Consider the following 121,896-nt stretch of genomic DNA (forward strand, 5'->3'; position numbering starts at 1 on the left):
CATACCCTTCCCTTTACATGTTAAAGGGCATGGAGGAGGAGGACAGATCCTGAGCTCATTGGCCTTTGCTGCTCCATTACATTTTCCCCATTGGAAGCAGGGCTGCGGCAGCACTAGAAGCAATGGAAACACTTGCTATTGCCAGGATACTATTTTCTTGTCTATGCCACATGCTACTATTGGCTGAGTTCCCCAACCAGCATCCCATAAACTCTGCAGAGACGCTGTGAAGGGGGAGGTACTGCTGCCTGGGCGCTTGCGTGGTAAAGTGCTACCTCGAGAGGACACCAAAAAAATCATTTATACAGCCTAGAGAAAAGATCACTAATGAGCCTTCTCATGGGGTGAAATGTTGATGTGAGTTACACTTAATCACAAAGCAGGCATAGAACTGCAACATTTTTTTCTTTTTGTAGCAGTGAGGTTACAGTGACTTCCTGTCATTCAGCTAATTCCCCCCAAAAATATATGGACCATGCTGTTTCGTACAGATATATATACACACAGTTCTATCAGGGGTGCTGGAACAATTTGTATAGTGCGGGTGCTGAGCCATTGAACCAAACTGTAAACCCTGTATATAATGGAAACCACTTCATGCCAGGGGGTGCGGCAGCACCCCCAGCACCCCTAATTCCAGCACCTATGGGTTCTATCCCACAGAACAAGAACGACCTTGCCATCATCTTCTTATGCAAATGCAACAATAATTATTCTTTTGGAGCACACTCTCTGGGCTTCAATAATGAAAATCATTATGATTCAAAATTCATGATTTATTTATTCAGTATTGTGTTGTGCTCTAGTGCCAGCTGGATTAGTATGCCTTTAAGACTACAATCTCTTTGAAACAGAGACTGTTATTTGCTGGCACTGCTTTTCTATTTTAAAGCATCATGTACACAACAGTAATGATCATGTAAACTTTAGTAATATTTACAAGATTGGGGTAAAAACTATAATGCAGTTAACAGAAACAGAAGTGTCCCTTCACCAACTGTTTTGTTCTTTTCCAAGTCTTTCCCTCATTCTATAAAATTAACATTTTTTGTAGATACAAAAGACAAAATCATAAATTACTGGGTTTGGCAGAGGAAGGCAGAGACGGTGGCAGGGCACAGCTGGAGTGTTTGAAATGTGGCAGTTTTCTTCTGGGCCATCATTTTTGCTGTTCCTTTGGGTATGTGCAGCTAAATGAGGATCCTGCTAATGCCACATCCATGTAAATCTCAAAGTAGAACTGTGGGCAAAAAGGAGTGTTTTCTCCTGTACAGATTGAATTTCTTCACATCATCATGGCCTCATCTCAGCAGCTCACATGCCATTATGTATCCATGTACTGCAGGTCTTCGCATTTTTCATTCTGCATCAGGCTAACAATATGCACTGACTCCTATTGAAGATCCCTGGCAGAATAATACACCACCTGTTCAGGGTTTGGATTTTTCCCCCCCTTACTAATTAAGCATTTAAATTGTTTCCCAACTAAATTGAATTTCTTTTCTTTTCTGCCCCATCCCTTGGCTGCACCTTCATAGACATTTTGTTTTTGAGCAGATTTGAAAAAAAACCCTTGAGCATAAGTGGGCCTGTCATTTTAGCCAAAACAGCCATTAATGCTGATCTGGGAAATCACGCTCAACTCATACTGAATGACTATGTGAGATACCAAATGATGGGGAGCAACAGATAGAAGCACTAGCCATGGGGCCAGAGAATCATCAAAGAATGATGGGAGGGGCCAGGAGGGAAGGGCAACACTGTCATTTTGTCTAATCAAAGCCTATTTGTTAACTACTTTTGAAGCGCTGATGACTGAATATCTTACAGAAAACAGGCATGTCCTAAATATGGAGTAGCTGTGTTATCCGAACATATTCTGCTGGGTGTATAACCATTTAGAAACGTGGTAATTAGAATTGTATCATGTAGTACTTTTTCTTCTGTGTTTGTGCTGCACCTAGAACAATGGGTCCATGATTTGCAGGTCCTATGTGCTATTGCAATACAAATGATAAATAATCAGAATAGTAACAGTTATAAAGCCCAATTTTTTTAAAAAAATGAGTCTCTAAAGTGAGCTACTAATCCTGGATGTTCAGCACTTTTGAATATCAGGACACTTATTTAGTGCCTAAATATAGACATTGAAGCCTAACTTTAGCCATTCATTTAAAAAAAAATCTTCATCAAAGTACATAAATAATAAAGATGGGAAAGTAATTGGAAACTCTCCTGTCAAGATAAACCCTGGATATTTAGACTCAGAATAATTTGGGTACCAAATACTCGTGACACAACATTAATTTTTGGGGGGGAAAAGACCAGGCAAACTTTAACACAATTAACAGGGCCAAACAGGACCTAAAAGTGCAAGGATAGTGTATTATTTGATCCTTCTTCACTGAAATGACTGATGACCCTGTGATTAGTGCTCTACCCTTCAATTTAAGAGACCAAGTTTTGATTCAAATCCAATTTTTCATTTCAGGGCAGCTAGCCGTGGAGTGGAAGAAGCTACTTTACTTCACTCGGCGTGACCTTGCTCACCAAGTGAGGAACAGTAATAATAGGCTCTACATGAAATCTCCTCCAGCAATCTTCATCTAGAAGACAGGCTACCAAAACAGAGCTTATACAATCGATCAGTTTTATTAGCCTATCTTAAGATTCTGCTCTAAAGTGTCCCCAAATCCACTGAACACAATTCTGTCCCATCGTTATTCAGTGGCCAACTCCATTATGCTTAAAGCAGGTTTCATAGTATATACATAGGGCACCGCTGAAATTCAGCCACCTCTTTGGTGGAAGGCATCATCCAGATGGACAGCCTGCACATCAGTGGGGAAGAAACAGGGCCGGCTCTAGGATTTTTGCCGCCCAAAGCAAAAACAATTTTGGCCGCCCCCCGTTTTTTAATTACCCCACCCCCGGCCCCGCCTCAACTCCGCCCCTTCCCTGTCTCCTCCCCCCAGGCTCTCAAGCCTGGGAGGGAGGGGGAGAAGCGGCGCTCGCGCCGCGGCCACTCGGAGTGTCCCCCTCCCTCCCAGGTTTGAGAGCCTGGGAGGGAGGGGGAGACTCCGAGTGGCCGCGGCGCGGGCGCCGCTTCTCCCCCTCCCTCCCAGGCTCTGAGGGACAGGGAGCAGCGGCGCGTGAAACAGCTGTTTCGCGCGCCGCGGCCGCTCGGGATCTCCCCCTCCCTCCCAGGTTTGAGAGCCTGGGAGGGAGGGGGAGACCCCGAGCGGCCGCGGCGCGCGAAACAGCTGATTCGCGCGCCGCTGCTCCCCCTCCCTCCCAGGCTTGAGAGCCTGGGAGGGAGGGCGAGTAGCGGCGCGTGAGCGGCAGCAGCAGCGGAGGTGAGCTAGGGCGGCCGGGGCACATTTTTAGGGGCGGCATTCTGGCGCCGGCCATGCCGCCCCTAAAAATGTGCCGCCCCAAGCACCAGCTTGTTTTGCTGGTGCCTAGAGCCGGCCCTGGGAAGAAAGGAATATTTTGGCCAGGAACATTGGTGTAAACGCTAACTCTTAAGAAGAAGTGCCTTGGCTCCTTTAATGCAGAGCAAACAAGTCCTTGGTTTCAAAGATCACAAGCCTGCTCCTGTTCCCATTGAAATCCAGAGCAAAACTCCAACTGACTTCTGTAGGGAAAGGATTTGTCCTTTATTCCCAAGGAACCACATACAGTTAGCGGCATGGAATTCAATGGAGCTACTATACCGTGGAAGGATGGGAGCAGTCTCCCTAGGATTTGACCCTATCTGTGTCTTGCAGTCTTTTCAAACATAATACTTAGCCCACTAAGCCATGCCCTCCAATGCCCAAATTGTATCATAAAATTATTCATTTTGTAGCAATGAATTAGCGTAGTTATGAGGAAAGTCATGCGGTACTTGTAGGCTAACATTTCTTGCTCAGTGTGGCCTTATTTGTTTATTCAGATTCCCTGGTGCCATTAATAGAGCTGTATGTGAATCTTCTTAATGCTTCCAATCAGCATGTGCATAGTTACAACTCTATTAGGGCCCTCTCAGATTATCCCAATATATCGTGTGAGAAAACAATAGATGCTGTTTTCCTGTGCCAGTAGGTCTCCATGGATAATCTAATGAGATTACATCTATGCCAATCTAATACTGTTAGAGCAGAGTAAATGAAAGCCCTGTCAGCTGGGGCCATGAATTTTCTCACACCAGCAGTGCTTCTAGGGTTAAAAATAAAAAGCTGCCTGCATTTGTTGCTGAAATGATGAATAATCTAGGAAGTGATTAAGTTCTTATAAGCAGATTTCTCTTTTTCAGAGGTATTTCTCTGGTAATGTTTGAGAAGCTGGGGAAAGCAGTTGCAATTCTCTTGAAAGGAAGCAAGCAAGGGGTAAATCTTGGAAATGCCAGACCTAAAACACTGACCTGGAATTTATTCAAATGCCTTTCAAGTCTAATGCATAAAGCCTGGTTATTCCATCAAAGTCACTGTGAATCAGTGCTCAGTGCTTAAACATGTGAAATAGCCTGAGCTCATGTAGAGCATTTTGAGCTAATGTATATAACTTAACAACTGACCTCCCTACCCTGTTTTCCTCTAGTGATGTGGAAAACAGGTTTCCATTTGATTCTGGTATTTTCATTTGCCATATTTAAATAAAATCCTTTCCCTAAAGAATATATTGACTGGGAGGGGCGGGGGACTGCATAGCACCAAAATAAAAAAATCAGTATTTCATTCATGATAAAAAAAACTAACAAACATAGAGGCCTGGGCACCAATAATAGCCATTAAATGTCTGCATAAGCCATTGAACTATTGCTGATTAATTTTTTTCTAGAGCAGTGCTGGACCTGATTCGCTGCATAACTCAACAGAGTCACACTGCTGCAAAACTGGAGTAACACCGTGGGGAATCAACACAGTCCCACTGTCTACGGAACTGGGTTACTGGAGACTGAGATACTGACTTCAAGGAGAGCAGGTCTGGGCCCTGAATGACTGTTTATTCTTAGTCAAGTGGAGGATTGGCATTTTCAAACATTTTTTTTCAGTCCTAATCATCAAAAACAATTGTCAGTAAGGTAATGCATCTACTTACTTCCTGGCTCACCTACTTATGCTACATTTTCTGCTTGTAAAATGGATTTTTCATCCTGCTTTCAATTTGTTTCCACCTTTTATCACCAAAGATTCATCCTTACTTTGTCAAACCTTACACTTCCCAACCACACATGCACTGAAGCTGCCTTTCAAAGCCATTGCATTCTAATACGCTTTTGGTGTAAGTGCCGCAACTCAGGTGTAGGAAACTGATACAGAGAACCCAGTATTGAGTACTTCAGTGAACTCTGTGATCTTTGCTATAAAGTACAAAGATGGGCTGCACTTTCTGAGAAAGACTGACATGTAAGTGGCAGTAGTATATCAATTTCTAATCAATATTAAACCTCTAACTCTCCAGATCAATCACAGTTGCAGGGTAATGTACAGCTGGACATACTTTCTAAGCAGTACAAACCAACAATGGTTTCGTTGTACATTCTTTAACTCTGTTGGACCAGGAATCTCTGCATCCATGATATTTTCAACCTTGCAGTTCAAATGTACACTCATGGATATCAGGACTAATAATAATCAATAATCTCTTTCCCCAGCTTAGCACACAACACATCTCACAGATCTTATATCTTTTCCATAAATTGTAATGTTGAGGCAACATGTTATGGAGCCGGTGCCCTCTTCAGTGTTAGAGTCCATCCAGGAGCTTTTAGTATTGGGATGTGACTATAGGGAACTGAATTGATACTGGGACTGCTCAGTATTGCCTGATATCTGACATTTAAAAGGGAGCATCTCACTGGTTTTGGTACTAACTTATGTTGAAGGATTCTCCAATTGTTTTCTCATAGAGACCCTCAGGAAAATGATGTGGCTGTCCAGACAGTATCTCAGTGAGACAAAACAACAATCTCCAAATGGTTCCCACATAGTCTGGGGGCACTCGGCATCTCACAGGAGACAGCCCTAAAACCACATGCAGTGGATGGAGTCGCACACCTGTGCATGAAGATGTAGGTGTAGATGCAGGTGCAGGAGCTTGAGAACTGTACATACTCTCAGAAAAGGGGGCGAGGCACTTGGGAAATTAGGCCCTGTGTCTCTGGAAATGAGAGGCAGGGCCGGTGCAACCCATTAGGCGACCTAGGTGGTCGCCTAGGGCGCTAGCATTTGGGGGGTGGCATTTCGGGTCCTTCGGCGGCGACCGCGGCGGCCGGATCTTCGGCCGCCCTGGTCGTCGTCGGTATTTAGGCAGAGGGAGCTGGGGCAGGGGGGTGCAGGGAGGGCCGCCTGCAGCAAGTAAGAGGGGGGCGGCACGCAGGGGAACTCCCCACCCCAGCTCACCTCTGCTCCGCCTCCTCCCCTGAGCACGCCACCTCGCTCTGCTTCTCTCCCTCCCAGGCTTGCGGGACCAAACAGCTGATTGGCGCCGCAAACCTGGGAGGCGGGAGAAGTGGAGCGACGACGGCGTGCTCGGGGAGGAGGCGGAGCAGAGATGAGCTGGGGTGGGGAGCTGCCCCACGGCTCCTCGGGCCGGGGGGAGCTGCTGCGGGGGGGGCGCCTCAGGGCTGAGGGGGGGTGGGGAGCTGCCGTGGGGGGGGTGCCTTAGGGCAGAGGGGATGGCGGAGAGCTGCCACAGGGCTCGGGGAGGGCGGGGGCGCAAGGTGGAAGTTTCGCCTAGGGTGTGAAACATCCTTGCACCCGCCCTGATGAGAGGCTATGAGTTGCAGTACTCATCTTCAAAACACATTGCAATCTAAAGACTAGATGGTGACATTGTAGTCTGTCCCTAGTGAGGGGTGGCATGTGGCTGTGCTGCCACAGCATTGTGTCGCAATGCATTCCCTGGTTCTTCCCTGGCTCTAGAGGGAAAGTAATCTGTTATAGGCCTATACCAGGAACAGATTACTTCCCTCTCCAGGCCAGCCCATCTCTACTGATCCATGGACTGGGTGGGACAGAACCACAGCTCCACCCATTCCCTGTCCCCGCACAGTCACTCCCATCCTATCTGCTCAGGAATAGCTGTCCTGTGGAGATACTGTCCTTGCCAAGCTAGTGCCCACAATGCAAATAGACCATGTTCCCTTTACTCCCCTGTGTTGCATCATAAGGACTGGTCACAATCCTGCCTTAAATTATCTAACCCTATTTTAGTATAACACATCAAAGAGTGAATGATGCTTTTGAATGATTTTCACTATAACTTATACAGGAAATCATCAGTGCATATTTCCCCACCAAAAACACTTTTGTTGGTTATCCTTCAATAAACATACTGCAGAAAAATACACGTGAACACATCGGAATTGTAAGATCCTAAAGAAATGAATGCTTGGATTTTATCTCCACCTCTTATGCTATTTCTCCTGCTTATTAACTGGGAGAGTTTGTTAAAAACATTGCTCATCACATGTGCCTCTAAGTGCCTTGTGCTTGGTTTCAAAAGTGTATTTAGTTCTTGACATTGAATGGTTTTAAGAGAAAAAACAATGAAAGCAGGTAAAACCTGTAGCCATCCCCAGAGGGGCAGAAGTCAAATGAGAGAATGCTGATGTCTTTGAGTTGACTGAGTCACAACCGACAGGTCTTAATAGAGTAAGGCATTCCAGAGACTGGTGTCAGAGGCTGTCAAACCTACCTCACTAACACCAATTAACTGGGAGATAGGGGATCTTAGAGTTTGGATCAAAGCCTTTCTTGTCCAGATGAAAGATCACATCAGCTTTGAAAGAAAGCTCCAGATGTCTATGGGGGAAAAAATTCTTCCATTCAGCCTGTTTTTCAGTGAATTTTGAAACATTTCAGCATGAGGAGCAAAATAACATCCCTGCTGGAAAATGTGTCAGATGTTTCATTTAAAAACAATATTAAGCAAGGAAGGTTGTAGCCAACTTGGAGGGAATGTTTGATCCTGTCCCAAATTTCCATTGCTTCTAAGGCAGGGAGATATTAAATCATTCTTACTAATCAGATCTCTATTTAAGAACAAGCAACCTTTTAAAAAAATCTTTTTTTTAAATTTTCCTTCATGCAAGGACTTCAGGAGATTGGCATACAGCTCATGGTACAGGAAACCACATCCGGGAATAATAATCTCATTGCTGCTGCAGTATATTACAAAGGTTACAGTGGTTATCAACCAAATTGGTTTAATAGTGTTCCATAAAAAGTTATGAGAGTTCTAAATTCAAATATATTTGATTCATTAGTGGATCAGAAAAGCTTACAGGCAAACAGTATCCTACATTGTATTCATTGCACTGTTAGTTTCACAGACAATGTAAATGGGATAATAGCTTTTTTAATTAGTACCTACAAATGTTTCATTGCCAACAAGGAATAGACATGTTAGCGAATATGAACGAGATGTGGCCAGATTTACCCACAATCAAGAACTTGGACCCAGATCCTGCAATCCTGTTGTCAGTGGGAATTTTGCCTGAGCAAGACTGCAGGATTGGGTCATTCCTTTTTTTAAGAGTCGTTTCATTTCAATTTTCAAACTTAGTGCAGAGGGGAATTTATTTGTGTTTCTTTGTTTTGCAGGTTGATCATCAACCTCCAGGCATTTATGTATTTAATGCACAGGATTTTTTGTTTTTGAAAGATTATTCCTTCATTCAAACTTTCAGTAGAACACTGTTTAAAGCAGCGATTCTCAGACTGAGGCTTGAGAGCTGCAAGTGGCTCTTTAATGTGTCTCCTGCGGCTCTTTGCAGCACATGATATTAAAACACTGTGTGATTTTATTATTAACCAATTAACCAATCTAATGCTGGGCATTGAAATAATAGGGTTTCAAAGCATAGAAAAAAATATGTGGCAACTGCAGTTTACTAGTCCAGTCATGCCTTCTACTGTATTGACTGTGTCATGTTTAAAAACAATTTTGTGCAAGTGGCTGTCTCTTTCTGCTATCGCCCTTGCTACCATGTTGATTTCCTGCAGTAATAGATTTTCATCAGGGATGAGCCTGAACCAAAACTCTGGAACCAAACAATTCTGGATTTTGGTGAAGTTTGGATTGAAATTCAGACTTGAATGCAGTTGGCCCTTCTCACTCAGAAACATAGGAATTGCCATACTGGATCACACCTATAGTAGTGCAGTCACCTGACTCTGATAGAATCATAGAATCGTAGAATATTAGAGTTGGAAGAGACCTCAGGAGGTCATCCAGTCCAACCCCCTGCTCAAAGCAGGACCAACCCCAACTAAATCATCCCAGCCAGGGCTTTGTCAAGCCAGGCCTTAAAAACCTCTAAGGATGGAGATTCCATCACCTCCCTAGGTAACCCATTCCAGTGCTTCACCACCCTTCTAGTGAAATAGTGTTTCCTAATATCGAACCTAGATCTCCCCCACTGCAACTTGAGACCATTGCTCCTTGTTCTGTCATCTGCCACCACTGAGAACAGCCGAGCTCCATCCTCTTTGGAACCCCCCTTCAAGTAGTTGAAGGCTGCTATCAAATCCCCCCTCATTCTTCTCTTCTGCAGACTAAACAAGCCCAGTTCCCTCAGCCTCTCCTTGTAAGTCATGTGCCCCAGCCCGCTAATCATTTTTGTTGCCCTCCACTGGACTCTCTCCAATTTGTCCACATCCTTTCTGTAGTGGGGGGCCCATATACTGGCCATATGCTTCAAAGCAGGGTGCAAGAAACTCCATAATGGACCATTAATAAAGGTTTAAACCACAATCCTGGATTCAAACTCTTCTGCACTTTATGGGTGTTAGGCTCTGGATCAGAATTTTACAGTACAGGCATAGCCTATAATTTAAAAATTATACAAACTTTCACTTTTTGTTAATGATACTTTGGTGTTGTTTAAGCATTCAGTTTTATTTCAAATTGAATAAACCAGGAGTAAAAATATCTCATCTTTACTAACAACAAAATTTACTGATTTGTCTTCTAAGTAAAAAAGTGCATAGACAAACAGACTTTGAAATATTGGTACAAATATTCTGATACAAATCAGTTAACAAATGAAATTCACAAATTTGGGAGAGAAAGCAATCAGCCCCACTTCCACCCCCTTTGGAAACCAAAGTAGATCATAGAATATCAGGGTTGGAAGGGACCTCAGGAGGTCCTCTAGTCCAACCCCCTGCTCAAAGCAGGACCAATCCCCAGACAGATTTTTGCCCCAGATCCCTTAGTGGCTCCCTCAAGGATTGAACTCACAACCCTGGGTTTAGCAGGCCAATACTCAAACCACTGAGCTATCTCTGCCTAAATAGGTTTAGTCCCCTCTGTGTCAAGAGAGACTTGTCCACATGCACTTTTTTCAATGCAAAGAATTGCACTGCATGTTGAATTATATTTGTAAACTAATTAAGAGCTTCATCCTGCCACCTTCCTCGTGTTGAGAGGTACTGTATGCCCCAATCCATGTAAGCACATACTTAAGTTTAAGCACATGCTTAAGTGATGACAACAAAATTGCTCAAGTACTTACATGCTTTGCAGGGCTGGGGTCTAAATGAATCCAGTATTGTACTGAGAGTAAAGGAGATAGAATAAGGCTACATCCTCACTACAGGGGGGGGTCGATTTAAGATACGCAAATTCAGCTACGCGAATAGCGTAGCTGAATTCGACGTATCGGATCTGACTTACCCTGTTGTGAGGACGGCGGCAAAATCGACTGCCGCGGCTCCCAGTTGACGGCGCTTACTCCCACCTCCGCTGGTGGAGTAAGCGCGTCGATTCGGGGATCGATTGTCGCGTCCTGACGAGACGCGATAAGTCGATCCCCAAGAGATCGATTTCTACCCGCCGATTCAGGCGGGTAGTGTAGACCTAGCCTTAGTTCCTAAGCAACTAGTGAACGAAAAACTCTCCTTTAAAAAATCCTTCCACAGCAATTAAAACAATAGATAATAGCAAATAGAATACATATCATGTGAGGGCAGAATTGGCTGTTACACCACAGTAAATCCAGAATAACTAAGAACTCAGTGGACTTACTCCAGATTTATACTGGTGTATCAAAAAAAAAAAAAAAAAAAAAAAGAATTTGTACCATTCAATTCAAATATATGAAAATGTACAGGTTATCTAAAAGTCAGATGTACTGGGTTATATATAGGATTTAAGATTTTATTTACAGAACCACTGTATTTCAAAATAGTGTCAGAAAAATATAGACCTGGGATTTAGGTTAATTAATCAGCATTTTAAAAAACTGTTTTGATATTCTTCCCAGTCCAACTTTATTAGCACCACAGTGTATTGAATTTTAGAATTATTTCAGACAAGTCTAATTTTTAAATATTTTTAGCCAAGTATTCTTGTTTGACAGCAAGGGGCTAAAGAACAGGTGGCTATTGAGATCCCTATTTAGCAATAAGGCTTACTACTCTTATATAATTTCCAGTCAAAATTTCTCTTAAATAAATATCTCATGCCCTCCTGTGGTTAAATTGAGAGGCTGCTGGGCAAGTCCATAAGAGATGTTTTTCCTTTTCTTTCTATTTGCATACAAAATGTTTGCAGTATCTCTCACACACAAATGAAGCATTATGACTGACTTAAATAGATAGTTTTAGATATTTTACTTATAAAACATGTGTATAAAATTACTACTTAAAGCATAGCATAGAAAAGTGCTTGATTGATAAGCATGCCCATCCCCCAGTACCTTATTTTAAATTTTAATTTTTAAAGATGCTTTAAAAATACCACATTATGACCTTGTTACCCATCAGTGACCTGATTTGATGGATTCACACTCCCCGAATCCGCTTGAGCACTTGTCCCAAATACAGCTGCCAAGTATTGTGGAGTTCCATGTCCTCCCCCACCACCTCATAGGGCAAGGAGTGTTGGTCATAAGCTGAAGTTTGTGATTCCCTCCCTCCCCCCACTCATGAATAATTTAACTCAATTGCACCAGCCACAGTCATGGCTTCCAAATACTAAGCAGCAGCATAAGATTAGTGAAGGATAGTTATCAGTCAGTTCCTGCATAACTAGGGTAAGGAGGAGAGAACACTGCATTGTTAAATTAACATTCTATGAGGTCCTCCTTGTATTCTTCTTCATTGTCCCCATCCTTCTCCTACATCTCCTCCCCAGATATCAAACTGTCTCTTGTGCTACTGTCAAATGTGAGCAGGGCCTTCCCCAGCCTGTGTGCACTGTTCTTGTCTACATGCAGAGCACCTAATACAAGTTCTTTAGTTCTTGTTTTGTAACAATTAAGTGGACAAGGAGAAAAGGCCTGTCAGTTGTGTTCACTGGCAGTCACTGTGGTGTATTTGAAAACTGTGTTGGAATTGTAGGTTGTCATTTTAAATTGTTTGGGGTTTCCTGGTCCAGATTGCAGGCTCAGGGGCTCTGTAGGAAAGCATATGATCACAGTCAGTCTGGAAAGACCCAGCCAAGAGCTAAGTTGGGAGAGTTGTGCTTCTCTGTCTTAGGGAGCAGCCTGCTTTTTCTCTCTCTGGTTTTGGTTACTGTGTGTTAAAGTTCTGGATTTTAAGAAATAAAGTAGGTGTTGCATTACAACCTTCCTAAAGGAATATTTTATGTCTTTATCTAACTTCTCTGTTTGTATGTTGTGAATATGATCATCATGACACTGTGATGATTTGCAAATATCCCCACAGCAGAAGTACAGGAAGTATCAGTAACTTCTTAAGGACTCATCATCTCCCTGATAATCACATTCCCGTCAGATAACTTTGTACCACTGTAGTTTTGGTATAAGTAACACCTAACATTACTAAAACTGAAGGAAGTTAGAGATTATTATTTTTCTCTACATTTTAGTTTGTTTATTGTGTGCATTTCACAGCACTTTATGTACAGTTAGTGTCACTAGTTTGTGAATGATCAGTTGCATGTCCTGTGTCCTGCACTAGTATGATCACATCACTCTCATGCATTCTTCTAAGGGGAATTATATGCACACTATTCCTTAAGCCTTTCTAAAAATGTGTTTACCGATGACAACAGCAGAGCTGCTGTTGTGTCTGAGTTTGGGGTTGGAGAGGTGTAGTTTCTTCCCTGGTCCTCAGCATAGGACTGAGAAGCAACAGGAGCTTCAGGGGTATCCGAGGAAATCCCCAGACACAGGACCAGCAGGAGTCTGGTGGAAGGGACAAGGAAGACCCCTGTTGGGGCAAGGAAAACCAAGAGTTTGGTGAGGGGTGTTACCTGGGGTTTCTCAGAACCCAAAGCAGTGGTAACTTAACTGTTTCTCTCCTGGCACAGTCAGGAATAAATCAATGGGAACACAGCATTTCCAGCTGAAAAATGTTGATGCAAGCAAGCATGCTCTTATCTAAAACTGCTATTTATTAGACATTAAGCACACACACACATACACAATAGATTTAGGACATCCCATATGTAGTTATCCACAGTCTGAGATGGTTTTGAGTGATCACCAGCTGGACATCCAGAGGTCCTCTTTCCATCCAGATGATGGGGAGTTTAGATGTCTGCTCCTTGCACGAAGAAAAGCTCCCTCAGACTGCTCTGAGGTATTTACTTTTACCTAATCTTTTATAGTTAACTCTAACAGAGCACATAACCTATGATGACTCCTAGTGGGTCAGCAAAATAACCTCTACTGGGTCACCAATTCTCCTATTTTCAACAAACTACTCATTATCTCAAACATTTCTAGTATTTCTAGCCCTAACAACAATATGTCAGTGACACCTAAAACCAAGGGTGCTATTCACTCACTCTCTTCCATAACTTTCTGTTCCATCCTCCCATTGTCACTAACAAACTGCAAGTATGCAGCTGTCTGACCTTGTCTCACAAAGGCCTAAGATTATTCCTAGCTATGGGATGTTTGGTTTTCAGCCAGCAGTGGCTGAACATACAAAATGGCTGACTGCAGTACTGTCAAGTTCTAGGGTACAGGCAGGAATGTCAAATTCCGGGGTAACACTCCCCTCGTTGCAGATCATATATCTTTAATATTGAGATCTGCACATACACACACACAACAAGTTCAGTGGGTTACTAGTGAGGCCCAGCATAGGCCTCAAGGCCAGGAGCGGCGCCAGGGTTTTTGGCGCCCTAGGCGGGGGTCCTTCCGCACTCCCGGTCGTCGGCGGCAATTCTGCGGCGGGGGGGTCCTTCCGCGCTCCCGGTCTTCGGGGCACTTCGGCGGCGGGTCCCGGAGCGAGTGAAGGACCCGCTGCAGAACTGCCGCCGAAGACCCGGAGCGCGGAAGGACCCCCCGCCACCGAGGGCAGCAACTGCCTAGGTCACCTAAATGGAAGCACCAGCCCTGCTCAAGGCTCTTGAATGAGACTGAGCAATAATCTTCTCACTGGCACTCTCAGTTTTCACCCCTGATTCTGCCTCATTATAGACCAGACCTCATGTAGATTCCCTGGGGAAGTACCCATGGTTTGCAAATGTGCAGGCTTTGAAACCAATCAATCTTTCTTCGAATCCAGCATGTTAGCACCAGGAACAAAACAACCACCACTATCTGAAACACTGCACAACCCCGCATGAGCCAAGGAGCACCTGGTAGCAGTGGGGGCAAGCATCTACCTCCAGATCCCTCTGTGGGCCCACAGGTGAATTCAAGACAAAAGACCCTCTACCAGACACCGGTGAAAATTTTTAACGGTGAGAGTAGTTAACCATTGGAATAATTTACCAAAGTTTGCGGTGGAATCGCCATCGCTGAATTTTTAAGTAAAGATTGGATGTTTTTCTAAAAGATGTGCTCTAGGAATTATTTTGGGGAAGTTTTATAGCCTGTGTTACACAGATGATCAGACTAGATGATCACAATGGTTCCTTCTGGCCTTGAAATCAATGAATGGTTGGGAGAAAAGATCCGAGCCACAAGAGAGTGGTGGCTGGAGGAACATCCCACCTCTCAATAGAAAGAGCTAGAATGAGAGACGTTAGCAGGAGACGGATGAACCCCTCCCTCTCCACAGAGTTGGGACAGGAGTGGAGCCAGACCCAAGAAGCCATGCTTCTTCAGATGAGACATTTTCAAAAATTTCAAACTGACAGTATCCCTTTAAAGCGCTGTCTGATGCTCTGAAACTTCCAGGATTTGAATTAAAGTTGAGTGGATTCTGCACATTAACCAATTGGAACCAGAATGCGGTTTCACTTTGCTGATATACATGACCCATTCTGTTTGCTTTCTCTAAATACTTGTATGAGCAAATATTTGTTTGCAAGAATGTTTGCAGAAAGAAAGCATTGTGTGAATACATATTCACGCACGTTTTGGCATCAAAAGTGTTTGTGTGACTTTGTTTTTAAGGTATTTTCTATGTCGCACATCATTGTAATGTCTGAACACCTCATACACACTATAGGATTTACCTTCACAGCACCTCTGTGAAGGAGGAAAATGTTGCTTTGCAACAGGGATTTGAGGCACAGAAAGAGAGATTAAATAACTTGACCAAGACCACACCAGAAGTCTCTGGCATAAGCAGGAAGTGAACCCAATTCAACTGTGACCCAATCAATAGAGTCCTGCAAATCCACAGATATCCCCTTTATATCTGCGGATATCCGTGGACCATTTTTGCAGATCGTGGATCAGATGCGGATGAAGGCTCTACCAATCAAGTGCTTTAACCACATATCCTTAGTTTAGAAGCTTCTTGTGTTTTGGAGACATTCAGTCCAAGAGCAGACACAATATCATGTACCTTCATTTACTAATCACACAGCACAACTAGGAAATTATGGATAATGAATACTCAAAGCATTGGTCAAGGTGGATAGTTCACAAACAATCTATAGGATCAAATATGTTCTCATAATCCAATTGTTCAATCATTTCAAATAAATAAATTTGTAAAAAACAAAATATTTCTGAAAATAATTTGAGAATATAAAAAAGGGACTAAATGTTCACTGCTAGCAGTTTGCATAGCTTTTTATATGCTAGTACTGTGGCCATGAATGTGTCTTTTTTTGTTTCACTTTTGCTTTAGGAGACTTGGCTTTGTATTAGGTTGATAGATTGTATCAGGGAGCTGGTGGGATAAGACTAAGATGAGAATTAGCATACTGCAAGGGGTAAAAAAAAGAGAAAAGGAAATGTGAAAATTTGGAACTAGAAGGTTGCTTGTCACGTAATGATGTGAAATCAACATGCCTTTCTGTGTCTGGGCAGATCACTGCTAAATTAAAGACACACCCTTAATGGGACAAAGAGTCGCAGGCAGAACGCATACCTGTTCTGTGGTTGCCAGGTCTCAAAGTATAACTTTGATTTTCCAGAGACGAATACAACAGCATGGGGAACATGGTGCCATACAATAGGTGACTGTTATCAATATCTCTTGTGACGTATTGTATAACAATAAACAACCTACTTTTCAATGCCAGGGCTATAAATCCACCAGGGGGTTGAGGTGATACCATAAACTATAAAAACAAAGCTCAAGTGGCCTTATGTAGTTACTACAATACTGAGATGGAATTACAGTCCCATAATTCAAAATTAACATATTCCTTACATTTTACAATGCATGGATCTGAACTTTGGATCGAAGCCTTGTACGGGCTTCTCACTCCTGCTATTGCTGCCTCTCCGTCTGCTTCCACTTCTGCCTCTTTTTCCCTCTTTCTTCCTAGTTATCACACAATGCTCCTGCTGCTTCCCTCACTGTGCATGGCTTTAAGCATGTGAGTAATCTCATTGATTTCAATGCATAGCTGGAAATGCTAAATTATTTCCTGTATAAATGTAACACGAGGGTTTCTTTTTCAGCATTTTTGCATGTTTCATTTGATCCTTTCCATGTGAAAGGATTTGGCTACCCTGGTATAACACAGAGCAGCCTCAGAAAATCATTCAAGTGTTCCTTTATTCACTTGCATTCGTAGGACTCTGAGGGTCACATTTTCCATTAGGAGCATACTGGTGCCATGGTCCTATCTTACTAATATTTCATATATTCACAAAGAACAGTACTACAGATTACAGAGGGACACACAGACAACAAGGAAACCACAAAGAAATATAGAGGAAGGAAAAGAAATCGATTCATTTTGATAGGAACATAGGAATTGCCAGATTGGATCAGACCCACTCTCCAGTAGGCAGTTATGGATCTCTTCCACCTTTCTTTTAGGTTGTCTGTGCCATGGCTATCTGCGGGTCTTAGTTTCTTTCCCAAGTGAGATGACTACAGAGAGAATCTATTTCATCCCATCTTTGGAGTTACTGTGTTGTTGACAACCAGGCTAATATCGTATCTCAGAAAGCATATTTGGACTTGGTGCGGAAAGACAGACTACCTTTTTGTTGGCCTGTTTTGTTGTTGCTTATCAAGAGTAGAAAGGCAGATAGGAGCAGAGCAAAGATAGAAATGAGCAAAGAGTAAAAATTGTCCCAACTAGCCCAAGTCAGAACTTGAACACATGAGCTTTTATATTTTATATTTTTTATAAAAAATAAATTGTATATTTCACTTTTATATTTTATAGTGAGCGAGAGTCCTATTTTTAACTGTTCATTTAAAGAGCAGGTGTTTGGGGGGGGATATCTCTATGAGATCCCTGTAGCTCAGAAATTTTAGTCACTTTTTCCATTCAATTCATCCCAGCCTTTTCTCCAGTTGACATGATTTGACTACAGGAAAACATGGCTGCTTATAAAAACCTGCATAGATACTTTCTGTCATATACCACATTCAACATTTGTACCTCACACCTAGAGCACACGGGATTGACCTATTGATCTGATGGGGCTCTCCGAACACATTGCAAACTAGGGAAATATTCTATTTTTCTAAAATGCTAGTCTTTAATTTGTAGGCTTAAAAAACACTATGTCACAGGTGGCTGGCCCAATTGACCCATGACAAACTACTTTAAGGAGAATGAGCCCATCTCAGCCCACCTGCAAGTAATGAACTGCTTAGGTGATTGCGTTGCAGTTAATTGGCTAATGAGCACCTGGTCCTGATAAAAGGCTCCCAGACCTAGCTGAAGCTGGGTGGTTCTAGAGAGAGGAGGCTCATAGGGGGAAAGGAGCACGAAGAGAATAGAGTGGAACTCTGGGAGGGAGCACCCAGATTAACTGCAGGATGCTCAGCCTGTGACACCAGGAGAAGAGCTATGGTTGGCAGGCAGGTCCTGACTCCAGAGAAGGAATCAAGGTCAGGAGTGCCTAGTGGGCCTGCAAGTGAGACTGACAAACTCAGATGGAATCTGTCTCTTTGTTTAGAAGCCTGGGTGAAGGTCTTTCTTGTGTTTGAACTTCCTGCTGATAAATTCAGCCTCTCAAGAAGGGGGGAGGGTGTTGTTTGATACCTAAAAGCCACAGTGGACTTATTGATCACCCAACTGGGAAAATTAAGGCAGGCTGGTTTTTCTAAGGAGTAAGTCTCAGATGTTCACCTTTTATACAGTTAACAGCATCAGCCTTAACATCCCTTTAAAAAGATGTTTAAAAACTTGTATCCTTCCATTCTTTCTCCCAGAAAGAAAATGATGGCTTAACTGCACCACTGGGAGAAGTTATTTCAGCTGAATAATGTCTTCTAAACAGTGACTCAACCCCTTTAGAGGCCAAAAAAATGAAGTGGTTGGCCCACAGTGGCAGAGCTGGAATCAGAAGTCAGGAGTTCCTGCCTCCCAACCAAGGATTCTTTCCATAACAAGTGCCTAGATTTTAAGAAGTAACCATTGTGATTTATGATCATCTACTCTGACCTCCTGTATACCACAGACTAGAGAACCTCACCCAGCAAATGTATAACAACATATAAAGGCAATCAAGTCACATTAAGCTCAGGAAGGCTTTCTTGGAGGCAAGTAACATTTTTAAAATGTTTTGAATATGTTGGGGGTTCGTTTCTAATCCACTGTCTTAATGCACATTTTATTTTTTGGGGATTTCTGAATTTTCTGCCCCCCAAACACTCAGATCTCACCTCGCAATTCACAAGAAACTACTTTTCAAGCAATAAGAAAAACATTTTAATATCAAGTTTAGTTTTTGATGCAGTTTTAAGGTTTTTCTAATGAAAAACACATGTAGAAAGTGGGTACACTACAATTGTAGAACACAAATGCATAGTGCTGTTGGGACAGTTTGGCAATCAACATGATGTGTATTTATAGAGAGAAAGCACTAAGTGAATAAAAACCCGACCAATTTCAGAAGAACGAGAAGAGACTTACTATGGAGTGAGAAGTTTGGCCTTTTAAATCCATGTAAAAAGTGTAAAAATAGATTATCTGTAACATATAGGGGATCTGTATTAAATACTATTTTTTAATTCTGATAAAACATTGATGAGGGATGTATTGTATACATAAATATATACCTACTTCTGTGCATATATGAATACGTGCATACCATCCTCCTTTCCAAGTGGTGGCCATCACACTTCCACAGTATACTGATCCTGTGAGCCCAAAAACAAAGGATGTCGTTTGAGTCTCAAATTCTGATTTCTTGTATGGTAAAGTTAGATCATTGTCCTGATCCCAGAGATATATATTTATAACCCAACTGAGAAACATTAACAATAATAGCATAATTAACTAACTACTCTGAATTGTAGACTCTTGAATTCTAGAAGATTGAAATACTGTTATATAATATTACAAGTTAAAACAACTTTGTGTAAACTTTTAATATATTTCACTCACACACACACACACACACACACACACACACACACACACACACACACACCAGCTTTAGTTTCTCAAGCAGTAGAATAACATGTTCCTTATGCTCACATGAACAGACCCACTGAGGTAACATAAGTAGAAAATGGTTGCAGGATTAGGCCCTACTGTAACATTAGAGCATCAATGTGTGTCATTGTGGCACAATATTTTTTAATAGCTTAACTAAGTGTGTTGATAGCTTACTTCTAGGATTTATTTACTTTGCTGAGGTTGGGTATATTTGACAATACATCTGAATACCTTTCTGTAAGGAAAGGAAAGGAAATTTAGTAAGTCTAGATAATTTATTTTATCCAAATCCTCTGAAGAAATCTAGCCTACAGAAATACTCGCTGTTTAGAAACACTCGTTTTTCAAATGTGAAGCTTCCTCAAACTTTTTCAAATAAAATATTTTGATCATTTTTCTATGTAAACTGGAGATTAACTGCTTTCAGTCTATGCACATGGCACTTCCAAAATGCTGTTCAAACAGGCATGCAGACCTCATCCAGATAGACTCACTGTCCCTACAGTCTTCTGACTATAGTACAGTCTATCAGGCAATGAAATGTTACTGTGATTCCATGAAGACCAAAAGGCTTTGAATCAGGACAAGCCTCATGATGTCTCAGCTGCTGTTTTCTTTTTAAATACCACTTCTGATGAGATTTGCCAATATCCTTTTATAAGGACTAGAGAAGAGATATTTACTTTTTCTCAGTTAATAAGGGAAGTATCTGAGGCATGGGGCATATATCAAATGTGGATACAGTAGAATCTCAAAGATACGAATACCAGAGTTACGGAATGACCAGTCTACCGGACCCCATGGGGAACTGGAAACCAATCAGGCAGCAGCAGAGACAAAAAAAGAAGCAAATACTGTATTATGCCTGTATTGCATCTTACTGGTAATACTGGGAAACTGAAGTGTCTAAGGGAATTGCTTGTGTGACTTGTGGTTAGCCAGTGGGGCAAACCAAAGTCCTCTCTGTCTGGCTGGTTTGGTTTGCCTTAGAGGTGGAAAAACCCCAGCCTTGGGCTGTAACTGCACTGCTTTAAGCAATTTGTCCTAAATTGGCACTCTCAATTGGGTCCCACCAGAACCAGCATCGTTACACATGGTCAGGAGACAAGCCAATGGTCGGAATCAGGAATTCAGAGGCTGGCAGGGACTTGGGCTGGCGTGGAGCAGGCAAGGGGTGGACAGGAAGCAGGTATGGCACAGCTGCGGGTGTGAAACACATTGAGCAACCACTGTGCTGCTGTTGCTACAGACTTAAATGGTGATTGGTCAAAAAAGCCAACAAATCAGGGAGCATATCACTTAGTGAGGGTTTATTGGGCCCAGCTGAGCTCCTTGGGTTGCTAGGCAACCAAGCCCTGAGGCAGCTGTTTTCCTGATAGTACCCCTTTCCTGAGGGCTCCTCCTAGGGCCCCTCAGCCCTGGCTTGCCAAAATACCTTTGGTGAAATTGCCACAGGAGATCGGGAATGTGAACATTTTCTTCTGGTTCCCAGGGCTTCTCTTCTGGCCCATACCCATTCCAGTCTGTCAGATACTGGAGTTTTCCTCTGACACATCAGGAGTCGAGGACCTGATGGGCTTCATATTCCTCCTGCCCATAGGCAATTACTAGGGATGGAGGGGGGTCTACCAGTCAGGTAAAGACTTGTTGCTGAACAGTTTGAGGAGAGAAACATGAAAGACGTGAATCTTGAGGGATTCTTGGAGTTGAAGCTTAAAGGCCACAGGGTTTATTTGTTCCATGATCCAAAAAGAACCAAGGTCGTAGTGGTCAAGCTTAGCTGAAGCATGGTCTGTTCCCAGGTTTTGAGTCGAGAGATAAACTTTATCCCATACTGCAAGGGTGGGACAGCTTGTCACTTTTGATCCGCGTAATGCTTATATGTTTCTTTAGAGGCAAATAAGTGTTCTTTGACCTACTGGTATTTTCTGGAAATGGCGGGCCAGCTCCATGGCTGCTGGGATGGAATCCAGCATGAAAACCAAAGTTTGGAAAAATGGAGTGTGTTGAATTGAAGCATGGGTAGAGTTGTTGGATGCAAACTCAGCTAAACACAGAAGTGGAAGCCAATCATCCTAATGGAAATTCAGGAAACTGGGAGGTACCGCTCCGGGGTCTGATTGACTCTTTCAGTATGGCCATCTGCCTGTGAATGGTAAGCTGTTGAGGTGAGGGGCTTGGTGCCACGAAGGTGGAGACATTTCTGCCAGAACCAAGCAACAAATTAGGGCCTTGATCCAAAATGATGCATTTTGGCATTCTGTGGTACTTAAAGATGTGCTGCAGGAAGGCTTGCACAGTTTCATGGGCAGATGGAACAGTGCAGCAGGGAATAAAATGGGTCAACTTGGTCAGGAGGTTCACTATGGTCAGGATAACTGAGTGCCCTTGGAAGTGTGGACCAAGGATGCAGAGGTGTGGGGAGGGACTGAAGGAGGCCCACAGGCTTGGCTTGCAGTTTCTTCATATGGGCACAGAGGTCACATGACCTAACATAGCTTTTAACATCCGTTCATAGGGTTGGCCCCAGATGTACCTAGTAATCAGAGTCCAGGTTTTAAATTGGCCACAACGTCTGCCATGGGCAAGTCATGGCACAGCTTTAGCACATGAAGCTGGGAGCTACCCTCAGAAATGTAGAGATGATCCCTGCGATAAAGGAGATGAAACTTTGAAACTGGGGAAGCATGTGTGGTTCTTCGAGTTTGGCAGATTGGGGATGCAAACCAGTCACTTGGAAGCAAGGACTAGGTAGTGGTCATCAGGTGACTAGTGATAGTCCCACAGACAAAGTGAGAGGGTTTAAGGACAGTGGTGAGAGCTTCCTGCTCCACTGATGGCCAGGAGTTCTTTGTCCCACATGTCATAATTTCTCTCAGTGGTGGTCAGTTTCCAAGAGAAAAAGGCGCAGAGATGAAGCAACTGATGAGGGCAGGTAAAATGCAAGAGGACTGTGCCTATTACAAAGTCTGAGGCATTGTCTTAACTATGAAGGCATTTGTGGAGTCTGGATAGGTCAAACTGAGGGCAGAAATAAAAGCCTTTTTCACGCGGTTGAAAGAGGCTTGCATGTCAGTGTACCAGATGAACTTAGCCCCCTTCCTGCAGAGGGATGTTAAAGGAGCGATCAGGTTAGACAATTCTTGGATTAATCACTGGTAAAAATTCATGAAGCCAAGGAACCACTGCCTCCTGAATATATTTGAAGATGCCTTCCACTTGGTGATGGCTGTAACCTTGCTGGGGTCTGTGGCAAGTCCTGCAGGAAGATGACATAGCCCAGATACTCCACAGTATCCTTGTCAAATTCAAATTTATCAGGTTTTGCTTAACATTCATTTTGGTGAAGCTGATCAAAAACAGTGTGCACGTGGAATTATTGATTCTCTGAAAAAATGAGAATATCATCTAAGTAAGTGATTATGAATTGGTCAAGGATGTCTCTGAAGACTTCAATCATGAAATGATGGAAAATACCAGGAGTTTTACATAGACCAAATGGAATGACCAAATATTCAAAATAGTTGTAACTGGTTCAAAATGTCATCTTCCATTCAGATTCTGACCAGGTTGTATGCTCCATGCAGGTCTTTGTAAAGACCTGAGCTGAATGGAGTCTTTCCAGGAATTCATTTATGAGAGGAAGGTGGATGGAGATCTTGTTAAGGGCTTGATAATCAACATGAAGTCAGAGGAGGCATCATTCTTGGCCACAAAGAAGGTAAGTGAACTTGCTGGGGCAGCTGAGGGATGGATGAACCCATTCTGGAGATTTTCCTCAAGGTATTCCTGGAGGGCATGCAGGTAGGGTTTGGATAGGGTGTATATGCATCCAAAAGGAACCTCTGTTCCTACTTAAAGGTCAATTGGGCAATCATAACTGCAGAGAGGAGGTAGCATGTTCACCTTTTGGTTGTCAAATACCTTGGTATATCCTAGGTACTTAGCAGATTCCAGGCACTGCTGAACAAATTGGTTTGTGACTTAATCCTTCAGGAGCTAGATCATGCACACAGATAGAAAAGCATTAGCTGCGGCGTAAGACCTACTAACAGGAGATAGATGGATATTCACAAAGTCAGGAGAATGGACAAGCTAACCTTGAGTTTCTACAGCTTCTTCCTGATAATAAAAAGTATGAGGTTTTTGCTAACGAAGCAAAGACAAGGAGACCTTAAGAAGTTTTTACTAACTTTGAAAAATACAAAAGTTAATGAGTAGGCAGTCTTAGGCATGTGAATTCTTGTATAGTGAAAATGATTGGTTAGTGTTTTTGCATAGCTACATTTTAAGTAAAATAATTGGTTACGCCATAGATAAAAGAAATCCTCATTTTAACTATATAATAAGGGTCAGAAAACAAGCTCATTGGAACTTAACTCCAGAATACAGTTCGAGACCAAAGCTGCTAGAACTTTTTAACCCTTGCACGACCAGACTGTGTAGAAGCCGAAGCCCCAGACAACATGACCCTGACTGGCCATCGGGAGACATCTGTCCGTTTTATTGGGAGAGGCGAGCATAAGATGCTTGGTGTGGTATTCCGTTGATTTGTTAATAAATACTTGTACATGTTTAAGGATATTCACTGTGTGAGGGCTCTTTCACTGGGAAAAGGCCTAGCAGACCTGTAGAGCCCTGAGTCCACCGGGAACGGGTGTTTGCCTTGAGCCCACCAGGGCCGGCTCCAGGCACCAGCTTAACAAGCAGGTGCTTGGGGCGGCCAAGGGAGAGGGGCGCCACCTGCGGCAATTCGGGGGCGGCAGGTCCCTCACTCCCTCTAGGAGCGAAGGACCTGCCGCTGAACTGCCGCCGCCAATCGCGGCATTTTTTTATTTTTTTTTTGCTTGGGCCGGCAGAAATGCTGGAGCCGGCCCTGGAGCCCACACAGGGATAAAGTTGGGTCCCTTATATCCTGAGTACCCACAAGGATAGGTAGGGGGTGAGAGCCCTACACCCTGAGTACTCATGAGGGAGGATAGGGGTAGAGCTGTAAATTGTGCAGGTAACAGTACCTGAGCCTGGAGGGCTGCATTCTGGTCACATAGCATGGCTACCTGAGCCTTTCAGGACTCCGTCAACATCTGAAAAGGGGGTGGGAGTCCTGATGGGGTTCATTCCGGAGGTTAGCTCCATGCTATGAAGTGAAGCCCCTGCTATCTTCTAGTGGCTGCTCAAACTGTCATGCACTGAGGTGTAGACAGTGCAACCTAGTGGTTGGAGCATAATCAGAGGGCAGAAGCAGAGGTGTGGTCAGAAGGCAAGCCAGTAGTCAAAACAAGGAGTTAAGAATCAGGAGTTTAGAGGCTGACAGGGAGTAGGACTGGAGCGGAGCAGGCAAGGGATAGACAGGAAGCAAATCTGGAGCAGCTGTAGGCAAGGAACGCATTGAGCAGTCACTGCGCTACAGAGCTTAAATGGTGATCTGTTGGTTCTACTGACCAGTCAGGGAGCATAGTCGTATAGTGAGGGTTTATTGGGCCCAGCCAAGCGCATTGGGTTGCTAGGCAACCGAGCCCACAGGCAGCTGAGTTCCTGAGGATATCCATTTAAATGTCTTTTTATTATTTGTTATTATGTATTTATGTATTTTATTGCCGTAGTGCATAGGAGACCCAGTCATGGACCAGCACCGTATTGTAATATCTTTGCTCCTTCGTCCTCATTGTAATTTTCCCATTGTGCTGATGAATATGCACATAACATTCAGATCAAGGCTATGTGATAATGCAAGATGGATTGCCAGTTTAACAATCAGCTCCTTCACCTATGACACACGAATTTCCATACTGTTCAGTAAAATGCCATTTTCTGTTCCAACCTTTTCCCCATATGTCACAAAACAGCACAGGGCAAAAGGAGGATTTCTCTCCCCATTCATTCCAAACCTACATTAAAAGCAGTCTGAATGAACTTCATCACATGAAAACTTGACATGTTTTGTTCAGCTCTGGTGGCAAGATGAATGCAGCTTCTTTCTCACTCCAGGAAATATAACTGTTTTGTCTAAATACTCTCATATTTACGCAATGTGAAAATAATTCAGTCTTCATTCCGTTCCACATACTTCCCTCCACTGGACATGTGTGGACAAAACAAGAACAATATTTCAAGTGCAAAATCATGCTTAAAGGGATAAGATGGGTCCAGTAATGTCCATTTCTATAAGGATTACACAGTAAAATGGAGGTGGAAATATCTAAATAAAAAGTATACTAATAATGCCAGTTTCGGAGTGTAGAATTAAATTCTAATAAATTGTGGAATAATGCATAAATTGAAAGGCCTTCGCCTAGTAGTTAATTTGAACAAAAGCTACTAATGATTTTTTTAAGTCCTGAAAGAGTTTTTAAATGTAATATATCTTTTCCTCAGACGCCTTTAATCATTGCCTGCCGATCCAGATTTAATCAGTTTCCTCTCTCTCTCGCTCTCTCTTTCTCGTAAGACTTTATAAAGCCTTTGTTGATTTGCAGCCAGTGAAGGTACTTTTAATAATTTATGGTAAAAGGGTTTAATTTTTAATAGACAAGAATGGTTTAGAGATACCAATATACTGCTGTGTGTAGTAAGTACAGTACTATACTCTGCAGAGTAGTTAGTAAAAAACAGGAATCTAGTCCAAATGTTATTGGAAACATGTTTATTTTATTACTACAATGAATGTATAATTGAAGAACCTGTCCAACCTGAAATTATTGTTCACACCTTATTTACCAAGAGGATAAAGTTCTTTTCAGCTTGTTACTACAATAACTCAAACCCATGCCCACCCCCATTGTTTTCTGTCTCCTGGGCTGTTCGGTTGCCCCAGCAGCCAGGAAAAAGCATATTAAAATGTGATATTACGCATTCATTTGCTGGATTTGGCTAATCAAGAAAAAAACCTCTTGAACTGAAGGCTGATTCATAAGGTGCAGTGTTTAAAATAATATTATTTGTATCAATTCTTCACCTAAGACTACCTGAATAATGGAAATTCTCAGCTATGTACAGCAGGGGGATTATTTTAAAATGGAGGCCCTGGTTCAGCACAGCAGGAGGAGGCGGCTGCTTTCCCCACCGTGCTGTGATCCACAATGCAGCTAGCTGAATAAGCTCCTTTCTTCTCCTGCACAAGCAGATAGAACAGGACAATGTTGCACTTAATAAAGATGTAAATGATCATCATCGCCAAAATAACGCTTCCAGTTCTGATCTCACTTACACAGGTTTTTATACCAAAGTATCTTCAGTAGTGTCATTCTTGATTTATATTGGTGTAAGAGGAAAATCATGCCCATTGTATCAAACACTACCAAAATTCTGATTTTATTGAAGATACCTGGGTGCCTCCTGTACTAAACTGTTGTACGCGATAGCATAACTAGAACACAGTGTAACTAGAACACCGTATTGCTTATCATGCAGAATGAGTGAAAGACGACCAGACTGTTGTTTCAATGGAAAAAAATATACATTTTTAGATCTTGCTATTCAAAATGAGCCATTAAAAAGGTCATATAACATGCAATGGCAAAATGAATGTGCTAAGAATGATTTTATCATTATGGAAATGCTTGGATGCTTATTGGCGACATGAGTCATGTAACACGTAATTTTCACACAATAGGTTGTTAATAATGGATAAGGGTTTTCATTATATTATATGAAATGGAATGAACAATATTAAAGTTTGTTCTTTCACTGGAATCCTGTAACTTATTGTGGACTGAGATGCTTATAGTTTGGGACGCTCTACGCCATTACTACTAATCACATTTTAATGTCAAATATCAAAGTAGATGTTCTCTAGTCCAGTGCAGATAATTATCATGGAGTAGATCCTGCTCCTTGTTGCACAGGTATGTGGTATGTGAGAACTCTTTCCCATGCCCACTCCCACTGCAGAAGCAGCAAGGAAGGATCACTTCTACCGTTCAGGAAAGCACTTGGAACTATCCCAGCATATGGGCCCACACACTATTGTCAGCATTTTCAAAAGCCTGCCCTAGCTCAAGTGCCTGATGGGCACTGAGATGGGGAGCTTAATGCATGTTTGGGTACTTCAAGTATTTTCAGAATAGGAGTTTAGTCCTAGCCAAGTCCCCTGAACACTCTGGGTGCTGAATGCTCTCAGAGTATGTCTTCACTGCACAGTTAACCCAGGTGGTTGGCCGCTGGGTCTGAGCCACCCAGATTAGCCTAGCCCAGGTGTGAGCATCCCCTCTGCAAAGTCCTATCCACATTCCTATGTCTTGCACTCACCTGTGTGTGTCTGGGAGCATAATCCATTGTACTCTGTCCTGAGACACTCTAGGACTCTTTCCCAGACAATTGTCTATCCTAGGCGGGGAACTGTGGGAAGGGCATTGAAAGACTGTTGGTACTCAAATGATTGTTGCCTCCTTCCTCGTTACAAAGTGGGTGGGTTCCAGCTCGAGTTAAAGCAGAGCCTGAGTTCTAATTCATTGCCACATCTGAGATGCTGAAGAATGGCAACTGGCCACCCTCCCACCAAAATGGGTCCTAAATGCCAACTATAGCTAATTATTACTACAATGTTTTGGAGAACCATTCTTTACACACACACACACACACACACACACACCCCAAAAACCCCACTATGTGTATTTTTGTTATTTTATTGTTTTTCTTATCTTATTGTAACATCTGGGGATGTGAATTGTAGAGTACTTTAAGGTGTCCCAAATGAAAAACCTCTGACTCATTGAATCTTTTAACCAGAAAGGTAGTACAAAAACCACCCGGGCTAGTTAAAAACCAGTCAGCTGGCAACCCTTAAACTTATCCCCTATGCTTAAAGCACCTCCAAACATAGGTCAGAAGTTTTTCTGCATGGATGGTGGAAGGGTTCGCCTAAAACTTGGGACTGAGCCCGAGTTAATTGGGCAGTTAAGAGGTTGGGAACTCAATCAATGTTTTAAAAAGTGCTCAGTGGCCCCCATGTGCTCAGGAATTGGTTGTGTCAAAGGCAAGCCTAAACAGTGTGTACTGAAAACTGTTAAAATTGTAAGCTGTCACTTTCAGAGGGTTTTCCAGCTCCTCCTTGCAGGATGGGGTGGGGGTGGGGGGTCTCTAGGGAAGTGTGTGATGGGGCCTAGTAGCTGTCAGTCTGCAGAAAGTCAGCCTATAGCAACGCAGGATGAGTTGTGGCTCTGTTTTAGGGAGCAGTCTGCTTGTTTTTACTTGTGTGTGGTCATTCTGAATTCTAAGAAATAAAATAGTTCCAATCTTCCAGCACAAGTGTTCTGTTTTGCATCTAACTTCTCTGTGTGTATGCCATGAACATAACATAAACCAGGAGGGGAAAGTTAAGCCCTCAGGAGCCAGCTACTCCTTGATTGCCCTGCGCATAACATACCTAAGAACTCCCCTCTAAATTGATTTAAGAAACAAACTCACACATGAGAGAGAGAGTGGGTAGGAGAGAGACTGAAACCGAGAGATTCACAGACACTTGTTGCAGCATGGACAATAGCAGCCCAACTGTCCATATCCTGCCTAGAGAAAATGGGACCGGACTCTCACTCAAAGTATTTCAGAAGCATTTGGTTCTTGCCAAGTCTGTTGAATTAAGAGACAGAATGTCTCTCCGCAGTTAAGTGAAAGACCATTTGAGAAAGAAATGTTCAAAATCCAATGGCCAAATAAAAGGAAAATTTGATGGCACTGTAACGATGCGGTTCTGGCGGGACCCAACTGAGAGTGCCAATTCAGGACAAATCGCTTAAAACAGGGCAGTTACAGCCCTAGGCTGGGGTTTTTCCACCTCTAAGGCAAACCAAACCAGCCAGACAAAGAGGACTTTGGTCTCACCCCACTGGCTAACCACAAGTCACACAAACAATTCCCTTAGACGCTCCAGTTTCCCAGTATCCCCACAGTGCCACTCGTTATGGGGACAAATGGTTATGAAAACCAATACCCCATTAAAAGAAAAAAGGTTCTCCTGATCCCAAAGGATCAAGCCCCAGACCCAGGTCAATATACAAATCAGATCTTACCCACAAATCACGCTGTTGCCAATCCTTTAGAATCTAAAATCTAAAGGTTTATTCATAAAAGGAAAAAGATATGGATGAGAGCTAGAATTGGTTAAATGGAATCAATTCCATACAGTAATGGCAAGGTTCTTGGTTCAGGCTTGTAGCAGTGATAGAATAAACTGCAGGTCTCTGGAGTACATCCACAGCTGGGATGGGTCATCAGTCCTTTGTGTAGAGCTTCAGTTTGTAGCAAAGTCCCTCCAGAGGTAAGAAGCAGGATTGAAGACAAGATGGAGGAGAGGCATCAGCCTTTTTATAGTCTTTTCCAGGTGTAAGAATACCTCTTTGTCCTTACTGTGGAAAATTACAGCAAAATGGCGTCTGGAGTCACATGGGCGAGTCCCTGCATACTTTGCTGAGTTGCAGGGCGTATTTGCCTTCTCTCAATGGGTCAATTGTATAGCTGATGGCCCTTAATGGGCCATCAAGCAGGCTAGGCAGAGCTAACACCAACTTGTCTGGGATGTCTCCCAGAAGCATAGCATAAGTTTGAAATACAGACAGTATAGAGCCAATATTCATAACTTCAACTACAAAATTGATACACACATATAGACAGCATAATTATAACCAGCAAACCATAACCTTGTCTTAGACACCTCATTTGATCCCCTTTATACAAGATTTGGTGCCACTACAGGACTTTGGCTGCAACCATGTTCTATATGGTCCCAGTTTAAATTAATAACGTGACATCTCACTAAATGTTAGATACATCTCTACCCCGATATAACGCTGTCCTCGGGAGCCAAAAAATCTTACCGCATTATAGGTGAAACTGTGTTATATCGAACTTGCTTTGATCTGCCGGAGTGCGCAGCCCTGCCCCCCCCAGAGCACTGCTTTACCGCGTTATAGCCGAATTCGTGTTATATCGGGTCGCGTTATATCGGGGTAGAGGTGTATTACTACCTGAAGTGCATTCATTATTCCCTGTTATTAATTCATAATTGGCAAGGCTAGAAGGGACAATCGTGACCATCTAGTCTGACCTCCTGTATAACACAGGCCATAAAACTCCCCCTAAATAATTCCTAGAATATATCTTTAGAAAAACATCCAATCTTGATTTTAAAATTGCCAGTGATGGAGAATCCACTATGAATGGCTACCATAAAGAACAAGAATTTAGAAAATCCATCAGTCTTGCAGACGCAAATCCTGTGGGCTGAAGCAATCCAAAGCTCCCACAAAAACTAAAATCAGAGAAGACTCTGTATTTGTCACACACACAGCTTTGCGCCCATGAAAACAAGTAGCTTAGTCCTAATCAGAGTGATTTTACTTGCAAACTCAAAAATACTTCCCAGTGAAGAACACACAACTGTAGTGGATGTAAACAGTCCAGATTATCCAGGTTGTTCACAACATAAAACAACTTCTCTTCTTAGAATTTTGCAGATACTATGGTGGAATTGAAGAAACTTTTCATCTTCACTTAGAAAAGTTAGATGCCTGCAAGTCACCAGGGCCTGATGAAATGCATCCTAGAATACTCAAGGAGCTAATAGAGGAGGTATCTGAGCCTCTAGCTATTATCTTTGGAAAATCATGGAAACGGGAGAGATTCCAGAAGACTGGAAAAGGGCAAATATAGTGCCCATCTATAAAAAGGGAAATAAAAACAACCCAGGAAACTACAGACCAGTTAGTTTAACTTCTGTGCCAGGGAAGATAATGGAGCAAGTAATTAAGGAAATCATCTGCAAACACTTGGAAGGTGGTAAGGTGATAGGGAACAGCCAGCATGGATTTGTAAAGAACAAATCATGTCAAACCAATCTGATAGCTTTCTTCGATAGGATAACGAGTCTTGTGGATAAGGGAGAAGCTGTGGATGTGGTATACCTAGACTTTAGTAAGGCATTTGATACGGTCTCGCATGATATTCTTATCGATAAACTAGGCAAATACAATTTAGATGGGGCTACTATAAGGTGGGTGCATAACTGGCTGGATAACCGTACTCAGAGTGTTGTTATTAATGGTTCCCAATCCTGCTGGAAAGGCATAACGAGTGGGGTTCCGCAGGGGTCTGTTTTGGGACCGGCTCTGTTCAATATCTTCGTTAACGACTTAGATATTGGCATAGAAAGTACGCTTATTAAGTTTGCGGATGATACCAAACTGGGAGGGATTGCAACTGATTTGGAGGACAGAGTCATAATTCAAAATGATCTGGACAAATTGGAGAAATGGTCTGAGTTAAACAGGATGAAGTTTAACAAAGACAAATGCAAAGTGCTCCACTTAGGAAGAAAAAATCAGTTTCACACATACAGAATGGGAAGAGACTGTCTAGGAAGGAGTACGGCAGAAAGGGATCTAGGGGTTATAGTGGACCACAAGCTAAATATGAGTCAACAGTGTGATGCTGTTGCAAAAAAGCAAACATGATTCTGGGATGTATTAACAGGTGTGTTGTGAGCAAGACATGAGAAGTCATTCTTCCGCTCTACTCTGCTCTGGTTAGGCCTCAGCTGGAGTATTGTGTCCAGTTCTGGGCACCGCATTTCAAGAAAGATGTGGAGAAATTGGAAAGGGTCCAGAGAAGAGCAACAAGAATGATTAAAGGTCTTGAGAACATGACCTATGAAGGAAGGCTGAAAGAATTGGGTTTGTTTAGTTTGGAAAAGAGAAGACTGAGAGGGGACATGATAGCAGTTTTCAGGTATCTAAAAGGGTGTCATAAGGAGGAGGGAGAAAACTTGTTCACCTTAGCCTCTAAGGATAGAACAAGAAGCAATGGGCTTAAACTGCAGCAAAGGGAGGTCTAGGTTGGACATTAGGAAAGAGTTCCTAACTGTCAGGGTGGTTAAACACTGGAATAAATTGCCTAGGGAGGTTGTGGAATCTCCATCTCTGGAGATACTTAAGAGTAGGTTAGATAAATGTCTATCAGGGATGGTCTAGACAGTATTTGGTCCTGCCATGCGGGCAGGGGACTGGACTCGATGACCTCTCGAGATCCCTTCCAGTCCTAGAATCTATAAACCACAGCATAGAATTTCAAAAATTATTCCTGTAGAGTCCAATTTTCCAATGTGAGTTTCTAATTTGTGTCCTCAGATTGGTGCTTATAGTACTTATGCACCTGGATGTTCAGTTAATGAGCCTATTTATCAATTTAAACCCCAAAAATATAGGATTGTACAATCTATATAGAAGCTCATATTCAAGAATTGGGCACATATCATGCATGTGCCTCTAGCTCATGAAATATTTGCAGGCTTTATGGTGCATGCTTGTTCGTCAAAATGTCCATTAGAAGATTCCATACACGTCTTAAGGATACAGGCCACATTTTAATCAGCCTCAAGGCTAGTGCAGGTACAGTCATATCTGTGCACAAATTGGGTAATAGGCTGTCTACTCAATGAGTGTATACAACCAAGTGTGTGCAATAAACCTATGGATGCAGTTTTAAAGGTAGGCTTTGAAAAATTTGGCCCTAAAACATCATTGCACCATGCCCAACCAACATGTCCTCCTGAAACTTTTTAAAAACACAACAGATAGGCCTGGTAATTAATGGCATGCTCCTTGTTTAGCTCTAATATGGATGAATATGTTTAATACATGGGCCAGATCCTGAAAGAAACATCCATGGATTTCAGTGGGACTTGCGGGTTCTAAGTGTCTCTCAGGGCCCATCCAATGCCCACTGAAGTTAATAGAAAGACAAACCATTGATTTCAATGGGTCCTATGTTTGCAATTTTGCTCGTCTCAAAACAAGCATTATAACCATCCTCCAAGTATAATGTAATCAGAAGAATGCAAAGTCTTGTATCTACGTCCTTAACAGATGGTTGATACGAGAAACAGGAACAAGATGCTTTTGTTAAAATGTAGCAATGAAACATGGTTATTATGAGTGCTGATTGGTGAGGCGTTCAAAGTTAGCTAATTAAAATCTCTTTCATAGCCAGGAAAATATTTGTAAAGGCAATGTGTTTTCAGCAGGAAGCAGTGTTTATTAAATATGTTCACAAAACAAATGCCCAACATTCTTCAAATATATATTTAAAACTGCATCCCTAATTAATATTAAGAAATAAAGCATTTGGGGTTGATGTCACAGCTTAAGGAATCTCTTTGTTTTCTAATCGTATAAAAAGATGATCATTTCCTTTGCTGTACGGATTCTGAGCTCTCTATGTAAACTTAATTTAAGAGAAAATGAAAATCATCTCAATCGAAAGGTTTATTTTATTTACTTTAGCCATATTTGTCTTTTTAACATCAAATACGTTGTGCCTAGATGAATCAGCAATGTCCAGTCTGCAGAGCAGAGATTATGGTGACAAATATTCTGAGGTAAGATTTGCCTTGGTATGACATTATTTTGAGAACTGCAGGTCTGATCCTGTGCCCATTGAAGTCAGTGGCAAAGTTCCCATTGACTTCAGTGGCACAGGATCAGGTCCTATAACATCACTAGCATAAAGAAGGCTTGTTGAGACAACTTTCATGAAATCTATCCACTGGCTTATATGTAGTGTGTAAAGCAATTCATGGTTTGATTTTCGTGCAGTAAAACCTTGGGATTCAGGATGATGTTTATTTTGAATTGATTTTTGCTTATGCAGTAAGAAACTGTCATACTTTTTATTCTTATAAAAGATGCATTACTAATCCCAAATTAATAAAGGAATGTTTGTGATGTTCAAATAATAATGATAAACGGAAAATACTATAAATCTGATGTGGCAAACGGACTTAAAGTTCTACCCTGAAAAGTGACTATAAAATATCATTGTGGGGTCCATATTTATTGTGTCTCAATAGCTACCAAATCAAATTTACCTGGTTTATATTTACACAGTTTATATATATATAAAGTGATTTTTTTTCTAACTGCCCTAGAAGCAGTCCCTGGGACCTGAGAGTCTATATTATTTTTGCCTTCTGCACCATCGCCAGTTATAAAAATTCTGCAAGCAAAAATATTACCTTAATTTTACCTGTGCACAGGGGTCCTGGAACTAGGGGTGCTGAAGGTGCAGCAGCACCCCCTGGCTTGAAGTAGAAATAACAACCAAATATATGGTTTCCACTTTCAGCACCCGTGTTATAAAAATTATTCCAGCACCCCTGCCTGTGCAGCCCCTTTGTCTTCAGATTAGCCCCTTCTTTACACATTTCAATGGGGTTGCACAGGTGTAACAGGAGACAGAATTTGATCAAGACTGAGGGGGAAAACAACTGAGGAGAGTTGGCAGTTTTTCAAAGGGACACTATTAAGGGCCCAAAAGCAAGCTATTCCGCTGGTTAGGAAAGATAGAAAATGTGGCAAAAGACCACCTTGATCTTGCATGATCTAAAAAATAAAAAGGAGTCATATAAAAAATGGAAACTAGGACAGATTACAAAGGATGAATATAGGCAAACAACACAGGAATGCAGGGGCAAGATTAGAAAGGCAAAGGCACAAAATGAGCTCAAACTAGCTACGGGAATAAAGGGAAACAAGAAGACTTTTTATCAATACATTAGAAGCAAGAGGAAGACCAAAGACAGGGTAGGCCCACTGCTTAGTGAAGAGGGAGAAACAGTAACAGGAAACTTGGAAATGGCAGAGATGCTTAATGACTTCTTTGTTTCGGTCTTCACCGAGAAGTCTGAAGGAATGCCTAACATAGTGAATGCTAATGGGAAGGGGGTAGGTTTAGCAGATAAAATAAAAAAAGAACAAGTTAAAAATCACTTAGAAAAGTTAGATGCCTGCAAGTCACCAGGGCCTGATGAAATGCATCCTAGAATACTCAAGGAGCTAATAGAGGAGGTATCTGAGCCTCTAGCTATTATCTTTGGAAAATCATGGAAACGGGAGAGATTCCAGAAGACTGGAAAAGGGCAAATATAGTGCCCATCTATAAAAAGGGAAATAAAAACAACCCAGGAAACTACAGACCAGTTAGTTTAACTTCTGTGCCAGGGAAGATAATGGAGCAAGTAATTAAGGAAATCATCTGCAAACACTTGGAAGGTGGTAAGGTGATAGGGAACAGCCAGCATGGATTTGTAAAGAACAAATCATGTCAAACCAATCTGATAGCTTTCTTCGATAGGATAACGAGTCTTGTGGATAAGGGAGAAGCTGTGGATGTGGTATACCTAGACTTTAGTAAGGCATTTGATATGGTCTCGCATGATATTCTTATCGATAAACTAGGCAAATACAATTTAGATGGGGCTACTATAAGGTGGGTGCATAACTGGCTGGATAACCGTACTCAGAGAGTTGTTATTAATGGTTCCCAATCCTGCTGGAAAGGCATAACGAGTGGGGTTCCGCAGGGGTCTGTTTTGGGACCGGCTCTGTTCAATATCTTCATTAACGACTTAGATATTGGCATAGAAAGTACGCTTATTAAGTTTGCGGATAATACCAAACTGGGAGGGATTGCAACTGATTTGGAGGACAGGGTCATAATTCAAAATGATCTGGACAAATTGGAGAAATGGTCTGAGGTAAGCGGGATGAAGTTTAACAAAGACAAATGCAAAGTGCTCCACTTACCAAGGAACAATCAGTTCCACACATACAGAATGGGAAGAGACTGTCTAGGAAGGAGTACGGCAGAAAGGGATCTAGGGGTTATAGCGGACCACAAGCTAAATATGAGTCAACAGTGTGATGCTGTTGCAAAAAAAGCAAACATGATTCTGGGATGTATTAACAGGTGTGTTGTGAGCAAGACATGAGAAGTCATTCTTCCGCTCTACTCTGCTCTGGTTAGGCCTCAGCTGGAGTATTGTGTCCAGTTCTGGGCACCGCATTTCAAGAAAGATGTGGAGAAATTGGAAAGGGTCCAGAGAAGAGCAACAAGAATGATTAAAGGTCTTGAGTACATGACCTATGAAGGAAGGCTGAAAGAATTGGGTTTGTTTAGTTTGGAAAAGAGAAGACTGAGAGGGGACATGATAGCAGTTTTCAGGTATCTAAAAGGGTGTCATAAGGAGGAGGGAGAAAACTTGTTCACCTTAGCCTCTAAGGATAGAACAAGAAGCAATGGGCTTAAACTGCAGCAAAGGGAGGTCTAGGTTGGACATTAGGAAAAAGTTCCTAACTGTCAGGGTGGTTAAACACTGGAATAAATTGCCTAGGGAGGTTGTGGAATCTCCATCTCTGGAGATATTTAAGAGTAGGTTAGATAAATGTCTATCAGGGATGGTCTAGACAGTATTTGGTCCTGCCATGCGGGCAGGGAACTGGACTCGATGACCTCTCGAGGTCCCTTCCAGTCCTAGAATCTATGAATCTATGAATCCCACAGTTAGAAGTGAACAATTCTGCTAATGATGTCTGAACTAGAATAGACTCCAGCTCCCTCTCCAATAGCTATGCTTGCTCCTGCAGTGCTGAGAGAAATAAACATTGATAAAAACTTATGGGGGCTGGAGTAGACAATGTTAATGTTTGGTTTTTAACTTAAATTGAATACCTTATTTGCAGTGATCTGCTTTTAAGATCAAGAAACTTAACAACACAATTTCACAAAAATAAGATATGACTTTAACTGTGCGCAGAGAACACTGTTGCATAAGAAAATAATTTTTAGATAGCCACTTTTCAGGGAACACCTGCACTTTAATTATTTCATAAAACAATTAATATACTGGACTCAATTCTCCACTGTGTCCAAGCACAGTGATTGGGTGCAATAGAAGTGGTTCTGTACTGGTCAGCTCAACCATGAGATAAAGCAGTGTAGGAGCTCAAGGTCCTAAATGCCCCTATGCCAGTAGAGGATCAATGTAGCGGAATAGAGCATGATCCTGGCACACCGCGTATGCCAGGAATGGAGGAGTGGTTCTGTTAGCTTTACACTAATTTGAAGTTCCCTTAGGCCAGGGGAATTCTCCAAATGGCTGGGCAGCGTGGCCAGTAAGCTGGGGAGATGGGAACCAAGGGAAAAGGAGACCAATAAAAAGGGAAACAACTGTACAGGAAGAGGAGGAGAAGAGGACAAGACAGCAGAAAAGCAAGTGCAAGGAGTAGGGAGAGAGGGAAAGGAACAGAACAGATGGAAGGGGAAGATAACATGAGCAAAAGGAGACCGTGATTGACATTTAGGGCAAAAATGGGTATCACTAAAGCAGATAAAGATACAGAAATGCATTCCTAATTTTACTTTTCCATGTAAACAACTGCTGAAGTTGCCACAGGGATGTTCTCTGGTAGCCAATGGAAGGAAATAGTCTACAAGACAATCAATCTACAAAGAAGAGTCCACACTCTGAAAAATGTTTGGGGAATTCGCATTCTAAAAGCGTTAGGAAAGACTCCCCTGTGTCTGTGCCTACAGAAACCTGACAATTAACAACCTCCTGTATGTGATTTATATGTAGACAGGTTATCATCAGTGTAAAAAGATGATTGTGTCATTATTTCTATTTTTAGTCCAGTGAAGACTTCTTAGAAGAAAAGCAGAGAAGTCTCAATTTTGAAGAACTGAAAGACTGGGGATCAAAAAACATCATTAAAATGAGCACTCCCACAGTCAACAAGATGCCAAATTCACTTGCTAATTTACCACTGAGGTTTGGAAGAAATGTTCAAGAAAACAGAAGCATTAAGCCAGTGGCTAATTTGCCTCTGAGATTTGGGAGAGCTTTTGAAGGCAGTATTTCTAGATGTGCTCCTAACTTATTACACAGGTTCGGCAGATCTCCGTTTGTTAAAAGTTCCATCCAGTCACTTGCCAACTTGCCACAAAGATTTGGGAAATCACTACCTGCCCACCTATCACAAGACATTCAAGAATCTGAGCAAGGCAATAACAGGTAAGTGTTTAAAAGCATGCTGAACGCCCTCCAAATGATAAATTAGCCAGGATTCAATCCTGCTAGCCTTACTCAAGCAATCTCAACTGGGTGTTTGAGTGAGAGTTTGATTTGCCTAAGTATGGAGAGCAGAATCAGGCCCAAAGTTCATCAAATTAAAAAGCATTACTATTACAGTCAGGAATTTTTCAACAAAATGTTGGGTTTTTTGGTTGGAAAATGCCAATTCATCTAAACTGAAAGGAAAGTGTCAGTTTTGATGAATTTCTCATTTTAAAATGTTTTGAAATTGTTGAAGCTTTCCATGGCAATATTTTCAAAATGAAAAATTCCATTGTTTTCCTTTTGAAACAAGGTTTTGTTGTGATATTTAAGCAGTTATCATAAAAATTGTTTTTAAAAGTCAAAACCAAATTTTTTTTAAAATGTAAAAAAAAAAATATTTCAATTGACTTGAACCCAAAAATAAAAAGCTTGGTTTGGTGACTTATGAAAACTTTTGAGATTTCAACTTTTCATCCTGATTCAAGACAGGAAATATTATTTTCAAAATTTTAATTTTTTCCTGTGGCAAGAAAGTCATTTCCTCCCCAACTCTTATTATTATTTGGAACAACTATTTTCTACTGTGCATTTTATTTTTACACACAATAATAACTCCTTAAAAATACCTGTAATCCAAACTATTTGTTAATTTGGGGGCCTGATTCTGCTTCAATTGTCTTGCTCTTAAACCACATATTTTGCCTGCATGAAGCAGAAGAGAAGTCCAGTTCAGAAGCATTCACTGCAGAACGAGACAGCCAGTATTATCTGCATCTGCCGTTTTTCATTCTTCTGTGATTGTCTGACCCGATTATAGCAGATTTTGTTTTGTATTTCTGACCTTTTAGGAATCTGTATTCAAACAACTATATTGAAAAGGAATCAAATGATGAAGACTCAAACCAGAAGAGCTGGGATCTATATTTAAATCAAAAGATGATGTAAAGGAAACAGAGGTGCAAACAGAAATCCAGACTTACCTTCATAATAATATTAATACTATTGTACCGTGCCTGGTGCTGTGCAAACAATTGCAGTATATTGCAATGATAACGGTAGTGATTGTTGTATTAGTTCACTTCAGTGGCAGAATATCATAAATGTTAATGACTGCTGCCTGGTTGATGTCCTGTCTGTTGTAAATTTTTGAAGAATAGTTGTATTGTATAACTGGAAGCATTTTAAGCAAATAAAAAGAGGTATACTACAACTGGAAGGAGCCTACTGTGTGACTAGCAAACAGAAACAATGCTGGAAGGAAAAAAGCCTATTGCCATCTTAGTGTCTTACGTAGCCAAAGAAGTGAATGAAAAAAACATATACATGGAACCATCGTTGTTGTTTGAGACCTATTTGGATATAACTGTTAAGGTGGCCACTGACATTTTTGCTATAAATTAAATGCTAGTTTCTTAGATCCACACAGAGGAATAGCATCTATTGTTGTCTCTTCATAATGCAATTACAATTTTGACAATATTTTGCGATAATACCCTCTCAAATATCCTGAGGAATCTGAACTGTAAACATTCTGTTTCCTCTGCCAGACTGAATCACATTAGAAATACCAGACGCACAGTTGGAAAGAGCTATTACATTCTAACCCCACCTTTTCACATTGTAAATTTTCTTGTTTAGACTTTAATCTGACATTTCAGTTTGAGCCACATATGAACATCAGTTGAAACATTCTAATTATATGAACAGGAAAAAGAATGGATCCCTTTTATTTGTGCTCTGATAATTTCACAGTTAGGGCCAGATTCTGACTTGCAATCAGCCCCTTTGCACCACTCCAAATTCAATGGGGCTACTTGCAGAGTATGGTTCTACTTACCTTAAGGGTGGCAGAATCTGACCCTAAACAAACAGAGCCCCTGCAAAGTGAGGAATATTTAGGTATTACATATAAATTCATCCAAATTCAATAAACTCTTTGAAAGTCAAAGAGTGTGTGGGTATTTTTGTCAGCAGCAAAACATTGTAGGCTGAGATTTTCAAAAGCACGAGCCTAAAGTCAGGCTTCTCTGTCCAGTTTGGACACCTCTGATTCTGCGCTATGCTGAACATTCCCACTGAAGTCAATGGGGATCTTCCCCAGGCATTGTGTAGAACTCCTTGTAGAATCAAAGAATATAAATGTTCTGATCTTTGCAGTGTTTTTTTTTTAAAAATGAAATATATCTACAAACTACCGGGAGAGCAAAATCTTGGTCATGACATACAGCACAGAAATGTATCAGATTTAAGAGTTGTCATAGAAACTTATTCTGCCATGTTCATAGTTAAGAACATTGGTCAGCAAAGTGTATACGTAAGGAGAAATCCTGACTCCACTGAAGTCCAAGAGAGTTTTGCCATTCTCTTCAATAGGGCCAGAATTTCACCCTTTCTGTAGTCAGGAAAACCATGGAATGTGTTACTGATTTATAAGTGAATCAGCACTGGAACTGAAATTCCTAAAATTTTGAGTTGTGTACTGATCCTTCAACACTTCTGGCACATCAGGTGAACAAAGAGCAAACAACATTTGCAAGAATCCCTAAGCAGCAATAGCAACTGTCTGCTTAAGGGACATACCACCTAGCAACAAGGTCAGATTGGCATTAATAGTGACTGCAATGGGAGAAAAGCAGTAGTCTGAAAGCAGTCCCTGCTACAAGTATACATAGGATGCATTCTAACTACAGGCTCTGCAGCACAGATCCAAGAGAGAAGGGATGTTGATTTATTTCCACCCAGCAGATAAAAAGCTAGGAGCAAAGTACATAAAGGAGAAATTATGTGATGCTATGCAAAATTTTGCTTTGGTCTGAGAGTGTGTGAGCCAGGAAAACAAACACTGGCTAGTGTAAAGGGACGAGAAGGAGGTACATACTTAGCTCTAGCTATTACTCACCAGATTATTTATTATCCACATATTGATATTATTCATGAATTGGGAAAAAGCAAGAAAGGGATTAAAGTAAATCAAGTAGCAGACCATCCAAACTCACAGGGATTAATTCTAGTAGAGTTCAGAAGCTCCTATCCTTTCCTGCTGCACAAACAATATTTATGCTTATCATTAAACTCACCAGGCAAAACCAACAGGCTCACTTGAAATTCCTACCTGAGCTTATAAAGTGGACAGGTGACAATTTACTGCCAAATTTAAAGGTCTGAGGCCTCAGCATGTGGTTGATTTCCATGTATTGTTTGGAGAGATTTAGTAGAGTGTAAAAAGACAACAGTTGTACCCAAAAGAAGCCATAGACTCTCAAGCATTTTTCATCAGGGCAGGAAACCAGTCTCTCACACTTCCCAAAATGCAGAGGGCCAGTCACTCTCCTCTGGTCTTTGGAGCCCCAATGATTTACACCAGCTGCAAAGCTGGCATACAACAACCTAGATTTTTTTAAAGGGTGGCACAGCCTAACATTTAGGTTTCACAAAAATAAGCTTTCACAAAATGTGAAATCAACAGAAATTTTAAAATTCCAGCCAAAACTATTTAATTAAATAAATAACCATTCTGCTACACTGTTGTCATTGTAACCCAGATATCATTACATTGTGCTATTGCATAAAACCTTAACATGAAATTGACTCGAAAATGACAAAAAGCAAAAATGAAATTGCCTAGTCTATTCTCTTTGTCCAACCAAAGAAAAATGTGGGGGGGGGGGGGGGGGGGAGAGTAACAAATAGCATAAAACAGTGAAAAGAAAGTAAGATTTTAAAAATTGTTTCAATTTTACTAATTGGAGCAGTTACTACACTAACACATGGTTCTTTTACGGTACGTTATTTTTTAACCTGGCATTGTCCTTTTAACAAGTGATGTAGTGCTAAATTTTATAATGCAGGAACCCTGCAAAAGTGATCTGAAGTTGGTAATGCCATCACACGTGCTTCCACAATCTATCTTATGAGTGATGTCATAAGATAAAGTACACATATTAAAAACCTAACTTACACTTTACCAGTAAATGTTATCTCATCAACAATCTGTGCAACAGCAAATATGAGATTTCAGACATTAATAATAAATACACATATCATATCAAGATAAAATACTTGTAACTCAATTATATGCCAAACTTTAAACTAAGTAGCAAGTCACATCCAAAGCGGACATGTAATTAGTCAAAAAGCCCAGTGGTGGCGCATGTAAAATACTGTATTTACAATATTAATATTCTCTGCAAACTTCAAATAAGAGCAAGATTCACTTGTATGCTCCAGCTACTTTTTGGGCACTACATAACCCCAATTTAATTGGCTGATCACCCCTTATCTTGATGGTCCCCCACAACATCCCAGTAGACCTGACATACAGGGCCGGCTCCAGGCACCAGGAAACAAGCACATGCTTGGGGCGGCACCTGGTAAGGGGCGGCCAATCTGGGGGGGGGGGCAGCGCGGCGCAGCATTCCGCGGGGGGGGGGGGCGCTCCGGTTGCGCGGCATTCCGCGGGGGGGGCGCTCCGGCGGCGCGGCGCTCAGCGGGGGGGCGGCGCGGGGGGGGGTTCCAGCGGCGCGGCGCTCGGCGGGGGGGGCTCGGGGGGCGACACTTTTTTTTGCTGCTTGGGGCAGCAAAAAAGTTAGAGCCGGCCCTGCTGACATATATCCCACTCACCACCCCAACATCTCAGCCTCACCAGCCACAGCCCCCCCACCCCCCAATACTCCCCACTCACCCTGTAGCCCACTAACAACTTGTTCCCAGCCCCTCGTTCATTACTCCCACAACCTTTCTGGCCATTCACCGACTCTTCCCCCAGGCTCAGCATCCCAGTCCTGTCCTGGGCTAGAGCTGTGCCTTCCGATCACGGCCACCCAGTGGTTCCACTTGCTCCCATCACCTGCCCTGCACTCAAACAACTTGGGCCAAATTTGAATGATGAGTGGCATTGCAACCTGGCACACAGGGTTACAGCACTGCTCAGATTTGATGCAGGTAGTAGTCCCTCTGTTATGATGGGTGGGTGGCTAGGCCAGCCCTGAGCAGCAGTGCAACCCAATGCACCAGGCCACAATGCCATTACTCAAATTTGGCCCAACTAACCCCCCCCCATCATGACAGAGGGGTAGCTGGGCTAAACCTGATTGGCATTGCAACCCCGTGTGTCAGGTCGCAACACCACTCACTCAAATTTGGCCTGGCAGCCCCTCCATCAGGTATCATGATGGGGGGATGTGGGGGGGGAATCCAGGCCAAATTTGAATGGCATTGTAACCCCATGTGCCAGGTGAAGTGCTGGAGTGCTGCTCCATCCTGGATTTCAGGTGCCAGAGTTACACCCCAGACCATTCTGGCAGCCCAACACCCCTGCTTTAAATCACATTTTGGGAAACATATGGGAGTGCATAAAATGTCAAAAGGCATTTCTCCTCAAGAAACTGTCTGTGGGGGGATATATCAGGGCTTCTCTGCCCCCATGCTAGAGGTGCTAGACACCACCCTCTGCTTAAGGCAAATCCACTCAGGCCAGGTTACCAATGGCATTGAGTCTTCCAGGGGAGTGGAAAGGCTAAGAAGAGACACTGACCAATAAGGAGCCAACAGGCCCGTTAAGAAAGTTTGCCTACTTCTTCTGAAGGTCAGTGCTGAGTAGGACTTAGGCAGAAGAGGAGCACAGCACAGCACAGCAGTATTAGCCCAAAACACCAAGGCCAGGCCAGGCTCTTTGCTTAAGCACTGCAGCTAAGTAGTTACCTTTTGTGTTTGTTAGTTTAGAGGGGCAGACAGACAAATCTTGAGTTTGTTGATAACTGTTTAAGACTCAGGCCAAGCTCCCAGCACAGGCTTCTGCTCCAGCCCAGCTGCCACACCATCCCTTCTTTTGAACCTTTGACCCACAGGTTGTCTGATTTATCCTTTACATAGCTATAGATAGATATGGGTTAAGTTGGTCTTGTTCTCTGCCAAGCCCCAAAGCCACCAAAATGATTAGTACTGATATAGGTCAAGAGAAACATACAGAAGAAGGATCATTCTACTCATTTTCTTATGCTTAGAAAATGTGGCACTAAAGCAAGATTGTTACATGATCTGCGTGTCATGACATAGTTTTGTGGGCCTTAAACTCCCCCCCTCCCCCCTTGCCAATCTGGTATGGTTCAGTCTCTACAGCAGAAACTGAGTAATAGAATGAACAGAAGAGCTCTAATGTAGGAAGGTAAAGTAATTTAATTACTCTTTACTTCAGGAATTCACTGACTGTTATTAATGGGTTCATCCACTTTTTGTGACACTTAGAACAGTGAGTATTCAACCTATCTTTGAAGCTTCTGTGCTCAGAGTATTTATCCCAGCTTTGAAGTTTCTGTGCTCAGGATAATAAAAGGTGATGTGCTGAGCCAGTGTACTACTTATCAAGTGCAGTTCACATCTTCTCCACAACGGCATCCATCCACACTCCTTTCTGCAACAGACTGAAAAGGAGCAGTGTAATTCGGTAGGGTGAAAGCTAGTTTATGAACCACCTAACAGAAGGACTGAAAACACTATGACCAGGAAAAACCTCCTCCTTGAGCTTCATCTCAGAGCTACCAAGTTTCAGCCAAAACTAGAAAGTAATCTCCAATCCCTATAATGCAGGGGAGAGACAGCAGAGAGTCCTGTGGAAATCTAGCATATTTATAATCCTCTCCACCACAATCTCCACATTCCATCTATTCAAAAATTCCTCCTCTTCTGCCCTCCACAGACCCATTCCTCCCAATTAATTATTAAAAGGCTCAATATTAGAGACAGAAGCAAAATCTTGCACTCTGTATTTTGCATGCTCATGTTACGTCCAAGTGTGCAGTCTATGAAAGATCATGTTTAACTCACATGCTTTTATACTGTAACTTTTTATTCTTTTCCAAGTTCACAGAAAGGGAGAGCAGCAGTGCAGTAGAGGAAGAGGTTTGCTGGAATCACCTGTTTCTGGAGAGGTGCCCAGAGCAGGGGCACAGTGACCCAGATTTAAAAAATGCAGAAAAGAAAGTCACTAGTAGGAGCAGGAAAAATCATTTACAATGCAACAGTGATTAATTTAATCACAGAAGGGGTGACATCAGTGGTCTCACACCAACATAGAACTGAAGTAACACAGTTCTGGATCCAGCCCACAGTATTCTGCAGCAGGAACAGGGTAATCCCTAGAAACCCTGTGCCAGGATTGACATTTAACTACAGAAGTTCCTCCATAACCATCCTGTTCTCACCTTACTGAGGACCACATTACAGATGTATGCACATCACCTTTATCCCTGGTGTAGAATAGCTGATTTGGCTTTTAAAATAAGAAATACTTCGGTAGTAGACTAATGTATTAGCAATTCAGGGAGGCAATGATTTAGAGACATGGAACCAAATGTATCCCTAGAATGGCACTCACTCACAGTGGGGCTGAATTGGGCAGATGATGAGTTTTATTTGCAGGAGTTCATGAGCAAGTGCAGAGAGAAGTGTTTTAAAAACATCTGATATAAGAAATACCTCTTCTTTGGTTGCTGAAAATAAATGTGTCACCTTCATCTGATGATTAAAAAGGTTCCTAAAAGTGCATAGTTTAAGCTACACTGTATTACTAACACGTAGATATTGATTTGAAAGGGGAAGTGGGACTGTTTTCCTATGACCCCGGTGTAGAAAAAATTGGTGCAGGGAATGAAAAACAATATAAAAGTATGTGATTGGTACTGACTTATACTTTGGCTGTAGCTGTGTTTTGAAGTGTATGCATAGTCGCTACTAGGGATTTTAATCAAATTCGGAGTGCTGGGATTTTGATAGGAAATAAGAGGCCACCAGAAGTGCAAGGAGGAACCCTGATATTTCTCCTGTTGGGCATTTCAAATGAAACTGGGCACTGATTTCCAATGTCAGTAGTGTTACAAGAGAAAGCGGTTTGATTTAGATGCATATGAAGAAATGAGTTAAACCAAAATGAAGATACACCAAGGGTAAATTTTACTTCAGTGTGGTGAAACCAGGCTTTAATTTGGCCTGTTTGGGTCTTGAAATAGAGAAGTGTGAATGCAGATGGTGCTGAACATCTGCGCCTTGGCTGGAAGCTTGTGCTGTGTTCGAGAAGAGCCGCTTCATGGAAACAAAGGGTGGAGAAAACAGCAACAGTTGTCAGCATGTATTTCCTGGGGTCTCTCAGGTGACCACTGCCATCTACTTCTGTAAAATGTTGCTTTCACCCTCTTTCTCAATGAATATATTCGATGGGCCTGACCTGCTGAGGTGATGAGCAGCTGCAGCCCCTACTGATGTTAGTTGAGGTTTCAGATGCTCAGAACCTCTGAAAGTCAAGCCATGTGCAAGTCTTGTTTGAAAGTCTTATTCACCTTATGCATAAATCCATACATTTAAAACTGCCTAATGAGCTACAGCTAATGATTTTTTTAACATAAATAGACGGCATGGGACTGACTCTTCATGTACACATAGGTAGAGCTAAAATTACTCTACTGGAATCAATGAAGCGGCCTTGGTGTAAAAGCGAGATAGGAATCAGACCCTGGTATTCCAAACATTAATACCGGACATCTTTTCTAAAGGAAAAGGCTTTTACATTAAATAAACTATAGAATAATTAAACAGGATAGCACAGAAGCTGCTCCTATCCTTTGTGCAAATTATCCAATATGTGGACATAGACATTCAAGCTAAAATTATGTTAATGACCACAAAAAATTATCCCAAACCATTTATTCTTATATAATCTTCACACTTTCAGACTCTGTGTTCTTATATCAGAGGGGTAGCCGTGTTAGTCTGAATCTGTAAAAAAGCAACAGAGGGTCCTGTGGCACCTTTAAGACTAACAGAAGTATTGGGAGCATAAGCTTTCGTGGGTAAGAACCTCACTTCTTCAGACTTGCATCTGAAGAAGTGAGGTTCTTACCCACGAAAGCTTATGCTCCCAATACTTCTGTTAGTCTTAAAGGTGCCACAGGACCCTCTGTTGTGTTCTTATAGTAAGGTTAAGAAAATGGTATTGAATTATTTAATTAATTTCCCTTTTTCATAACAATAAAATACCAGAAGCTTGAACTAAAAACAAATAATTATAAAGCAGAGCGGGTTGTGAACACAGTTTTTATGTCTGTTCCACAAAGAAAAATAAAGGACTTTGTGATTATAAAATCTAATACAGACACTTGTAGTCATGATTCCAGGCCGTGTGCAAAACTAGTCTACTGCCACAGGAGGGCAGAAGTCGCACTATTTTTAAACATGAGAAATGCTTTTGAAGCATCCAGTTACTATTTCAGACAGAATGAAGTATTGTTTTAAAATATTTTCACCTCATACTCTAGATTGGGATAGAAGACTGCTGATGGAGGCCCCTGACTTAAGAAAATGCTAACACATATAAAGTTATTTTTACACTGGCTATCTTAAGACTTTGCCATAAATGAAGTCTAGTTATATTATTCTTTACATTCTTACACTTTAAAACCATTTCCCAAAACCTGGAACTGAAAAAATATAGGCTGCAGAACCACTGTGTTTGGCTACATACCTGTAGGGATTATTCGGCAATGCTGTCTATCTTCTATCTTTTGCCACTGGCATAAGTATAATAATGTATATCACCTTTGTGTAATACCACTTTGCTCACTAAAAAGCAGTCTGTTTCAGCTTCCTTTTGAACACTGAAGTGTGTATGATTCTCTCCACATAAAGAAAGCAAAAAATCAGCACCAGGGCAGGATAATGACACTTCAATAGTTTCCCATCTAAATCCTGACATCCACCTGTTTCTTTTATCACACGTGGGGATAAGTCTGAGTTTGCAAAATATGTTTTCTCTTGATTTAATTTAAGAAACTGTTTTCCCCATTAGGTCATTTCCTTCTAAGTAACAGAAACATTATTTTGTTTGATGAGAAATGATCATACTTTTTTCTATTTCCATTGATTAAAATACATTACGCCACATTAAACTCGTTCCGTTTTAATCGGGGTGGGTGACAATTTAACTTCTGCCACCTCTCCTTCCTTGGCAATCTTTGATCTTTTCTGCATTAGATAATGGCGAGTTTGAAATGGCTGGGACCTGGGAAGATACATCTGCCAGGGTGCCTGAGTTATTGCTACCCGCAGATGGATGACTATTCTACTTGCCATTCAGATCTGCTAAGACTCTTTATTTTTTCCTGATTGCTTCACTTCAGCACTACAGGCTAGATGATGCTAATAGCCCAGAGCCCATAGGAAGGGGTGATGTGGAGCTACACTAACATGGAGGAGCCATTAGGAGGCATTATGGCACAGAGAGGCAGAATGCCTCCTTGGGCTGTGGGCAGAGCAATCTGCAACATCTCCTTATGGGGCTCCTCCTTCCCCACTGCCCAGAGCGGTCAGTCAGCTCTGCTGCCTGGCACGCTTGGGTTTTGGAGCCATGGTTTTGCCTTTTCTTTGCCCTGCTTTTTTCCCCTTTCCACTGAGTTGCGCCCGGTATGGGGAGCAATTTGACAGTAGTTTTTGGGTTGTGGGAAGACAAAAGTTGCAAAGCCCTGAGGGCCTGAGATGAAGGATGAAAACATCCCCTTAAGTAATCCACAAGAATGGAGCATCCCCAAATGAGCAAGCCCCTGAAAAGAGCCAGAGTGAGCCTAAGTGGAAATAAGAGCTGGAAAAGTTGCTGTGGAATCTCACTGCCTGCGGTACGGCTGTCAGTTTGTTCAACGCTGTTTCAAAATCATGTGGAAGGCACGATTTCTCGAGTCTTTTGAATAGCCTGGAAGAAATCCTCAAATTTTCATATTCTTTGAAAATGCTGCCTCATCGCCACTTTTGCCTCTAACTTTCCCAAGGTTTAAAAACTTGAATCATTTGCTTGTACGTTCACTTTCTGTTTTCTTAGGGCATGTGGACTTTGTGTTTCCAAACCTGTGTAGGCATGGGTGGAGTGTGAACTGCTGGCTTGGGAAGGCTAGCCCCCAGCCCTGCCCCTTCCGCCTGAGACCCCGCCCCTTCTGGGACACCCGCTGGAGCCCAGAGCCCCCCCACTGCAGCCGCCAGCCTCCACCTAGTGCCCCCAGCCCCACCAACCCTGGCGTGCCAGGAGGATGGGCAGCGTGGCCCCAGCCCTGGAACACCAGGAGGGTGGGCAGTGCGGCCCCAGCCCTGAGTGCTGGGAGGACAGGTGGTGTGGCCCCAGCACCCCCAGCCCCAGAGCACCGGGCAGGTGGGCGGTGCGGCCCCAGCACCAGATGAGTAGTGTGGCCCCAGCTTGAGCTGGGGTCATGGCACAGGCAGCTGCAGAACCAGAAGCAGGAGGAGGACTGCGGGAGGAGTGTGAGCGGGCTCATGCCTGGCTATTTGGGGAGGCTCAGCCTCCCCCAGCTTATGATACCTGCCGTCCGTTCATACAGGGTTTAAAGTTGCTGGACCCAGGTCTCACAGCTGTGCTAATGCATCCATACTGCACTATGCAGACCTACTGACTCAGGTCTTCAGCTTGAGCTGCATCACGACAGGTCTTGAACCTGAGTCACAGCAGGACACAGGCTCTGACCCACTGCTCTAGCTGGGTCCTAGAACCTGGGTCCTGAGTGCTTCTGACCTGAGTCAGACTAATTTGTGTGTGGACAGAAGGGAGGTTTGCACTCAAACCTGAGTCAGAGCCCAGGCTTAGTGTGCAGTGTAGACATACCCTAAAGAACCTATTCATAGAAGATTAGGGTTGGAAGAGATCTCAGGAGGTCATCTAGTCCAACCCCCAACTCAAACAGGACCAACCCCAACTAAATCATCCCAGCCAGGGCTTTGTCAAGCGAGGCTTTAAAAACCTCTTAGTATGGAGAGTCCACCACCTCCCTAGGTAACCCATTCCAGTGCTTCACCACCCTCCTAGTGAAATAGTGTTTCCTAATATCCAACCTAGACCTCCCCCACTGCAACTTGAGACCATTGCTCCTTGTTCTGTCATCTGCCACCACTGAGAAGCCGAGCTCCATCCTCTTTGGAACCTCCCTTCAGGTAGTTGAAGGCTGCTATCAAATCCCCCCTCATTCTTCTCTTCTGCAGATTAAATAACCCCAGTTCCCTCAGCCTCTCTTTGTAAGTCATGTGCCCCAGCCCCCTAATAATTTTCATTGCCCTCCGCTGGACTCTCTCCAGTTTATCCACATCCTTTCTGTAGTGGGGGACCCAAAGCTGGATGCAATACTCCAGATGTGGCCTTACCAGTGCCAGATAGAGGGGAATAATCACTTCCCTCGATCTGCTGGCCACGCTCCTACTAATGCAGCCCAATATGTCATTAGCCTTCTTGGCAACAAGGGCACACTGTTGACTCAGATCCAGCTTCTCGTCCACTGTAATCCCCAGGTCCTTTTTTGCAGAACTGCCGCTTAGCCAGTTGCATGGGATTCTTCCATCCAAAGTGCAGGACTCTGCACTTGTCCTTGTTGAACCTCATCAGATTTCTTTTGGCCTAATCCTCCAATTTGTCCAGGTCACTCTGGACCCTATCCCTAACCTCCAGCCTATCTACCTCTCCCCACAGCTTAATGTCCTCTGCGAACTTGCTGAGGGTGCAATCCATCTCATCATCCAGATCATTAATGAAGATGTTGAACAAAATCGGCCCCAGGACCAACCCTTGGGGCACTCCACTTGATACCAGCTGCCAACTAAACATTGAGTCATTGATCACTACCGGTTGAGCCCGATGATCTAGCCTGCTTTCTATCCACCTTATAGTCCATTTATCCAATCCATACTTCTTTAACTTGCTGGAAAGAATACTGTGGGAGACCGTATCAAAAGCTTTCCTAAAGTCAAGGTATATTAGATCCACCGCTTTCCCCATATCCATAGAGCCAGTTATCTCATCATAGAAGGCAATCAGGTTGGTCAGGCATGACTTGCCCTTGGTGAATCCATGTTGACTGTTCCTGCTCACCTTCCTCTCCTCCAAGTGCCTCAAAATGGATTCCTTGAGAACCTGCTCCATGATTTTTCCAGGGACTGAGGTGAAGCTGACTGGTCTGTAGTTCCCCGGATTCTCTTTCTTCCCTTTTTTAAAGATGGGCACTATATTTGCCTTTTTCCAATCATCCGGGACCTCCCCCAATCACCACAAGTTTTCAAAGATAATGGCCAATGGCTCTGCAATAACATCAGCCAACTCCCTCAGCACCCTCGGATGCATTGCATACGGCCCCATGGACTTGGGCATGTCCAGCTTTTCTAAATAGTCCTTAACCTATTCTGTGGGCTGCTCACCTCCTCCCCATACTATGCTGCCCAGTGCAGCAGTCTGGGAGCTGACCTTGTCTGTGAAGACCAAGGCAAAAAAAGTATTGAGTACTTCAGCCTTTTCCACATCATCTGCCACTAGGTTGCCTCCCCCATTCAGTAAGGGTCCCACACTTTCCCTGACCTTCTTCTTGTTGCTAACATACCTGTAGAAAACCTTCTTGTTACCCTTCACATCCCTTGCTAGCTGCAACTTCAATTGTCTTTGGCCTTCCTGATTACACCCCTGTATGCTCGAGCAATATTTGTATACTCCTCCCTAGTCATCTGTCCAAGTTTCCACTTCTTGTAAGCTGGGATGGTTTGTTCCTGCGCCCTCAATAAGGCTTCTTCAAAATACAGCCAGCTCTCCTCGACTCCTTTCCCCCTCATATTAGCCTCCCAGGTGATCCTGCCCATCAGTTCCCTGAGGGAGTCAAAGTCTGCTTTTCTGAAATCCAGGGTCCATATTCTGCTGCTCTCCTTTCTTCCTTTTGTCAGGATCCTGAACTCGACCATCTCATGGTCATGTTGCGCAGGTTGCCACCCACTTCTAATTCCCCTACCAATTCTTCTCTGTTTGTGAGCAGCAGGTCAAGATGAGCATGGCCCCTGGATGGTTCCTCCAGCACTTGCACCAGGAAGTTGTCCCCAGTACTCTCCAAAAACTTCCTGGATTGTCTGTGCACTGCTGTATTGCTCTCCCAGCAGATGTCAGGGTGATTGAAGTCCCCCATGAGAACCAGGGCCTGTGATCCAAAGAAAGCCTCGTCTACTTCATCATCCTCCTCATCGCCCACTACGACATCACCCTTGTTGCTCTCGCCTTTAAACTTAACCCAAAAACTCAACAGGCTTTTCTCCAGTTTCATTCTGGAGCTCTGAGCAATTATACTGCTCTCTTACATACAGTGCAGCTCCTCCACCTTTCCTCCCCTGCCTGTCCTTCCTGAACAGTGCTCCAGTCATGTGAGTTACTCCACTAAGTCTCTATTATTCCAGTCACATCATAGTTCCTTGACTGTGTTAGGACTTCCAATTCTTCCTGCTTGTTTCCCAGGCTTCTTGCGTTCGTGTACAGGCACCTAAGGTAACTAGCCGATTGCCCTATTTTCTCAGTATGAATCAGGAGGCCTCCCCTGTTGCACCCTCCTCCTTGTGTTTCCTCTTGGTATCTCACTTCCCCACTTACCTAAGGGTTTAGGTCTCCATCCCCTGATGAACCTTGTTTAAAGCCCTCCTCACTAGGTTAGCAAGGCTGCTTGTGAAGATGCTCTTCCCTCTCTTCGTTAGGTGGATTCCATCTCTTCCTAGCAATCCTTCTTCCTGGAACAACATCCCATGGTTGAAGAATCCAAAGTCCTCTCTCCAACACCACCTGCGCAACCACACATTTACTTCTACAATGTGATGGTTCCTACCTGGACCTTTTCCTTCAACAGGGAGGATGGATGAGAACACGACTTGTGCCTCAAACTCCTTTATCCTTCTTCCCAGAGCCACATAGTCTGCAGTGACCCGCTCAAGGTCATTCTTGGCAGTATCATTGGTGCCCACGTGGAGAAGTAGGAAGGGGAGATGGTTGAGATGGCAAAAAAAAAAAAAACAGCAGATCTGAAAGGTGAGGCCCAGAATGGGGTAGCATCACAATCTTTTCCCCACAATCCTGGGATGACCTACAAAGGATTGATTTTTCCCAGGGTCTGGCATGGGCCAGTATTCTCTGTGGCATCATTCCTTTGCCAATCTAGCAGAGAATAACCACCATCGTTGTGCTGCCAGGAAAGCTGATGAAGTCCAAGGGGGCCAGGAAGCAGTGCAGAGGGGGAGCTAAGGAGCTGAATCCCATGGTCATTTATGGGCAGGCAAACCTTTCCCCTGAAATAACAATCCAATAGAAAAATCCTGTGAGGAGAACAAATCTTTGACTCTAAACAATAAGTGAAGCTTGTTTTAGAGCAGGTTAAGAAATGTATCTGCAGTCCTCACAAATCCCTTAGTAGCAATTCCCCACATCATCCACTCAGGGGGTGAGGCCCCCCCGACACCTCCCCTAGAAGAGGCCCCAGACAGAGCTCACCGACAAACCTGGAGATCCATGGGACTCTAGAGACTGACTGACCCTGGCACCCCCAGGTAACATTCCTCCATTGGAGCACCACTACCAGAGTCTCACCTGGGTGGAGTTTTCCCTGGGAGCTCTGGATTGTGCTATCTTTTCCGGGGATTCTCTGTGGGCATGGGAATGATGTGTATCCCCTTGGCCCTGCTCACTTCTCCCCTGGACCTGACTCCTGAGCAGTTACATCCCCCAGAGAAGATCGCTAATCCCTGAAGAGACCTTGAGGTCTCTTAAGGGGTTGGAGTCATGGAGGCAGCTGCGCCCCCACTTCTGTGCAGGAGTTGGCGAGATCCATATGTGGAGGATCTTGTTTATATGTGGATTGGGGAGGGGGGAAGTGGGCACAGTCTGGGCGTATTTTTTCAAAACAACATGCACATTACAAAAAAAAGGGTACGGTTTATATACTTAATATCTTAAATACCAAATCTAAACCTTTTATAATCTCTTTACAGTAGAAAAAGCATAGTTCTTCAACACTGCATAATGAAAAATGGGTGAACAAATTTTGCTCCAACTTTCTACAAGTTTACCTTTAGGCTCAGAGGAAGCATGAAAAATTTGCACCACAAATAAGGACTTTTCAGAAAGTAATTAACATGTGAATTGTGGGAACGTATAATGAAAGTCTCAAGTAACTTTAACTACAGCATTCACTACCAAGTAAATACTATAATGTAGTTCACCAATCCATCCAGGTGAAAAGCAATACAATGTTCCAAAAAGTGCAGTGAACTGGCTACTAGTTCTTCTGAATGATAGCATAAAAGTAATTGTTATGCCTTAAGAGGAGCTGCTTATATATTATCCCTTGCCAAAGGATTGCTTCCAGTTTTCTTCTGTCTTCTTTTCCAAAAAAAGTAGAACCTCCTATTATCCCTACCCTGTCTGGTAAACACAAAACAGAACAACAGTTTTCTTCTTAAACACATCAGATTACTTTGGCTCCAGTTCAACTCCAACAAGACAAACATTGAAGAAAGAAAGCAAAGCAGATCAAGAGACCACTGGAGCTCTGCCAAGCATAGGAAATTGCCATACTGGTTCAGACACACGGCCCATCTAGTCCAGTATCCTGTCTCTGACAGTGGCTAGCACACGGTCCTTCAGAGGATGGCATAAGATTCCTGTAGTAGGCAGAAGGAAAGGACACTGCTGTTTCTGGGGCCAGGCTATAAGGAATAATGCTTATCAGAAATCTTGCTGTCTTGGGGCTTGCCTATATTACAAAGTGTTGTGTACCTGATCCCATTTGTGAAGAATCACCTTGTGTCAGCTCACTTGATTCTTCAGTCATTCAAACATGGTAGAATTTTGTAATGAACATGATTTTTGTTTTGATCTACACTAACTGCTAATCACAGTCAGCACCAGGTCTGTCCACTTGATGCTTTCAATTTGTTCAAACATCATAACCTTTACTGTCTCAGGAGAAGTGGAGCAGGTCATCAGCTACCTCTTCCTTTACATCCTTCTCTCCAGATCCTGAGGATACCAGTAACCACCTACAGAAAGACTGCTGCAACACATGCCTCTTCAAACTGCAGGGGCTAGTACAGTGATGCTGCCTACATCACAAGCTGTACTATAGTATATATCCAAAAGCTGCAACCATCTGTCATTGTGATGTCAGAGCCTACCCTGAATGCAGGCCAGAATATGCTCACAGGATACTGCACTGAGCCAGAAGGTAGGCTTGAGTTTACAGTTTTGCCCCATTCCGTTGCCCACTAGCCGTTCATTCTGCAGACTGACAGACACTGAGTTGGGGAGAAACGGGGGGGACTGATCACTGCAAACTGGCCCCTTGGACTGAGAGCTCCCTGGAGAATGGGTTATCACAAATTTCGCAGCACCTACTACATTTTAAATTCATACAGATCTTTGTGTTCAGTCAAAGGAAACAACAGGTTTAGCATTCTTCAAAATGTTCAGTATAATTTCTATCCCTCTGTGCTGTTTGTAACAACCCCTTAGATTAAGGAAGCCTGAAACCAATTGTATTTTTTTTAAATCCATTCTTTCACTATTCTGTCAGGGGAGGACACTGGTTTATTATAGTAGGGTTGGTAAGTAAATGCCAGTTTGTTGATGTTTGGCTACTTTCTTTTTTTTTTTTAAACAGATTGTAAAACAGACTGGTGTTTATTTGGTGGGCAGTGCAGACGGTAATACTGTTAGTTATGCGGGTCCTGACTCTCTTCTCTCACGCTGGTGTAAATCAGGAGTAATACCAGTGACATCAATGAGGTTAGGCAGAATAAGATTGGTGTGTATGATCAGAAGTGGGCCCTTTATATTTGTGAAAAACAAAAAAGGCATTGGAGGCAAAAGTTAAACCAAACCATCTTTTGCCCCCAGCAAATCAATTTCCTTAAACAACATTACTCCCACGTACAATTTTTCTCGGGGGAGAATCTTACCTAAGGGGCCCCTCCTACCCAGTGTTTGTCTTGTCTATTTAGAATGAAAATTCTTTGAGACAAGGACTGTCTCTTACTGTGTGGTTGTACAATCCATCATTCAATGGAGCGTCTCAGTGCTACTGGAATATAAATAATAATTATACTAAGGAGGTCCAAGGTGCAGCAGCTACATCTCCCAGACCAGGTAGCCCAATCCCACCCTAAGGAAGAAAATACTAGCCTTGAATGTAGGGGAGGGGACAGCGTGTGAATGTATGAAAGAAAGAAGCTACTATCCTCCTCTCTAAAGTCACTAGAAACTCCCAGGAGCTGGGGGGAAAGCTAGTCTCATCCCCACTAGGTAGACTGGGTGTTATACACTACCAGATTTCCCCAGGATTTCAGTGATTGGGGGAGAGCAAGAAACAGGTGCTCAGTGACTCAGAATGGGTGGACAAGATGGGAGTTAATATTAGGCAAAGGAGTTGGTTTGAGGTATTACTTTACACTGAACTAATACAATTTTTAACTCTCTCTAAAGTGATTTTATCGTGAATCTTACAATGTTAGGTGGTTTTGTAAAGTCCCAGCTCCTGGAGGAAGGTTAAGTGGGAATCTCAGCCTTCATTTTAACAAAAAAGTAACCTTGTAGCCCACCTAGTTGCAGAGAAGAGCTCATGTGACTCATGTGCAAAGCCAGAAGGTAAATATAAAGCACCCAACATTATTTTTTTTAAGTTCTCATTAAATTTTAGGCCAATCTCATGATTTGCAGAGCCTGGCATGATTTTTGAACCCTTGGGGTTGGCAATATTGTAAATGAGGGAGGTCTTCAGCAACAGGAATGAGAATCTGGGGGGAGGGAATGGGGGAGCAGAGGAAAAAAGGGAATGTGAAAGGTCCTTGGGCCCCACCATATAGGGTAGAGACTGTGCTTTCCCCTACTGGGGCTCCTACATAGACTCTGGGATTGAGGCCCAATTCCTCTTGCTGAGAATTCCCCATGGACTATAGAGGCTTGGGAGTGGGGGCTGCTGCCCCAGCCGGGGATTTCCTCCCAGATAATGGGGATTTGGAGGGGACCCTGCTGCCCCTGTTGGACGATAGGGCCTTGGTGGGACCCAGTGTATATGTGTGGGGGAGAGGGATTCCCCATGGACAACAGGCCTTGGGACCCTGTGTGTGAGGGGGCACCAGAGACCAGTGGTTTTCAACCTTTTTTCATTTGCAGACCCCTAAAAAATTTCAAATGGTGCAGACCCCTTTGGAACTCTTAGACAGTCTACAGACCCCAAGGGGTCTGCAGGCCACAGGCTGAAAACCACTGCCATAGACAACAGGACTGTGAGTGTTGGGGGGTTCCCCATAGAGAATAGAACCTTGGGGGAAACCTGTGAGTGTTAGAGGATTCCCTATAGACAATAGGACCGGGGGAGGGGTCCCTGTTAGCGTTGGGGGTTCCCCAGGAACAATAGGGCCTTCGGGAATCCTGTGAATGTTGGGGGGTTCTCTAAGGTGACCAGGGTTACCATATCCAGCAAATAAAAAAAGAGGACCCTCCACGGGCCCTGGCCCCGCCCATTTCCCCACCCCCAGCCCCGCCCCAACTCCGCCCCTTCCCCGCCCTAACTCCGCCCCCTCCTCCCTCCCACTCCCAGCCACGAGGAAAGGGCTGCCCCAGCGCTACCGGCTTCACGGTTTGCCGGGCAGCCCCCAGACCCTGTGCCCCCCGGCCGGCGCTTCCCCAGCGCAGCTGGAGCCCGGGAGGGGAAGTGCCCAGCCGGGGGCGCAGGGTCTGGAGGCTGCCCGGCAAACCGTGAAGCCGGTAGCGCTTGGGCTTCGGGCAGCCCCCTTGCCTCCGGACCCTGCGCCCCCAGCCGGGCACTTCCCCTCCCTGGCTCCGGCGGCGCAGGGTCCGGAGGCAAGGGGGCTGCCCGAAGCCGGTAGCGCTCGGGCAGCCCGGCTCTTAAACAGAGCCGAAGAGTCAGGGGAGGAGCAGAGCCGCCATTTTCCCGGACATGTTCGGCTTTTTGGCAATTCCCCCCGGACGGGGGTTTGAGTGCCAAAAAGCCGGACATGTCCGGGAAAAAGAGGACGTATGGTAACCCTAAAGGTGACCACCTTTCCAAAAGGAAAAGCAAGACACAAGCAGCAGCCCCACCCCTCCCCCCCATGGCCCCATCCCCAGTCCCTCCTCTTCCCCCAAAGTCCTGCCCCCAGGCCAGGCTGGATGATGGAGCCAGGCCTTGCTAAGAGCCGCCCAGCAGCCCGGGCTGCTGTGTAGCATCCCAGACCCTCCACCTGCCCTGTGCAGGAGGCAGGGGTGCCCAAGAGCAGCCCCCGGCCCGTGTCCCCAGCCCCCAGGACGTGCCACCCAGGGCAGATCTGGGAATCCGCACAGTGATCCTGGCTCCCTGGGCGGCTCTCATTACTGCCCGGCTCCAGCTTCTGGCTGGGCCAGGGTTAAGGTCTTGGAGGGAAGAGGAGGAGCATGGGGTGGGGCCTCATGGCAAGGGGGGGGCTAAGGCCCACCTCACCCCCACTGGGAAAAGGCTTGCACCACCAGGGCCGGCTCTAGGATTTTTGCCACCCCAAGCAAAAAAAATTTTGGCCGCCCCCCCCCCCCCATTTTTTTTGTGCCTCCCTGCTCCCGGCCCCGCCCCAACTCCACCCCTGCTGAACCCCTTCCCCAAATACCCAGCCCCGCCTCCTCCCCCGGGCGTGCCGCATTTCCCCCCCACACATTGCTTCCTGTGGGGCCCCCCCACTCACCTCTGCTCCGCCTGCTCCCCCGGGCGCGCCGCCGCTCTGCTTCTCCCCCCTCCCTCGCCTGAGAGGCGAGGGAGGGGGGAGAAGCGGAGCGGCGGCGCGCCCGGGGGAGCAGGCGGAGCGGAGGTGAGCTAGGGTGGGGGGCGCAGGAAGTAACGGGGGGTAGAGGAACCGCTCCCCGCTCCAGCTCACCTCCGCTCCACCACCGCCGCCTCCCCCGAGCGCCCGCCGCTCGGCTTCTCCTCCCTCCCAGCCTTGCTGCGCAAAACAGCTGTTTCGCATGCGGCAAGCCTGGGAAGGAGGGGGGAGAAGCGGAGCGGCGGCGGCGCGCTCAGGGGAGCAGGCGGAGGCGGAGTGGAGGTGAGCTGGGGCGGCGAGGGCACTTTTTCCCCATGCCCCAGAGTCGGCGCCTATGATGGCCGGTGCCAGAATGCCGCCCCTAGAAGTGTGCCACCCCAAGCACCTGCTTGTTTTGCTGGTGCCTGGAGCCGGCCCTGGGCACCACCCCTGAGCCTCAGGCACGTGCGGAGTGGCATTGCAGGGAATCCGGGACATTTGCTGTCCCAGAGAGTCATTCAGCCCAGGACCAGGACTTGAAATGTACCTTTCAGGTCTGTCCTGCCTAATTAGGGACAGGTGGTCACCCTAGGGTTCCCCAGGGACAATAGGGCCTTGGGGGGATCCTGTGAGTGTTGGGAGGTTTTCCAGAGACAATAGGGCCTTGGGGAGACACTGCGAGTGTTTGGGGGGTTCCCCAGGGACAATAGAGCCTTGGGGGACCCTGTGTTTGGGGCTTCCCCAGGGACAATAGAGCCTTGGGGGGACCCTGTGAGTGTTGGGGGGGTTTCCCAGAGACAATAGGGACTTGAGGCAACCCTGTGAGTGTTGGGGGTCCCCAGGACAATAGGACTTTGGGGGGACACTGAGTGTTGGGGGATTTCCCCAGGGACAATAGGGCCTTGGGTGGACACTGTGAGCGCTGTTGGGTTCCCCGGAAACAATAGGGCCGGGAGGGGGGGGGGGGAACTGCCGTCCTGGGGTTAGATTTCCCATGGATAGTGAGAGCTGGAGGGGTCAGACTGGGGATTCCCCCTCTGTGGGCGGGAGCGTGATGCTAATTACATTGTGCCCTATTATTGAGGAGTACTCTAGGAGTACCGCCCCCGCCGCCGGACGGGGCGGTGTGAGCGAGTGACATGCGGACTGAATACTAGCTTCGCCCCTTGTCTCCGCGTTCCTTGCCTCCCCGTCAATAACAAATCTTCGATTCTGATTGGCCGTGGTGGCTCACCGAGTTGAAATCTGATTGGATTCTTCCACTAGGGAAGGCGGATCCAGTTTCCTATGAAACGAGAGTTGAGTGGGTGGGTCGGCTGGGCGGGCCTTGACGCGCGTGAGCCGAACGGGCCCCAGGGATGGTGCGTCACAGGTGGCGCTGCTGAGGTTTCTAGCCCGCCACGTGGAGGGTCGGGTGCCCAGCGGGGTGGGGCTCTGGCCCCGGCGTCTCCCGCCCGGCTCGGGCCCTGGGGCGCCGGCCCCCGGCCAAGTGCCCGCGCCCCCGGCCGAGCACCGCGCCGGCCCCCGGCCAAGTGCCCGCACCCCCAGCCGAGCACCGCGCTGGCCCCCGGCCAAGTGCCCGCGCCCCCGGCCCCGGCTCCAGCCAAGCACCGCAGCCCCGGCCCCGGCCGATCACCGCGCCGGCCCCCGGCCAAGTGCCCGTGCCCCCGGCTGAGCACCGCGGCCCCGGCCCCCGGCCAAGTGCCCGCGCCCCCGACCCCCGCCGAGCACCGCACCGGCCCCCGGCCAAGTGCCCGCGCCGCCGGCCCCGGCCGAGCACCGCACCGGCCCCCGGCCACGCACCCACCGCCCCAGCCCCTGCCAAGCACCGCGCCGGCCCCCAGCCCCGCACCGCCGGGCCCTCCCTCCCTATTTTCCCGGACATGTCCGGCTTTTTGGGATTTCCCCCCGGACGGGGATTTGAGGCCCAAAAAGCCGGACATGTCCGGGAAAATCCGGACGTATGGTAACCCTAGAGAGGACACTCATGTAGTTTATGATGCAGAAGGAGGGGGGAAGGACTTGTTGCTTTTCAGAGGGGATTCCTGCGCTGTGAGCCAGAGCAGCTTCATTGGGTGGAGAAGGGAAGCACAGGTGCTTACTCCCTGCCATCTTCTCCTGCATGCTTGAGTTGCTCCTATGAAATCAGCGTTGTAGCACTTTGCTCTCTGTAAATGACTGCACAAGGTTCCAGGCAGTGGAGAATCCTGTATTAATTCTGTTACATCACCTTTCATCCCAAAGTGCTTTCCATGCTCTATAGTCTATACGGTATGTTCAGCATCACTGAAATGCAGGGTGCAAAACACCTTCCACTCAGCACACTGCACAAAAGTGGAAGGAGGAAAAGCTTGGCAAGGGAGCAAACTCCTTCTGTTGTGAAATGTGTCATGGAATCATTAAAGTCTATACACAGCAAGCAAGACTTTGAATTTTAAGGGTAAATCTGAAAAATAACGACTGAATCTTTTCAGAGTCCATATTCCATGGGAAGATTTTCTTTTCCCTGCCATTTGGTTAAAATGTATTTCTAGCTATTGTTCATTAGTTGAACAAAGCCATAGTGCTATACTTCTATCTATAAACAATCTTTTTGTTCTTGTTTTACATTGTAATCTGATAGAAGGGATCAGTTGCAGTATCAAAGTGGCCACTGTTTCCTCGGCTGAACGGTATCGGAGTTCAGTAGAAGCTACCTATGTTACTTGCTCAGACTGTATCCAGATGCACTGACTGATTCTTTTGATGAGTTAATCTTTTATCCATGTAGCTTCTCTGCAGACCTCAAAGTGCAAATATGAAGCATGGAGTTGTTACATGGCCTGCCGTACTACTATAGAGAAAGGGAGGGAACAGACATATTATCGAAAACCTTAGAGTCGAATGAGGCACTGACTCCGCTGCAAATTCCTTCACGCCCAACTGTGTCCCAGGATAGGTAAGAAATAGCTACTGAAGGAAAATGTGTTTTGCTGAAAATTTTAAAGTCTTGGCACCAAACTCTGCTCCCACTTACACTAATGCAACACCATTGCTTTCAATGAAGTTACAAAATTTTAGCCCTAAGTATCTGTATCTATAAAATAGATTGCATAGGTTGAATTTTTGTGGCTTGCCATAAATTCTATAACAAAACTGTCTTACCTCAGTCAATACTTTACAGAGACAAATTATGTGGAAAATTATAGCCTTAGTTGGGGTGCCACACAAAACAGAATTTGGCTGTATAATTCTGGAAAGTCATACATCTCAGCTGCTCATTATTTAGGACAGTGATCCTTTTTGGATCCACATTTCTCACCTTTACACAGGTCCTCATGTTCTCCATTGTTCCTCTACATAGTATTTTATGTACAGAAATAGGAAACTAAATTATAGTTCCCATATCACTTAGAGCTTTGTGTTTTACTAGTTTTCATTGATTTTGTCCTTTAAAGGCTAGCATGCCCTATTAAGTCTTCAGCAGGAGCATATTTGATGTAATTGGATCATTCCTGTCTGTCAAACTGTATGCTGAGTCACCTGATTGAGGTATCTTCCCTAGTCAAGGTGCCGGCTGTTTCACTATCATCATGGCTTGCATTGTGAACGTATAATGTTCTAGAAGGTTAGATGAATCTGCATATGAAATGTTATAATGGCTGATGTACTTAAAATCTAGGAGAATTATAGGCCTTCTTATCCAAATCCCGTTGAACTCAGAAGAAAGACGCCCATTGATTGGACAGTGCCCCACAATAGGATGAGTTGGCTGGGCACAAAGGCCAAAAAACTAAGGGCACACACACTATAAAAGCAAGTAACGTTTACTGTTAAAAATAAGCACCATTTTTAGGCCCCTTCTACAGTACAAAACATTACAATGCTGAAGCATAGAAAAGAAACATGATCGTGACGCCAGCCATGTTATAATAAGTCATTTTCTGTGGATAAAAAAAAATGTTATGTCCACACTAAGGGACCATGAGCCAAATTCTTTGCTGATATAGATGTGCAGACTTCACTGAACTCAGTAGAGCTACACCTATTATACCAGAAAAGAATTTGGCACCAGGTCTTAGCCTATATATCAATCAGGGTTGTAATACAGGTTTTTTTTTTAAATGATGCAAATAGGTATTTTCTAACAAGAAAAAAAATCTTAGAAAATGGTTGTTCTCAACTATTTTAAATAATACGTCATCTGAATTTTAATCATTATTAAAAGTCTGCACTCTTTACTGTGTTGAACTTCATGTATATCAATATATGTACTATACGTCTATTGCAGCTAGGGTGACCAGATGTCCCGATTTTATAGGGACAGTCCTGATTTTGGGGTCTTTTTCTTATATAGGCTCCTATTACCCACCATCCCCTGTCCCGATTTTTCACATTTGCTGTCTGGTCACCCTAATTGCAGCTGAGTAGTTTTAGTGTACTGTTATCTATGGTTAATGTTTGTCACCAATATTTGGGTTAATAAGCTGCCTCTAAATACTCTAAAGCTGTGTTTGTATGTTTACCGTAACTAATGGACAATTCATATCCCCCTAGAAACCAGAGCCTGAGGATTTCCTTTTGTGATCAAATAATCAGTTTCAGTAATGGTGTACTGGGCATTCAATAGGGTTAATTCAGTGTTGTTGTATAAATTCAGTGGATAAGTGGACACAAAGCAGGTTTTTATAGGCAGAGTTGGTAGTGCTGTCTATAGTTAAGGTTGGCTGACACTTGCCATTGTAAGACCCTGTTCTCAGTTGCTTATATCTTTGCCAAACTTTAACCATTTGGTCTAAAATTTTCCATGCCAACGTGTCTTCCTCAGGCTGATTTTTTTTTTTTTTTGGCAAATTAGAGAAAAATATTATGTTTTGTCCATGTTAAAAAAATTATTTCAGCCGCTTCATTGAGAAGCTCTATCACAGCCATGTTTTGGAGCAGGAATTTGAAATTTGGTAGGAAGGGTCACCCTGGTTCCATAGATGTGCCATTTGCTGTTACTATAAAAAAAAATCCAAATTTGGCCAAGTTATAAGCCTCTGAAAAATTTTACTTTGCACATGCTCAGTAAAGACTTATTAGAGGATGGCAGCTGAAGTCTCTGAAGATTCTCTCTGTACTGGAGCAGTGGGGGCAGAGCCGGACTTTCCTGACAGTTGCTCCTTCCAGCTGATGCAGGCTGCTGAGGTGCTGGGCATTGGCACCAAGAGCATCTCCTCCCTCCCTCTCCCCCTACCCCTGGCACCAAAGTAGCCTGACTCGGATGCAGAGAAGACCAGGGGAGGTGGAGGGGCAGCACAGCACAGGGAGAAGAATTGGGCTGGGAGCTACAAGGGGCTGAGGGAAGGAAGACAGGGACTGACAGCCCGTGAGGGGGGAACAGGGACTGGTAACCAGTGTGGGGTGGGGGAGACTGAAATCAGATGAGGAGGGGGGGCAGTGTGGGGAGACTGGGAAAAGGAGAGTGGGACTGGGAGCAAGCCAAAGACTGAAATTGGATGAGGAGATTGAAATTGGCTGGGGAAGGTGCCTGGGGGAGGAGCTGGGATGAGGAGTCTTTACTTACATGGTCACATACTATTTCTTCCACAGGATGCCTGCTACTTTATTCCACCCTCCTCGGGTTCTGCACTGAGAACAGCTCACTGACCCCCAAAATCAGGCCCTGTGGATCTACAATAGGAGTGTTGGATCTGGTGCAGGCATAAAAGTGTGGGGTCTCTGATTGCTCTTACATATGCCTCTTGATTTTCATATTAAAGCACAAATTGGATCATAATGCATATGCCACTCAGTGTGTAAGTTACACTTGTTTTGCACACCCACTGGGACCGATTCGCCACTCCCTTTCACCAGTGCAAATTGGACATAAAAGGCTGTCATTCTGATTTACACTGGTGTAAATGATGATGCAAGGCACACAGCACCGGAGAGTCATGCCCACTGAATTAGAAATCAGTGTGAGTGACACCCAAGGCCGGGGCCCTAATCATACCCCAGACAGACTCACCACCAACACAGCTTCCTGCAGCACTTGGGTTTCCCTTGGAGATCTCAGTTTCAAGTACGGATCAAGTCAGAACCTGTTTTGTTTATGAGATCTGATGAGCTCACATCCTATAGCCCAATATTCATACACTGTTGGCATGAGCGCCACAAAACAAGAAAAATTTGCAGGCAAAAATACAGTTTAAATAAAGGATGCACTAGTAAACTGATGGCTGACTTGGCAACTTCATTTGATCAAACGCAAGGAACGTCGTTTTTAGTTCTAAGTGTTACTCTTCCAGAACTTGACAATCAGAATTTAATATAATTCTAGAATCATTGAAGTTAAGGAGGGAAAATCCCTGTTAAGCCGTCTAGTTCATTTCTGTGCTGGTGCAGGATTGTTTCCTACTCTACATCTTTTTAACAGTTTGTCCAGTATAATTTTAGTTTGAGATTCTCTTGCAGAGAGACAGTTTTGTTTGTGTCCTTGAAAACCATAATCCCATTGGATTGATATTGACTATAACTGTTCCTTTGTGTGAAAGACCATAAACAGAAGCTTAACAAAGCCCTTTGGTTTCAGTGGGCAATCAGATTTATGTATCTTTGGGTGCGACGTTTGTCTTTTCTGTCTCGGGTTAAGTGGTTGTTCTGCGTCTTAGTAACAGGTAGATAGAAGTCAGCATGAATGATTCATTAATGTTTCCTTTGGGTTCAGTTTACCACCTACTGACATGGCCAGCATACACAATGATTTGATATCTGGCTTCTAACCTTCAGGGAAAAAACAAAACCTTAAACAGAGCTGTTGAAAAATTAGATGCTAACGTTCATTCAGCTATTAAATATAGAAAAATGTTCTGATAACCCACAGGGTTCTGATAAGCGCAGAGGGTTATTTTAATTTGTCCTGCAAGACAAACTCATTGCCTCATGAAGTTGCATCATGTTGTGACACGATGTCATGAAGGGATGACGTAATATTGCAATACCATTTTGGCATGACACAGATGAGAAATTCTGGGAAATAAGTGATGCTACAGAGCTGGGCTGCCAGGGTATGATGTGGGGTGAAGACCAAAGTATAGGCTCTCTGTACTGATGGCCCTGGTCTCCCAGAGATCCCCACCCTGCCGGGATCTATATAGATGCCTAGGAATCTTCCAGGTTTACAGTCTGCACCCCGTGGCCTTTCCTAATTGGATGATTTGAGGGAATTTCTGCAAGGGAATCCTTGCAGAGATTTTTCTCCCTCAAAGCCTCCTCCCAGTTTAAATGTGCAAGAGGGCAATTTGGCCCTTATATTACAAGGTACCGTATGCCCTACTGAACTTTCTGTGCTTTCACTGTGATCCTGTGTACTTTGGGAAGAATATCAGTTCCCCTTGGAAAGCACTTAAAATTTCTTTATTTGGGCGTGCTGAGCTGTTTAAAAACTCTTTGCATGTATTTTCCACTTCGGTGAAGCACTGATTGCTTTTTACTCACCCCGTGTTTGTGTATTTTATTCCATCAACAAATTAGAATACTGTATTCTTACTACTTCTATGGTGCTCTTCATCAGAAGAGTGCAACATAATTTATAAACATTAGTTACTTAAGCCTTATAAATAAGCTCTGAATTAAATCAGGATTATTATTACCTGTTTTACAGGTGGACAAACCAAGGCACATCAAGATTAAGTGAGATACTCAAAATTACATCATAATTGGCCTGTTTCTCCTGTCATTCTCACTGGTGTAACTCCAGTGATTTTAGTGAAGTTATTTCTGAATCATACCAGTCTATGACCAGGTCCACACTAGGAGCGTTTTGTGGTATACTGCTTCAGTATACTATACCAGCAAAGCGCTGCTAGTGTGAACAAAGCTTATACCAGCAAAACTCTGCTTTTGCCAGCATAGTTTATTCCAGCTTCCCTCCCCCAACACCTCCCCAAGTGAAATAAGATATACTGGCAAAAGGGCATCTTTGCCAGTATAACTGCATCTACGCTAGGAGCTTTTGCCAGCGTTGTCAGTCACAATCAGGGTGGATAAAAATCAATTATTTTTCTTGAAAAAATGTAAAAAATCAGATTTCTTACATTTAAATTGTTTTTTCTTATTTTGTTATTTAAATTATAAGAAGTTTTTCTTTTGAAAAAATAAACCTGCTTAAAATGGCATTAAATTTAACACAAAATAGGTTAGGCCTAAACTTATTCTAATCTCTTAAATCATTTAAATAAAAATAAATGTGCTGAAACTATGAGCCTCTGTTCACAACTTTGATTTAAAGGCTGCCTTTCTACGTAAAGAAAGAATCAGGGGAAAAATCCAACTTTTGAGACCAAGTTTTATAAATATGGCACAGTAGGACAGCCTAAGTAACTGACGAGACTGTCTCATGGTCCAGAGACTTAGGATACATCTACACTGCAATAACAGGCATGGCTGCAACTGGCCTGGGTCAGCTGACTCGGGCTCATGGTGCTTGGCCTGCACAGCTGAAAATTGTAGTGTAGACGTTCAGGCTCGGGCTGGAGCCCACGCTCTGATACCCTGTGTGCGGGGTAGGTCTCTCAGAGCCTGGGCTCCAGCCCGAGCCTGAACATCTACACTGCAATGTCTAGCCCCACAGCCCAAGCACCATGCGTTCAAGTCAGTTGGCTGGGCTCTGACACTTGGTGCTGCAGGATTTTTATTGCAGTGGACATTCCTGCAGACAAGTAGGAACTTAAGCTCCAGTCCCTTTCCCTTAGGCATATTTGAAAATTTCCCAAGCTGACCTGAAGTAATCAGTTTTATTCACTGACTACAGTTAATCCCTCTGTTTAATAAAACAATTACTCATTAAAGTGAAACATGTTTTGATAAGAAAAGTTCATGTATCCAAAATAGTTCAGGTTGTTTAATAAAAATAAGTTTTCTGTGCTGTTGTTTGTGTTTAATTAAATTCCAGTTACCACCCTAAATGCAGCTTGACACAAATCCTGAGCAAAAAGTTAATTATCTAGTAAATAAGCAATATATCATTCACCATTTTCTAACATACTAAAATGTACAGTTAAGAATCTGAACATATTAAGTTATATAATTGCTTAAATAAATGTATATTATCGTGTGCCCTCCTAGGCAGCAAAAACATGCACAAAATCTAGTGTAAAGCTTATATTTAGTTGTAAATCAACATGTTTTAATGGTTATATCAACCAGTGAGAGTGCAGCAGTCTTTAGAAAGTAACTGAAGTACAAATGGAAAAGTTGATTTAAATCCAGGCTTTCCATTTGGTGATGTAATCATGATTTAAATTGCTTTGATTTGAATCAATCCACCCTGGTCACAGTTATACCCCTGACTGACATAGCTATGCCGGCAGAAGTCTGTAGTGTAGACACAGCCTTCGTGAGAGAAGAATCATGTCCACCTCGTTAGCAACAGGGCGGTAAATAGGACCCCGGAGACCTGGTTCTGAGTCCTTTGCCCTGCCAACTGGACATAACATAAACTCAAAAGATGAAGATGGCTGGTCCTTAGCACAGCAGTACAGCCAATCATTTTTGAGTTTGGGAGGGATCTCTGGACTCCTACTCGCAGAGCCAGTACACACATTTATTTATTGCTGCAATTTTAGAAGTATTTTTATGGGTCTGTTCAATGGAGAGGTTTTGGAGGAAACCACCATACCTGAGGGAAACTGAGTCTACTTTTTTCCAGCCTCGGCTTTATGCCTGCATTATTACCTGGGAAATTCCTGCCAGATGAAAAAAAACAAGAGGAAAAGGAAGTGTGTAAAATGTTCACTCCGCTTGGTGCTCATCTTCACGAAACAAGTGAAGTAAACGACACACATGGTACTACAGAACTGTTGGTGATATAGACACACTGAATTATGCTGGAACTATTCAACTGTTCGCAGAAACTTGTAACATATCTGATAGAGCTTGTATGCCCTGGTGGGCTGCAGGTACTAAAGAGTGGCATCTCTCACCCACTCTCTAGAGATGTCAGGGAAGATTTTCAAAAGCACAATTGTACTTAGGCACCTAATTTGTACAGTCAATGAGAATTAGATGCCTTGCTACCATTTGGCTCTTTGAAAATCCATCGGCATATGAGTTTGTGTAGTGGTATTTAGCACCTAGAGGACAAGGCAGGTGATCCATGTTTCAGCAGCTCATACACTCACTGTATATTGCAGGAGGTCAGACATGCATGCAGCATATTGGCATATGCATTCACCTATCTTCTTCCTCCAGCCAATCAAAATATACTGGACTTGCTTCTGCTCCCAACGGGAGCAGGCTCATTATGACAGCTTTGGTCAAAAAGCTGCTGCTGTTTAAGAATATTATTTTTTTGTTTCAGATATGAGGAGTTAAGAGATTCACTTCAGTGGTGCAGGCTTCCGTGGGGAACCGAAAGAGAATATGGAGGAATTGCACCGGTTTCATTGCCAGAAGATCATAGACCAAAGAATGAGCCTCCTTGTTTGTTTGCTAAAGGACATCAACATTATGGTTATGGTGGAGATTCCTGGCCCAGGTAGATTAGTTGCATGCTTCATACATTCCGATTTTTTAAAGTGTTGTAACCTAGAAACAGCTAATGGAATGCAATATATTTGGACAGTCTGGACAGCAATGCAGATTGAACTGTGTAGACAATTTGCATTCTGGAGATAGACTTTAAGTTACCCCCACTTTGGACAATGCTCTAACCTGTAGTGTGCCTGAGTTGTACTGCCCATTATCATTTACTGAAACTCTTGGCACTTTGGATCTCTTCAGTTAGTTTATTTTTTCCTATCATTCGGTAATGGTGTAGTATTTATTAGCTATTGTCCTAAACTTCCTCTGTGACATTAGATAAGTCTCACTCATGGCCTGATTTTTCAGAAGCGTTCAGCATCCACAAATCCCGCTGAAGTTAATGGGAACTGTAGGCTCTTGGCATTTTTCTGAAGGCTGCTCCGACTTACACCCAGCTTCTCCCAACCCCAGGAGCCATTTTGGGATCAAGGATAGACAGGGCATGCCTTCCGCACCCAGGGCTGAGAGAGGAGAGAATTCTACACTGCTCTTCACCATACAGGAATTCCCCTTTATGCAAAATGAGTGTCCAGGTAGCTGGGGAAGCTGGCTTTCTGGCTGCTTTGCACTGCCAGAATGTGGCCCATTAGCTTTATCTGAAAACTGCCATTCAGCCCTGCCTAGTCAAATTGAACAAGGCTCAGAATATATTTAGTGGTGCATTCCCTTGGCTCTCCCAGACTATCCTTCCTATCATTCTAAAAGGTAATTTCCCACAGGTATATGTGTGTGCAATGCAAAGGAGATAGAGAGATCACAGGTGTCTCCAAAGATTGCATAACCTCCAAGAAGTGTGTGGTGAAGTTCATTGAGCTTAGTGCCTCCAACACAAGTAGCACCAGGTTCATCCTACTCCAAAACAGAGGAAAAAGAAAAATCTCTGAAAATCCTACTAAACCCAAGATAAGTAAACTGCATTATCCACCCTGAATATCTCACTCACTTTCTGGGTCTGCAGCACCAGCTGAGGAGCCTAGGCAAACGGATATGACTTCGGAGATCTCAACCCTTTTGTAAAGGAATTATGAAGTAATGTTCAGTGGTGCTACTCTCTGCCAAATGAGGTGGGGAGGACAAAGAGGAGACACGGCCATTGTCCTGTCCTCCCATCATGGAATCAGTTTTCCTTATAGAAATTGATTTTATGGTGACAGGTCCTTGGAATGACTCTGGACAAGAATTTTTATTGCTCTTGGGTTTTTTAAAAAATATATAAATCCTAGACTTATTCAGTGTATAGACTCGCTGGGCTAGATCCTGGCCCGTGCTTCATCCCATTCTGTTCCACTCTGGTGGTGGAAGGGGGACAGAAGACTAGCTTTAACAGTAAACTGGTCAGCATAGCCACCTGCTTTTAGCCTCCAGCATAAGAGGTGTTTCAGGAACGTACCAAGGTGGAAGGAGATCTGGTGATTGTAGGCCAGTTCAATGGCCCCTTGGGGGCCATAACTGCAGGTGCTATTAGAACAGCCCCGAGGTTGCTCTGAATTACAGGAGGAGCCCAAGTAGCCCCCAGATGCCCAGCAGAGCTACAATATATCTGAGGAGTGGCCCTCAGATTGAAAAATTCTCCCTAAACATTCATATCGCTACCCAAACAGAGAAGCAATGAAACCTAAAGGTTAATTCTACATTGCCTGGAAAGTTTTATTTATGTCCTTTTATCTATATCCTTCTCCACATTGTAGGGGCCAAGAGTATTAGTTTCTGGCTGTTGAAGCAGCATCCCTTTGCAGCTACCTTAGCAGGTTGATTCCAATTAAATTTACCAGGAGGGCAGGTTAGAAGTGTATTAAGTACTTATTACAGTACAATGTAGTCTGGATCAGAAAGCGGAAAGTAGTAAGGGAAGTACTTTAGAAATCTGTGACTGTGGCCGTAGTGGGGGAATGCCAGCACTGGAGGTATAAGAAGCCTATATATATATATATATATATATATATATATATATATACACACACACACACACACACACACACACACACACACACACACACACACACACACACACACACACACACACACACACACACACACACACCAGCTTGTATCTAAAATACCAAGCGAAATTATTTAGAGTCTGAGATAGTTGATTTTGGTAGTGGAGCTGTTGTCTGTTCGTGAGCCCTATACAAAAGTACTTGATTTTTTTTTTTAAACCCTACATTTAGGGGTTGGTTTACTTGTTTGTTTTTGTAAACGGGTATACTTCTACTTTGGTATCTCCTATACATTTGTTTGGTCTACTGATAGGGAAGTATAGTGAACAGTATAACTACTGTAGCTCCAAAATCTGTGGTTATAACCAAAATGCTTCATTTTCCCAACCCAATTTATAAAATTTCAATAGAAAGTTTATGAAGGATAAAAAGTGGAAAAAGTATTTTTCCAGCACACTCCTGTCTAACAGATCTCTGGCTTTTAAATATTCTGGGTGGTTCCTTATAATGAAGTTGATGTGTGAAATGGAGCACACCTTTTTAAGGAAGATTTAAGTTTCTGAGAAACTATGTATTGGCAGAGCTGGTTTTATGTGGAAAAAGAACTGAGGTAATGTGCAATTTTCACCAGCAGATGTCAGTGTGCATTAATAATATAATATAGGGAAGACCATATTTCAGAAGCATTGAATTATTTACAATTATTTATCCTCTTAGTGCTGGGGGATGCAGTTTCCAATACAAAATGTTCAGTTGTCAACTGACACAAAATGCATAGGAAGCCAAGATGTCTCCCTCTACAGACAAAACTAATGACTCCATGCAGATGCATTGAACCAAAGGTTATTCTGATCCCTAACACCGTATCTCATTTACTGAGTTATTCCACTCGGCTGGAATAGTTACAAAGGCTGTGTGTATCTAAAGATGCATCTTTGCAGCATAATACTTTTGAAGTGTAAGTAAGACAAAAAATAAAAGTTCCAGGTCATCATAACATTTTTATTGTAAAGTTGAAAACAGAATTCACATCATGGAGATAGTTTATGTGCGGTGTTCTCATTGAGATCTGTGTTCAAGTCTAACATATCCCAGGACACTGAGTGCAACTTGGCCAATTATCAGAAAAGACTTGTAGGTAGGTGGGCGGGTGAGACAGCTAATGCAAGCATCACTACTCCGTAAGACTAGTCCCCTGCATGTGAGGTAGTCCACTGAATAGTGTTGAAAGCATTGCCTGACGGGAGTATGCATCCTGGCCTCTGAGACAGATGTCAGGTATCAGCAGTGGCTGCTAAATGGAAAGAAGGAAGGCAGTGACCCAATCCAGATTGGCTTTGGCAAAGAAAGAGAGAGTGCAGAGCACTCTGAATGTCATGGAGAGATTACTGGCAAGACAAGGTGGGTGAGGTAATAGCTTTTATAGGACAAACTTCTAATAAGAGATATTACCTCACCCACCTTGTCCCTCTAATATCCTGAGATCAACATGGCTACAACAACACTGCATGAAGAGATGATTGTCAACTTTCCAACAACCCCAAACACCATATTAAGCCAAGCAGAACACACCAACACATGCCCTGCTATTCTGAACCAACATTTTCCTCTCTCTTCTTCCAGGCCATGTCTCCTCTTCTTCTATGCAAGCTTAGCTTTGCAGGTGGAGGTCAGAAGCCCCAAGGCTGTTCTAACTCCAGGGGTAACATTACCAGTTAAAATTGGTTACTCTGACTGTATGTTCTTCAGTTTGGCTGTCCCTCTTGCTCTACTTTTCTCTGTCCTGCCCCATGCTAGCTGCTGATAACCAACATCTGTTCCATCAGAGGCAGCTAAGATGCTGTCATCTCACTCAGAGGTCGTGTGTCTTTTCAGCAGCAACAAAGACCACTGAGAAAGGTCCCGTTTTTCTGCACACTAAGCGTCTGACCAGAGCCGTAACTAGGGATTTTTGCGCCCGAGGCAAGGGACGGGCGGCACGTCCAGCTCTTCGGCGGCAATTCGGCAGCGGGTTCTTCCCTCTGAGAGGGACTGAGGGACCCACTGCCGAATTGCCGCCGAAGAGCCAGACGTGCCGCCCCTCTCCCTTGCCGACGACCGGCGGCAATTCGGCGGCAGGCCCCTCAGTCCCTCTCGGAGGGAAGAACCTGCCGAAGGAGAGACTTTCTGCGCCCCTCACCTTCCGCGCCCGAGGCAAGTGCCTCACTCGCCTCGCCCTCGTTACGGCACTGCGTCTGACTCTGCCAGCCCATTGACTTCAATGGGAGTAGAGGATGCTTGGCATCTTCTATGAAACACTCAACCCCTCATAGGATCAGGCTCTAGGGCTTGATCCCTGTGCCCATTGAAATCATTGGCAAAAGTACTTGACACTTCTGAAAATCAGGCCCTGTGTAACTTAAATGTTAAGGTCTGAGTGATAGTAAATATCTACATTTCAGTATCTCTGAATTTGGTGGTAAGGGCAGTCTATGGACTGCAGGCAAAAATTACATACCATGTCTACATTTCTTACAAGAAAAAAAAATCAGTACGTGTTTCCTGGGATTTTTATAACCAATAAGTAAAATGTTGTTTTGTGGTTTTTTTGTCTTTCTCTCTCTTTATGCAGAGGTCTTCCCATTGAACAGTATTATGATGTAACACAAATGAAAAAAAGTGATGTCCGTATGAATGATGATCTGTAAGTTTCATTACAGCATAGACCAGATAATTTATTTAGTGTGGCAAATGTAATGACAAGCTAAATATTCATTCCTCCTTAATGACCTTGTGGATTAATGTTTATGATGAAATATGACCTTTGTATAAAATGTGGTTGGTCAGTGACTACAGAAAACACACACAGTTTGGAAGGAAGTTCAGAATGAGGTATCAGTGCCCCACTCAGTTTAGTATCTCTTAAGCAATGAGATATGAATTGGTTTTATTGATTTGTCAACCGGTGTCGCTCAGAAATACTCTCTCCTACTAGGCAGAGTCCCGATTAGCAGAGAATAGCACTGAGCTAACCATGACATTGTGTATGCATCATATTAAAGTTTTCTCTGGTATCTTTAGGTGTATTTTAAGAGGAGGTTTGACTAAGATATTGTTTCCTTTTTTTCACTGCTACTATTTAAAAGAGTATCTGGTTTCCTTGAGATTGAATGCTGCCGATTAAATCTGCAGTACACCGTTTTGCCACTTGATGGCACCAACAAAACACTGAAACTTGCAGCTCAAAACCCAAAATGTTTAGGTTAATGTAACAGTAGTTATGAGTTTAAACACTCAAAAGTCAGGAAATGAACAAGTTAAGGTCCTCACAACAACATTAACTTAGCAGTGTTGCATATCCTATATGCTTAGTTATGTAGTTAGGGCTAAGGCTGTATTAACTTCCCTCCACAGGCCAGATAACCCGGGGAACAGTGTGTGATTCACCCTCACCCCTTCCTCAGCAGGGTTGCCACCTCCGAGATTCAGAAAAACTGGCCACGCCACCACCACCAACAAAAAGGGTCCTAGTGCCAACAGTAGCTAATTATTACCCCACACCTGTGGTCACAGCCCTCTCTTTGGTCACCTAGACACAGAGGTGCCCGTTCCTCTGCCCGCATGAGCTTCTACACCCGCCCACTCACAGAAGCTTCAGTTCTTGAGGGAGCCCCACTACTGTCCCCTCTCAGGAGCCTCCGTTCCTTATCCCTCCCTGATGATGAGCCTCGGTCTGTCTTGCTTCCTGGTCCCCAATGCCAGGAGGAGCTGCTACGGCTCAGCAGGTTGAGGGGCCAGCACACAGAGGCAGGTGCCAGCTGTGCTCCCAGCCAAGTGATGTGCAGTAGTTACAAAACCACTGCACGGCCCCATGTGCCTGTAGCGAACAGGGAATGCTGGTTCCAAGGGGTGGGGGAGTACACTAAATCTTTTCACTGGCAATGCAGTACAAAAACCAGCTAGGCTGATTAAAAGCCAGCCAGGTGGCAAGCAACCCTCCCTTCCCATCTATAATGCCTGCCAAATTCCAAAGTATGCTACCCCCTTGGGCATTTTGTGTGAGCCCACGAGGGCCGGAAAGGCAGCAGAACTACCCCAGCTCTGCTGTGTGAGGGTGAAGACAGGCCACAAAGAAGCTACAAAAGGTGAATCTGCAGCCCTGTGCCCCAAGGTGTAGCGCTGTGTGCTGGCTGCCTCCATGGCACCACGCAACAGGGACTTGAAAGTAGGCCAAGGGAGGGTGGGTTTGGTAAACTGAAAGTGTGTGTTGGCCAAAGCCCACCTTTACTGGGCCTTGACCGATAATGCAGCCTAGAGGCATTGGCTGCGCAGCTCTTGCGAACTGTGACTGCAGGTCGTAAGGAGAAATCTTACCTTACAAGTTCTGCGTATTAAACCCCTCCCCCCCCACACACACACACACACAGCATGTTTGCTTGAGCTTTGCACAAGTGACAAGGATTTGTCCTTAGTGTGGGGTTTTGTAATTGCTGGTGCATTTGGATAGTGGTGTAATACAAGTATCTATGCACACTGAGCTCAGCCCTGCCAATCTTTGCACTATACCCCAGCAGGTATGCAAGAAATGCAGGATCAGGCCCAGTGGATTAAAGATAAATAAGAGTTTCATCTTTAACTCAGTCTTTTTCTTTGGGTGGGTTTCAGATCGCCTCTCATTCACCTGGAATGTTCAGCCAGCTGACTTGGTTTTATTTTACACTTCATGGGCCTAATCCATTTCTGATGTAACTTCATTGATTTCACGAGAATGACAAGGATTTGTCCCCTTATATTTTGATGGCCACATGAATGCCTTGTAAATTGTAATTCTTATTGGAGAGAATTCACTCTGCCTGCATAAAGGCTGGGACAACAGATGAAGTATGGGAGGGTTGTGGAGTGAAATCCATCCCCAACCCAAGGCACAGAACAGCTTCTCAGGCAACAGCTTCTTCCACCTCTTCCACTGTATCCTCATAATCCCAAATTCAGTCGTTCCTATTCTGGCCCACCCCAAGTGCAGGCAGTGAGGTTGCTCCCCTTAGTGTACTAGCCCCACTCTGCATGCTTGTTGGCCCATGACCCCTTTCCAGGGACTGCTTTGGGCAGGCTACATGAGGGGAGGAGGCATGTTGCCACAGGGACAGATCGCTATTTGGCCCAGTGCATACTGAATAGAACGCTGCCGTGGCCCAGGGATGTTTTAGTTGAGAGTGCATTGATAAATTTTCTTAATTATTTTTAAAATTAAAATGTAACCTGAAAGAGAAGGCTTCCGATGTTTCTATGCTCTTTTTAATATTTCAGTCTCTGTTCATCGTTTCCATAAGATCATATTTACTCCTATTTCATCCTTGAAAGAAATTTTTTTTTATGTTGTAAAGAAAGAGCAGATCTTTTTTAAAATGCCTAGAAAATTTGTCACATTCATACTCACAGGTCTTTCAGAGCGAAGACATTTATGTAACTTTCAGTACTCTCCCTGCGGTATCAAACTGTAAGATGGCGATAGCCTTGCGAAATCTGTGTTGAAAACCACTGGCTGAGTGCTGCTCTGCAGACTTACTAGGGAGCTCTTAATACTCGGTGTATTGACATTATAGCTTGTGATGGCTCTTTTGAGCCATTACAGTCTCGCATGGAAAATGAGTCACGGTGCATTTGCAGTAACTAGATGTCATATACCATAATGGGATTACTGTGCATTTGTCATAACCACAAATCCTTATGTAGTTTTGCATGACAATGAATGGCTTTGCATATACAGGAACTGCCTTTCAAAATGAATGAACACTGGGCCATATCTTTCCTCCCGGTTAAAAACATACAGAGGAGAACAAGGTAATCAGCCCCTTGCGGGAGCTCTGATGTGCCACCAGAGACCCACATTTACCCTCCCAATCCAAGGGATTCTGTGCAAGGGGTGGGGCCACAAAAATCCATCTAGGCCTTGTAGAAAATCCTTCTCCTCATGCCAGTGATCCGGGGCTCACTAGATAATGGTATGTCCAGCCACACTCCTCTCTGGTCCTGCCCCCACACCAGTGTCAGCCTCACAAGCTTGCAGTTGTCGCACCATTGGCTGCCAGTTATTACCTGTGATCCATCCCAAAGGGTCACTGAGTGCGTAGGATGAGTAAATGCCATTTCTAATCTATTTAGATTTTTCACACAGACTTAGTGTGCAGGAGTGGTGGAATGTACCACTTAGAGCGGCCATTCTTCAGGTCCATCCCCCACCACCACAACCTGACCCTTTCCTACCACACTAAGCTGACTGCCTCCAGGCAGCCCATTTTCTACAGAGGCGCTCAAAGTGCATGGGAGGGTTTGGGGGGAGACATCCCAAGAAGCTGCCTTCGAGCTGTGTCCCCCAGTAGTATTTCTGAACTGTTAAGCCGCCACCCCACTGTGCACCATACAGTGAAGGGAGCGGAAGGAATTATTGTTTCCAAAAACTATAAAAGTACGCAAAGCCAATACTTTGAATAGACTAGCTGTCTCTGAAAAGAAACCATGTCTGTGCCCTGATGTACAAAAATTGGTGTGGCTACTACTAGCTCATTGCCCCCCGTATGCTCGTTGCTGTACACACATGACAGCATCCGTCTTGACCAACCAGGGATTGAATTGAGGACTTCTAGAGCTAAAAAGCAGAGTCTTTACATCTTGAGCCAGGCCCAGTAGCTGGGGGCTGTAACAGACCCATAGCTGTTGTGGCCTGCTCATAGAGGGAGGGGAACCTGTAACATGCACTGACCAGTGGATTACACAAACATATGGTATCCCAAGGCATATACAATCTAATACGATCTGAAAGCAAAACTTCTGTTCTGCACTTTTATAACATAAAAAAGGAGAAATAATTTAAACAAAAATTTCAGATCAGAGTAAATTTTAGGCTGACTATAAACTCCACGAACACACAAATATAGGTAAAAGTCGACAGTCCCATAACTATCATTCCTCTGTTATAAGTGTGAGTAAATAGGCACACTGTACTTTTCTTTACAGATTGCATGTAATATTCTGATAGAGCTGGTTAGTTTGAAGGACTATAACGTGTGACATATATATAAGGCCAAATTCGGTTCCTGGTTGCACCTGTGTAAATCTGTTACAATGCTTGTGAACTCTAGCATAAACCCAAAGCAACTCCAGTGAAGATATTGATGTAACTGGGACAGCCAAATTTGGCCCAATTACTATCCCCTTCCTGTCTCTTTTAATGGCATAGGCCCACATTTTCAAAAATATCCACTAATTTTGAGTGCCTTCAGTGTTTGGTTCCCGAATTTGAGATTTGCATCTGAAGAAGTGAGGTTTTTTACCCACGAAAGCTTATGCCCAAATAAATCTGTTAGTCTTTAAGGTGCCACCGGACTCCTTGTTGTTTTTGAAAAATGAAGGCACCCCAAATTAGTGGACGCTTCTGAAAATGTGAAGTTCAGGCTTTTTTGGTTGTTTATGTACTCAGGCCCTAAAAGCTTCTATAAAGTACGTTCTGCTATTGAAAGTGCAAGTTTACTGCTACTTTCTTACTACCTAGAGTTTAGATATTCCAATGTTGAGTGCTATAGAAACATCTACAAATAAATAATCCTCCCTCCCCAAAGCACATATGGGACTGAATCTCCTCTTGCTTACATGGGAGTAAATCAGAAATAGCTCCATTGAAGTCAGTGGAGTTACACTCATGTAAAACCAGTGCACCTGAAAGGAGAATCAAGCCCTATGCTGGTATTTACACATTTCCATCTGCCTGTGGCCAGAAAATTAATGTATCTAACTGAAGAGGTGAAAAACTAAATATAAGTATTAGTCGGATGAATAAACTTTTAAAAATTGCATTTGTGTAAATGCAGTTATTTCTATAACTGCTTAGATTCCCAAGGCAGGCACAGTGTCAGGCTCTCAGCTGTAATTACCAAGCATGTCCTGAAAATCCAAGTGGTTACAAAAATAACAGTATGTAAATGATTGTCAGAATTTGACATTTGTTGAAGTCCTATGATCTCTGTAACTATCGCATATAAAAAGAAAAGCAATTATCTTTGTTCATTTTAGTGGAGGCACGAGTTAGCTTGTGACGAAATTTTGTGAGATATCACATCACACAGTGATTATACTGAGTGTTACTGTGTGACACGACCCTCTCCCCACATTTTCTGTTTAGTGATCAAAAGTGAAATGGCCTTAAAAACAGATCCATAACTGACCATGCTTTGCATTTAAGATATGAAACAGAACTAACAAGGAGATGAATTGTACAGGCTTCTCCAATTCATAGGTTTAACAGGAATCCGAGATTATCTCAAAAGGGAAAATATGGAAACTCGGGGTTTTAATGATTGGCTGTCCTTCTGGGGCAGGGAGAAAACCCTAAAAAGGGTTTCATTTGCCCAGAGAGCAGGAATCCCTCCAGAAACCCCTCTAAATACACATGCCCATAATATTCCAGTGTTCTCACTCTGTCTTTTCCCCTTCAGAGATCAGCAGCCCTGTGCAAAAGTCAAATCCATATGCTTTAGATCCTATACTGCCTGACAGACAGCTCTTCATTTAAATAAACAATAATTCATGCTAATACCTTACATAGTGCTCTTATACAGTGCTTTTTTATCAGTAGATCTCAAAGCACTCTACAAAGATCAGTATCTTATCCCTATTTTACAGATGGGGAAACTGAGGCAGGGAGCAGTGACATGACTTGCCCAAGGTCACCCAGCAGGCCAGAGGCAGAGCCAGGAGTAGAACCTGGCTATGGGTACCCCCATAGTGACTGATGTGAAGTAATGACATAGCTCTGGGACAGCAGGCATGCTGTCTAATTACAAGAGCCAGTGTTAGTAGCACTTCTAAGGGCATGTCTACACTACAATCTTAAGTCCACCCATGTTAGGTAGGCTTACAGCCACCGCAGTCTGATGTCCTGGGGCTTCTCACCTCCAGCAGGGAGATCCGCACCCGGAGTCCGGTCAGCTGCTGTGCTCCTGGGGGGGAGTGGAGAGCCAGGACCCCGGGGGGCAGCAGGGCTGACATTGGAGAGCCCGGGTGGCTGTCCAAGCCGGGAGCTTGGGTAGCAGCCCAGCTTGGAGGGAGACCCCGCAGCAGCTGGGCTGGGGAGCTGGGAGCCAGCTTTCTTGTCAATTTTATGGAGCTCTATAGAGACACTGCATTGCCCTAATTACACGGAAATAAGCCCTATCTCTCTCTTGAAGATGGAGTTATTATGTCGGTGTAGTATGGCACTTACATTGGCGGAAGCAAGACGGTAGTGTAGACACTGACATAGGTCGACATAAGCTGCCTTATGTCAACCTAACTGTAGTGTAGACCAAGCCTAAATATCAGTAGCATTGCAATCACATGAGCATAGGGCCTGATCTCCTTAGTGACTCTTTCTCCTGACATCAATGGGCTTGAGATCATGTCCTTAAAGCAGAAGAGAAGCAAGGGGAGAAGGAGATGCAAAGGAGGAGATGATACGGTCAGAGAGAGTAATGGAGATCATAGGGGTCAGAAAATACAAAGAAAAGATAAAAATAAGGGGGAGAAAAGGGAAAAATCCATTCTGCCTACCTTTGAAAAAGTCAGTGCAGGAGTTGGGATGTGAAATCTAAATATACTGCATCCACTGAGCTTCCTCTTTTATGGAAGAAAGATGTTAACCGCAGCCTGAAACCATCCTGGTTAGTCTTTAATTGTTCTCCGTTTTTCCAAGGACAGACGTCCTATGTGGACACATAGGTGCTGGAACTAGGGGTACTGGGGGTGCTGCTGTAGCCCCTGGCTTGAAGTGGATTCCATTATATGCAGGGTTTACAGTTTGGTTCAATGGCTCTAAGCACTGCCACTATACAAATTGTTCCAGCACCCCTGTGTGGACAATTTCTGAAACGTGCTTTAATCACAAGCCCCTGTTGTGCATAGCTGCTTGAAAAAGAGGCTGACATGACAAAATCTCCTTGGTATTATGAATTTAGGATAACATTAGGCCACGGAGCGAGCGGCACAACTCCCACTGGTCCTCGGCCCTTCATTCTGAACAATACTCTCTTGAGAGACATAGAGAACAATCAACTGTACAAATGATGTTTTGTGCATTTCTCTATTTCGAGGACCTGGGAACTTAATAAATTGTCCTTTGAAATATCCAAATGGCATATACTTAGACCAGAGGTCCCCAAACTGTGGAGTGCACCCCCTAGGGGGTGCTGAGGAACATTGCGGGGGTGGGGGAAGAGGCACTACTGGGACCAAGGCTAGATGGGGGGCAGGAAGGGAGTGCCACCCAGCTAGATTATGTCATACATACAGTATATTTATTGAATTCTCCAGTTTTGAAAGACTTTCTGATTCTTGCAGAATAAGTCTAGGACTCCTTCTGGCTTGATGGTAGAGCCAAGAGACTCAGTGATTAAAGTTTTGCTCTCCAGAATTAGTGTTTTCCTCCACCTTACTGCTTTAAAAAAATAAGTCTCTACCATGAATAATAAAAAATTTATCATTGAAAAATGAATATATAATTTCTCCACTAATACTGTGAATAGAGTGGATATATTTTCAGATTTTTCTGTTTTGCATTACTGATAAAAAGGGTTCAATTTTTTAAAAGTACTAGCGAGTGATGTTTACTAAGGCAGGGCTCGTTACAAGGAAATGTCAGAGGTTGATTATTTTTTTCCTGTTTCTTCTAAAATGACACACCCACACCACCCATTGAGCTTTCATATTTTGGCACCTAAACATGTAAAGGACTTTCACACCCAGAGACTGATATCAGTGAGAGTATTATCTGTGTTTATTACATATTAATTTGTCTCTAATGTTTGTTGATTGTACTGATTTAGATAAAAAGGGGAGAGGGAATCACAATGAATATGGATCACTCCAAATTAATCACCTAATATTTTCTTTTCTCTAATACAGGCTTCCTAAACCTCCAGATAATTCAGTCGAGTAAGTTTATATCACTTATATTGTACCTTTTTCTTTGTGCCTTAAAAGAAAGGCAGTTCCTCTATTTTATATCCGCACTGATATAGTTTAAGTACTCTGGCAATAGATAAGGGGAAAGTTAGCACTAGTAAATAAAGAGAGATCTCACTACAGAATGAACACATACAATGGTAAATTTATTAGTTCTTGTCCAAAGCACCCCGCCCTCTTAGCAGGTGTTGATCTTGCTGGCTTATGGCTAAGGTCTAAATGCATTTTGCTGATTCACTCTTGCTAGTGCCACATATGATTCTTTCTCTGGGTTATGAATGACCTTGTTACTCTTCTGTTTTAGCAAAAGAGATGTGTTGGTGTTAAACTGAGTAACAACTCCCTGTCACCCCAGCTTGTTAGCCAGCCAAACAAACTCCCTAGGGCCTTTCCCAGCCCTCTTTGCCTTGCAGCTAACACTTGATACACCCTAGCCCCCAAGCCCCTTGGAAGAGCCTGTCAAGTCTGGTGTCTCCAAAGAGACAAAATACACAGCCTGTTGATTCAGCTGAGCATTCACACCTTACTCTAATACAACAGCATTGAGCTGACTTGATAATAAAACAAGAAAAAGTTTATTAATAAAGAACAGAGATTTAAGTGACACTAAGCAAAGATAATAGAAACAGAAATGGTAACAAATAAAACAAAAGTTTAACTCACTTCTAAGGGACTACATGTAACCGTAGCAGGCTCCAACCATTGTCGAAAGCAGTTTTCTCACCTACAGCCATTTCTCAGTGTCACCAACCCACATGGCTGGGATCCATCGTTCATAGATGCAAAGAGCGCTGACCTCTTTATTCCCTCAGGGATGGATCCAAAATGTCTTTTGGCTTCTCTTTAAATTCCTCAAAGTTTATTGTTTTTGTCAGCAAAGTCAGGATGAACCCCTGGGGTTCAGACTACTCGTGTCTTCCCATCCTGATTTCACATCCTTGCATTAATTTGCTCCTCCTGCGTGCCTCCCATGCAAATGAACTCTCCCTTGTCTCTGGCATCACCATGCTCAATTTACATTAGAGACAGAGAGATAACTAGCCTCCCTCTTGTCTGGAAGAAAACCTGTTTCTCCATTTGTTTGGTTACAGATGTTAAAGCATAATATCAGTAAGTATCCATAATGCCTTAGGTAGTGTCAAGGGACACATTTCACAATGATATGAATGACCACTGTGTCACCAGCTTTCATTTAATATCTTACATGACATTCCTTATAGATAAATATCATGACAGCAATGTGTTTGTCAGGGTTGATAGAAGTTGCTGTTACATGACATTGAACCCTTTGTCATTGGGCACGGAAGGGCTTTTATGGTCACACCTCATTACCCCACTTAGATATATGGGCAGGGAGAAGGGGAAGCTCCTGTTTAGTGAAGAAAGTATCTAGGGTATGGGCATAGCAGACTAGCTAAAGCCAAGATTGGTCAGAAAGTCTAAGCCATCATTTGTCAGATGCAGTCACTGTGGCCACATGCAGCCACCAGGGATTTTTCTTGTGGCCACAGCCTCCTGGGCAGTGATTGGGTGGGGTGTGGGGAGGTAAGCAGCAGCCACTCCCCGAGAGTCCCCAGCAGGGGTTGGGCCCAGCCCCCCTCTGGAGACACAAACTGGAGGAGCAGGCAGCCAGTGAGTTCCCCACCTTCCTGGAGGCAATGGGGTCGGACTTCAGCCCTGGGGTGGTGGGCAGCAGGCTCCAGCCACGGGGCTTTGGGCTCCAGCTGCGTGGTGGTGGGCTCCATCCCCCGGCCACAGGACTTCAGGCTTGTGCCTCAGGCCCCAGACTATGGCCACGGGACTTTGGGTTCCATCCCCCAGGCACCGGGCTCCAGGCTCCGGCCCTGGGCTTACCCCCTCCTGCCATTGCCCCTGGCCTCTGCTGCCTCCCTACCCACCTCCCCATCCAAGGCTTAATTTATCCCCAGGCTTGCCCGGGCTGAGTAAATCTGCTATGAAAAGTGATATTTGTTAATATCACTTTTTACTACAGACTTAGTAGCTGGCTGGGAGGCTATGGAATTAACATACAAGTATCACTTTTCACAGCAGCAGACTTACTAGCTAGCAAGCCTAAAAAAAAGCAACCAAAAAAGCAAAAGAAACAGCAACAAAAAAGACAAGAACATACAAAGCACCTTATTTGTGCCTGTATTCTGTTTAGGTCCATTAAAGAATAGAGACAACTGTACATTATTTTTATTATTAAATCTGCAAATAAAAAAACCCTTACATAAATAAATAATGATTTGGACAAGGGCAGGTGCATATTTATTGGTTTTTCCTAAAGTTAATTAAGTATTTTAGGAACAATTGTCAGAGCAAGAGTTGATGGCTGCACTCTGAGGCCACCAAAAATTTGTTGTGAGAACCCCTGGCCAAGCTATTTTTTGTTAGCTTATTGTTGATCTTTTGGTTAGTGGAGTACAGCCCCACAAAAGGGGTGAGGTTGGCCTATACACAGTGCGTGGGCTGTGTTTTTTAAAGCAGTTTGGAAAAGGTGTCTGCTCACAATAAGATGCTGTAAACTTTCATGTTAGAGTTTTCTAGAGAACCGAGATCATGCTATTCCCTTCTATTAAAATAGAATCCCAGTGTTTGTTTCCCTCAGGACAGACCCCTGGATCCCTGTTATTGCACTTGTCACAATGTTTTAGGATTTTTTATTTAGTTCTTTGATTTCCTCACCATTCAGTAATTGAAAGCTGAAAACAGCAGCCCCAGCAATATGAGAGAGACTCAGTGAAATCCCAGTTCTCGGTGTCCAGGGTGGCACTCTCCCTTAGCACCCCCAGCCAGAAAAAACATTTTCTTTGGGCCAAATTTTGAGTTTAGATGCACAGGCCTAGTACCCATTAGCTTCAGTGGGATCTGTGCTAGGAGCTGAGGCTAGAATTTGCCCCTCTTTTCCACCTAAAAGTAAACATTAGTAAATGTGACTCATTATGTACAAAGTCCATGCACTTAAAAGATTTGATCTTTGGGTTTAGAAGTCATAAGTTCGTTTATTGCCAAAGATCATTATAGCCTGTAAGGAAGCAGCACCTCCTCATTCCTCCTGCCTTTTTTTTTTTTTAATGTAAGTTGCTCCAAGTCTTTAGAACACATGTTATTTACTAGCTTTCTTCTGCTTACTAATGTGTATGATCTTTTCTGCAGTACTGAGTTAAAATTAATATTAGAAGACATGTTCAGTTTGTATTTGACTTTTTATTTTACACCAATAAAATAGTTGCCAGTTACCGTAGTTGAATTGTAGCATTAAGATGTGAAGCCAACAAAGCAGTTAAGCACTTTGGTGTTCCCTCTATATTGACCAATGCCCTGATCCAGCAAAGTGACTTCAGTGGGACTACTCATGCTTAACTTTAAGTGCCTTTGTTAAGGGCTTTGTTGGATTGAGGCCTACATGTGCCTAGACAATGGTACTGTAGCATTCTCCCAGCAAGAGGCAGTCAACACAACTACAGTCCCCCTTTTTCCACGCACAGACGTAAGTCTAGAAAAAGAACCTTGCTCTCACACATGCCAGAGCAGTGCATTACTACTATACTAGGCCACTAAACAGGCCTTGTCTTCCCTTCTACTCTCCTCTTTTCCATCCTTCTTTTGGCTGTCTGACAGTACCTCAGTTCATTTCAGTGTTCCTACGTTAGATGGCATCTCCCCTCACGTGCCTTCACTCTTCTTACACAGTTCTTATGGCCTCCATTTGCTTTTCTGAAGCTTGCACTTCTTATGTGTGAGGCAGGGGGGTGCTATTTCTGTTGCGATTGGTTTTCTCCTCTGTTTTCCCTCCCTCCATACTTTTTTTCTGCTTCTTGTGTCTGGTTTTTGTCTTGTCACGCTGTCCTCCACCTGCTCCACCTTCTCCTATGCCAGTTCTTGAGTCTGTAGGAAAATACTATCCCTGAAAGTTTCTCATGTGAGTTCTTCAGTCTTTTACTTACTCTATTGTGGGTACCTGTCTCTGCTGAGCCTCCTATCATGTACTAGTATAGAAACAGGAGCACCTTTCTAACAGAGAGGATGGCTGTAAAGTGTATGTGGTCATGAGCCTGAAAGGGTAATGTTACTCTGCAGGATGAAGCTGTGGATGACCTCCCCAAGGAAGGCAGCGTAGGCCCAGGTAGAGTTGTAGGTAGCATGAAGATTATGTTGGTAGGGGCCTCTTACAAAATTCTGATCTGGATCTGGGCTCTGATTTCAAACACCACCACCCTCTCCCAAAGTCTTGATTTGGGTCCATCTCTAATTAGCAAGTAGAGATCAGATATTAGTCTTGGTCTTCATGCTCCCACAATTGCAGAGCTCGTCCTAGAGACATGCAAACTATACAGTCTTATTTAATGCCCCTTTGCCTGTAGAGGCACCTCCGTGGCCCAAATGCTGGCCCCAAGGGTTGCAACTACAAAGAAAATTTATCCTTTTTTACATAGGAACAAGGGGAGGGAACAGGGAAAGAGCCTCAGAGGTCTGGGGGTGAGCAGTGGGAATTCTTGGTGAGGTAAGGGCAGGAGAGGTTAAAGAAACTAAAGGACCCCCTCCTCTTTGCCTCTCATGCCTCCTCTCAGTTGAGCAATTATTGCATCTCCTTACAAGTGTCTGACAAGCAATGACCCAATGTCTGTTTTAAACACAGAAGATCAAATTCCTCCCGGGTGTAACTCCAATGACTTCAGCAGAATTATTCCAGGGATGAATTTGGCCCAGTCGGATATACAATATATTGTTTTAATATTAAGACAAATCTATATTTATTTAAAGTAAGGTAACTTTGTTTCTGTTTTTCTTTCCATCTAAAATCAATCCAAGACAATTATCCCTGCCGTTTCCAGTTTCACACCCCTACCAGACACACATCTCCAGATATGCCATGTTCCCAAACTTTAAATCACCAGAGGATCAAGACACTGGCATTCAAGCAAGCAGCCATCAACCTTTTCATCCCAACGGCCCTACAAAGGCTTATGATGTGATTGTTTTAAGAAAGACCAAAGGTAAAGCAGCATTTGGCATTTGTTTGGTGTTCTCAAATGTTTGTGATTTTGGTGAAATGAAGCCAGTGTGTGAAAATAATAGCGACAGAGCTAAGCAGCTTGGCTTAAGCTGGAGCATCGCATGTTGGTACCAAGCATGCTGCCATCGTTTCGATTTCCTACAAAGGTGAAGCATAAAATTTAGTGTACAATGTCCTCCAGTCATGGGAATAATTATTGGTAGTAACTGTCAGTGAGAGGAGCTAGAAAAAGCTATGGCAGAGATCAAAAGTTTGCAAATCCTGGGCCAAATAAATTCCACCCTGAAGTAGCTCCATTAACCATGATAGTTACACCAGGGATGAGACCCAGATGTTTACAAATGGCAGAATGTGCAGTGAGAGGTCATGGGGTACAAAAACATGCAGCAAACTTTTCCAAGCCCCTTGCAGTCTGAGGACTTGTCTACACTTACAGCGCTGTAGCAGTGCAGCTATGCCCTTGTAGCGCTTAGTGAAGACACTACCTAAGCCAACAGGAGAGCTTCTCCCATTGCCGGAGGTACTCCAGTTCCTCGAGAGGCAGTAGCTGCTATGTTGACGGGAAAAGCCCTCCCATCGACACAGTGCTGTCTGCACCAGGGGTTCGGTTGGTATAACTACTTCGCTCAGAAGTGTGGATGAGCGACATAATTATACCGACATCAGTTTGTAGTGTAGACCAGGGCTGAGATGAAACCCACACACTCACTGTTTGCGGATGACTCCTGTATGTTTAAACAGTCACTGAACTGTTTATATTTTACCCCACCAAGGTGAAATCATTTCTAACAGCAAACTAATGCTGCTCAGACAAGCAGTAAATTACTGTCACTCATTACTCACATTGAGTAGCATCTTACTCCACAAGTGGTCCCAGTGAGATTCAGTACGAGTAAGGGGCTTAGAATCTGGCCCAGTGCTCTGGTAAAATGTAGAGCTCTGGCTTTGCCCCCATTTCTCCAGATCACAATCTCTGTGTTGAAGTGTGTATGCTTTTTGCCACTCTCCTGTCTGGGTTAACTAGCACACATGTTGTCGTTAGCACCCCGTGGCATTTAGGTGTGGGGGCAGGACGGGCATTTCTTTTCCAGAATAGCAGGACTCTTGGTGCAGTTGCCAGCATCTCTGCTCCCCGTCTGTGTGAGCCAGGCACAGTTTGGTACTCTGTTTAAAAGAGAAGCAGCATATGCTGGAGGGATAAGAAGCTTTTCAGTTCAGTAGGAGCTTCTGACATTAAGCAGCAGGTCAATTTGCATTAATCAGCTACCTTCCCTAGTCACTGTCACTGTGCTGAACAGTGATGTTTAAGAGGGTTGTATGATATGGGGCTACTTTGGTCAGCCAAAAACAAAACCTTTTCACAAAGCATATAACATTGGAAGTACTTTTTTTTTTTAATCTCTCTTCCGCTTTTTACTGTTCTCCATTCACACTAAACAATTCTAATCAGATGTGTGGAGGTGGGTTGCAAAACCTATTTTTGCTCAACAGGGGATCATTGGAGGCCATGGTCTATTCCCAGCAAAGCTTATCGGGTTAAGAATTACTTTAGAAGCAGCAAATGACCGCTCTTCGAAAATTCTTTGACTTTATTCGTTGTTCCTCTGTATGATCTAACTTATGTGGGCAGGCCGGGACAAAAGCTTATTTACTGCAGTTTGCTTTTATTTGGGGAGATGGAAATCTAGACTGAGGGCTCAGGTAACCTAGACTGGCTTTTATCACTTAAATGATATAAAGAATACTTTGGGTGATTGTAGCAGGGTGGTTACCCCGCTCCTGGGATAAAAGGAGTGAGAACAGCTGAGGGAGGCTGGCTAGGTAGCTGGCCACAGCTGGCCCTGATAAGAGGGCTGTGGGTAAGGAGCTGTGAGAGTCTCACTCCAGCCCTAGAGTGAGAAGGGCCTAGCTGCCTGGGAGAGACAGGGTACCTTCGGCAGAGCAGTGCTGGGGAAGGGGCAGGCTGAGCTGGGGAGCTCAGACCTGACTACCTCCCAGGCTGAGGCCTGGCAGGAAGGCCAGAGGAGGTACTGGGGCTGCAGGGAGACAGCTGGGGGCTAGAAAGGCAGCAGGTCCAACCCCCTTGCTAATGATGAGTGGCCACTGCAGACTGCAGTTCCCCCCAGAGAAAGGGGGCTAGATGATGACTGGCAGTAGCCACTGAGGCAAGGTGGGCATAGGGGAGGGGGTTCCCCTGGGAGGAGAGACCCAGATAAGGGGGCCTGAAGTGCCCGAAGTATAAGTGGTGGAGAGTGATGAGGAAGCAGGTACCGGCAGGGAGAAACCGGCCAGCAGGAGGCGCTCTGAGGCTGGAAAGAGCTAATTCCCAGACGACCAGCAGGAGGTGCCGCGCTGGTGAGTCGGCTGCTTGCTACAGTGATATTCACAAAGGTATTAGGCACCAAACTCCCATTGACTTGACTTGATTTCTGGGGGAGTTTGGTGCCTGCGTACCTTTGTGAATCCCACCCTTTGTGCCTTTATATAGCACTTTACATCTACAAAGCGCTATGCAGCCATTAATTAGTTAAGCCTGACAATGTTGCTGTGAGGTAGACATTATTCCCATTTTTGCAGAGATGGAAATTGAGGCAGGGAGGCCACACAGCAGAGCCAGGATCAGAACTCAGGGCTTGTCTACACTTGCAGCGCTGCAGCTGTGCCACTGTAGCGCTCAGGGAAGATGCTACCTATGCCAACGGGAGAGCTTCTCCTGTCACTGTAGATACTCCCCCTCCCCGAGAGGCGGTAGTTATTTTGACGGGAAAAGCTCTCCCATCAACATAGTGCTGTCCACACCTGGAGTTCAGCCAGTATAACTGCATCACCCCCCTGAGTGATGTCATTATAGCGACATACGTTTGTAGCGTAGACCAGGGCTCAGTTGCTCCAGGCCTGTGCTCAGTCAGTTAGGCTACTTCATTCGTCAGTGGCGTTCAGTTCCACCTCTGGATGTGGTTTTATGGGCAGAGGGCCAACGTTATAATTCACCAGTTCTTACTTATCCTGTAGCGTTTTGTACTTGTAAAACTATACAGGGAGAATGCAGTGAGAGTCTTGCCAAATTGGTGTCAATTTTATTAAACAAGAGCCCTTGCAATAAAACCCAACCCAGAGAGGATGATTTGTGTGCAAACCTCAGCCAGCAATGAACTTTTCTCTCTTCTTCTGTCCCTGGCTCTTCCTGATGGATATTATACTATTGCCTTTTTTTTTTTTTCTGAACCATTTAGGTAATCCATACAGACATGAAGTCATCAACATTCCATCTGACTCCCAGAAGGAGGCCTTGCATTGGCCAGGACAACATGCATACTTTCATGTAGGTAGTTGTTGCTGTGATTAGGAAAATTCACATTTTTTTATCAAACAAAACCGAACCCTTGTAAAACTGATTTAGAAGAAATAAAGATCCCTGACTGTGTTTCAAATTAATTGCTGTTACAAACCTATTCAAGCCCTGAATAGAGCACAGTGTAGTCAAAACAAACAGCCGTCATTTTAGGAAAGATCTTTCATTCACCAAAAAAACCATATAAATAAGATCAGAAGCTAAGAGAGGCTGTCAGGCTAATGGCTCTTTTTGATTTAAGGGGCAAAAACCCATTTCCCAGTGCCCAATTTAGTACCCCAGAGACATGTAGGAGAAGGAATTTCTCATGCTATGTTAACAAAGTGGCCACTGAGCCACTGCTCTGCAGTCCCTCATGACTGGAGGGTCTGTGTAGCAGCAGATACTCTTTGGCCTTGCCCTGGTCCTGTCCTCATGTTGCCATACAGGGAGCCCCTCCCCACAGCGCTGGTCTCCAGGCCGTGCAAGAAGTGCCCCTCCCCTACACAGATCTCTGAATCCAGCTCTGCCTTACACAGCTGAAGCACACTAGTTCCATTGCGGGGGGTCCTGCATGAACACAGAATGAGTGGATGGACTTGCCCCTAAATGTTAAGGCTCAGGAACGGCAGAGGCAACATGGCCCTGCCCCGAGCCCCCATACCAACCTTTCACCCCAAAGCCACACCCCCACACCGCTCCTTCTCCCCAAGCCCACACTAGGGTTGCCAATCCTCCAGGATTGTCCTGGAGTCTCCAGGACTTAAAGATTAATCTTTAATTAAAGATTATGTCATGTGATGAAATCGCCAGGAATTCGTCCAACCAAAGTTGGCAACCCTAGCCCACACCCTTGTGCTGCGTCTTTCCCCCGAGGCCCTCCTGCTCCCACACCGCCTCTTTCCCCCGAGGCCTTGCCCCCCGCTTACTACTCTCCGCCTCGTCGCTTGCGCTTACAGACGGTAAACAGTGAGAGGGGTTTAGCCCTCCCACTTTTAAAGGTGATGGGGTCATACCCCCCTGACCCCTCCTGTTCCAGCACTCGTGTTAAGGCTTCTGCTATTGTTTGTCTTCAGATGAATAGAAAGACCAGGTCTCTGCTCAGCATAAGTTAGATGAAAGACATACCTAGGACAAGATGAAGAGTATAGGGCAGGCCAGTGGTAAACAAAATGATATAGATACAGCTTTTGGGGATGCAGTTTCCTATGGATATTGAGAGATACAAGCCTCTTGACTTGACAATCCCTATGAAGCACCCTGTTAATAGGAATGGTACATAGGGTCCAGCCTACTGTGTCCTTGAAAATATGAGAGCAAGGAAGAGCCTCACATGAAGATTTTAATCAAAGTGTCTTGTTTCAGATGAATTATGCAGATGTTAAATATTCTAATTAGACTGTAATGCAGGGCTGAATTCCAGTGGCGCAAAGTGTACGAACTACCCCCCATGAGTAATTCATCAGATAAACTTAACAGAAAGATTGCTGGATGAAGAGTGTGGAAAATGGCTAATGCTGAGTAAAATCAGTAAGGATTGCTCACAAGAGTAAGGGGTGCATAGGCCCTTACTACAGAAATATATGTACGTCCAACTCACCCATGCTACCACTTAATGTTTCCTAAAAGGACCATATTTTCTAATCTTTTTCATATCAGAACTTTAAAATACATACAGATACCCCATGTCTTAAAGTCACTTCACCTAGATGCAGCAAGATTTTTATACTTTACCTATTTTATTTTTTTTCCTCCAGTTTCCTAAATTTGTTGAGGGAAGCAGTCAGATATACTATCCAAAGCCACCAAAGACTGTGGCTCCTAACGCTACATGCAACCCACTGGAACCTAATCTCTCTCCAAGGACAACCAACATGCTGCGAAATGTAGAAAGGGCCCAGTGGATAACAACATATAACCATGATTTCACAGGTATGCATTATTTTTAATATGAACGAATAGAGATAAAGAAGAAAAGGTAACATGATGTCAGCAAAAGGGGTTAGCCAATGGATTTATTTTTCCATTTTTGAGTCCTGTTTCAAGATTTGGGGTATTTTTAAAAAGCAGCTGAATTTATGATAAATGTTACACAGGGTAACAGTTATTTGAGTTTTTCCACACCCGTGACTAAGCATTTCTTCTCATTTGTCTAACCAAAGAAGACTAGAAAATAAAATATGTTTCCATTAAGGTAGAGGTCCCATGAACCCCCTCATACTGGATGATTACGACATGAAGCTAATTGGCAGAGTAACTGGAGAATTAGGGGAAGACGTGGAACTTGTAAGTACTGCAATCACTAAGAACCTCATCCTGCAACCAGATGTAGTGTTCACGGACAGGAGTAGACCCAGATATGACTTCCCGTAGTAGTCCCAGTACTATGTGTTTACAAGATCAGGTTCACTCTAAACTGGAGATAAGTTATTCATAAGTTAAAATCTGTGGTGGTCTGTTTTGCAGACAGAAGTTGTATAATGTATCAAAGATTTGTTCAATTACTAATTTTCTTGATTGCGACTCTGCTTAGTAGCATTTTCTCTCTTATCTTTGAAAGCTGTCACCAGCATATGGCAGCACTTTACAGTACTTGTTGCCTCTGTAAACATTAGTAATGCCACCCTTCAAATCAGAAGGGAGGTCTCTTGTGAGTGGTGCAACAGTGCAGAGGCTGAAACACATTGGGTCAGATCCTCAGCTAGTGTAAATCAGCATAGCTCCATGAAGCCACCAGCTGAGGATCTGGCCTATTGCCTTTATCAGACTCAGTCTTTTTTGATAACATGTAGACGTGGCTTCCATTTGGTAAAAGTCCTTGTAGCATCACAGGTTATTGTTTGTCTATCAAGCAGAATCAGCTGAGGTTTTTGAGATAGTTTTCCATTCTGCTACTTTCATGTGAGTTATTTGCATTTTTATTTTACGGTGCATCAAGAATGTACAATTCCCTCAGAGTTCTCTGATTCTATTTTAAAGTGCAGTTCTATTCTGCAATGGGTAAAATGGCTTCGGGAGGTTCCATGTTTATTGTCTCAATAATTTTAATATTAAATGTGCTCAGGATACAAGTAAAAATATGTTTTCATAACTGCCAGCCATGCAAACTCAACATCGGATATGAAAATCAAGCTGTATTGCTCTCTTCTCATGCATCATTACCTATAATAAATGTTCTGCAGGCCAATTTATGCCCTCAGTGACACCCGTGCAGTCCCATTGTCTTCAATCAGTTTGCACAGGTGTAATTGATTGGAACTATGTAAAGTATTCTGTTAATAATGCACAAGAAGGAACCGATTCCAATTCACTTTCCCACAGCTGTGCTGGTTCTGCAGTGCTAGCAAGAGTAAAAAAGTAATTCAAACTCCTTTTGTCACAAAAAGATCCAGATGATTTTGAATGCACACAAGAAGCAGATCTATTGAGTGAGAAGGGACCATTTTTTACAAAGTCAATTTTAAGAGTAGAAACAGATAACATTTTCAAAAGCGTTTAAGTTATTTGGGCTCCTAAATCCAATTTTTAAAAGTGACTTAGTCAAGTGAAAGTCAATGGGACTTTAAAAGTGACTTAGTCAAGTGAAAGTCAATGGGACTTAAATGTCTAAGTGGCTGTGTCACTTTTTAAAATGGGACTTATTGATATAGCATATGTCTATACTGCAGCTGGAAGTGTAATTTCTAGGTAAGGTAAACATACACGCACTAGTCTTGATTGAGCTAGCACGCCAAAAATAACAGTGTCGCTGCAGTGGTGCAGGAAGCAGGACGGGTTAGTCACCTGCATACACGCTTAGGGCTGAGGCGGGATAGTATTTAGGGAGTGAAGACATATCCTTAGATGCTTTTGAAAATGTATAGGGTTGTCAGATAATTGCAGTTAATTCAAACAGTTAACTCAAAACAAATTAACTCAATTAAAAAATTAATTGCAGTTTTAATTGCACTGTTAAACAATAATAGAATACCAATTTAAATTTATTATAAATATTTTGGATGTTTTTCTACATTTTCAAATATATTGATTTCAGTTACAACCCAGAATACAAAGTGTACAGTGATCACTTTATATTATTTTTATTACAGATATTTGCACTTTTAAAAAGATAATCAAAAGAAATAGTATTTTTCAGTTCACCTCATACAAATACTGTAGTGCAATCTCTATATCATGACGGTGTAACTTACAAATGTAGAATAACTATTTTTGTTATATAACTGTACTCAAAACAGTGTAAAACTTTAGAGTCTACAAGTCCACTTAGTCCTCCTACCTCTTGTTCAGCAAATCGCTAAGACAAAAAGTTTGTTTACATTTACAGGAGATAATGCTTCCTGCTACTTATTTACATTGTCACCTGAAAGTGAGCACAGGCGTTCGCGTGGCACTGTTGTAGCCGGCGTTGCAAGGTATTGACATGCCAGATGTGCTAAACATTCATATGCTCCTTCATGCTTTAACTTGTAGATTGCATTATCTTTTGTTTTTCTTTTTTTACAGTGCAAATAGTTGTAATCAATAATAATAATAATTAATAATAATAATTTTACCCCATATCTTAAACAGAAAAGCTGCTGAGTTTTCTCTTAAAGGTGACCCGGGAAAAAATAGTTTGTGTCCTTTTTCTGCTCCTTTATGATGTATAAAGAAAGCTTGAAAAGTGTATTTTCAACAAGTTGCTTCTAGAAGAGAAAATCCAAAATGGCAGCTCTCATTAATTCAAACATAGGTTAGGTTTTCTTGCCTTCTGGTCTCAGAACTTGTGTTTGGAAAAGGTCCACTCTGGGACAGACCTGTTTGTCCCAACAATATTATTCCATTAGCACTTTATAATAAATAGCAGAAATAAAACATTTGGGTTATTTGAGTAATTTTTAGACTGCAAGCTGTACCAGGCAGGGATGGTCATTTACTCTGTTTGTACAGTGTCTAACACAATGGGGCTTTGACTTAGTTGAGGCTCCTTGGTGCTACTGCAATACAAATAATTAATAATGAAGATAGATCAGTGGTTCTCCAAACTATGGTCTGCAGAGAGCTGGCTGGCCATACGGTGTTAATGATCCTCATTGTTTCCAACTGCTAAATTACATTAAAAGAAGCTAAACAATATACATTAACTTAAGCATTTGTTGGCATTGCAACATGGATGTCATAAGATCACAAATAGGAGGGATGGTAACCATAGAAAGTGGGAGAAGAGGGCACAAGAAACCTCCTCCCATTTGTGTCCTGAACATAGATGCTGGGCACAATATGTTCATTGTCCTCTTCCAAGCAGAAGGTCTCTGAGTTTAGCCTTCCAGTATGCTCTGGGCAGGGGTGGGATCATGGTCTAGGCTCCTCCCCTCACCCAGCAGAGTTGGCCTGTCTATGGGAGGGCACTCACTGCTCACTTTCAAAGGGTGAAGCAGTGGCCATATTCCCCCTGACTCTGTGCCCATGTCTGGCAACACGCCTCCACACCACCCCCAGTGTGAGGCTGTGGATGAAGACTCACACTTGAACCCTTTCGGCAGAGTAAGCAAACGATCAGGACCACCAGCCATGACACTCTTCCTTTGTGAAATACATAGGCTTAGATGCCAACCCTAATCCTATTTTTCCTCCCACAGAAAGAAACGTTTCTGCCTAGTCTCTCACAAGTGAGGCCCCTAGAAGGGCGCATTGCACGTTTCCTCCAAAGTCGGCGTCCCAGCGAATCAGTTTTACAAGAACGGGATTCCTCAGATGTTCACGTGCCTCCAGTTTTGTACACAGTTCATGCTGTCATACCCAGTTGCTCAGACGTGATACTTAGCAATAGGAAAACAGCAACAAATCTGGTTCAGCAATGTAAACATACAGAAAACGAAGCCAAGAAAAGGGATGAGGACTCACTGCAGACTCTTCATCTGCCTCAAGCATGTTACCAGAGAGGTGAGAGTCAGGATAACAGACCTATAGTAAACAAATTTCAGAAAATCACGGATACATGGCAAACGGAAGCTTTGTACAGAAGGCAGCTTGCAGTTAGACCTGAATCTGAACCTTCTCCCGCACCGTCTTGGAATTCCCTTTATTACGAAGATTTGAAACCCAGTCATTTAGACCAATACATTGTATGGCACAACCCAGTTAGTCTTAGTAAGCCAGGTGTACCAAAGAATCAAACTGGTGGAGAAGGTGGAAATTTTCAACCGGAGTGCAATGATCAAGAGGAAACCCAATATACCTTGAGTTTGGACGGCAACCCGCCCAACATGGCATTGCCTGAATGGATTCCTAATTCTGGGATGCCTCGATCTCAGACATCATTACTCGAGCTTCAGGATTCCTTTTCTAAAACAGGAGCACACAAATGTTTTCATAATTCTATTACAGGAGAAGCAAAAGACCTTAGGGATAATATCCATGAAGGGAGGAGGCACACATTCTATGGCTTCAATTCATTTTATTTCTATAACTGACATGTGCCTTTGTCCCTTTAAATTAAAAAAAAAGAAGACCCAATCAATCCCTCTCCTTGTATTTATGATCTGATGTTTTGTGACTTATATTTTGGACTCTTTTCTTTGTTTTACTGGTAAAGTAATGAACATCTAGAGTCTGAGGCACAGATATGTTTAAAAAACAAAGGTGATGGAACACAACATTAAATTGTAGTGAATCACCAGGGATGGACTGCATTCACCCAACAGTTCTGAAGGAGCCCTAGAATTAATAGGTAAAGCCAAACGTGTAATTTGCCATTAAGCACAACCACCAAAGGACTGCAAGGAGCCACTAGAGTAGCTGTTTTTAAAATAAAGCCTAAGGATGATTATGGGAATTAGCTGAGTGGTTGGAAAAACAGTTGAGAAAAGTATAAAGGACTGTAGAGTATATGATAGAAACAGAGCAGCACTGTTGTGGGAAGCTGGATTGTGCTTCTCTACCTGTTTAGGAATCCTTGACAACGTTAACAAAATAGAGGCTAATTGCAAACCGCTAGACAGAATGTATTTAAACATTCGGAAGCATTTTGATAGTGGCCCCCCCTAAAAATGAGACGCTATTAAGGAAACTTAGTGTAAAGCCCTATTGCAGGTTAAGAACTGGCTATGAAATAAGGACACAAAATGTAAGACTAACCAGCTATTCTGACTGCCGAGAGAGGTTAATAGTGGGATATTCCAGTGCTGATCCCTGGGTTAAGTATGGTCCCAGTGAATTTATTAAGGAGCTAGGAGGCAGATTGGGATTAATAAAGTGCCAACATTTGCTAATGACACAACCATATATAGGTTTTTAATTAGTTATTTAAACCAGGGATTATTAAATTAGGCCCCCAGGACATGAAGGAGGGGGGAGATGCCACAAGGCTTTCTTCACTTTTGTCTGCTGAACTGTTCCATTGAAGGAGCAGGAATTGCCTCTTCGCTCCCCATAGTTTAGCAGGATATCAGAACATATCCATTCTGAGTACATGCCCCTGGCAGTCCCTTCCCCCTCCCTGACTGCCTGATCCCAGTACTGAGCTTCCTGCAGCTAGCAGCTGCCTTGGGACTTTCCTTAGGCACTGGATGGGGACTGGAAGATAATACAGCCGGGGACTGATAATATCTATGTGTGGGAACCCTACGGGGCCGACTGGAAGAGGGATTGTGTTTCCCAGCCCTGCCCCCTTCCCTGCACAGCTCCCCAGACCCACAAAGAGCTCTCTGACTCTCTAGGCAACAGGGGAAATGATGCAATGCAGGCAGCTGAGCCCCCTTTGTCCATGGGAGTGCATCCGGTCTATATGTGGACAAAATCAGGCCCTGGGTTATTAAGACAAGGGGTGATTAAATTAGCTGTTAAGACTAAGGATGAGTGTGAGGAACTCCTGTAGGACATAACACACTATTAACTGGACAACACAAAGGCAGATTAAATTTAACTGAGACACGTCATGCACACTGCAAGGTGGTACAATTTAAACAACTCCTGGACACTAATGGGTTCTAAATTAGTTGTAACCTCTCAGGGAGAAGATTTCAAAATCAGTGACAACTTCTACTCAATGGCACAGCAGCATTCAAAAGAGATGGTAAACCACCGGGAATACAGAATGTTATCATAAAAATCTTCAGTCTACTGCATTCAGTTTTGTTCACCACACTTCATAAGCAACATCTTAGAAATAAGGAAGGTCCAGAGAAGGGCAACAAATATAAGACTTGAAAGGGTTATTTACATACTAGGAGAGATTTTAAAAGACTGGAACTATTCATTTGGAAAGAGAAGAACTAGTTTGATAAGGGACATAACATACTTCATATAGAAAAGGTCTATCAGCCATTCCTATAATATATTCTCAGCCCTATAATGAGAAACCACAAGACCTTTTTGCTCAGTGAAATTAATCAGATCAAAAGAAGCACATTGTAAACTGTCTACTAATTTACTTGTTTAACTTGCTGCTCAGGATACTATTAAGGCAAAGAGCTTAGCAGCATTCAAAAAAGGATTAGACACAAATCCTAGGAGCATAAGAACAGCATCTGCAGTTCTAGTAGATTGAATAAACATTCTAAGTGCTATCAGCCCTTACGCTTCAGGATATAAGCTGATCATGGGCAGATTTAAGAGCCCACTAAAGCATTCAGCATTGACCACTGCCAGAGATAGGACTGGACTACAGATCTCTTCTGATATAGCAGTTCCCACATTACTAGACTCACAAGACACAATGAGCAGTTAATTTTGTAGCCATGATATTGAAACATGACTCAAACTATCTGCCAGGCAGGTAGTTTGATCACAAATGTCTCATTATGGATTAGGGGCGAGATCTACAAACTGCCACTTTAGGTGCCTACATCCAACATTTAGGCACATCTGAGATCCACAAAAACAAACCCCTAAGCTGCCACCTAACCATGGAGGTGCTTAAATTTCTGCTGGTGGGCAAGCGCAAAGCTGCCTACGTCCTGATGCCACCATGCTACTTGCTGCTCAGTGCCCTACCTCACACCTAAACCCCAACAGGATTCTCAAACTATCTCACCTGCAGGGCCCCATCTGGTAGATGTGATCTGAGCACACCTAACCCACCCTGAAGTTAGTTGAGGGAGACCAGGTCAGGTAGTAAGAGAGAGAGAGAGTGTGCCTGTGTATGCCCAATAGTTAGGGCATTCATCTGGGAATTCATTACTTCTACGGGCATTCTGTGCCAAAAAAAATAAAAATTATGCACACAATATTTTAAAATTCTGCAAGTTTTATTTGTCAATAAATAAATACAGAGGCTCCAGCATGGCAGTGGGGAGCACAGGGTGGGAGATCACCCTGCAACCTCCCCACCCCAGGGACGTGGACTCAGTGATGAGGCTGCATCTGATCCTGACACAGCACAAGGCCTGGGCCTGCCCCTCTGCACCAGGTGTGGGGCAGGCTCAACCAGGCAGGATCCAAGTCTGGAGGGGCTCAGTGTGGGGGGATCTAGGTGTGGGGTGAGAGGATTCTGTGTGGGACAATCTGGGTGCAGGCAGCTCAACAGGGGGTCTAGGTGTGGCAGGATTTGGATGCACAGAGATTTGTTGTGGGGGTTCCAGGTGCAGGGGCAATGGGACTCTGCAGGGGCTTCCAGGTGAGAGTGGTTGGGGCTCAGCGGAGGGGTCTCAGAGGGGGGTCTGGGTGCTGGGGGGGTGGGGTGGGAGTCTGGGGTCAGTGGCATGGGGATCTGGATGTGGGGGCTCAGGGTGGTGCAGGGGGGGTGGGGCTCATCAGGGTGGGGGTTTGAGTGCAGAGAGCTCAGTGGGGGGTGGTCTGGGTGCAGGGGTGGGAGTCCGGAGGCAGGGGTCTGGGTGCAGGGAGTTCCAGATGCAGGGGTTGAGGTTCAATGGGGTGGGGTTCGGGTATGGAAGGCTAGAGGGGTTCTGAGTGTATGGGGTGAGGCTTGGCAGGGGTGTCTGGGTATGGGAGGTCCGGATGCATGGGGGTTGGGCGGATGGGGGAGCAGCTCCCTGTGCAGCTGAAGAGCGATGGGGGCAGGCAGCAGGGGAGGATGTTGAGCTCCCTGCAGCTGGGGGAAGTTTCTGGGGGTGGGTCTGACACAGCCGCAGCCACTCCTTGCAGGGGAAGAGGAAGTCCAGTCCTCTCCTGCCTCCAGCCCAGCCAGGACTAGCAGCTGATCCCGACTCAGGGAAGGAGCCACTGACTGAGGTGTCCCCCAGCCCTGCGGTGATTTCTCTCTCCGCCGGCTGCTCTGGGTGCCTAAAACAATGTACCTGCTCCACTAGGGAGTGATGCATGATTGCTCTTGCAGCTTCCCTTTGCTTCCCTGTCAGAAAGTCATTTTTCTGCAGAGAAGCAAAGAAATCTGGGGGGGGGCATGAATTCTGCGCACGCGCAGAATTCCCCCAGGAGTAATTCATGTTTGAATCCATAGTCTGGAGCAGGCAGCTGAACCCAGCTCTCCCACGTCCAAGGAGAACATCTAACTATTGGTTATAGTGAGCTGGTTTGCTCTTGCTCATTCCGTTGCTAGGGTGTGGGCTATCTAAGCAGCTGAACTTCCAGGAGAGGGTTCACAGCTGTGCATCTTGAGTGGCGGGAGGTGCCTAACTGCCTAGGCATTTTCTACTGGCTTGCTGAGGCATCTCCCTGCTCAGCTTGCTGGCTTCAATAATTCCCTTTCTTAAACACCTAATTCTCCCCCATAGGCTGCTTGGTGAGTCTGGCTACCTAACTTGGGGCTGAGGATTTCCAGGCCCTAAGGAGCTGGATGTTGCAGTGCTTTACGGATCTGGCCCTGAATCCTGGAAATAACATACAGCAAGTGACTGGGCTGTATCCACCATCTCACGTGGTCAGTCTCCAGCTCCAAGCCCTTTGCATACACAACACAGAGAGTCCCTCTGGAGCTCTACAGGGCACAGGGTATATGGACACCAGCACAAAGTCTCCAAATTCTGCACCACCCCTCTTTCTGCAACACAGCAGCACTATTTCTGCTGGGTTGTAACTTGTGGCTCTCCATGTAGGGTGACCAGATGTCCCGATTTTATAGGGACAGTCCCGATTTTGGGGTCTTTGTCTTATATAGGCTCCTATTACCCCCCATCCTCTGTCCCGATTTTTCACACTTGCCGTCAGGTCACCCTATCTCCATGGCAGGGGACAGGACTTGGTCCTAAATATGTCATTGGGGTTGCTTCGCAGAAAATTCTGAGGTCAACTTCAGGCTTCTCTTTTTTTTAATGACTCTTAATGTGAGTTGTAGCACCATCCTTGTGCTCTTATTTTAAGAAACACCTTGATGCCTTGGCCAGTTTAATACAAGAACTGCAAAGGCTTTATAGATTACATTAGATTAAGATATCATTACATAAGGAGACCCAACCATACAAATCTCCTTACAAAGGAGACTTAATTTGAAGCTTTTCTTGGGTAGGTTGATGCCCTGGAGAATCATTTGACAGCCAACCTCTTTTGCTACAACTACTTACAAGGTTATAACTTAGATTTACTTTAGATCATGCCACCAAATGATAACACAGTGACAGGATAATAATCCCTGACCATAACAGAGCTGCAGAGGCACTTATCACAGCAGGAGACTGTCTCAACAGCCTATTCCCAATTAGTTTATCTATTAGCAAAAATGATTAAAAAGTAAACTGAAAAAGTGGCAGATTTGACCAGCTATACGGAAATAAGGTAGGCCAACTGCAATTAGTGCAGTTGTATTGTGCCCTCTGATGGATGGAATCTGACCTGCTCAAGCACTGGTGAACACTTTCCAGGGTTGAGTTTTTTACTGCCAACTTTCAGATGTCACAATCCTCCTCTTTCAAAATGGCTGAAGTTTTAGTCACATTCATTAGTAAATAAGTATCAGAAGCAAAGTGACCAACTTCCATACGTACTGTATTTCATATATATATATAACATTCCATATACTTTACCTAACTAGGTACTTCTACGGCCTTTATCACTATACTATTTAAGCACCTCATTGATGATAATGAATATCTCCGAGAGGTAGAGAAGTATACTTAATCTCCATTTTACAGGTGGTGATCAAGGCTCAGAGATGAAGTGACTTGCCCAAGGTCACACACAAAGGCTGTAGCAGAGCTGAGAACTAAATCCAGATTGCCTGAGTCCTATCCTAGTTCCACAAAACTATCTTTCCTTTCTTAGCTACATGTTTTCCATTTAAAAGAACTCTGACTGTGAATATATTTCTCCTTTTTTTAAATTAGTAACTGGACCTAACCTTCTGTACATATTTATTTGATTTCACTATTTTCCCTTCAAAAAAAAGAATTCAATAAAAATAATTTTGTTTCGAAAAAAGGTGCATCATTCTTGCAAAATGGTTTGAGGTGTTAGAAAAACAGTCAGGGTCCTTTTTTAGGAGTATTTCAGTTGTACCTAGAATATGAAAATAGTTGAAAAATTAAAACAATAACTTCATAAACAAATGCCAGCCTGATGCTAAAATTCAGACAATGGGAACAAATGAATACTATGTTGTAAATGTATTCTGATTAATAACCCACTCCTACAACTGAGAGAGACACAGATTCTGGCACAGAAAGCCACCACTTTATTCTCTTCAGCTCTGGAAAATAACACACAGTGTACACATTAAATGCTTGTAAGCACACCACATCCTATGTGCAGGATTTGCATTTAATGCTGTCTGATGCTTCTCCAGTCCTCTCAATTCCCACACATATCTAATCCAACAATTTACCACTAAAGCATTATCCAAAGTTCTTACTAAAAACACACTATACAGGGTCAGAAAGCAATGATATTCTGTTTCAATTTCTTATATGGATATTTCTACTAAATTTACAGCATTAACAAAAGTATTGTAAACTTTGCAGGAATCGAACAAAGGGCTACATAGTTTTCATTAATCATATTTAGGTTCTGATGTTTCCAAGTGAAATATACCTATTTCTACTATATTTATCTTGGGATTTTTTAACTCTTCCCATTTTTCTCTTACCTACAAGTGGCTTTTCTCTTTTAGGCCTGATTCCTAAAGCATACGCTTAACTTGATTACTGAGATAGTCCATTGAAATCAATCCAAAAACTTGCAGGCACAGCCTGGGGTGCTGATGTGCACACACTTTAACCAGTGACTCCAGCACTAGTATACTCAACTGCTGAATATTGCACACCAGTCTGAGCAGGCAGCTCATATACTAGATCTCTGGATGCACATGTAAGGGGGCTGTTGGCCACTTACTGAAAATCGAGGGGATCTTTTTTGGTTGGTTCTCACCCAGTACCAGGAGAAAGGGCCCAAGAGAAATCAGGATCCTAAGATTGACAGTCCCCAGGGCCAATGGGGAAAGGGCAATGTTCCAAGTCAGCCAGATTGACAGAGCAGGCAGGCCAATGAGGGAGTCAAGAGCCCGGGGCCTGCCCTCCCTGTGAGCTGGAGTGGCCGGAGCCAGAGTAGGGCAGAGCTAAGGAGAGAGCAGCAGCCAGAGCTGAGCTGGAAGCAAAGCAGCAACTGGGGAGAGAGCAGCAGCCCAGAGACAGAGAAGGCAGAGCTGGGCTGGAGCCAGAACAACAACAGCCGCATTGAGGCAGAGCGGAGCTAGAGCAGCCTGGAACTGGGGAGCTGGAGCAGTGGAGACCAGCCACACCGACAGTGAGCCAAATCGGAGCTTCAGCGAGGAGCTGCGGGGCCAGAGCCAGGATATCGGACGCTGGCCGTGCCACAAGTAATACCAGAGCCAAGCGCTGTGAGCAGCTAGGGAGAGCAAGGTGGGACCCCGGGCAGCGATTGCTCAGCAGAGGGACACATCACCAGACAAGAGGGCCCCGACATGACAGGAGGGCCAATGCTGGGAGGGGTGGGGGAAGAGGAAGGCTCCTGCCACCTAGAGCCTGATGGCATGTAGCCACCCCCAGGGCAAGTGTCTTACCTGCAGTCTCACTGCAGTGCAACCAGGTCCTGGGAAGGAAGGAATGATGTCTGGGACCTGTGCAGAACGGACTGTGAACTTTTCTTAAATTGCAGAGACTTGTTCCTTTAACCTTTTCCATTTGTTCCTTTTTTTCTTACTGATGTTGTTTAATAAATTGTATTTGGTTTAAACAATGTACTGATTAGTGGGTCAGGGAAGTAGCCAGTAAGGAGAAAGTATCCCAGAGTGGAGGACATCCTAGCCCTTGTCCTAAGTGACCATGACGAGACAAGATTGAGGGTTAAACCTTCCAGGAATCCTGGGACAGTCTTACCGGGATTACAAGGACTCTGCCAAATGGGAAAATAGAAGAGGAGTCCTTAAGGTGAGGAAGACATCTGGGCAAAGGGAGTTGGGGCAAGGACTCAGATCCTTTCGCTATCCGATTCCACTGGGGGAGTACAGAAGCCAAGACAGTTCTCCACAAATTGCAGGACCATCCTCCCTAATGCTGCAATGAGAATCATAACTGGAACATTAACATCAACACCTATTCAGTGGCTGTCCACTCTAGCATACATACCACCAAACAAAATCCATAGAAGAACACACAGCTTGTGAGTATAACCAAACCATGGCCAATTTGAACTTACCATTTTATGAGGTCTTCTGCACTCTTTTTGAGATCAGGCTAAAGCTCTTAAAGCATCTTCATTCAGACTCGAGGCACACTGGAAAGAATTCTGGGATAATGTTATTTTCCTAAACAACCACCATTACCAACCCCATAAAACAACTTCCAGGCTTCAACCTACCCCCAGAAACAATGCTCTGCATTGGACTGTTTCAGAACATCGTATGGCAGATGCTGTCATCTCTTATGCCAATAAGAGACCATTGTGCCAGCACCACACAATGAGGATTGCTCAACTCTGTGACTCAAGAAGGCCGTCCAGGACATGCCTGCGCCAGTTTCTTTCCAAGTATAAAATAATGGACAGTGGCATCATGAGATGACCTCTCTCGTCACCTGCCTACACTGAAGGCAACAAGAAGACTGGTCCCAGGATAAGAAGGAAATTCAGCCCGTGTATTAAGAACTACAATCTACCTGCAACATCCAGTGAGGTGAGAAAAACTGTTTGATTCAACTTTTGCTTAGTCTAAAAGTTTAGGCATTAGAATGCGTGTTTACTTTTTATTTTTGTATGGAAACTATGACCTTTTATGCCTACCACTTATAATCACTTAAAATCTATCTTTCTGTAGTTACTAAATGTAATTTAATGTTTTATCCTTACCAGTGAGTTTGTCTAAAGTGCTTGGGGAATCTGTTCAGGTTACAAAAGCTGGTGCATGTCCATGTTCCTTTGGCGAAGTGGCATACTAATAAATAAGCTTGCACTGTTCAAGAGGTCTGGAACACTGTAAGATGGTATATTTCTAGGATGTAAGGCTGGGGGCTTGGGAAATTTGCTGATGTTTCCACATGTATAGGTCAATGAGTGGCTTAGAGGGTATTCATGCAACTTCACTGGGTGTGCCTCTGTGTGCTTGTGACTGAGTGGTAACAGCGCCTGGAGGGGTTTGCTGCTTGTCACTGGCAAAGCATTGTGAGAGACAACCCAGGCTGGAGAGTTAAGGGGGCACAATGGTTGCACAATTCCAGGTTGTACCCCAAGGATCCCGTCACAAAAATATAGCATGCATGTAACATGGCCATGTTAGTTTAATTATATGAATCTTAAGTTTCCATCATTGCCAACCTCTACCATTCAAACTCTTGAGTTTGGTTTTGGTGTTGTATTTTGATGATTTCCAGACTGTATTTAAGCTCCTGAAGGTGTTCCTGGCTTTACTGATTTTGTTCCGGATGTCCTGGCTTGTTCCACTGTCCTGGCTGATGGTGCTGCCCAAGTATGTGAATGTTTCTACACTGGTGAAAACATAATCCTCTATCCGTACTGGTGATAGTGAGGCAATATTAAAGGTCATGATATCTGTCTTATTGTGATTGATTTTCAGTCCAATTTGCTGGCTGAATGCATTGAGTCGAGTTGTTTTTTCTTGTATATGGTGTTAGATATGTGATAGGAGAGTGAGATCATCTGCGAAGTCCAGGTCTTCAAGGGATGAGAAGGGTGTCCATTTAATGCCTCTTGGCATGTCTTCTGTTGTATGCTGAATTACGCAATGGCAATGTTGAAGAGGATTGCAGACATGACACACCCCTGACGTACTCCTGTTTTTACTTCAAAACTGAGCTCACTGTAATCTATCCTACATGTAAAGTTGAAATAAAAGCTTTTGATGATGTTGATTATACGGAGAAGGATTCCATATGCCCGCAGAATGCACCATAGGCTGGTCCTGGGAATGCTGTCAAAAGCCTTCTCAAAGTCTTTATGTAGAGCTGCTGTTGCCATTCTAAGAATTGTTCTATTATGTTTTGTAGAGTGAAGATCTGGTCTGTGCATCCACGCCTGTGTACTTTCAACATTACTTTATAATGTAGAACGCTGGGGGATGAGAAAGTATGACATGTCTAAACTGTCTTCATTCCATACAGCCTGCCTCAGAAAAATCCTCCATATCTTTTGGCCCAGAACAATCTCAAACCAAGATCTATTGACACAGTGCAGCCAAGAGGATATGAGCACCATCATTGCCAGGAGGCGTTGGAGAGGGATTGGCCATGTGCTTTGGATGGAAACTGATTCCACCACCAGAGTAGCAATAAGATGAACACCTGAAGGCAAGCAAAAACGAGGCTGCCTGAAAACAACATGGCAAAGAGCTGTGGAACCTGACCTGAAAAACCTGGGGCACAGCTGGGGAACCATTGAAAGACTTGCCAGAAACAGACAGCAGTGGAGGTTGCTGCCCTAAATGCCAGAGGCGTAATGGGAACATGATGATGATGACCATTCAAAAATCATGATTTAGGACACTATATCACTAGGTTGGTTTTTAAAATCATGATTTTAAAAAACTTAGATCAATTTTATTTGCATTCTGGCTGGTTTTGAATGTTTAAGATCCACATGCGTCATGTTTTCAAGGTGTTTGTCACAATTAGAGCCACGGAACTTATTTTTTTATTAAAATTGAGATTCTCACATAATCACAATTCCAGAGCTGCCCTCAAGAGATACACTAAATACCACAAAAACTGCAATAAAATCCCAAGACTTGGCAACACTGCTTAGTTTAATTTTTCAACCTTCATGTTGTATTGACAATGGTTTTGCTTTTAATTTCCTAGTTTCCTATGTCCTTAAAAGAGGAAAGGGCTAAGAACACCCTCTAAGCTGCTTTAAGAATTTATAGTGGCATAAAGTCTTAAGCTGCTCTAAGTCTCTGAAGTGGACTGGTGCCCATTGACATCCATTCAAAAGTGCCCTCTTCTTTGTCTGCCTAGGACACAGTCCTCAAATATTTCTAACTTACTTTATATCCAGTGTGTTTTGGCCTCCAAGCATAGATATGACATGCTCTTTGGTGAACATTACATACTGAGTTTCAAAATTAAGCTGTTTCTGAGTTGTGTCTGGAAAAAGAGTGGCAATATTTTTATTTTTATAGTAGAAACTCTTTTTTAAAAGAGTTTCTTTAACTCAAAAGAACTGAAGCAATTTTTATTAAAACCCTTTAAAAAATTCCTCTCAGCATAGACATCAGAGTTTCACATGAACGTGCCAGGGATCAGCATGTGAAAATGAATGCCATGATTCTCCTCTGTCTTGCACCACGTGTGCCCATTCAGACCTCTGCAGAGCAAGTGTGAAAAAATGCAGTTCTGATTTAGGCTACATCTACACTTAAACCTTTAAACTGCAGCTGCGCCGGTGTAACATGTCAGTGTTGATGCTTACTATGATGATAGGAAGGGTTCTCCCGTCATCACACCCTTGAGAGTTGCAGCTACACTGATCTAACTTTTCAGAGTAGCCCAGCCCTTAGTAGCCTTTTGCACAGATGTAAAACACACAGTCCAGGTCTACACACAGAGTTGCAGTGGTTTAACTACAGGCGTGATTTTAACCCAACATAGTGAAATCAGGGCAACTTTGTGTGTGGACACCAACATCGATGTCAGCTTGTCTGGCAGCACGCTAACCCAGCATAATCCCTTTTAGGCCAAGGGAAGCCTTTCCACACAGGGACCTGCCTGGGTTTGGTTCAACCAGTTAAACAAACCCGATGCATGTTGTCACGCAAGGCAGTGGGAGTCAGGCCCCGGCCTGGACGTCACGTGCTCTCCGGCCAGGCTCCCCCCGCCCTGGCTGGGAAGCACGTGGTGCAAGTGACCAGCCCTGCCGCTCCGCAGCCGGACGCTGAGGGCTCGCAGCAAGGGAAGCTCCGTTTCCCCCCCCGCTGCGCCTGCGCGTTGCGGGATTCCCAGCTCGCATCACTGCTTAGGCTCCTCCGTCGGGGCCCGTAGAAAGAGGCAGCACGTGACTTTATCGAGGCACACGCTGAGGTCGCAGCCTCACCTTGCACCGCTGACCTTTGCGTCTCACTGTTGTACGCATGCGCAAAGGTCTCACCTCCTAGTCGTACCTCCTACGTATCCTCACATACGTCATGCGCCATTTCGTAACGAGGATAAGGCGGAGACCGGGTCTACTTGGAAGCCACCTATCCTGCTGTTAACGTTGTGTGACGTTTGTCCTGATGGACACGTAAGGAAACAAATCAAAGTTTCCCAGGGCGGCACCTGATTGGCCAGCGCTTCGAGTGGGCGGGCCGAGTGCCGATGCGGTTTGGTTGCAGTGGCACCGGCTACATAGGCTCGGGTACGGCGTGTCCTTGGGCTCAGACAGCGAGCGTGGGACAGAGACAATAGCGGTCGGAGGGCGGAGAAGGCCGGCAGGTGGGTGCCGCGAGGAGGGGGTTCCCGTGGGGAAGGGGGTTGCTGGTGCTCTGGTCTCGGTCGGGCCGGCGCGGGCTCGGGCTGCCCGGGGGAGGGGGTCCGGCCCGGGCTGCAGCGGCCGCTTCGCGCCATCCCGGCATCACCCCGACCTTGGCTCTTCCCGCGCCCCTTGCCCGGGCCCGCATCGCACCAGGCTGCCCCCCCCCGGTGACCGGCCCAGCGGAAGTGCCGTTTCCATTTGTGGCCCGGCTGCTGGCTGGGGCCACCGCCAAGGTCAGCCTGAAGCGCGACGGGCCGGGACCCTTCAGTCCCAGGAGTGGTACCGGACACGCTGCGGGGCCCGGGGCTGCCCTCTGCCGCCGCGCGGGACCGTGTCTGGCTGGGCTGGAAGCGGCTCCATTGCAGCGCCTTGCAGCCTCCCTCGGTGTCCCTGCCCCGGGCGCTTGTCAGGTCCCTGGACGCTCTGTGGGGAGCTGTTTCACGAGCCTGCAGGCAGCTGCTTTCTAGTCAGAACGAGCTTTGTAGCTTCTAAGTCCTGAAGCCAAGAGAACTGTTGTCAAGCCCTGCTAATTTTCTCGTTGGGTGTATGAAATGATATCTGAGGATTTTTAGACAGCTGGGTCCTCTCCAGAACGGCCTCGCCTAAGAATATACATATGCTTTCCTGCCTCTTCTAAAGTGCACCAAAAACGACCTGACCTTGGTATTGTTTCCTTTTCAGCATTGAAAATGGGAGACATTGAAAAGGGCAAGAAGATCTTTGTTCAGAAATGTGCGCAGTGCCACACAGTTGAAAAGGGAGGCAAGCACAAGACTGGGCCCAACCTGAATGGCCTAATTGGACGGAAGACTGGCCAAGCTGCGGGCTTCTCTTACACAGAAGCAAACAAGAACAAAGGTAAAACTAAAGTGTTACTCTTCCAAGTTACATGGAAGATGTAGAATGGTAACTGAGTGATAGACGACATCCAGCTGCCAATGGCAGTAGTTCTATAAGTCTTATATTTGGTTTAATTTAAAATGTTTGCCTTTAGATAAGTGATTTTTGAGGAAAAGGTTAATTTATTTCAAATGTGTAATTGATGGCTCAGCTTATAAATCTATATTAACAACTTTAATTGTTTTTAGGAATCACCTGGGGTGAGGAAACACTGATGGAGTACTTGGAAAATCCGAAGAAGTACATCCCAGGAACAAAGATGATTTTTGCTGGCATTAAGAAGAAGACTGAGAGGGCAGACTTGATAGCATATCTCAAAGATGCCACTTCTAAGTAATAGTTATCTGCTGCCTTATTTATTTCACAACAGAAAAGGAAATGAAAGTGTTTCTGTGATGAGATTGGTTTTTAAATTTTCTATTTTTACATGCACTATATTAAACCGCTTAAAATCTGTCTCATCAGCTAGAGAATATTGCTCGTGGATGGTTGTTAAAGAATACATTTGTTTGGCAGTCGTAGCTTATGGGAATACATTTAAATTGGATTGGGCTTGAATGAGTACGATCATGTTCTATGTTTTGTAGTCATTCCTGATCATGCAATTAAAAAAAGAAAAGTTTTTGTGCTTCCTTCATTCTAAAGAATATAACCAGATATTAGTCAATAGTATGGTGGTTCTGACATAGGTCAGCTCTTCAAAAAAGAGAAGAGCAGTTTCTTGGCATTCCCCACGTATCCTCTTCTCCATTATGTCTCTTCCCGCAAAGAATATCAAACAAGGGAATTAATTTGACTACAATACTTAATATAGCTATATCACTGAGTAGGGAGACATTTGTTTTTCGTGGGAACTAGCAATGCAGCTTTTTTATTTCATAGCCTGACAGGCAAACTGGGCAAAGTCCCAGCTACTTTGATAGTGTCCGCAATCGGAAAGCCTTACCTGGCTTATGCAAATTATTCTGATTTCATTCTGCATGATACAACGCATGCCCTGTCATCAAAAATTTCTTCATAATGATTGAAATGCTCTGCTTCATAGGAACTTTTTAAAGGGACAGTTAACTTAAAACTGCTCAGAGCCTAGTGACTGTCCTAGATGTCATAGATAATATCTATTATGGCTCCTGAAAGAAGGACCCACCCTGTTGTGAAAAGGTTATGAACAAGTGCTCTGGGAGTTAGCAAGGTACAATGTAAAAACTGTGCTTGAATCTGTGAGCAAGGACTCTTTAGTACCTCTAATCAATTGGATAGAGGCAATTTCTGTTCAACAGGCGCAGGAATTGCACTTGCAGTATTGAAGAAGGAAATGAAGTCTTCCTGTCTGCCTCACTTTAGCAAATGCTGTTGTTTGCTCACTTCTGAAAACTTGATTTTGCACAGTGTAAAATGGAATTTTTAAAAGGTTCAACTGTTTTCTCCATAGACAAAACTGAATTGTTAGGATAAATGTATTTATTGTGTACCACCCACTCAGACACATGATGAGGTTAAGTGTGCTTGATACTATAAATTAAAAAACCTTCCCAGCAGAATACTTCCTGAATGTCTGAAATTATTAACTGAGAAGTGATGGGGTCATAGCTCAAAGCTGTGTGGCTGCACTATGGCACTAGGCTTCCAGGAAGCAAGAGTGATAGAGGGATCAGCATGGGGGGAAAAAGCAAACCACTGAGTGGTTGGGTATGAAAAATATCCATGTGAGGAGGAGGTGTATGGAAAAAAGTCTACCAGGCCATCACCTAGGCAGGGCAACATGTCTTTATTGGAAAGCTTTTTTCTCCACAACAACAACAAAGTGATGATTTACTTTGCAGTATATTTTAATGTAGTCTTCTGATGCTTTAATTCCTTATGGTACATATTCAAATTCTGAATTTTCCCCTTATAGTACCCCTTAACTTTATGTATATCTTACCATGACCCATTCCTTAGTTTTCCTGGAAAATAGTTTAAATGAGTAACAAATACTAAAAAAGAGAAAAAAAAATCTTGTCTTCCTAATGCTAACGGAAATGCTAATAGCACTCAACGGTTGAGAAGCTACAGCCTTCCAGTGCTGGCCTAAGGTAAGTGTGGTTACATCTTAATGCTGGCTTAACTTTTGTAACTGCTAAAGAATTATTAAAACTTGGAGCAGGAGGGGAAAGCTCACTTTAGCCCTTTATGCACTCATGTACCAGTTAGTACTTTTATCATAAAGCGTGCTCAGTAAAGTAGCAATGCTTAGTGAGACATAACAGAATTTCATCTAACATGTAACTTTAACACACACTAAACTTTATTTAAAATACCTGCACTTCGTAATTACTAAATAATAACAAGCTATCTAAAAAGATAGCTGGCACCTACTCTCTCCACTTGGGTAATGTAGTGCCAACCTACCCATTAAGACTCCTCAAATGCTATAATGCTGCTGAAAGCACATTGTATTTGCACTCTAGCTAGGTACTTTTAGCACTCTGTGTAGCATGAATGCCTCAAACATCTGTGAAGTTATTTTACATCACCTTTCTCAGGCAGGGAACTACTATCCCCATTCTACAGATATTAAATAATGTGCTCAGGGAAGTCTGTTAGAGCTAAGAATTTATTCCAATCTCTGCTTTACCTACAAACCTATTCCTCCTCCTGGGCACTAAAATACTGGAAGAGTACCAAACAGCATTTTTACTGGATCTGTAGCCCCTACCTGTGCATACCATTATGTACACATTCCTGCAATAAGGCCTAGTACTCTGCAGCAAGATGGAACTAAATACTTCAGCAAATGGGTAAGGTGGCAGAAGGGTCAGGTATATTCAGAACTAGCGCTTTGCTTAGTAAAATCTCTTAAACTGCTCTATTGAGCTTGAACTGCTTATACATTTTCAGTATGTTGTAAGCTTTTGCACTGAAAATGCAAACCTGCATTGTTAAAGTTGTCGGGGAGGATTGGAGAAAGCTGGCAGATAGGTAGGAGACAGCTGAAGCTTTTGATACTAAGGAGAGGGATGCATCCCCTATTACTTTCACCACTTTGGGGAAGATATGGATGGATGGGCTGGAATTTCTCATCCCATCTCCCATACACACTCCCCAACAAATCCTTCACAATTGTTCTGCTAGATAATGTTACCCACTATTTACTGCTATATCCAATGTTGGATAAACACATTTGCTTAATGGTTTTACCAAATAGATCAGTAATGAAATAATTAGCAACAGTGACATCAAGATGTCATCAGGTTTCAGTTAATACCCCACTGAGGTTAATGTAAATCTAGTCTTAATTTGTTTCAGACTGGCTGTAGCTTCAGGCTTTGGTGCTGAATTATTGTCTTTCTTCACAAGTGTGAGGGTAGGTTTATTTATTTTTTAAAATAAAAGCTTAGATGCCGGAACACAGATGGAGCCATTTCAGTATTTGTGCAGTTACATATGTGCCGGGTTGTGCATTCCTGCCAATCTGGGTGAATATCTCCCATCATGATCCTTTTTTATAGTTATTTGGGATTGTATGCTACTTACAGTGAGGTAGTTATATCCTTTTCCCTCATGGTTAATGTTTAATCTCCCCCTCCCCCCCCCCCTCTGAAGTGCATGTCATCCTGGACAATTATCTGTAATGCAGTAGAACCTAGGGTTCCAAATGAGGGATCAAGGCCCCAGTTGTGCTAGGCACTTTACAATCCAATAACAAAAAGATAGTAAACTTTTTTACTGTGGTGGCTCAGATACGGAGACCAAGCCTAAATCTGCAAAGGTAAATGTCTAAATCCCAGTTTTAGGCTCCACTGTAGTCCACAAAACTCCTGCTGAATTCTAAATGGTCTACTGACTATTTCAGTATTTATCCACAGTGAAACAGTCAGTGGTCTGGGGGGGGGGAAAGAGAGCGAGCAAGTGAGAATAACTCAGTAGTCCAGTGATTAGAATACCCCTCTGGGAGATGGAGAGCCCTGTTCCAGTGCCCATGCTCCAATCACTCTTGTTATTTAATCTGCAGTGGAACAGTTTCAACAGGAGAGACTGAGGGAGCCTCACATCAGAATATGCTGTTGCTCAGTGATTACAGCACCCATGGGAGAGATGGGTGGAGATCTACATTTAAATTCTTTCTCCCCCCTCTGTGGGGAATTGAACCCAGGTCTCCCATATTCCAGCTGAGTGCTCTAAACACTGGCTTAAAAGTTCAGGGCAATAGCACCCACCGCCACCTCTTCTGATAATTGCATGTGGTGCAAGGCAGGGGTCTAACTCATTCCTGCAAGAAACGCCTTAGGTGCCTAAGCCACCAGGAGACAGTTGATTCCTATTCACGGATTGCTAAGCAGAGATAGGCACCTCCCTGTAGCCCAGACTTTGGGCAGCTCTACACTTTAAACCGAGCAGCTACACAGCTGGTAGCGCTCGAGTGAAGGTGCTACTATACCAACGAGAGAGCTTCTCCCATCAGCATAGTTAATCCATCTCTGCAAGAGGAGGTAGCTGTGTCGATGGGAGAAGCCCTCCCGTGGACATAGCACCGTCTACACTGGTGGTTAGGTTGGTATAACTGGGTTGCTCAGGGATGTGGATTTTTCACATCCCTGAACAATGTAGTTACACTGATATATGTCTGTAATATAGTCCTGGCCTTAGGCACCTGGCTTTGTGAGAGAGGCAGGATTTAGCACACACCCCTCTGACTGGCATCTCCCATTGGCTATTTTAGGCAGCTCCCCACTTAGCATGCTGGCTTTTATTGATAGCATACTTAAGTGCCTAACACCTCCTATGCATTGTATAGAGAGCCTAGGCATCTAATTTGGCTTTATGGATCACAGTGTCTTCCTGAGATTTTTATACACGCCTAAAAGTTAGGTGCCGTGACGCTCAGCATTGCAAATCACTTTGTGCATCACACCTGTGGAGTTTAAGGCCAGAAGGGACCATTAGATCATTTAGTCTGACCTCTCGCATATCACAGGTCATTAAAATTCATCCAGTTATCCCTGTCTCAAGCCCAATAATTTGTTAGACTGAAGCCTAATTTGTGTTTTGCTAAAGCACATTTTCCAAAACTCACCCAGTCTTGATTTGAAGACATCAAGAGATGGAAGAATCCACCACTTCCCTGTGTAGTTTGCTCCAAGGTTAACCACCTACATTGTTAAAAAATTGTCTTATTTCTGATTTGAATTTGTTTGGCTTTGAATTTCAGCTACTTGTTCTTCAGTAGATTAAAGAGCCTTAAATACCTGGTATTTTCTCCACGTGAAGGTACTTATGCACAGATCAAATCACCTCTCAATCTTCTTTTTAATAAGCTACACAGGTCGAGCTCTTTAAATCTCTCCGTGCAAAGCATTTTCTTAGGCCCTTGAATCATTTCTGTAGTTCTTTTCTGTACCCTCTCCAAATTGTCAACATTATTTTAAAAATGTGGAAACTAGAACTGTATGTACGTCGCGGTGATCACCCACGCCTTCCGCCTGCAGACATGTCCCGACGCCACAGTAAGGAACATCGCGGTGAACGCCCTGCATGATGCGACAGAGAAGCGGATCAGCAGAGCCCCCTCCAACCAAGACATCGCCACCTTCCTGAGTGGCTCCCTGGATGGGGAATTTGGACGGGACAGGCGCGATATCGCTTCACTGTGGTCCCACACTCGCAACGCCACGCGTCGCCTAGGGAAGCGCATCGGCTGCCGCTGGGAGTGGTGCGAGGAGCGCCAGGAGCTGGGAGTCCGGGTGCCGCACATCAGGACCGACGACAACACCATCGTCACCCCGAGCGCCAGGGGCTTGCTGGAGAGGACTCTGAAGGCCGCCATCCACTCGCTGTACGTGGAAACCCTAAAGCGTAAACCAGACCAGGGTAAAGCCTTTGAGTTGACCAGCAAGTGGGACACCAGCAACCAGTTCCTCGCCGGGGGCGGCTTCACCCGTTTCGCCGACTGGCGGTTCATCCACCGTGCCCACCTCAACTGCATCCTGCTCAACGGAGCCGTCCGCCACGGGAACCGAGACAAGCGTTGCAGGAAGTGCGGCTACTCCAACAAGACCCTGCCCCACGTCCTGTGCAGCTGCAAACCCCACTCCAGAGCCTGGCAGCTGTGCCACAACGCCATCCAGAACCGCCTGGTGAAAGCCATCGCGCCACGCCTGGGGGAGATCTCCGTGAACTGCACCATCCCCGGTACCGACAGCCAGCTACGACCTGACGTGGTCGTCACCGACGAGGCCCAGAAAAAGATCATCCTCGTCGACGTCACGGTCTCCTTTGAGAACAGGACCCCGGCATTTCGTGAAGCCCTAGCTCGTAAGCTGGAAAAGTACGCCGCCCTGGCTGATACCCTGAGAGCGAAGGGCTACGAGGTGCAGATGGACGCCCTGATTGTCAGAGCCCCGGGCACCTGGGACCCCTGCAACGAGCGTGTGCTGCGGACCTGCGGGATCGGTCGACTCTACGCACGGCTCATGCGGCGCCTCATGGTCTCAGACACCATCCAATAGTCCAGGGACATCTACATCGAGCACATCACCGGCCACCGACAGTACCAGGAGGCGTGAGCCAGAGTGACATCGGTCCCTTTCTCGTAGTGGGAGAACAAGTGACCACCTCCGTTGGATCATATGAACTGGAACCATAAACTCCCTGAACATTAAATCTCACCAAATGAGGGTCAATCCATCCTCATTATCATATCCACTCATTATACTCCACGCCCGAACATAGCCACTCTATGAACTTCGTACCCTCATATCTCAATGCCTGTACTTTGACCCATCAACTTTTTACCCCCAATCGGGAATATTGCAGATTATGTATTCCTTATGCCACCTGATCTTAAACCAAACTTTGCACCCTCAATAATCTGTACGTTATTCCCTGATAACCAGAAACTTCTATGCTCAAACTCTGTTCACTTTTTTTAACCTCATCTTAATAAAATTTCTGTTATTTCCATTATCGATCTCACCACTGACCTATACATAGGTAAAATTAACCCCTTACTCCTACTCTCCTGTTTATACATCCCAGGATTGCATTAGCCCTTTTTGGCACAGTATCACACTGGGATCTCATGTTAAGTTACTTGTCCACTATGACCTCTAGATTCTTTTCAAAGTCGCTGCTTTCCAGGATACAGTCCCCTATTCTGTAGGTATGGCCGACAGTCCTTGTTTCTAGATGTATAACTTTGCATTTGTATTAAAAATAATTTTGTTTGAATGAGGCCAGTTTACCAAGCAATTCAGATTGCTCTATATGACTACCCTGATCTCATCATTATTTACCATTCTGCTAATCTTTGTATCATCTGCAAATTTTATCAACAGGAATTTTAGATTTACTTCCAGATCATTGATGAAAATGTTGAATAGTATCAGGCCTAGTGCTGATCCTTGTTAAACAGGGAGATTCTTCTAATGGACAGTTGGGAGGAGAGTATGAGAGCCAGTCCGCCCCCCCCCCCAAAAAAAAAGATGGGAAAAGAAGAAAAGAAAAGGGAGAGAAAGAAGTGAGGAAGAAAAAATAATTGAACTAGGAATATAGGATAGGGAAAAAATTGAATGAAGACAGGGAAGAAAGGCAGAAAAGACATAGCAGCTTTAAGAAACCAGTTCAACCAACTATTGTATGTTGCATAGGACTGCATGGGGAATAGCCCTCTCTCCTTGTGTGCTTTAGAACTAGCTGTTCTAAAATGCAATTGTTTAATATGTCAAGAAATTGCTTCTTTAATTTGACCGAAAGTCACATTTGATCAGTTTGTTTGCACACAGTGACCACAAGGGGGAGCCAAAGTACCGAAAAAGCTACATGTGAAAGTTATAACGGTCTTTGGCCACCATTTTTAATCAACCTTTGAATGTTTAAAGTAGAGTAAAGCAAAGTTGATTTTACCAAGTGACAATTTTACAAAATGCACACAAAAAAAATGTTATATCATCACTAGACTAATAGAAAAGTGCATTCATATATTGTGGATAGTATGGAATATTCTAGGCCCTTGAACTGATCAGTGTTTCACATTTCATCGTGTTAAAACTGATTTGAAACAATCTTATATAAACCTAAAAGTATTTGAACATTAAGAGCTAATGTAATTTAATCATAAAGCAACACTTATCTATCTGAGCTACACTGTGGGTCTCTTATCTAAACAGCAGCTCTTTAATGCACACTCTGCTTTTGTTCCCCTCCTAGAACTTACATTGATGTCGTCAGTTGAAGTTTTGTGCCTGGAACAGAGATTGTAAATGTAGTTTAGACAAACTACAGATTAGATAGAAGAATGTTGCCTTTTGTAGCTAAAAATGCACTTTGATATTGTTTTTAATAATATCTTGTGAGTAGTATCGGATGATAGGCTCCAATTCTTTTGGAAAATGCATTAGGGCTTATGATAATGTACTACAGGGGAACCCCGCTATAATGCGCCCCGCGATAACGCGAATTTGGTTATAACACGGGGCGAGTCTGGCCCCGGCGGCTGCAGCGGGCGCGGGGCGTTTGGGATCCAGGCCCCGGCGGCTGCAGCAGGAGCGACTCTCCCTGCAGCCCCGGCGGGCCCCTGGGGTTCTCACCTCTGTCCCCGGCCAGGGCCGGCTCCAGCCTGCCCCGGCGGCTGCGGCTGGTGGTCCGGTCGGGAGAGTGGGGCTGCCACGATCCGGCCGGAGGTCCGGCCTGGGTTGCGGGTCGGGGCTGCGGGGCTGCCGCGGTCCGGCCAGTGTCGCGGGGCTGCCGCGGTCCGGCCGGGAGAGCGGGGCTGCCGCGGTCCGGCCGGAGGTCCAGCCAGGAGAGCAGGGCTGCTGCGCTCTGGCCGGCGTCGCGGGGCTGCAGGGCTGTCGCGCTCCGGCCGGCGCTCTGGCCAGGGGAGCGGGGCCCCCGAAGACGACCGCCGCTGGGGCGAATCGGCCTAAAGCCGGCCCTGCTAGCCGCCCCCCCCCCCCTTCTTTCTCTCCCCCCGCTCCCTCCCTCCCACTAGCCAGGGCGCACACACTGCTGCAAACTGAACACAAGTACAGTGGAACCCCGCTATAATGCGACCCCGCATTTACTGCGATTGAATTTTTTGGACCCCAATGATCGCGTTATAGCAGGGTTCCACTGTATAATAAAATGCTAGTATATAACAACAATGATCTCCTTCCTCAGAAGCATCAGAGGTGGCCCTGGCTGGAGATGGGACACTGCACAAGGTGGACCAGTGCTCTGAGGTGGCAGCGAATATTCTCTCTCTCTCTGTTGCTTGGCTGGCTGGTTCTTTTGCTCACATGCTCATGGCCTAACTGATTGCCAGATGCGGGGTCAAGAAGGAATTTCCACCAGGTCAGACTGGCAGTGACCTTGGGTGGGGGGATTAGGATAGCCAACTTTCTAATTGCATAAAACCAAACACCCTTGCCCTGCTCCTTCCCTGAGGCCCCACCCCTTCTCTGAGGCCCCATCCCCCACTCACTCAAGCCCCCCTCCCTCTGTCGCTTGCTTTCCCCCACCCTCACTCACTTTCACTGGGCTGGGGTGCGGGAGGGGGTGTGGGCTCTGGGGTGGGGCCAGAAATGAGGGGTTCGGGGTGCAGGAGGGGGCTCCGGGCTGAGGCAGGGGTTTGGGGTTTGGGAGGGGGTGAGGGCTCCAGCTGGGGTGTGTGGGCTCTGGGATGGGGCTGGGGATGAGGGGTTTGAGGTGCAGAAGGGGGCTCCGGGCTGGAGCCAAGCGATTTGGAGTGCAGGAGCGGGCTCAGGGCTGGGGCAGGGGGTTGAGGTGTGGGAAGGGGTGCAGGCTTTGGCTAGGGGTGTGGGATCTGGGGTTGGGCGGGGGATGAGGGGTTTGGGGTTTAGGAGGGGGCTCCAGGCTGGGGCCAAGGTGTTTGGACTGCAGGAGGGGGTGCAGGGTCTGGGAGGGAGTTGTGGTGTGGGAGGGGGTTCTGACCTGGGGCAGGGGGTGCGGGGTCTGGGAGTGAGTTATGGTGCAGGAAGGGGTTCCAACCTGGGACAGGTGGTTCGGGTTGCGGGCTCCAGCCGGGCGGCACTTACCACAAGCGGCTCCCGGTTGGTGGCGCAGCGGGGCTAAGGCAGGCTCCCTGCCTGCCCTGGCTCCGCGCTGCTCCCAGAAGCGGATGGCATGTCCGGCCCCTAAGCAGAGGGACTGGGGGCTCTGCGAGATGCGTGCTGCCCACGCTCACAGGAGCTGCCCCCGCAGCTCCCATTGGCTGCGGTTCCCGGCCAATGGGAGATGTGAAGCCAGCGCTAGGGGCAGGGGTAGCATATGGAGCTTCCCTGAGCACCCCTGCACCTAGGGGCTGGACATGCCATCCATTTCTGGGGAGCTGTGCAGAGCTAGGGCAGGCAGGGAGCCTGCCTTAGCCCCGCTGTGCTGCCGACCAGACTTTTAATCACCTGACCAGAGCCACCAGGGTCCCTTTTTGACCAGCCGTTCCGGTCGAAAACCAGATGCATGGCAACCCTCTGGGGGGTTGCCTTCCTCTGCAGCATTTCGGTGCAGGTCAGTTGCAAGGATTACTTTAATCATTTTCCTGCCATTGCAGAGGCCTCAGGCACCTCGATTCCTCCTATTCTCTTTCAGTGGTACATGACAGCCTGGTCTACTGTGCTGTAATACTTTGGTCTAGTTTCAGTTGCTGGGTTTAGTGTGTGGGTGCTGGGTAGTGTTGGTGACCTATGATACAGGATGTCAGACTAGCTGATCTCATGATCCTTTCTGGCCTTAAACTCTGACAGAACAAAGTAAGATGTTAGAATATGTAATAGTTGCAACTGTGGGTCAGCCTTTTATTTTAGGTATGTCCAATTTGCCTACCGCTATATTATCTCACTCTATGTATGGGTATTCTAGCATAAGGCAAAGTGTAACACATTCTGCTGTATTTAGAAGACTATAATGCCATTCCTTCTATCAGTTGATACACAATTGAAACTAGAAATAAGGTTCTGAATGTAAGTATGCTAAGTAGGAGGCATGCGCTCTATTAAACTGTATTATGTATTCTGGACACCTTTTGCAGTGTTTAATGACTCAATCTGACAAGATTCTGAGCACTCTGAGTGTTTTGATGGATCTGGGAAGGAGTACTCAGCACATTTTGGGACTTCTGACTTGTTCAAAGTTAATCATGTGCTTCAGTGCCTTACTAGATCAGGGCCAATGTGCTCCGAACCTTGAAAAATCAAGCCCT

The 121,896-nt window shown here is 44.2% G+C and overlaps 3 protein-coding genes across 3 annotated transcripts; all 3 read left to right on the forward strand.

Annotated features, from left to right (window-relative positions):
• The first annotated feature begins 33,958 nt into the window (after positions 1-33,958).
• NPVF (neuropeptide VF precursor) lies at positions 33,959-39,559 on the forward strand. Its single transcript, XM_065399926.1, has 3 exons — positions 33,959-34,096; positions 38,187-38,569; positions 39,463-39,559. Exons 1-3 carry the CDS (start codon positions 33,959-33,961, stop codon positions 39,557-39,559), a joined length of 618 nt encoding a protein of 205 aa, XP_065255998.1.
• Positions 39,560-62,010: 22,451 nt separating this feature from the next.
• On the forward strand, positions 62,011-97,468 carry SPMIP4 (sperm microtubule inner protein 4). The gene is made up of 9 exons (XM_065399949.1): positions 62,011-62,144; positions 69,531-69,707; positions 74,306-74,377; positions 82,606-82,635; positions 87,481-87,665; positions 90,919-91,007; positions 92,774-92,948; positions 93,211-93,302; positions 96,635-97,468. Exons 1-9 carry the CDS (start codon positions 62,011-62,013, stop codon positions 97,466-97,468), a joined length of 1,788 nt encoding a protein of 595 aa, XP_065256021.1.
• A 12,188-nt stretch (positions 97,469-109,656) lies between these two features.
• LOC135873474 (cytochrome c) lies at positions 109,657-112,259 on the forward strand. The gene is made up of 3 exons (XM_065397989.1): positions 109,657-109,780; positions 110,502-110,678; positions 110,909-112,259. Exons 2-3 carry the CDS (start codon positions 110,510-110,512, stop codon positions 111,055-111,057), a joined length of 318 nt encoding a protein of 105 aa, XP_065254061.1. The 5' UTR covers positions 109,657-109,780; positions 110,502-110,509; the 3' UTR covers positions 111,058-112,259.
• The last annotated feature ends 9,637 nt before the right edge of the window (positions 112,260-121,896 follow it).

The sequence above is a fragment of the Emys orbicularis genome, chromosome 2, assembly GCF_028017835.1.
Source record: "Emys orbicularis isolate rEmyOrb1 chromosome 2, rEmyOrb1.hap1, whole genome shotgun sequence".
NCBI lineage: Eukaryota > Metazoa > Chordata > Testudines > Emydidae > Emys > Emys orbicularis.

What these genes read in the sequence shown, in the direction of transcription:
- NPVF (XM_065399926.1), top strand. Translation starts at nt 33,959, where the DNA reads ATGAAAATCATCTCAATCGAAAGGTTTATTTTATTTACTTTAGCCATA. An exon ending in ATGGTGACAAATATTCTGAG is followed by an intron (nt 34,097 to 38,186) that starts GTAAGATTTGCC and finishes TTCTATTTTTAG; the next exon opens with TCCAGTGAAGACTTCTTAGA. An exon ending in TCTGAGCAAGGCAATAACAG is followed by an intron (nt 38,570 to 39,462) that starts GTAAGTGTTTAA and finishes CTGACCTTTTAG; the next exon opens with GAATCTGTATTCAAACAACT.
- SPMIP4 (XM_065399949.1), top strand. Translation starts at nt 62,011, where the DNA reads ATGGAGTTGTTACATGGCCTGCCGTACTACTATAGAGAAAGGGAGGGA. An exon ending in GGTGGAGATTCCTGGCCCAG is followed by an intron (nt 69,708 to 74,305) that starts GTAGATTAGTTG and finishes CTCTTTATGCAG; the next exon opens with AGGTCTTCCCATTGAACAGT. An exon ending in TGTTTTAAGAAAGACCAAAG is followed by an intron (nt 87,666 to 90,918) that starts GTAAAGCAGCAT and finishes TGAACCATTTAG; the next exon opens with GTAATCCATACAGACATGAA.
- LOC135873474 (XM_065397989.1), top strand. Translation starts at nt 110,510, where the DNA reads ATGGGAGACATTGAAAAGGGCAAGAAGATCTTTGTTCAGAAATGTGCG. An exon ending in AGAAGCAAACAAGAACAAAG is followed by an intron (nt 110,679 to 110,908) that starts GTAAAACTAAAG and finishes AATTGTTTTTAG; the next exon opens with GAATCACCTGGGGTGAGGAA.